The sequence below is a fragment of the Apus apus genome, chromosome 1 (genome assembly GCF_020740795.1).
Source record: "Apus apus isolate bApuApu2 chromosome 1, bApuApu2.pri.cur, whole genome shotgun sequence".
NCBI lineage: Eukaryota > Metazoa > Chordata > Aves > Apodiformes > Apodidae > Apus > Apus apus.
This window is the reverse complement of record NC_067282.1, coordinates 6,238,029-6,371,202: the sequence shown is the minus strand read 5'-3', so window position 1 is coordinate 6,371,202 and position 133,174 is coordinate 6,238,029. Positions and strand designations below refer to the sequence as shown.

The following is a 133,174-nucleotide window of genomic DNA, read 5'->3' as shown; positions in this document are numbered from 1 at the left end:
CAAAACTAATCACTAAACTTCTCCAGTCCTCTGAATTCATCCATTCATTGTCTTTGCTTTTCTTACACAGATGAAATATTTTCTTTCAGCCTAGTGTTTACATTTAGCTGGCAGACTCTTTCAGTATTTTCTTTTGGGGAGATAAACCAGAAATTTCAGTTTTGTCCTGATTCAAAATTAATCATTTTTTCAGTTTGGCTGCTGAACTGAACAATGACTGACCAAACCAGCCCTAAACTAGTTACCTCCAAATCTGAACAGGTTTGGAGACTTCAATCACATTTTTCCATGGTTACTGTGTCACACTAAGATGGTGCAAAGCTGCATCACTTCATCATGACAAGCCACATCCTGTTACTGGTTAACATCCTGTCATTTTCACCTTTTTTAATCCTTGGGAGAAATAAGAACTAGTTTTTTAACTGCAACTTTGGTTAACTTTGGCTGGGTTAATTTGGCTTTGCTGAGAACAGATGCATTCAGATCATTAGGTACTGTTTTTGAACATACACATATGGCTAAGGTTTCCAGGAAGGTATCCATCCCATAGTACATTCCATTTTTCAGGAAAGGGATAAGATCTTGCTTGTACTGCAAGAAACATGACAGGAACTGTGGGAAGAACTTCATAGCAATATGATTATGATTCTGTGATGACCAGTCCAAAAGAAAGGAGACCCTGGGGTTTAGCCAGTGTTGTGGCTAACTTGGACTGAGAGCTAGAAGGCTTTTTGTATAGGCAGCAGTTAGAAAAACAATGATTGCTGAGCAAGAGTTTGAAGTTAACTCTACAAAGACAGCTTTTCTCTCTCAAAGCTGCTCTGATATGAAAGCAAAAATAAATAAATAAAATAATCTAGAGCTTCTGTCTCCCAGAGCTGTTTGTTCACATGAGAAGGTTCAGGGATCAGGGTTGCACAGGCCATTGTGATTGCCAGAGTTGTGCCAGCAAAGAGTTCTAAAAAAGATGTGAAGGAACCAGAGAGGCCTTCCCTTTGCCTGAAAATGTGTCACTATGGTTCCCCACCAAATGCACAGTCTTGCTGGTAGAGCTGCCTTCTTTCTAGGTATGTGCTATTTAGATAATTACTATGAAAGCTTTGCAAAACAGGCATAGTCTTTCTAAAATGATCTTTTTTACATATATATTTTTTATTTTTATTTTGTCATTCTCCAAAGATTAAGATTTACCAAAAGGAATTAAGTGATTTGAAAGCCTCAATTCAGCTCCTGGAAGAAGAAAATATCCGTTTAGTGGCAAAACTGGTTGATGACAGACTTCAGGAGCCAAGAGCACCCAGGTAAAATGATGGCTTTACAGACTCAAGAATATTTTAATTATTTTTTTAAAACATAATGCCTTCTCCTGCTTCTAAAGCTGTTTGGGCTCTTCCACAACAAAGCCAAGGCAGTTTCCTGCTTGAGGGGATGCAGAATTTGACTGAATATGTGTGGGATTTATGTCTCTAAAAGATGACAGTGACATTGTAACCTCCTAAATACCAAAATTCAGGGAAGAAACTGGGTTCTTTAATTATCTATTACAACCTAGTGACACTTTCTTTTAGTGGGGATAGCACTGCATCTTGGAAATAGTTTCCTTCAGTTGTACTTGTCTCAGACTCAGCTTCTCAGACCAAGTGTATTAGCAGGAGGAATATATTTTTCCTTTACTGTTGGCAAAATGTTTTAAGATGTGAAGTTGAATATGCAAATATATAGAGTTTCACAATCTCAAATGATACAAATTACCTGGTACTGAATAAGGAAGAGACCTTGGGGTAGGTATGTCTGTAGTATTAGTTTCTTTTATATTGAAATTTTTTAACTTGTTCCCTAGAGAAAGATTAATTTAGCTGCTAAGTGTCAACACTAATGGTCTTAAAAGCACAATGTAACAATGGGAATGATCTGTCTTTATTTTCCAGTCCCAGCTCAGTGATTTCAGCTATGTTGCATAAAAAAGTTCCAAGTCTTAAGAACTAATCATTTTTCTCTAGTCTCCAACCTTTGGATTGTTTTTAAGTGTGAGCTGCCAGCTGTGGTTTGAATCGTGGACCGAGTGGAGGCTCTAACATTTGTTTTCTTTTAGTCTCATGGACACAGTTGAACTTAGGTCCTAAGAATAAAAAAGAGCAGCTCATTAGCCACTAAGCTACCTGGCTGCCTCTGGTGCATTTTTAAACCATTGCACTATTCTGCACTTGTGGATAAGCAGCAGATGGCTTTCAGAAAGGGTGCCCCCCACCCCCAACCCCAAAAGATTGCACAGCAAAATTCAGAGAGAAAATTCAGACCTCTCATATGAATTTCACTTTATTTTTTTTTTTTCATAGGCGTTTGTTTCCTCCCCAGGCAGCTGACTCACAGGATGAATTTCCTAAGGATGAAATGAAAGAAGTAGAGTATAGAGAGTATGCAGGTAATGCACATCCCAGCAGCTTATAAGTACTGAAAAGCCAGTGAACATTTAAATACTTTTAATTTCTTCAGTTTTTTATCAAACTGTCTGTTTTACTTAGGGAACACTTGATTTCCCATGGCATTGCAGCCCCTGCAGCAATGATAGATTGTAGCTTGTGTTGAGAAGACAAAACTACAATCTACCTTTACAAAAGTTGGAAAATGGAATAATAGAGTCATGTCACAGTTTGGGTTGGAAGGGACCTTAAAAATCACCTAGTTCCACCCCCCTGCCCTGGACAGGGACACTTCCCACTAGAGCAGATTGCTCAAAGCCCCATCCAATTGAAACTGGTTTTAGATTGCAGAAATAAACATAGAAAAAACAGTGAGCAAAATCAACACTTGGCTTGGATTGCCAACCAAAAACCTTACCAAGCTGTTCATTGCTTCACACTGGCCAAGCCACGTTAAAGATTGCAGACAATGCTCATACTGAATACTGATCCTGATGTTCATAAAGCTTAAGAATTACATGCACATCTTTCTTCATCTTTTTAAAAAGTGAAAGCAGATGGAGGTGAAAACCTCAGAAGTGCCACAGTCCCGTGTCAAAAAACTAAGGCCTTAGCAAAGATTCAGTCCAAAAGAGAGCACGAGAAGGCTCAAGACAGTGATGAGAAGCTGCGGGAAAAGTCTTTCACTCCAGCTCTTGATAGGTTGTTGTATGAAGATGGAGAAGATTCCCAGGTGAGTTAAAGTAATAGAATCTTTGACTGACACATTTCAGTGTGCAGCAGGAGCTACTGCCAGAAGCTTTCTATTCGTAGTGTTTCTAGGCCAGAAAAAACTCCAGTGTCTTTAACCTAGTGTACAGTTCAGCTGCTTAATCATAGGCATCTGGTGCTATTTGAGAGGGTGAGGCCAAAATGATGGGCCAAAAGAGCACAGGTTCTGTCATACAGGTCGGCCTCAGGTGGATGTTTTGGGGCATTTCTGATAGCACAAGACACATTGTTTTGGCAACTGAATAATGTCCTAGGAATCAGCATACGTGAGTGTTGAATTCCTCCTAGAAAGAATTCTGAATGTCACCAAATCAGAGTTTCCTATAGTATTGCACAGATTCTTGTTTGCTTGGATGCCAGTCCCTTTAGAACTTCAGTTGCATAATAGCATTAAAGGATCAAGAGATGGCTTAATCCTTGTCGCAAGCCGGTACTGGGGGGGGCAATCCTCCCAGCTTTGTGTCATCAGCAAACTTGCTGGGTAGACACTGTCCCCTTATCCAGGTCTTTGGTGAAGATGTTGAACAGGACTGGACCCAGCACTGACCCCTGGGGAACTCCACTAGTTACAGGTCTGCAGCTGGACTCTGCACCATTGATCACCACCCTCTGGGCTCTATTGTGTAGCCAGTTCTTCATCCATCTCACTGTCCATTCTTCTGTCCCACACTTCCTCAGCTTGCTCACATGGATGTTATGGGAGACGGTGTCAAAAGCCTTGCTAAGGTCAAGATAGGCAACATCCAGTGGTCTCCCTGCATCTACCCATTCTGTTACAACATCATAGAAGGCTATCACATTAGTCAAGCATGAGTACCCCCTGGCAAATCCATGCTGGCTACTCCTGATAACCATATGCTTAGAGATGACCTCCAGAATGATCTGCTCCATCATTTTACCAGGAATGGAAGTGAGGCTGACTGGTCTGTAGTTTCCTGGATCACCCTTCTTGCCCTTTTTGAAGACTGGAGTGACACTGGCTTTCCTCCAGTCCTCAGGCACCTCTCCTGTTTACCATGATCTTTAGAAAATCATGGAGAGTGGTAGAGCAACAACATCACCCAGCTCTCTCAGCACTTGTGGGTACATCCCATCGGGGCCCGGGGGTTTGTGTGTGTTCAGTTTACCCAACTGATCTTGACATCCTCAGTCTTAGGCTGCAAAAAGAGGTTTCCTGGGTGCTTTTGATACTACACTCAAGTTATGAAAACCTGAATACATTTCTAAATAAACTAATTAGTTTCTGAAAATATATCAATCTATGGCATTAATTTATTCTGCAAATTAATATAGATATTATAGAAATGGTGCAGATTTCAGGGCTTGCTGTGTAAGGATACTTTTCTGTAATGTTTCTTTACCCTTGAATATTCTATCCAAACTTAGTCAATAATGACTTTTTTAAGAAAAAAAAAAAACACACTAAAAATCCAACAGCTTTTTTTAATAGAAATTTGGCATTATTCTGCAACTTGTGTTCAGAGAAATCATCCTGTTCCCTTGATCAGAAGAGGATCTTAAGGGGTGGCTCTGTCCTGACAAGTCAGTACAGAGAAAAGCTGAACGTTTAGTAAAAAAGAAAAATAAATCTGTCCAAGTGTTTGTTTTCTTGCAGCTGTTCCCTTGGGAGAGGAAGAGTAGCTTTACCTCCTGCTTCCTGCTCTTAGCACTGCAGAGCTCACCTTGTTGAGGGCCACAGGGCTGCTGACACTCCTGTACCTTCCTAAAAATGAAGCTATAATTGCAAACAATTTTTATTTATTAAACAGAGGTGATTGAAGAGCTTGCACTGTAGGGTTCTTGCTCCCCTCTCCATGTATGGTTCTGCTCCTGCCCTTAGGGAACCCACAGTGCACATCAGCCTTTTCTGCAGCTGATTCGCTCACTAACCCAGCAGAAAAGCTTGTCTTTTTTTTTTTTTTTTTTCTCCTGAAATAGTTTTCTGTTGGGTTAGTCAACCACATTGACTCACAGGTTTGGAGGAGACCAGAGCCAGCACAGACATGGTGGGAGCACATGGCTGTACTTGGATCTCTCTTTTTGGCAGTAGTGAGCTGTTGGATTAGTTTAATTCTTCTCACAGAACTGAACTGGGGAGTAGAATTTGGTTTGCAGAGAAAGTCTAACTGGAGAAAACACACAGGGAAAGAAGTGGGCAGCCAGGCCTGTTAACTCTGACATTGCCAGACACAGCAACCCCAGGGCAGCAACTTTACAGTTGCTTTTAAAAGGAAAGTTGCTGTTTTTTTTTTAAAAACAGCTGCTTTTTGATGTAATTGCAGAGTAATATTCTCTCTTCTTAAGGAATATTTAAAACTGGGTCCTGTGGATACAAGGCTACTGTGTGTGATTGGAAGAACCATGCCTGTTCATGAAGAACCAGATGACATGAGCTATGAAGAAGCTGGTACATCAGGCAGGCACATCACAGCTCGGATGATCAAGGCCTTATCTGAAGAAGAGGTTGGTTAAAAATAGACCATCTGTGCTGTTAATGTAGAAATGTGACAGTCTCAGTCCATTAAATATTTGCTCTGTTCTTCAGGAAGTGTGTGATACTGGGCTTTGTGGAAACTATTTTTTAGTGCCCAAATCATCATTTAAACATACAAGTTTAATGAGAGGTGTGTACGTATGCAGATGGCTCACTGAAAGGTGACTTTCCTTACCACTTTGAGAACTCTTGTGCACTTCTTGGGCTTCTCTATCCAAGTAGCTGCACACAGATCTAGTAAAGGATCTGGGTTAATATTTGGGTTTTGTGGTCCTCACTTGCAGTCTGTCAAATGTGGAGTTCCCTCCTGATCAGACATGGAATGGGTAAATGTGGGATGCTGGGAAATGAAGAGTCATTACAAAATGCTAATACTCTGCTAATGCAGACTGCACTCTCCAAGCATGATCCAACTGTTGCAGGCAACTGAATGCATTTTATCTGGCTCTGAAAAGCCCCTTAAATATATTGAAATAACCAATAATTATTTGAAAAAAAACCCCAAACAAACAGGCAAAAAAGCCATCCGTGTCTTAAATATTTGTATTGTTTTTAGAATTGTTCAGATGTGTTGTGTCACCCTGTATCTTTGGTTCTGTGGCTACTCCCTGTGAACATCTATATCCTAAGGCATTGATTCAGTGGGGTTTTCTCCCCTCTGACTGCATGTCCTGGACACCCTATCAGGAGCACCCAATGCAGTTACTTCCCACAGGCCCAAGGAGGCTTCTGACCTCCCCATTTCCCATCTAGACACTCGTGACAGCATTGAATCAGCTGATTTAAACCCTAGACAGGTCAGCCAGCTGTTTGGAGAAAAGATTTTTTAAAAAAACTTTAACATTTTAAACAACCTGTGTCTGCATGGGGTGTCATCCTGTACTTCAGTGCAAACATTTTTCAAGTGAGCTCAGATATTGATGCCCAGTAAGTGTCTCCTTGGGTCATGGGTGAGTTGACCTGTTCTCTGGGCTCCACTGACTGCAGCTCCTCAGAACCTGGGATCACAAGCAGCCATGTAAAATGGTTAGAGGCCTTCATTTCAGCTTGCATCTCACTTGAGGTGCCATGCAGCAGTTACATGAGTCTGGATGTGTCCTTGCTGTAACCCAACTGAGTTACCCCAAAGGCTGAGGTGGCTCCCAGCACTCAAGTGCCACGAATGGGGATCTGTACACGTGAGGAGGTTGTTTGCAGCACCACAGAAGCCTGGCTTTCCCTGAGGGAAGAGCAAGCCCCATGAAATGGGTTACTTGAGAGACAGATTAGTTCTGCTCAGAGATTAGTTTAGCCTCTCGTTTAGTCTCAGAATTAGAATATGACTTCTGCTGAACAGCTTTTCAGTTACAGAAAGACCTGTTCCTCTTCCCACAGCCCTCCAGGGACAGTTACATTTCCTGGCTGTGTCACTGTAGGGCCCATCTCCAGGCCTCTCTTTGCGTATGCCCATAATGCATGCTGCCATGTGCAGGACATATGGCAGGACAACATGACCTTGTACCTTGGGAAAAAAAACCCCTTGCCTCTTGAAGTCACTGTTCAGCCTTTTACCACAAATGCCTGTGTGGGTGAGAGGGAGTTAAAAAGAAATCTGAGCTATGCTAATTAGGATACAAGCCACAGGCAGCCTGCACAAGCCAGAAGCAACACAGCCTGTAGCAAAGCATAGTTAGTGAAGTGTCCCAAAGCCCCTTGATTCCTATAGGATTAATATTAAGGCTTGTGTGAGGCTTTTATATGGAGAAAGCAAGGTCTTTAGCAACTGAGGCATCTGGATTTGATACTTTAGTTACTGGCAAAATCTCTCAGAAATGTGCAACACTTACAACAAAGGGGCTGATGAGCCACTTTCTGGCAGCATGGCTAGTGCTTCCAACATCTACTGGAACACTGGGAATCAGGGATCACTGCTCCAGTTAGGACGAAAACTTAAATACCCAGCATTATGGCATAGCTTTTCTTTACTGTGTTTCTGTATCACAAGACAGCTGTAGGACACTAGTTAGGTTACAAGATGCAGAAAAGTGTCCTTAAATCCCCACAACCATAATCCAACCAAAGCCTCCATTGAGCTGGAGGCCCACACCTCTAAAACGTAGCAACAGGAAAAAAAAAACTTCACACGTTCACTGGAAATTCAAAGTTAAAATAACAGCATCACGCAAGTTGCAAGTGTGTGGTAATAAAAGGCATTTTACTAGAGCTCAAGTCCACGTGCTGCTGGAACGGAGACACAGCAATCCCATCAGATGCCCAGGAAGCACAATGGAGCGGGGTGGGGTGTACTGCTGTACTGCCAGCCTGTGCCCACTCAGCTGGTCAGAGGAGCTGCTCACCTCAGCACACTGCTGGTTTGAACCCTCTCTGAGCAACTTCCCTGTTGTGTCAAGCAACTGGACTATATTGCTTTATCATCTGGCTGTGCAAGTCTGATCTCTCCCCAGCCTGAGCTGCTGGGAATGTAGGTTACTTAACTTTGGTCTGTTTTTTGAGAGGTTTGCAGCCCTGGCTGCAGCTAGGTTATATAACCAATCTTTCCACATGTTCAGACCTGCATGTTTTGGGAACTGAAGGCAGGAGACTTGTTCTGCAGTATTTATTCTTGTTTGGCTGCTTTTGGGGAGAGAAGTTATTAAATGCTCTGCTTCTGTGGGCTAAAGGGAGTTAACCAGAATAAGGTCAAGGCAGGAGCTAATGGACTGAAAAGTTGCACTACAGAGACAAGCAAGGACAGAGGATCTAACAGTATTAGCATCTTAAGCCACTGATGTTTTGCAGCTGGATGTTCCTCTGAAAAAGACTCTCCCTTGGATTTTGAGTCCTCTGTAAAAGTGAGGATGTTTCTGTGTAAAGCTACACTTGGGAGCTTGTGTCCTGCAGATTGCCACAAACACCACCTTGTTTTAGGACGTGACACAGTAGCAAGATGCCAACAACTGTTCATGTATGTGGCCCATCAAGCATCTCCACTGGGCCATAGAAAACAGGGACTTCACAGGGTGCTGAAGCTTTTCCTCACTTTTAGCGAGTAAAGTGCAGTAAGAGGCCAAAATGGTCTCAAATAATGGTTTTCTAGAAAAACAATACTTGGGGAGCTGCTGGAGCTGGCGTGGAGACGTCCAGCAGTTACCACTGTGAGCACAGCAGAGATCCAGGCTATGAAAACAAACTCAAGACCTCAGGTCTCCTCCTGCACCGACGCTCAGAGCCATGGGCTGCATCCAGCACATTTTCAGTACCTTTATCAGCTCACACAGCACAACTTGTAAGGAAGTTGGCTGTTTGTTCCAAGGCTTTTGGATCTTTGCCTCAGGAAATTTCATCAGCAGAGGAGCAAGAAAAGAAGCAATGTGTTTTACTCACCTCACAGATCTGTTATCTTGGGCAAGTCATCTCCCACAAGAGAAATGGATGGAGTAGTTACTCAGCCAACAGACACAAAAGGGCGCCAAGTGGGTGGCAGCAACATTACACCTTCGGGGAAACCAGCTCAGGGTCCTCCCCTCCTCCCTCATTCTCCTGATCTAGCCAGGACATAGCACACTAACCTGCCAACTCCCTTCATTCTCCAGTTTCAGCAGGGAGAACATCAGTATCTCACAGATTTTTCTTGTTGGGCAAATTCAGCAAAAGATGCCAAGACTGATTCTGCTCTCCCCACAGCAGTGTGAGCTGCAAAGGTCAGCTCAAGAGATCAAGGAGAAAGCTCTTCTTTAGTTTAAATATGCTCCCATTAACATCAGCTCTTCTTCCATATTCAGCACATTTCTCCACTACCTCTTCCGTTACCTTGTCAGTCTTCTGCTCCCATCAACATTTCCTGTCTCTCCCAGTGTTTTTGGTTCCTAATTCACCTTTTTTCTGCCCCAATTCTTATCTCAGTTTTGTCATGGCCTTCAAGGAGCAATTCATTTCTTTTGCTACAAAATTTAGACCAGGGTCTGAGAACAGGCAGTTCTTGTCTAATGAAAGATGCAGGGTTTCACCCCATCCATTCTTCTTGCTGAAGGGCTGTTTAGCAGCTGGGAGAGTCTGTGACTTACTCAGGGAGCTGGTCTAATGGACCATCTGATATCATGTCAAGTTGTGCAAAGACAGATTTTAAACATTTCCTGAGGTAGTGTCAGTTTGCTGCACAGAACAGGTCAATTTAGTTTGTGAGTTTGAAACAAAGAACAGAAGAAGCAGCAGAGAATTCAGATTGTGTCTTCAGATGAGATTCTACATTTGGGCCTTTATAAAACACCTGAAGTTATTAGCTGTTCAGGTTCTTGTTTGGTAAGAGTCAATTGTCTCACACCTAGCCAGTTGTTTTTTTTATTTACATAATTCTCTGATTAAAGAAATACTTTAAAAAATGTGACAACTCTGATGCACTGGTTTCCTTTAGAAATATCTAAAAGGAAGTGCAGCCCACTAAGGAAGCACTACCTCCTCCTCCCCTGCTTGCTAGGCAGGCAGCTTTCCTGGACAGACTTTTTGCTCTTCTGGATTGCACAGCCTTTCAACTCAGTTCTGAGGGGAACCAGCTTTTCACCACCCCCCATTATGTAAAATGTTCAGTAATTCAAGAGAAACACGTCTGTGAGTTGCAGTTTTTAACTTAAGCTACAACTGTTGTCCCAGCAATACTGAAGGCAAACATACTTATCAGGAAAAAAGTAAATGGGAAAATAATCCTCAGGAAAAATCTCAGGCCAGGATGTCTCTGAAGAGTAAACCAAAAGTAAGTAAGGTTTATTAGCAAGGCCTCCACCAGTAAAGCTGAACCTGCACAGCAGCTGTGCTGAGAACACAGAGCAACCATGTGTGAGGGGTGAAGGAAACAGATGAAGAGTTCATCATCCCTGCAGAAGAGGTGGGATTTTGGCACCTGCATCACATGCAACCTCAAGTGGTGCAAGGGATCAAAAAGACCTCAGCAAGCAGGTCTCTCCTCAGTCAATAGCCTTGAAACAGAGAGTGAAACCCCCACCAGACCTAAACAGATGACAAGGCTGGTGTCTGTTTTTATAATAACCCAGCACACTGGGCTCTGGGGGAGGAGAAGGAAGGTCCCCCTTCATCTTTCACACAAGCTCTGGACTGTGTTTCAGAACAACATGTACCCTGGTAGTTACCAGTCAAGTAACAGGACACAGCTGTGCATCTTCTTTCCAGCTGATCCCCAATTCAGACATTTCCAACTAACATGAAGTTGTTCTCGTGTGGTACAGTCCCACACTGAAAACCTCAGCTGTAAGGAGGTAAAGATTTAAGTCAACTGTGTATGAAACTCCCCAGATCTGGGCATGGTCTCTATACGCTCCAAAAGTGACAAGTTCAGGGTTTTTTTTATTCATGCTTTTAGAAAGAAATTTTAGAACTACTGATCATTTTATGATGTACACCCTTCAGGACAAGCTGGGGGTGATTGAGAAGAGGAAACTTCCATCTCTATCACATCTCCCTGTGATGAAAACTAGCACCTAATGGCAGGTAATTGTCTCAGCAAACTGTTCAAAGCTTCTCCAGCATTACCTTCCACTGGAAGATTAGGAAAGATATCTAAACAGTGGGGTTTTTTCAGGCATATTTATGCTTCTTGCTCAGTTATAAACAGTACAAGTTTATTGCCATGAATATTTTGAAAAACTAGAAGATCGTGAAATACCATATTAAGGAATCCAGCTCTTAATGAGACAACTCATTACAGAGGAACTAAGGCCATCAACTACAGCACCACGGGGAAGATGTTGTACAGATCATGTCACTCACAGTGCTGCACCTCCTGTAATACAATATGGACATATGAAATACATTTGGTATTTTATTAAGTAAACAAAGCAATTATCAGTGCATGTTTTAAGCAGCAAAAAGAAAAGAAGCACCTCAGACTTTCATACCGTAACAAAAGTTCTGTGGAAGCTGCATTTTTATTTGAAAATCCACCCATTTTTGCTAACGTACATTTTAATATTTTAAACAAAAATAGAATCTGCAGAGACAATGCAGCAAGTATGCTTAACTCATGTACAGAATTGCTTTCATATCAGTGACTATCCTCCTGAAGGCCCCACTCCACCCAAGAGTGATGATGTATTTACACAAAGCACCGATCAACAGTGCTACTTTAATTCTTTGTTAACTAAATACCCACTAGACATACCTAAGGAAGCTACTTCCCCTTTTTTAATTTTACTTTTAAAAGGTATGTGATCATAAACATGGCACTAGCCAAATGAAAAGGCTTTCCCCCCAACACACAACACCTCAGTTGTTTGGTTTTGTTTTTTCTTTGTTTTTGTTTTTTACAGAAAGGAAGGAAAGTCTTAAAGTGAAAGCAATTCCTCACATTCATTTTGGAAAGGCCTTATAATGTCAAATGTAAAAATAATGACATGCCAAGCACAAAGCAATAGAGTTCCTTCCCAATGCACTAATGCTGAATTAAAAATGTAGTGCTTCTTCTAGTCAGTTAACTGTTCCCTTGCAAAATCCTAGGCACAGAATTGACTATAAGGATTAATGCATTTTACAGCTCTTCCCTAATTCCCATATATGCTGAGAATTCATGAGATTCAGACCTTTAAAATATTTAGTGCTCTGTATGTCAGCTGGAAAGCATTCTGAATCAGATTCATTCTTTGTGGATAAAAATCAGACATACTGTATACATCCATACCCATTTCATAAGGAGGTTGTTTGTTTTTTTCTTGATACAATATTAATGTTAAATTGATAATCATAAATAAATACAAACAATAATACATAAGGAATGTCTACTGCAAACTGAATATATAATTTTTAAAAAAAGTTAATTTCCATTACTGCTGTGCCTACGGGTTGTGAGGAGTGAAGAAAAGGTAACTGCAGAATTAAGAGTTAGGATTTGACCCTCCCCTGCCCAGAGTCTTGTTTTGAGTTATGGTAAAGGACACCTCTCCATTCCAGACAGCATTTCCAAACACCAATCCCGATTTCCAGAGTAAAGGCTTCTCTTTGTGTGTTTACCACCAATTATGGATATTATTAGAAGCTGAAAGTGTTGACGTGTTAAGTCACCAGGACGAAGAGTAGATCTTGGCCTTAATTCACGGCAATTCTTGGCTTTGTATTGTATATTGATTTTTTCTTACGGAGTTGTCCCAGGTTCCTTCATTGATCTTCATCGCTTCACTGCATCATTTAATGGAAAAGGAGAGCTTGAGAGACTGGAGTTGTTTTTTTTTCTGGAAGTGGGGGTTCACCAAGTGAGCACGTCTTTTTGGAAACGTTCCTTTCTCTTCCATCTAACACAGTTACATGAACTGAATCTGGAAAGATTAAAAACCCTCATGTTAACATCCAACAGAAGGAGGACTTCCCTATAAACTAGTGTTTTCTGCAAAAAAAAAAAAAAAAAACAAACTACCACTCTTCAGCTGCCCAGGCTACTCCCAGGTCTGAAGTTTCCAACAGAAACAAAAATTTTACAAAATCAGGGCCAGAAAACAACCAAAAGCCACCAGGATGTTTTTCCAACTACACCAACCTTTGGAACATCTCTTTGCATTAAGCTGCTTGGTCCAACAAAAGTAAAACAACAAACAAAACAAAACACAACCTACTTATCCACACAGTATTGTCACCAAAATTTAACCCTCACACACGTGAAACCAAGAACCTCCTGCTGCATACAGTTCACTTTTTAGCAAGCAGTCAGGTGAGGTGCAGGAGCCCATGCCAGTTGCAAGCAGTGATCACTGCTAACCACAAGCCCTACGCATTTTCCTGATGAAATGGGAAATAACCAGGTAGTACCAGCTCCTTCTCCCCAGCTGCAGGAAGCACCACCTTCTGGCTCCTGCAGCTCAGAAGGGAACTATCAAACTTTATTTCCAATGGATTAAAGCAAAATGACTTGCCTGGGCCTCTACATCACTGCAGTTAAGCACACTGAGTTTCCAAGTCACTTCCACAATGCTTCCAACTCAACATGACTCGTTTTTATTGTTTTCTTCAGACACAGTTCTAGTCACGTTAATCAACTTTAATTCGGACTTTAATTTTGTTCCGTATCACAAAAAAAAACAGCATCTCCCCAGAACAATGGACAATACCTAAGTTGTTCTACAAGAAATCCTGGAGAGAGAGCTCTGCAAAGGGATCCTTTCCTGAGGCTCTGTGAGGACTCTGACTGGAAGGGCTGGATGCTGCAGACAGCTAGTAGGAAAGACGACAGAGAAAGGGAAAGAAAAAGAAAAAAGGTCTCAGAATGATAGAATATGAAAGCTGAACGTGTCATGAAAGGACAAGGGGAGGTTAAGAGGCAAACTTGGCAGAAATCAACTATTAAAACAAGGTGTTTGGTCATATGGAAAACAGAAAGCCTCTTCAATGGTTGGTGTAATGCAGAAACAAGCTGGACACGACCCTCCAGAAAGGAAAGTTCAACAGGCACTTGCCAAATAAGCAGATCACCTCACACTTTCACAGCAGTTTTCTTCAAAAGCTACAAAACATGAAGCCTGGCTCCTGTGAAACAGGTTAACACTCTCCCAGCTCTCCTGGCAAAACACCTACTGGCAGGGAGAGATGAGGCTGGGGGCCTGGCCAAGCTTTCCAGATGCCTTCTCCAGAAGAAACAGCTCTCAGCACCTTTTCCTCTCAAAATAGGATGTGTATAAAAAGAGTCTGGAAAGCAGGTAATGGATAACTCTCAATTTGGGGCCTAGAAGGAGAACACAGGACATAGACTGGGGGAAAAAAAAAAAAAAGAGATGGAAGTTTGTCTGCTGCTGCTGATTTAGGTGAGAGCTGAAGACTGGGACTGACAGTCTATGTGCTAATAAAAATCACATCCTATAGCCATGTTTGTAAAGCACCACACTATAAATTCAGCCATAGAAAGCATGTAATTTACAAGTATGTAATATTGGTCCCTCCTGCTGGAAGGGAGCAATAATCTGCAGGCTGTAATTGCAGGAGTATCTGCTATTTGTGGATTGTTCTTTTTTTAGCCATTTTCCTCTTTGGTTAGTGCCTTCCCAGTTATAAGTGGTGCTTTATTAAATTCTCTTTGCCCTCCCCCTTCATAAAACTTTATTTTCGAGGTTACAAGTCAAAGTCACCCTCCTCCTCAGGGTCCATCTCTTGAGCAGTTTACTCATAATCGAGTCACTAACCACCAGTGCACACCTGCACTTCACACCCACTGCAAGAAACATTGTGTGAAGATGTTTCCTTTGGCAATCCTGAATGCCTGCCAGCCTAGTGTGACAGGGAATATGCTTATGGGAACTGCTTGCAGAAGTGCCCAGAGTGTAAATATTGCCATTGCAAATTTAATTTTTTCATGTTAATGTCTCTACCTCAGAAACCAGGTGTGGGGGAGGAGTTCTTTCAGGATCAGTACTCTCTGTCTGGCTTGGAATCTTTAAACCCCACTTCCAAAGGGGCACTGAAACCCAGTCCCCATAAGCAGATTATGGAAGAGTCATGAGACAGAATGGAAAGTGCTCGAGAAGCAGTTTCAGGATGTCAGAAGTTTTCCTCTGAAACTTGGTTCTTCCCTTTGGAAAGCTGTAGCTCACACACCCCACCACTCTCCAGGATTTGTGCCAGACTCCTGGCAACAGAGTCCTGACTCCAGCAAGTCACACCTGCTGTGACTTCACCTCATGAGACATCCTTCCTCTTCATGGTCAAATGGCTTGAAGTCACATATTAAAGGTGCTGTTAAATTGAGTTGGCAAATCTCCAATTGATATCAAGTCCAATGCAATGTCCCAGTTTGAAAGCAGTGTGGAAGACTGGCAGGTTTAGAGCTCTGTCATTTGTGCAACACCAGCATGTAACCAGAAGCAGAGGTGAAACTTTAGGAAGCCTGTTCAGGTTAAATACTGAGAAAGAACTTGACAATGCTACTTCCTAGATGCCACAGCCAAATTCAGACAAGGCTCAGTACCTTACAGTAAATACATATTAACAAGATTCCTCTAATTATTAAAAAGGAGGCCTAAAAAATGGGGAAAGTATAACTATATCTGAAAACCAGAACCTACCTTAGCAATTTCTAAGGAGAAGCATTTAAAACAGCAACACTGGCCACCAGAGTTTCCAGCACTAACACTCCTAGAGCTGTGGGTTTAGTCTCCTTACTACCCAGCACTTTTATGATTTGAAACATCCCCCCAGACCCTTCATCACCAGGCACACAGGACACCTCAGCTCTCCCAAAGAGGCTGTGGAGTCTCCTTCTCTGGAGACATTCAAAACCCACCTGGACGCCTTCCTGTGTGATGCACTCTAGGTGACCCTGCTCTGGCAGGGGGGTTGGACTAGATGATCTTTCGAGGTCCCTTCCAACCCCTATGATTCTATGATTCTATGATTCTATGAAAAGCAATGTCCTGTGCTGGATCAGGCCCAAAGCTTAGTGTCACCTCCAGCAGCAGTCACCACTGCTCACTGCTCCCATCAGAGACAAAAACTCCCCAGAGTCACAGTAAGACAGAAGAACCCATCTCCCCTAAGTCAGTATTGTGCTGGTTCCCATCATGAACTAGATACTGGGTTGTCATTTTCCAAGTCTCACAAGCTTTATTAGCATATATTTTAGGATCCATGTGCCAAAAGGAGCACCTATAACCTCTGCCTTCTAGCATAAATCTGTCCTGAACTTCAGAGCCTGTTCTTCCACAGTTTCAAATAAGAACAAAACCCCACCAAACAAAAAACCCCAACACACTATTCTTCACCATCACCAGGCAATCACGCCTACTCCTTTTCCTGTACAATTCAGTGACGTTACCAACCACGGGGTTACAATTCACACAGATGCTGGCAGCAGGCCCAGTACTTTTTTATTCTATTTTAAATCTTAAAATTTTCCCTACCCAGCTGCTTCTCCTCCTAAGGCTGTGTCCTTTTGGGCACAATCAGACCAGAACACCTGTCAGTATTGTACCATTTCATACTAGCCAACATGAGAATGTTTTTGATGGTGGTGAATATTCAAGCACTGCTGTGGGGTGTTATGACACTGGGGTAGATACATTCCAGTTACCTGTACATCACTCAGCTCTGGCTTGTCTGGAAGACCTTGTGTTTGCTGTACAGGATTCCATCTTCCATCACTCTGGCTGCTCTTTAACCTTTTTGGGACCATTGATTCAGCCTGTTCCTTCCTCACACACACACTCTACCCCCTATCAGCTAAAACTTAATCACAGAACTCTGATTGTTCTTGTCTTGGGTGGCAGGATACAATATTCTGCAGTGAGAAAAGCCTGCTATTTTATCATAATGAAGACTTATTTTCTCTCAGTTGAAAAATCCTGACCCTAATGCAAGATAAGTGATTTCAAAGAAAAAAAGGCACACGTCAGTTTCTTTTAAATCTACAACTATCTTCTGAATACCTGGATTTTCAAAGAAGCAGATGTCTTGTTAGAAATGAAGTCTCATTCTCAATCATTTCAAATTATTTTGCCCTTAAGAACCCAAATTAGCCTTGCTTTTGACATCAACAATTAGAAATCAAGTTGCATGCATGTAAACAGAACACTTGAAAGAGAGGCAAAACAGGTATGTCTAGAGTTAGGAAAAGTGTATTTATTATGACAAATCCCTAAGAATATCAAGGTAGGAACATCAGTTGAAATTACCAAGAAACTGAACAACATTGGGGTGCCTATTTTAGCAGCCTGCATACAAAGTAGGAGGCATTCCCAAGCCTACAACTTGGCAATAGGATTTTTCAGCAACTGCTTCATATCTGTCATTATGTTTTTAAGTACCTTCTAATATTTAAGCACTTCAAGTCTTCGCTGTAGGCAGCAACCAAGATCTATCAGCAGTCCAGAGGTAAGTGATACAATCTGGTGCTTTAAATGTAAATATTAAAAACAAATTTACTACCTGGCAGTGATGACACCATGGACAAAACCTGTATTAGAATAGTGGTGTTTAGAGTGATCCAGATGGGATGCAGGCAGATTGAGTTGTGGGCCCTTCAGATAACCATTATACCTTACTTTAAGATTTGTTTACTTACACTAAGAATGCACATTTTTCTCTTTCTTTTCCAATTTGTATTTCTAGCACAACAGGAGTATGAACTAAACCTAAGCAGACAAATACGCTCCCAGAAGAACCTCAAGACTAAGCATACAGTAACTGCAGTGCAACATACTGAAATTCCCCTCCCTGGCTCTCTGTTAGTAAATGCCATCTCTGCTGTGTTTGAGGAAGCAGCTCTCACATGCAGCCTTTGTTTCATTTCAGTTGCCTTCTTGGTGTCAGACTTCTGAAAACTCAACACCTGCAATGCAGACTGTCTCAGGGAGAGACCTTCCTGCTCATCCAGCAACTGCTGATTCAAAGGGCGTTTCTTCTATCAAATTAATTCTCCCAGGAGCCAAACATACAGCCAAATAAGCACAATAAATAGAGCTCTACACACCTCACTTGTGACTAATTCCTCTCTCTCCTGTTATGACAGCCAGCTGGGATTCAACCTAGACCAAGCCCTGCAATGTGAAATGGAGCAGGAAGGCTCACCTAGCTACCCAGACCTACCTACTTCTTTATAACTGAATTAGGCAGGGAGGCAGAATTTTTTTAAAGGGATAGCTCAAAATTTGTATTTTGGGAATTGAAGAAAAAAAACTCTCATGCATGAGGATCCTTTAACTTCTCTATTTAAGAGGTGTCACAGACACATTTTTCTGCCTTGAAATAGTATAAAACCCACATGAAAGATAGAAAAATCACTTGTCTGAAGTGAGAGTGAATGTGCAAAGCAGGTCTCAGAAGCCCAAGGGAAAGTCAATTGAAAACTGCACTTCTAGCTAAAGACATCAAACAGGGTCCCTTTCAGATAAAGCCTTTTAAGAAAAATAATTTTACAACATCTATTTTCATGAAGAAAAAGGACATTGTGCCCACTGGCAGCACACAGCACAGCCTCTCCTGGTAAAGGATCAGATCAGGCATTGGAGAAAGGTTTGAACCTTTTTTCCTTTCCAACCTACTGCTGAGCTCTTTTCCCTCCCCGCTCTAGTCCCAGAACCACACTTACACCAACGTCTACTTAAGTTACACAAACACATTTTTAAACAGTCACCTATAAAGATACTGCACTTTATAGCGAGATCAAAATACAGTCCAAATACATTGTATTTTCCTAGCAGAGTCATAATGTACAGTATGAACTCTGACAATGAAACATTTGACTATTAAGTAAAACCACATTGTTAATACTGGAGTTCAAACCTGCCAGCTACTCTGGGCTCTGCCTCTAATTACAGTTCACAAACACAACCAACTCTTAATGATCTCAGTATCTTCACTATGCTGTAAATACTGTTTTCTGCAAAAACACAGAAGAGTATAAAGAGCTTTGGAGAATACAAGGGTTATTAAAATTAGATGAACATGCCATGTGCCTCCCCCCTTGAGACTGGTATACTAATAACCAGGAGTTGGGTTGAAGTTTCATCAGGTTCAACACCACATTTTCAAACCCATCTGTAGCTTTCATAGACTTAAGAGGCTACAGCTACACCCTGTCCCTGCAAAGTGCCATCATAGAAGTGTGCACCTTACACTTTAAATAAAATTACATCTACTGCCACTTAGTTACTTTATAATCTCATTCTTTCCAGCCTAACAGGTCAAAGATCAGAGCCACAGGTACTTCACAAAAGGCTCTAGTAGCACAATCCCACAAAGCTGCACTTATGAGGTAAAGCAGCAGAGAATGCAAGCTTTGGGGAAGAGGTCTGCCTTCAGCACACAGCACAGACATTGACTCTTATCCTTGCCCTGAGGTGTTGAGGATAACCTCAGCCACATTCCCAGACAAACAATGCCTTAAAACACTATCCTCTTTGCTTCTGTAAACCAAACCTGGATACAAGCACCTAGGGAGCAATTCTTACATGAACCTCTGAGCTTGTGCAACACATTTGCCCAACATGAGAAAATATTCAAGTGCTTTTAAAGCAACTGGCCCAGCTGTGATCTGTTACTAAAACCAATTATTCGGAATGTACACACCTGTGCTCCTGGTACAGGGCCAAAAGGGTTTGGTGGTCTCATGACTGGCTGACTGTATATTAAAGTTGGCTGTGTCATTACTGGTATGGCTCCCATCTGCGACGGCTGAAAAAAAATGCAGACAACATCAAATCACACACAGCAGTAATAGAGGGCAAGTCTTTAAGGAGAGAAAGAAAAATGGTAATTGGGTGAAAAGTCTTGGTCATAGGTGATGTGTGCAATCATGTAAGATCTTCCTACAGTATTTTGCAAATAAAGGTTACTAGAAAGGAATATTAGAGCCTTTTTAAGGAATACTCTTAGCAAAAACTGAGCCCATTTAAATCTCTTGCTGCAAAGACCTGACACACTGAAGTACTTGTTGAAACACAAGCATTTGGGCTGGTCTTCGTGCTCCCTGCTGAGGTCTGGCAGCCCTGCCCTGTCTGCCTTTGAAAGCACAGGGAGAGTTTCACAGGTATCAAGGCAGAGCTGACAGAGTTCAAGACAAACTGAGAACTCTATTCCAATTCATGTTAAGTTGTGATGCAATCAAAGGTTCAAGTGTTAGGCACTCTGAGCCAAATGAACAATTTAACATATGCTAATGGGCTTAGAAGTCAGGTTTATTTAATTTATGTAGACACCCACTGCTGGTGCTGCTTTTGGCACCCTTCTTAGGCTTGGCTTGATATCCAGCAGCAGTCCTACTGAAGCAATCCCCATTCCAAGCAGCTTTTCCTGGACTAATCCTGCTACTCCTCCCTTATCATGCCAATCAGCTGTTTGGGCAATCAAATGGTGAACCCATTCAAGAAACTGACCCTGATGAAAACACCCTACAAAAAAGTAAGTTAAAAATAGCTGCTGGTACAATGCAGACACACACAGCAACTAGCAGCCAGGGAATGCTACAATACTTGCAAAACTGCCTGTCCCAGGATGCCTCACCAAGGGAAAAAGACTAACTTCAAAATGGTTGTGCTCACAACCAGGGCAGGAATTTAGGAAAAACTGAACACAAAGGAGATTGTAAAGGAGGCCAACGTTTCAGAGGTTCCTAGCAGTAAAGGTCCTGAGTCAAGTCTGAAGGAGCCAGGACAGCATTCAAGACATGTTGCAAAGCCTCCTGGTCATTCTGTAACAGCCCATCCTGCCCACCTGCCCGGGTGTTGCAGTTTTGAACAAGCAGCAGCAGCTCAGAGTAACAGAGCTCTGGCTTCTACTAACTCCAATTTCCATTTGATATCAGCCTGATGATGAAAGCTGATTTAATCAAACACACAAGATTACTTTCTATACTCCAATCTGTTACCTTCCCCAGCTGCTGAATCAATATAACTAAGAAAATGCTCCCAGTACCATCAGTGCAAAGTTGCATAGATAAAGTTTGAATCAACACTAGAGGCAGCTTGACCACACTGACTTTGCACAGAACATACTACAGGAGTTCATAGATGGGCAAAGGGCAACAAGATACTCTCTCAAAGACCCTCAAAACCACAGGTGGCCACAGGTGCAGTTCACTTACTGAGCACATACAAATTATAAATCATTAATCTATATGGTGAGGCATTTAGCCTTTTATTGTAGTAATCTGTGAGCCATTTAACAGAAAAATTCAGTAAATTCTCCCCCCTTTTATTCACTACCAAAGCTGTGCCACATCAAAACTGTACTAACAACGGCATATAATTTCAGAAACATTTTAAAATTTGAGTTAAGAACAAAAATTTGTACAAGTTTTCAGGGCAACAAGCAGCAAGATTAGGTTAATGTCAAAAGCCTTCTGGTACTGGTGTGTCACTAGGAGAGCCAATTTGCAGCCCACAGGCCACAAGGCAGTGTCACAGACTTGCAGTCTTGTAGCATCAGTCCTTAAAAATACCTTTTCCTGAGGTTGTGAGCAAGTATTTAAGGACTGCCTCTCTTCACCAATAAAACATTCCTGCTGTGCATGTAGCTATGCCTGCTCATGTGATATTCACTTATTACTATGATTCACTTATTTCTACACTAATAAAGCCCATCAAGAATAGACACTGTCTTAATTTTAAAAAGTTTATGAAAAACTGAGGTAAGAAAGGGAAGACTCAATTTCAGTCCAAAATTACTAAAGAGCTTAATGATTTGCTGAGAAATCCACCATTAGGAGCTGGAATTCAGTCTTTAGCAAAACAGCTCAGGAAATGAACTGCTACCAGACTATAAGCAATGAAATGATTCAAAGTATCTGACTTTGAGGCTGAGGAGTTGCACTCACCATCCCATAGCCCATCATTCCTGTTGGCGTTGTGGCAGGATATGCCATGACAGGTGGTGCCTGGTGTGAAAAACAGTGGTGAGCTGAGAGGAGAAGAGATCAGCTGCATACTGGTAAGACACTGCTGTTACTAACTTCAGCTACAGCACTTAGCTTATTATGAATATAGCAAAGAATAAATAGGAATTGCAGTCTTGTGTTAAGAGTGTATTCAAATTATTTCAGGGCCTAAGCTAAAGTTTCTTGGTGATCTTGGCAAATCTATAATGATGTATTTACTTAAGCCTGTCAGGATTCTGGCTGACTGAAGTGCAAGCTACCATTCCCTCACATCCTGCTTAAAGAACACAGTATGAGAGACTGAAATTTGAGAGAGCAAATGCAGGAAACACAAGACTTTTTTTAATGCCATAAAGTAAATACCAGCATCAGAGGCAAGGGCACAAGGAGTCTTCAGAGACAATTATAAAGACTGAAAGACCACGTTACCGTTGCTTCTGCCAGCATTACAGGAACTCTCTTTTTAGCCAGGATGTAACACTATGGGGATTCTCCTATCGTGCTTCAATATTAATTCAACTCTAACAGGAATTTGCAACTTGCGTTCCCTCCCATCCACCTACTTTGTACAGTGAATTTGAAGAGAAGTCCTCTTAGTATTCTGCAGATGTTTCTATTACCCTTAACCTAAGTTAACTTGTATAAAGTTGCAGTAAAATTGGTATCAGATGAAATCTATGTTTTGTAAGCAACCTACCAATATATATGTAAAAAAACAACTGATAACTCTTAGAAAGAGAAATACAATAAAGACAGTTCTTTATATCCTAACCATATTCTTTGTCCTACAGATTCATTATCCAGTTTCTAAATTAGTATTAACTCGTACAAGGACAAAAACCATTTTTTTTCAGACTATACATTTGTGCTAATAATTATTCAGATAACTTGCTGTCTTATCCATTCCACCTCCTGTTAATCCCTCCTTTAAGAAAAAAAAAATCTGATTTTTCTGCTATTGCTGTGGTGATTACTACTCATGTCTAGACAAAGACCATAAGCACGTCTTGTTACACAGAGATTATTGATGCAGAAAAGAGGGAAGTGACAAAATACTAATAATACTGGATTAATTAAAGCAGATAAATTGTAACATCAAAACAGGCCATCAGCAAAGCTGCTTTTGAATTCAGTTCTAAGCCTTTCAGTTCTATGCCTTTTCATAGATAGCAGCCAATGTCACTGGCATTTCAATTGCCATCAGAACAGATTTGCCCCATCAAGAATCATCTACACTGTGTAGTACCCATTTATTTCATATAGCTGTCAAAAACTATCCTGAAAATTACTTTTTTGTTGTTGTTATCCTTGTGTATTCACACCTACACGCACACAAACATGCTGTCTAAACGTTTGAGGGCTCAAGTATGGACCTACCATCCTTTAGTTACAGAGTTACCCTGCAATAAAAAGAGAATAGAGGGAAAGACCAATATCACTGTTGACAAAAAGAAAAATCTTCCTAAACCAAAGACTGCATTCCTCAGGCAGCAAGCACAAGTTATTGCTTGCCCCTTGTAAACTGTCAGCATGGATTTTTAAATTTTTTTAATAAGAACCATAATGACATATTGGTCTCTCCCCACTAAAGAAAAAAAAATAATCAAGATCTACCATAAGTGTGGATAAAGTGCCAAATATAACAGAAGCCCGAGAGGTTTCATGCAGTTATTCAAACACAAACATTTTTATCTCCATTCAAAATTCACCAAGTGCATTGAAGGCAGCACAGACACACACCCCAGCTCTCTGGCAGCAAATGGTACAGTTTGAAGCAAGGAAAAATAATCTTGGTATTTCCCATGCCATCATTCGAGTCAAGAGCCTGCAGACCACCTATGGGATTTGTGTATGCTAGGAAAAGCTCAATTTGTGGCACATCAAAGATTTTAAAATGAGAAATGTGTCAATAGCAAGAAGGTTATGAGATTCTGCAACAGCAGTGGTTAATATCAGCATGCCAGTCGATTGCAAAAAGGCTGTGGGTTGTTTCACTTACGTATTGTGGAAAATGCATGCCATTCTGTATTTCCCAGGGAGAACAATTACATAATGCAATAACACTGGATTAGAAGCAAATACTTACACAACAGAATATACACAGATAGCATTTTAGTTCACAAATACATTAAATGTTTACCCCAACACATTCTTGTCATTCAAGTCATTTACTGAGACTACATACACCTGTGATACTGTCATTATTATGTTTGCAATTGTTTTGCTTGGTCCATTTATTTGGTATATGCCTTTTTCCAAAGACAAGAAAGCCTTATTTTCAAAAGCATATTTATTTATCAAGCAGCAGCAACTCCACAATAAATAGACCAGCAGAGGAAGACAAACTCTTTTTCCTCTAGATCATTTTTGTTTCAAAATTTTTATGTTGATGGAACAGTTTCACAGGTCTCTACAGTATCTCTAAATAATAAAAGCTGTTAAACATAATGACTTATCACAAGAAGATGCATATACAAGACATGAGTTATTAAACAGATTCAAGCACACAAGTAAACTCAAACTACCAGTCATTAAAGCAGGTGAGTAGTTACAGTTTTTCAATATCTAGTCATCAAATCTTAACACCCTCCAGTAAGGCCCCCAAAAATTTCTCCCTACATAAGTGTAGTGAGTTGATAAGGGGCACTCAGCAGGGAAGAGGTGGTGGATCCAGGGAGACAAGCTGTCTCTTTTCAAACCCACAACACTGTATCATTACACTGTGGATTCAACCTCCCCCAATCAGTTACAGAGTCAGATGCAATAAATCCTCAGGGGTTGTTTGCTGCCTGTTCTGTGCACATACAGTTCTGTAGGTCATTGGTGAAAGGGTGAGTAGGATTCACAAGCACATGTATTCTGTTACCAGTGTGAAATCTGCTCTATAGACTCTTAACCTCTTCCCCCCCTTGTAATTAAGACTCCTCATTCTACATGCTTCCCAAAAATCCTCAGCAATACTACTGTCTACAAGAGACAAGTTGATCACCAGAACTGACATGCATTAAAGACAACTGCACTCACCAGGGCAGGGCAGCAGCAGTTCCATACATTAAGAAAGCTACAGCCCACAGCACAGACACCTCTGCATGTGTCAAGAGCATTCATCTCTCAGCCATTCTCACCCCCAGAGTGGGCTGAGTTGTTGTGTTACACACACTTGATCTACCACTGCTGCTGAACAACACACTTTTCACACTTCTACTTTTCTAGACTGCAAAGTGCCCTCTGACCCCACTGGAATTCACTTTTACACCAGTTGTGAGAAACACAAAGGCTGCTGTTCTGCCAAGAGAGAGGCTGGTCAAACACTACTGAAGTTTATGCTATATCTGCACAGGTCACATCAGAAATTATTTACTAGAACCACACAGCTCAGAAAAAAAAATCCAAGCAGTACACATCTCAGACCAACTTCATTTTTCTACTCCCTTTTACTGCAACTAAAGAACCCTTTCAGATTTCTCCCTTACACACCAGAGTGCATATCTGAGTTGCAGGGAGCTCAGTATTTGAGAAGGAGCACTTGCTTACCAATGTCGGAGCGTTCCACGCGGTTGTAGGTGCAATCTTGGGTTGCCAGTTGGAACCGCCTGTTAGTTTCTTTTCACCTGGCTGAGTCCAGTTGACATCACTTCAAATAAAGTGTTTTTTATTAGAAAAGTGGATTTTCTTACTAAACTCCCTCAAGTAAACAATGCTTCCTCTTGGAAATGTGGCTTCTTTTGTAAGCGAAGAAATTAATTTAGCAAAGGAGTTGATGAAAGGTCCCGCAACAGCTTGTTTTGGCTAGGACAAGTATGGCAAGATCTTCAATGTGAGACACCTCAGCTTTATCTGATCTCAGTCAAGTTCTCCAGTATGGGTAAGTTAGTCTAGCTGACTATTCCTGGATCAAGATAGTTTAATTAGGAGCAACTGGATACTGTATTTCTGAATTATTTCAGAGTTGGCACAGATGGTCCCAGTAAGCCTAAAGTTTGCTAAATGACATTCTCAACTTTGCTGCTAGAGCAGATGTTCACTATTGTAAAATACGTCCTGCTTAAAAATTCACTTCTCTGAAGGTCAGCCACAAGTCAGACTGTAGTTTCACTATCTTTAATACAGCTCTGCAAGCACTCAGATCACACAAAGTATATATAAGGTGTGCTAGGACTACCTACAACTACAAAAAACACTGATGAACCGATTTCCTGAACACAGACCACAGCTGAAAGAAATCAGAGACAGGAGGACATCTTTCCTGCTATTATCACTGTCACTATCACACTATCATCTTGCAACAGGTCACAAAAATTCATTATATCTTGTATGAGAAACAAAGTACAATCCCAGACGTGTTAACATCATGTTGTTCCACACAAGTTTGAACCTGTACCTCCTAAAAATTTACTATCAAGAAAACCAAAAGGCTCAACTTTTGATTAAGCATACTCACTTCTTTGTAGTTCCATTTCCAATGCCCAAATCTGTTAAAAAGTAGAAAAAGATACTATTGAAAACCTATTCATTGAGAAGAATTAAACACATGTTTATATGTTAGTGGTTCAATACTTACTGCCCACAAGATTGGCTAAAGATGAATCCAGATCATCTGACACTAATTTGTTAGGTGGTACTTTGGCAACTGGAAGACTCTGGTTTTGAGAGGCCACTGTTGGTTTTAGGAGACCACCTAATTCATCAAAACCTTGGAATGATAGACATAAAAGAAGTTATTTGAACCCCAGGCCTCCCCTGAATGCTATCACACTCAATAGACAGCAAGCTCAACACAATGGCTAAAATACAATATTTAACCAAGTGATGGCACACTATACAAGAAGGATAAACCTTATCAGGCCTCTTGAGAAAATAAATCTTTACTACAGAATGGAGACTTCACTTTACTAGTTTAACCTAAGTGACATCAATTTTCCATGGAATGGATTCACGATTCCATCAAAATTTAACAAAAAATAAACAGTGCCTAAAATATTTCAATCTCATAAAAACATGTATTTGGTTTTTGCCCAAAAAAGAATCTGATGTCAACAGTTCAAAGGCCAGAAAGTATTTCCTTTCCAGATGCTCAAGAGTAGTGAATATGACTGCAATTTGAATTAACTATATATGTTTCAATAAGATTTTAGAAAATTATAAATTAACACTGAAAGAGTAACATGTAGACAAACAAGTGCCAAAAATGCATGGCACAGGTATATGAAATGAAGATGCAACTTTACCTCTTCCAGTAACACTCTACAAATACAGACTTTATTTCAGTTGGCGGGAAGTAAAACCAAAGGCTCTTCACTGTGTGAATTTTTAATGCACAAAACATTTAAGTGAAGGAAATCAATGTAAACATTTCAGCAGACTGCAGATAGAAGTAGTGTGTAAAGAAAAAGTATTTGATTAATTAAGAGAAACTGGATGAAGAATGCTGCTATTGACCTTTTAAAGTCAGCTTTCTTCAGCTGGAACACTGTCATAGCAATATAAGTAAATATAGACTGAGAGATTTATACCTCAAGAATAACAGAAGTTAAAGGACATATGTCATCTATCTTAGTAAGTGTCTTACCACCAGAATCTAGGACAACATTTGAGGATTTGTTTCCAAACACAGACTCAAAGTCAACATTAAGGCCAGCTGATGGCTGTGGTTGAGCAACAGGAGACGGAGTGAACCCTGTGGGGAAGGAGAAAGAAGTTGAATGTTTTTATACAGCATTTTCCATGAATCCACCTTCCTTATGCAAGCCAAGCCACACAGATATGTAGATTATTTAAGTACTGCAGAAAGACTTAAATAAGTCTTTCTTAAGACTTAAGACCTCAAAGGTCCAGATCACACCCTGACACGGAGAAGCATGTAAGAGAAAGAGCTGGAAGCAGTTTATTTGAAGTTTATTTGGAATTACTTCTCCAAAGAATGGTTGTGTCAAAAACTGGACAGATAGGCCATAAAAGATACTTTGCCTCCTCCCAGTTGCTAAGTCAGTCAACCAACTATTCACATCTTCCTTTATTCTTCTACCAAATACTTACAAAAAATTATTAAGGCAATAACCACACCATGCTTCTCCAGGAAAATAAGCTGGCTGGTACAAAATCTGTTTCCAGATAACCTGCCTGAAGATTATTCCCCACCATGTTTTCTATTAGTTGAGCAATTCTTTCAGACACAACTGGAGTAAGACAAAAACCATCCCAAGGTGCCTTTGATTAGAGACTCTTAATTCTAAGAGTTTTAGTGCTTAGTTATTTTTTGAACCACAATTTGCAGGTGACCATGTTTTGCAGGTAAGTTTCTAGGAATTAGTGCAAGGCACAGGGAGTTAAAACCAAGTTTCAACTCCAATTCCTGTCTGAACTTACTCCATTTGTCTCCTACATACCTGTAAAGCAGTCTTCTCCCACAACTTTTTTTCAATACTGTGAAAATTTACTGCAGTGCAAAGCATTGCATGTGATGATTAGCAGTATTAAGCTGATAGTTCAGTAACATGAAAGTGAATACTGATTTGTTTTAAAATTGTTTTTTTAATATTAGAAATGATCACACACACAAGTGTGCATGCAATTCATCTTGATATTCAGGCCATTACACAAGTAATCATTTTTTATGAAAAGCACAAAAAAAAAATTGCAATGCCATCTTGAAAACTCTTCAAGTTTCTTACAGAAATTTTGATGGTATGGAGAAATAAAGGAAAAGTATCACAAATACTTCAGCAGTAAAACATCACAGTGAGCAGAAAGAACTGACCAAGAATACTTTTTGGATTTCCTTTGGCTTGCTGTGACATCTCATTTCAACTTTACTGTTTTCCTGAAATAAGTTACATTCCACCTAAAAATATCAATAACTATGGGATGCTGTCCTTGAACATAAACTTCACAGAACTTTGGATTCCCTACTCCTTCTTATTTGTCTTAAAGGAACATGTAACTCATTACTCAAAAGCACCCTGCTCTAAGAATTTAAACAATGTACTTTTCTTTAAAAACATATCAAAGAAATCAGCATAGAGCAGAACATGGGAAGCAGTTATGTGGGAAAAAACAGGGAGTAAATAAACAGCAAAACAAAATGAGTATCTTTATTACAAGTATACCATCAAGTTGTAACAAGCCATTTCAGAGAGTCTGACCTGTGGAAAGGCATTCCTGTGATGGGATGTCCTGCAACTCTTAAAACTGTGCCTGTACCAACAGAAAACTTGACTTACAAGAGCTCATATTTTGCTTTAGAAAATGGCCTTAACTGAAACAAGTTTCCTTCTCTCACATTTGAGGAAATTTCAAGCTGCATGAAGCTAACGAGATGAGACAAGCCAGAAAAGGAAACAATACATAGGAATTCTTTGAATCAGCCTCTGAAAAAAGATCAAATCCCACTCTTGGTATAAACCACCAGCCCAAGGCATTTTGTCTAACATGGATGTTTTTAAAGGTGCAAAGGTCAGTCTTGTTAATGGAGATCCTTTGAGGGGATAAATCAACAAGACTTGGCAGTAATCATCCTGCTTTTTGGACATGGAACAAAGGGAACGTAGTAATACATAGTATTTAACCTTCTGTTAAATTAAGTCTAATTTCTAATGAAAGACTAAACCAAAACGTGACTTTACGGTACTTCTAAGAACTAGCTCTTCCACAAATCATTTATTGAAGGTAGCAACAATCCCTGTTCCATCTGGTTTACAGAGAGGATCATATGCCACAGTCCACAGCCTGTCTAGCAACTGTCACGGTGGTATTCCAGACCCAGCATCAGTACTGGGTTATGTGTGCAGCTGTGTAAGGGCTGCACGTATGATTAGCCAGTAATTCAATGCAGCAAATACACTTTGTATTACTTCAGTGCACTGTTTAAGAGTAATATATCAACAAAAATGTCACAAGGAGCAAGAACATCCCAATCCCTTTATCTTAAAAGCAATGAGGTAGAGCAAGATGATACTTGTAACATGCAAGTCTTTTATGTGGTATGTAGCAACACGTGAACTACAAGAGGTCCTGAAATGGGGAGATACTCATTTAATGTTTAGAATAAATAAGCCTCAGTTTAGCACAAACTGAAAAAAATATATGCCATTGGTGACAACACACCTAGCACAAGCACATGAATACAAGTTGGATCCACTATAATAATGCACTTCTGTAGCCAATAACATACCTACTAGTTCTAGGCACATGACACATTGGAAGGTTTGTGTTTGTGGTGAGGCTTTATCCCATTACCTACCTCCAAATAGACCAGCTACAGAAGAAGGCTCATTGCGGAAATGAGAAGCATTAGAGTAAGCTTGAGGACCACAAAAAGAGTCTGATAAGGCATATCACACAAGAGAAAAAGCCAGGAAAGGAGAAGAGGGAGAGTTACAGAAAGAGAACCAAGATATACTGTTTATCTGCTACACAAAAATCTAGTTTCAGCAATTTCAGGTCAGTTTATAAATGCACATATACTCTAATAACATAGAACCAATGGAATGAAATCAATACACATCAGACATACAGTACAACACAAGTTTATATAATCTATAACACAAAAGGGGAAGGCATGGTTTCAAAGCTACAGCTAGATTAGGATTTCTGTCTTTGTTCCAAATGCCGTGTTTACACTCTTGGAAGAAATGAGTGTAAAAGCATCAAGGCATTTTTCTTATACCTGAAGTATAAGGATACAGCCCAATAGTGGATTCATATTTGGTTGTCACAAAGGGATTTAGTTCAGTAAATGGATTGTAATGATCTAAAGAACCAGAAAGATTTATTTTAAATCCACATTCATGTTATCTTAGCACCTTGCTTGTGCTATGGCTAAAACTGCGTTTACATTTCACATCTTGATCTGTCAGGTCACACTTTGGTTCTAGATACACCTTTAGACAATGAGACATTGGAAGGGAACGCAACGCATCAATGCCACCCTTCTATAGCAACTACTTATGGGCTGCCATGTGATGGACCAGTGAGTGCCACAAAAACCTATCAGGGTCACATTCACAGCCCTGCTCTGCCACTTTTCATATGACACAACAAATTATACACAGGAATCCTCATTGAATTCAACCCTACTGAAAAAAAAAATAAAAAGGTGTATTTCAAACTATCATTCTAAATGTCCATGAACCACATACATTCTACTGGAAGCGTGGGGAAGACCAACTAAACACATAGGCTAGATTATTTTGCAGTAGTACCAGCTTAAAGTATTTGTATAGTACTGCCTCAGACAAATAATGCTCCCTGAAAACTGTGGAGAGAAGTTCACAGCAAGAGTTCTCATGCTTGATCTTGCTTGCTTTCTCTCTCCACTAACCAAAGGCAAGCTAGGAAACTAGATACCTAAGGTGACAGAGTGTAGGTGAATACCTCTACAGTGATCCCTGTGTTTTAACTCTGTTAACAAGTACCAGAGATATCAAAGGTCTCTTTATTGTAAGAGTCTGGATTCTTCTGTGATCAACTTTAGTGGGGTTCAACCTATAAAAAGAATGCCCTGTTGGTGCAGCATGATTGCCTTTAAAGCTAGCTTTGCTTAAGAACAGAACTGACATGTAATTAATTGATTTTTAGTCTAGGCAAGCTAACTTAATTCTTCATATTGAAAGGTAATTAAATTACTATCTAGGGGCACCAACAAAAATGTTGGAAGGATTTATAATGACAGCCATGCTGAATTATGTCCAAAGTAAGATTTCAACAGTTTTAAGAGGTGAGTCATTAGTTTATTGCCTAGTAGGTAAACAATTTTGAGTAGACCATGCAACAGAATGTGTATGACTTCACCAGTTTTGTTAATGCCAACAAGACTGGGGGGAAGAGGGAAGCATTAAAAAAAAAAATTCTCTCCTATGTTTAAAAGTAAGATTTCAACCTGAGAAAACAAAGTGTCATTTTCTTTTCATTCTCAGGCATATGTAATATTTTACCTTAGAATTCCTAAGCCTAAGAGACTTAGTGTAAAAGTGCACTCAAACAACTGCTTTAACTTATCTAAGTTCCCTCACATCAAGGAGAATCCCACCACGGTAGCCAAGCAAGGATTTTAACACCATTTTCACAGCACAATTACTAAATCAGGTTCTAACAGCACAAAAATAAGCCCCAAACCACCAGCTTTTAGTTTCTGAAAGGCCCCATAAATATACTTTAGAAACTGAAATAATGTTAAAATTTGTAGGAAAAAGGAAATGAGTTTAAAATGGTACTTTACCAACAAACATTTCATGTGTGGGTGTCCTACTGGTGAAAGTAGATACATCAGAAGACACAGACAGATGAGCAGCATCATTAGTTTTTGTAAGGAAAGGATTTAGGTTTGGAATGCCATCATCAACACTATCAACAGTAGCAGAAAAAGGATCTGTCCAATTCCAGAAAGCAAGAGAAAGAAGAAAAGGGAGATGAATTTAGTTACATGCTGCTTCCTAGCTACAGGAGAGTTAGAATTAAGAATCCAGGAAGTATAGTTTTCTCCAGATATTTCTAAACTTCGGATGACCTAGCTAATAGCTTAATTTTCAAGTTGTCCAGAATAATCCGTCCTCTGCTCAAGAAAAATACTACAGATATTAGCTACACATTTAAAAAAAAAAAAAGATTAATACCATCTTGGTCTTCCAAAGTGTGTTTTTCCATAGTGTGTTTTATACTGAAAATTAACATAATGAAAAATAACAATGTTATTCTTCTTTGAACATGATCCCTTTTTGCTTTGCTCAGTCATGTCCTGACACTTGCAGATTCTCTGGATTAGTGAGTGTTTCTTAGCACAACAGAACCCCAGATGCTAACTGAGGAGCTGATGCTGGAGCATCCTGAGGATAGTTTTAAAAACTCAAACAAACAAGAACAATGGAGCTGTACTGTTCTGCCTTCTTCAAACTGTATCTTGTTCTCACTGGGCATCATGAAATTTTCAAGAGCTATGAATACAGCCAGGAAGTATACAGGACAAAAGCACTTTCCTTCCTACCAGCCAGCAGTGACAAGTAGTGTCAAGGAAAATGTTCCTCATTAGAAAACTGTCAGACTGTACTGGGGTATGAATCATAGAATGGTTTGGGTTGGAAGTGACATTAAAGATCATTTAGTTCCAGCCCCCCTGCACGGGCAGGGACAACTCCCACTAGACCAGGCTGCTCCAAGCCCCATCCAACCTGGCCTTGAACACTTCAGGGATGGGGCTTCCACAACTTCTCTGGGCAACCTGGGCCAGGATCTTACCACCCTCACACTAGATTTCTTCCTCATGTCTAACCTAAATCTCCCCTCTTCCAGTTTTGATCCATTATCCCTTGTCCCTTCATTACACGCCCTGGTAAAAAGTCCCTCCCCAGTTTTCCTGTAGCCCCTTCAGGCACTGGGAGGCTGATATGAAGTCTCCCTGGAAACCTTATGAAGGTAACATGGATCTCTGAGTATCACTTCCCAAGGCATACAGGAGAGGTTCAAGGTTTCCTGATGGATGTAATTGCCAAGCTCAATTACTCCTGTATTCCAGAATCCAACAGGATACAAAAGGCAGCTGCAGCAGTGCTTGCTGACAGAAGGAGCTGTGGTTTAGCTGCCTGGCTTCAAAGCACACAAATTATCAATAGAAAACTGAAGAACTCACTAGTGAGATCATCAAGAATTGCATCTAGCCTTATCTGTTTTATCCCAGCACCTAGAACTGCAACTTAGTCTTCTAGGCAAAACCACTATAGAAATTATAAATAGGAGAGATTTCCTGAGTACTTCAGTTTCTGGACTTTTTTTTTTTTTTCCTACCTAGTTAGAACACAGATTTATCCACAACTTTTGTAAATACTACAGTGATTCATACAGTAGCTTCCAACTTTAACTTTTTTCTCTCCCTGAATCTGACCTCTTGATTCTCAGGTAGAAATGTCCCACAGATTGACAACATGTAGATTTCTGTTATATGCAAGTCCTAAAAAAGGTGAAATTTTAGAACCATAAATGCATTATCAATGCATTATTCTTTGCAGGCTTAATACACACTTTGATTTCCTACAAGCAAGACCTGACTTCTCTTCCAACCTGCTCAGTTATGTTGCAAGAATGAGCAAAGTTCCTTAAAAAGCCTTTTGCCTATTCAGTCAGCAAAATGACAGTGTCAAACACTCGTAAAGAATAAGCAGAATAAGTTAATACAGTATTTGCAAGCTGTAACAGTGATACAACTGAGTATTCTTATATACTTTTAGTTATATTACCAGCTAGTGCACTTGTGGACATGTCAATCAGCCAGTCACCTGAAACCAAGTCCTTGCTTTCAGGTACTGCTTAAAACTGTCTGCTTTGAATGCTATTCTAGAAGCTGTAGAACAAACAGATTTGACAATAAAACAGGTCATATTCTGCTTGAATCAACTCCTGCTTGCTTCTTCTGTTTCTGCTTCACATACTTCCAGTTCTATTGGTTCTCCTTGTAATTGGAAAAAATCCAAACAGGTAAGTCACACTGATTATTTCCACGCTGATACATTTGTTTTGCCTCTCAAGTTTAGGTACAAATTGATAGCAGGCAAATATGCCAGACACAGCTGGAATGCTCTCCATACAATCCCAATTAACAGCTCAGATAAAACAATATGAAAAAAGTTAAAAAGGTCAAAAAGTTTTTAACCACATTTCTTTGAAACTACTGTCCACTGGAATTACTTTACACATGCAAACAACAGGACAATTACTACATTCTACTTTCTGTTCCTAAATCCCAAGGTTGCATAGAGAGTTTCATGTGTTTTGACTAGTTAGACAATGTAATTATCAAGATTTTCTCAGAAATGTAATCTGTTCTCTGGCTCTTCACTCATCTGCCTCATACCAATTCCAGCCAGTGCGTTCAGTCTTGTCAAGGCTCAAAACTTACCAATCCTAGTGACAAAGGTAACTGAAAATTAATTGGGTTTGGGTAATTTATGTCCTTGCATTTATGGATTTTAAAAATTGCTGTCTCTCTGACAGTAACACCTCGATGTTCCTAAACCCCAATTTCATCCTTGAATACATATGCCATCTGTTTGTGTCAATGGAATTACTCTGCATCTTCAGGCTATCAATAGACATTAATGCTTCAGGTGCATTTAAAGGACTAATTTGAATTTTGCAAACTTCTACTGTTAAGTAATTCAACTAGAAGTATTTCACCTGAGAAAACAATACCAAAGATTTATCAGTGGCATGTCCTACATTTTGAAAGACGTAAACTGAAAACATACAATAACCGAGCCTACTTCTCTGAGAGATTTTAACCTTGTTAGCTTTAACATTTTTGGAAGTGCAAGACCAAAGACAGCAATCCAAATATAACACCTTTGGAACAATTTACCCTTTTATTACACATCTAAGAGCTGCTGCATAAAACTTATCAGCAACTGATTTTAATCCATTGCAACCTGTAGCTGGGTCAATACTCTTCTTAAAGTCACCATGTAAACCAAATACAATCATCATGTCAGAAAATTACCTAGGGGAGGGATGCTGTGCAGTGGTTAGAGCACAGGACTGGAAATAGTTCAGGTTCCACTCTTGGCTCTGCCACTGACTTGTCGTTTGACTTCAGACAAGTCAGTTAATTGCTCAGACTTCCCCATCTGTAAAATGTGGAAAGCACTTCTTATCTACCTCACCTCTGGGAAGAGAGTGTTCATGTCTGTCAAGCTAAAGAGATTTACTTTCTTTTGATAAAGGTAACACAAAAGATGGTGATTCCAGAATTCGAGCCTGAAATGTTAGCAATCTGAAATTGTCACAGTTAATAAAATCTTAGAAGCATTTAGAAATGTGTCAACAGTTAGCCGATATATCAGTGACTATGACTTGAAGACTCTTAACAGGAGTAACACAACATTGAACAAACATAGACTTTCAGACTAATAAATGCCAGATTGTGATGGGACTTTTGAGAGTAAGATAATTTCCCCTTTTATCTCTCACCCATGAAACAAACAGGACAAGATGAAACAGAAGGTATTTTCCAGAAAGCAAACAAGATAAGCCACAACATTTTTCTCCATTTCTAAACTCTAAGCCTATTAAACACTGACATTTGTATATGCAATTCTCTATGCCCCTAACTGCATCTTTCTCAAAAGATGCTCTTCTCAGCAAAACTAAAGGACAAATAAACTACTTATTTTTGAAGCTACAACATATTGACTCCATCACTCAAAATTGTGCATTATTTGCCTAAAAACAAATGTGAGAAAATATACAAAAAGCAAAGTACAGAGCAAAAAGTAAATAGGAAAACAGAATACACACACTGATTATTAGGAAGTTATGTTAGATAACTGGAAAGATGTTTAGGAAAAGCTATAGCTCATAAGAAGAAATAGTGAAATAGAATTTCAGAAGAGGATTATTCCAATGCCTACAAAACTTACTGAAGCAGCAACTCCCAGTTTTACTAATAATAAAATACAGCATTTTTGCAGGCATCTGATTTATTAAAAAACAATAATGAAATAAATCTGGAAATAACCACATAGTTCAGGAGTTTATTATTTTATCAAGTGTCATTTACGTAGGAAAGTAAAAAAAAAAACACCTTTATAAGAGATTTTTAATCCTCCACCAGTATAACCAACAGTTCAAGCAGGAAATACTTTACCTATATCAGAAGTATTCTGTAACACTGCAAAGCAGCAAAGAAAAAATTACTAAATGCTCTGACACTCACACTAATCCTGGAAGTAACATTTCTGACTTTCTGGAATGCTCTTGCTTGATTCCCTGGTTTAAGGACTTGCCTGCATCTATAAGATAATGTAACATCTCATTCAGTCCATCCTAGCAACTGGGCAGAAAGATAATTTGAGTCTTCTGAAGTAAATTCCAGAGGGAAGAGTTTCTTCTGAATTTTGTCTCTTCACTTAAGAGATCTAACCACAGTTTTTTGCCAATTTGCCTTTGTAGTTGAATTAAATACAGCAAAAAATTTGTAAAGACATGCCTTGCTTTGTTTTCCAAAAATAACTGAACTTTCTTGCTTTCTGTGCATACTTGTCACTACTGCCTCCTTTCAAGCTCCACCCAAGTTCTCCTCTATTATCACCTGCAAATTTGATTTGACATTAAGACAAAATTTAAAACACCTCTTAAAAAAATTCTGTATTCAAGTTCCTGTGTATGCAACATGGACTACCTGTCAGACATCTTCACAGAACTGCTTTCTCACAACCAAGTTTCTGTAGCTTGCTATGTAACTCTTCACGACACCAGTTATGACGCTGACAGGGCTGTTCAACAATTAAAGTAACTCTGCTAAGAACTGTCACATCAAAATTCATTGTAATCACCACATGTTGCTAGGTTGTTTTAATCCATATCCAGATTTGATTTTTTTCTGCTCTCTTCATCCACTTGTAGCTTGTCTTTGCAAGATCTTTGTTTTCAAGGAAGAAAAAGCCCACAAACTAGAGGGAACATCTACAGGAACCTGGCCATAGCAATCAGAACCTTGATCCAATTCAGAATTCTTACCTCCCCAGGTACTTCCTACTTGTGGAGCAGATAGAGGATGTACAGACGGATGAAAAGTTGGCTGCAAATCAAGCAGATCATTTGGCAGCTTTGAAGTGCTACAAAGACAAATTAATACAACTGTTGGAACTACATCAGTTTTCAATACAAGGCAACTGTCTAGAGTCAGAAAAGCTTTGTTACAAACTGGTTACAAAATGGGTAGAACTAAGCCAAAATCCAGAAGTCAGGTGAACTTCACCTTTTCAGTTCTGTAGAAAAGTGTTAATTTAGCAAGCTAAGCTCTATGTTCCAAGTGACTTTTGTCAAAGCCACCTAAGACAAAAAAGACAACCCCACAGCAGGGTGAGAGCATGCTATGTCCAGCAATCTTCAGCAACTTTTAAAATAATCTCATGAAAGCCCTGATGGATGGCAAAGGAGACTGACAGAATGGGTTGCACCACCAAAATGTCACATCTAAATTCCACAACTATCATCTTTCCACTGCTGAAAAACTGGCTTGTACCCATGAGCTATTGAAGAACTCTGAGGAAAGCAAAATATAAGAAGCCTTGAAACACTGTCACACATCAGTCCTGTAACTAAAAACTCATTTTAAGGCACATTTTAGACTATTCTAAACCAAACTGAGACCTAAGAACACCACATGGAAATGAAGGCTGAAGTCTTAAATACAATCACTGGAACAATTTCAGGAATCAGACTGGAAGAGTAAAATTTATCCTCTTGCTAAGAGTTAATTTCATACTTTAAATTTGTCCTGGAAAAAAATGGGGCATTGGTGTTCACCCAGAACTTTTTTAGCATACAAAATGAAGCAAACTTTACACATACAGTCATTACTATGGAGAGAAGCTAAGACCCTGTGGCATCCAAGCATCTTTCAAAATAAGGCTAGCACAAGAGTTTAGAGGCTAGTAGCCACATCTTAGATGTCTCTCTATTTTCTTGTTGTCTCAATCACTTGTGGCATTCAGTTTTTACTATTTCATTTCAATAGCAATTGAAATCACATTTTGCCGCTCCTGCTAACAAGCAGAATGATCTGGTACAGCCCTTTAATGTGAGCAGCAGAACAAAGATAATTTTCAAGGTAAACCTTGTTCAAGTTAATGACAGGGATTAATCATACACATTGCATCTAATAGAAAGCAACTGAACTTAGAAGCCAACATATCCCCTTCACGGCAGCTCCTGCTGCAAAATCTGTTCTTTGCTCATAGCTGTCATACTGCCAGCAACTGAATTAAAACACAAACTATCAATTGTTTTAGAAGAAAATGCTCTTGTCTTCTCTATGTAGCATTTCCGGCTGTTTGAAGCAGCTTTGTCAGATATTTCTGTTTCAGACCTCTCAAGAAGCAAGATCAGCTAGTCAAAGTTACCAGCTCAAAGCACACACCTGTTCCAAATTTTTTGGCCTCTAAAAATAAATTTGAAAGAAAATATTTTTTCAACTAAGTCTGTCAGTTACTAACACTGACAGATTCCCTAGCTCCTTAAATGTGATTCAGCTATTTTTCACAGATTTGGTGTCAAGTAATTTCCTCCAACAGTTTTCTAATGGGCAAAGAAGGCTGTCAAAGTGCTGACTACTTTTAAATAACAGCAAAAAGCTAAGGGAGACAAGTAGATTCTTACGTGAGTTCTAACAGAACAACTAAGCAATCCTTTATGTTTAGGATCACACCTAAAGTAAAAATATACCTTCAGAGAGCTACTTCCTTCTTTACTGATAAAAGCACTGTACCTTCTGCTACTGCTTGATCTGAAGGGTATTTTACAGAAGGAAGATCACACACTTACTCATACCAACAGTTCCTGTTAGACAAAGATCAGGATTAGTGTGCAGTGAGTACTCCTGTACTATCTTTGCAAGTCCTTGCAGACAGAGAGGTTCCAGATACAACTCAAGACTGAAAAACCTGCCTCTCTACTTTCAAACCCAATTTCAGGCTTTTTCTCTGAAAATCTACCAAGCATTTGTTACTACTCTACTTTTAAAGCTCCAGAAATGAAAAATTAAATTCAGTATTATCTTTATGACCTCCTAAACTGAATTTTTATTTTACTTTTCCCAAATGAACTTGGGGACAAAGTATGTGTGATTTACAGTTCAAATGTCTGGCCCACAAACTAAAAACAGCTACGGAGGCTATCAGCAGTTGGTTCTTAACAGACACTACTCTGCAAATGGATGATGAAACCACACTTTTAATATTACCTATGGTAATAAATTATCCTTCTAACAACTTTACCCAAAATATCATTTCTTATCACATCACTAATGTACTCTAGACCCAACCAACCTTCTGCAGTGTATACTCTGCAGCAGAAGTTTAGAGGAAACCGCAGCTGCAGTGCATCTCACAGTAAAGCAATACCACTAAGCATACCTGTTTGAAGAGCCAGGGGTAGAAAAAATATCAATGGCTGGTGTAGTCATTATGCTTCCTGTTGCAGTGGACACAGGGGAAGCTGCAGTTGTTAAAGAGGTATGAGGTTTCTTTGCAAGTTCTTTTAGACGTTTCTCCTGTTAGGAAAGTGAGCTGGCATCAGAAATCCAGAAACAACACTTGCGTATATGACTTTGGAGGTAAGTAAAGCAGAACTTAAAGAATTCTTTTTACTTACTCCACACACTAGTATCTGCTACTTATAATTACAAAGTCAGTGATTCCACAAATCCTCCATAAACTATTTTAGCAAACCCTCTACAAGTTGTATGGTGTATGGACGTAAGATTCTACTTTCAGCACTTTGCCAACAGCACATATTCAATATTAATAACTCTCTTTTTTCCCTTTGCTCCTTTAAGAATCCTAATAAGCTATTAACAAGAACGTAAGAAAGGTATTTTCAATTAGAAAGGTTGTATGCTTACCTTTAAAGCTTTTAAGCGAGCCTGTTCTTCCTCTAACGCAGCCTGTTTTTCCCTTTCATCAACTTTTGTGAGGGACAGGCCAGTGCTTGCAAGAGAAGAGACTGCATTGGAAAGGGTGGTAGCCCTGAAGTAATTGGACAGGAGAAAAGCTGGCTGTTAATAGGTGACACGTGATAGGAACATCTGAAAAACACTTTGCTTGTATCCACCCAGTCTCCTTCTGAACTCTTTGTAATGTTGGTTATATATTACACAGGACTAAGTGGTAAGTTGAACTGAGATACACTGTGTGAGCTGAAAAATTAAAACACCTAGAAATCATGCTGTCTGCTCTTACCCACTGGAGACTGGATTTTTCCCCCTGAAATGTTTCCTGTCCAAACTGCACCACAGAACTCATCTCTGAAGCTTTTGCTGTTTGCCTAGGAAGGCATTATTTGTAGGTACACGGGAAATTCTGATAATCTGGGCTCCAGTTTGAATTGTTGCTAATTTAACAGGTTTACTTAAGGCACTACCAATGCAACTAGTACAACCCAGAGGAAAAGTCTGGAATTTTATCCTGTTTAAGAGCATGCAAAAGGACTTAAAACACTTGACTTTTAAAACAAACTAATCTTACAAAAGAAAGGAAATATCCTGCAAAGCAGCTAACAAAACGGTGCTAAACCTTAACACTGTCACTACTGGAAAATAAAAAAGAACATATAAAACATTACTGCCTGATTTTTTGAACATGCAACAGAAATGCTGTTTAAATTTTAAAAAAGCTTAATACGGCAAAATCAAACAATGAAGACAGTTGCCTAGAGGACTTCTCTAGATTGCATTTTGGGTTTCAGCAAGCATTTAAAATCAGTGACTGCCTCCACATTTAGAGTATGGCTTTAATCCCAAATTACTTTAAAAATCCATTCCTAAAGTTAAGGACTTCTGGAAGCATTTTCTTGCTTTTGACAAAAAAGGGATTAGAGTTGAGAAACAAGAGTTTAAGAAAATTAATAAATGTTACATAACTTATAGAAGTCTAATTATTAACATAAAATGAACATTTGCAGGTAAGTGAAAAAAGGAGGTTAGATCTTAAAAACCTAACTACTACATGAGGGATTCTACAGCAAGTGCTTGCACCTCTGTAGATTCCAGTTCTGTTGACATGGAAGAAGCTGTCTTAAATACTCAGGAAAAGATAGAACAACTTGCTAATCTCTCATTGCTAATAAAATATAATCTTGTCTTCAACAAAACCTACACAAGCCTTGGCTTATAATGAAGTAGAAAGCAATGGATTTAACATTCGATTCATCAGTTGTTTACAAGGACAAGGGCATAAGCACCTGATTGCAGCTGTGGAATCTTTTATTTTCTTCCCTTCTAGAGAAGCTAAATGTTGTTCCAAAGCATCAAGAAGGCTACTCGGTGCCTGCAAAGACAGACATCAGAGAACAGATGTGAAGAATCCAAGGTAAAACAAATCAGCAGTTAAAAGACTTGTAGAGAATGCAACTGTAGGGCAACTGGTAGAACAGCTCAGAATAACTTATACCACATCTTGGCATCTTGCACACATCTAATTACTTCAACTATCAGGTGATGTACTCTCCTCACTACATTACTCTGTCATAATGACTCACCAAGTTAAGTAGTGAAATATGTCAAGAAATGTTAAAATTAACAGCTAGGAAACAGTAAGCAGACAATTGGAAGCAGCCAGTATTTCAGGAGACACTAAGAAGGAAATTGTACCTAAAGTGATTTCTATGTGTATGCTCTGCAAGCCTTCACCATGGTTTGAATGGGCATCCAGCCAAAAGGCAAGCTTGCTAAAAACCACAGCTTCATAATATCATGTAAAAGTTTCATTATGTGAACTCAGATATAAATTGCATCTTCAAGCATGATAGAAATCAGGTTGTCTTAAAACTTAATTATATGACAGAAATTATCTATAATATTTTACAATGGGATCACGGCATAGAAAAGCCAGGCTCTGACAGAGATTGCATTTTATCACAAACTTGGAATTAACTTGGTCACAACATATGCAAGAAAGTACAAGTGAATGCCATAATGCCAAGGTTTTTTGATTATGCAACCCCAAAACAGACATGTCCTGGCAAACCCATAATAGGTTTACCTACCTGTGAGAGATCTGGTATGTCTCCTCTGTCAATTCCAACTTGCTGTAATAAAACAAATGAGCTTTAGAACCTGTTTGCTTTGGTGTAAGGTAGAGATGCTCAAAAAGCAAACAACATCAAGATGAAGTAACGTAAAAAGCACAAACCTGTCCGTAATACGCATTTTAAATCTCCACAATGGTTATAACAACATGCTGTTAAATGTATACACATTTGAAGTAGGTGTATTACAGAGATACTTAAACAGATAAAACCTTAGAAATAAAGCCAGTAAGAACCAAATGTTTCTGAATGTTAAGGCTACAGAATTTTGCCTATTCCACTATTCATGTGGCAAATCCTCAGACCTACTGATATAGAGCATGTATTTGCTAAAACAAAGCACCTTCAAAGTTTTGTAAAGAAGCTATTTTTTTAAAAGGCAGATCAGACTTATGTAGTTAAGAAAATTTTAAAATGCATATTTATACACCCTCCTGAAGTAAAAGATCAACCAGTCAGCATTTTCTAGTCAGGTTTTTCAATACAGTCCTCAAATGAACTAATCACCAGGGGAGAGAGTGAAAGATGGCCCTTCATGGAACTGCAATTAGGCTGGAAGGAAGAAGTATTTGCTTTATGAGAAAACTGGCACTTCATAAGTTTTTTCAAATAAAGGGCAAAGTTTGGCTGACTAGAGTTTACCTCTGCAACTTTAAGGAACTCTGAGATCCGTGTCATTCTAGTGAGGAACTTCTTATATATATCAAGGCCTTCTTTGCACTGGTTCTTTTTCATATCAAAGTATTTTTCTATAAACAGTAAGAATACTTGCATTAAGAAACAAAGCATTCTGCAAAGGATACGCAAAGTAAAAGCATATAAAACAAGACAAACAAAATGCCTGCAGATCTGATTTAGTATATTAACTGAAGAAGTCACAATGCCTAACTTGCACCAAAAGACAGAAGCTCCCTGGAACATGAGCTAATGATCACACACAGGCAGTTACACCTTACCATGCAGATACTACATCTCAAAAGCATAAGCATCCTGAAGAGGGCAATCGGGTTTAAGAATAAGTAACCCAAAGAAAAGTAGATTCATATTCTTAAGGAAAAAAAGCACTTTTACAATCCAGCAGTCAAACATCTACTCTATTCCACTGGCCATATATCAGGCAAGATTTTAATATCCTCTGCCAGACTGATGCCTCTGCTATGGTGCAGCCTATAACGAGATGCAACAGATTACAAAAGACCTGGCTGAAAGCTAGCGGGTCCCACCCTCCTTCTTACAATAGTGCTTTGAAGGTTTGTTTCTATATAAAGCTTCACTCAAAACATGAGTGAATGACACTGCATGCCAGTTCTTACAGATGGAAAAGAAGTATACAGGGGCTTCAGACTGGAAGCATGACTTTTTCACTGCCTAATTCTGGATTTTCCTTTCCCTTTTGCAAGCACTGGGTAACAACAGCAATCAGGTAGCCTGATCCAATCACAGACTGCTCCCCTGCATCTCCAGTGTTTGCAAGCGAAAGGCTCAGAATTTTTAATTCCCCTTAAAATATAATATACACTCTAGAACATATGCCAACCAATCATTAAAACCAACCAATCATTAAAGTTTTGATTGCCAATCACAAATGCTGTGACTGCAAATTTCTCACTGACTGTAACTCATTTCGGTTAAAAAGAAATAAAGCCTGACCACCTTTCTTAAAAAGAAACAACAAACCGTCAAGATCATGATTCAGGTTTACCACGCAGTTCAGTAAGACAAAAAAACCCAACCAAAACAGATAGTGCAAGAAAAAAAAATGAAGGAAATCTTGATTTGGGTTTGCTTTTTTCAGATATTTACCCCTCCCTGCACACAATGCAATGGAAAAAGTAATTGTACAGGAATACCTCAGAAATAAATCTCACTTGGAAGTAACTGTAATCACAGAATCACAGAATTTTTTTGCGTTGGAAGGGACCTTAAAGATCATCGAGTTCCAACTCCCCTGCACAGGCAGGGACACCTCCCACTAGAATGGGCTGCTCAGAGCCCCATCCAACCTGCCCTTGAACACCTCCAGGGATGGAGCCCCCACAACATCTCTGGGCAGCCTGTTCCAGTGTCTCACCACCCTTACACTGAAGAATTTCCACCTGATCTCTAACCTAAATCACTCTTCTGTCAGCTTAAAACCTTTACTCCATGTCCTCTCAATATTTTTGTTTTACAGTAAGATTATTTCTACTTATCAAAAAAAGAGGAGCTCTTTGCAGTTGCTTACTGAGCTCCCTCCCTGAAGTTTAACATTGCAGAAAGTAGTTATACTTACCCAGGAGGTTAATAATCCCTTCATTATATGCCGCAAACAGTCTAATGGCATCTTTGAAGAGAAGCATGAAGGCAGCATTGATTACACCATTTGTAAGTTCATTGCTGTTGACCTAGGAAGGTTAGAAAAAAGTTAATTTAACTGAATTGATCCCTTATTGGAAAACTTCTAGTTGAACTCCAGTGCTCTATCCCAAGGCGTGCTTTCCAGACTGGCTATTAATGGAAAGTAGCAGCCTAGCAAATCAACACAGGATCACTCAGCACAGAATTAAATCAAATCCCTTTGGCAGACATTTCTGTTCACTAATGTTAACTTTAACTAACATAGCTAAAAGACAGAGGGCAGAAATAATCAGCTTATAAGTGAACAAACCATCCTTATGCAATGTTGCGCTTAACAACAATAATTTATATCATATCACAGAATGGTTTGTATTGGAAGGGACCTTCAAGATCATCTATTTCTAACCCCCCTGCCATGGGCAGAGACACTTCCCACTAGACCAGGTTGCTCCAAGCCCCATCCAACCTGCCCTTGAACACTTCCAGGGATACGGAAGTGCATCTTCTCTCTGCAATCTGTTCCAAAGTCAATAGTATGTTAGACATGTACATGCTGATAAACTTACATTGAAGTCAAGAAGTGCATCCATTTGATTTTGTATAATTGGCATAGTTTTTAGGAGTTTTTCTGTGCTCATTGTTCTCATCACTCCATCAGCCCTGTTGTGCAGAATAAAAGAAAATTCTTCACTTGAATTTTGAAGACAATTGTTAGTTAGAAACATAATGTAGAAAATAATTAAATTATGGCTATTCAAAGCAGGCATTCCAATGTTTAGGAATGCTGTCTAGCCAACACAACTATAATAACCACAGTGTACAAAAGCAACAACTTTTATTTGACCAAAATATGAATCCAAGATGAATTTTTATTCAGAGGAAATGAAACTGATACTGCTCAGAAATACAGCACTCAGTTATTATTTTGTCAGTTTGGATTATTTTCTTTTCAACTAAAAGCAGTACGGAAGAACAAACAAATACAGAAATACGTGTTTCAAGATTTTTCAGAAAAATTAGAGACTACATGACACTTCCTTTCAATGGCTGACTACCAATATTTGGGGTTTTATTAATTGCCCAGTTTAAATAGACTAGGAGCAAAAATACCCAAGAAAAGCAACCACGGAGGAAGCGATTCAGTCACTTCAGTGGCAAGAAACAACTGCTTTCTGTGAGATAAATCAGACAGCCTTGCACTTCCATCAGCATCCACACAGCAAACCAAATGCTTCCTGTCAGTGGAAATCTCATAGTGCAACTGCACAGAAAGGCTGTGGCTGGTCTCCAGGCTGCAAGGCCACGAGGAGCACACTGCCTCCAGCTTACACTCCTGCTGCATACTTCCTCCCTCCTAACAGCAACACGGCAGGGCATGGGAGCAGAGCCCCTGAGAAAAAAAATGAGGTAGATTTCTGCCACCAGAACAGTCATTGCTGCTGGCTCATAGAAGGCCCTCCAGGCAGGAGAATGGGCTAAATAATTCACCTCATTAGGCCCAAAAAAACCTGATCACAAAGCAACTGGGAAACACTCTAGTGTATGTGTAGCCACCTGACCATCCTGTGCATAGAAATCACTGTTTTATGTTGTCCAGCCATTTCTAAAGGCAGAAACTGTGGAAGGAGCTCAAGCATTTCCCTTTTACTTTGCCATCACACTTCAAAACAAAATGGACCGTATGACACTAGCAAGGGGGCACAAGGCATTTAAACAGTGCTCTCAGGCCAATTTCAAATGTTTTTTTCAACACTACTGCAATATATCACTAGGCAGCCCAACACTGCAGTTAACTCAATTAACAGTTTTAGGCTGAGATTCTTGTGAGTTAGTTAAGAATTAACTATTAAGCATCGAGCTAAATTACCCTGTGTATGAATGATAAAAGATGTCCCAAAGTAAACTAGAATTATGTTTTTAAACTTTAAAAAACTTTGAATCAAGAGGTAACAGACAAGGTTGGAAAGACTTTCAACCATGATGAGTACATTCCCTCCAGCCTTCCCAATACACAAGATCTCCAAATTCCATTGTTCACTGCAACTGCAATTTACCCAACTGCTGGTGCTCTGTACTGTGTTATTTTACATGTAAACAGGTAACTAATCTCAAACAATTGGTTTATCTTAAAGGAGCTCACCTTCCATAGAAAATTTTAATTCCTTTAGACAAATTCAAAATAATATCTACTACAATGTTGTGTTAACATAGGAATTGCATTACGTTTACAAAAGTAGTAAATTTCATACAGACATTTGGGGAAAAAAATAGAGAACCACCAGGAAGGCCTGGGAGGTGTTTCACAAAACATCATTTAAACATTCCAGAGTTAGAAACACGAGTAAATTGCATAGTCACCTATGCTACATGCAAGACAAAGGAACTTTGTGATATATTGTGGAAGACTGATCTAAACTTCTACTTTTTTTATGTATACTTTGATGCAGACCATTTCTCATTTCTTTGTATTAAATTTCTAATGTTTAAAGAAGCAAAATTACATCAAATGAAGTAAAATTTTTTTGCAGTTCATGTAACAGGGCAGTTGAGCCCTTGTGTGTCATGGGAGACACTCAACTGCTGTCTGTACTAAACTGGAGCCAACATTGGTATTTTCCACTTGAATAACAGGACGTAAGATAAAGCCTTAGTATAAACAAAACAAAAATTCAGTCCTTACCCTCTTTTTACTTTTGTGAAGTCAAAAGCCACTTGTCTATAGGAAACTGCCTTTTCATTCAGATATCTACTATACCGTCTGATAAACGTTGACATGTCATAGCCTACAAAACAAGTTTCAGAAGCTTATTATGTACGTGGTCAATTAAAGAACAAGAACCTTTCTCTAAATGAAGTCCAAGGTATTAACACATGACAGCTTAATTGTATTTGTGTGATTTTGTACAGTTAATCTGTGCTACATAGAACAGGGTACGTCATTCACATTCACCATATAAATCTAACAGACAATACTGCAAATATCTATCAGATCTGAACTACGTACAAGTTTATGCTTCACTTCCTAAGGAAATTACTTCCAAGGGGCAAACCAAAGTATTTTATGCAAGTTCTCTTATACTGTGATAGAAAATAAATCACATGATGCATTCACAAGGATGTTCACATCAACTCCACAAAAAATTCTCTCATTTACAACTGAACAGAAAAAAAAAAAAGGCATTGAAGGAAACATTAAGAATGACAGAATTTCCTCTGTGTTAAGACAGTGTAGGTAGGAAATACTTTGGTAAGTACCAGTCTAAGGACACAGACCAGGACAAAAATCTGTTCATACTCTCTATTGAGACCATGGAAGTTAAGACTCAATAAAACGAGGCAACTTGCTAGATCATTGATTCTCACTGAGAAGGTTTCTGTGCCCAGGAAACCACTCTCTCTGACTGCTTTGAGGCAAAAAATTAGAAGCTGCTATGTAAAAAGTGATGCCAAAAGTAAGAAACCACCACAAGAGGAAAAAAACCAGACCAACCAACTACAAGTATGATGAGAACTGCACTGAATTACAGTGTAACAGGTTGGAAGGGTATTTCAGTTGAAAAATCTGAACCAGAGAGAAATTTATTTGCCCACAGAGTTAATCTGGAAGATGGATGGAATGGTATTTGAAAAGTTCCTCAAGTAGCTAATTGATTCATTTATTTTAAGACAAAGTCTTGCCTCACTGACATTCTGGTAACTCATGCACATATGATGCTTTTTTTTTTTTAATTTAAATATACAAAATACATTTCTTCAAAAGGAGAAATTTCTTCGAGAATAGGAGGAATACTAAGTCAGACCTGCTTAGCTAAGAAAGTTAGAAGCATGCTACCAAGTTGTAATGAAAGACTCCTTACCTTGCAATCCACTTTTGTCTAGGAAATTGCTCAAATTAAACAATGTGTTTCTGGACGCCAGATACTGGATAAAACGCTAGAAGGAAGGAAAAATGGGAATGCTCTTACTATATTACCAGTGATCTGGAACTGGGGTAACAGTATTAGAAACATTTTTTTATCCAGCTTATGAAATTCAGCTTTTATGCTTTAAGACTGATTTCAAATCTGGAATCTACTACAAAAGTTCTGCTAAATTTTCAAATTAAGCTAGTAGTTATTTTTAACGTAAAAATCTGTGAACAAATCAAAGTTATATAGATATTGCATGAAGGCCTCTGACTGAAAGACTTCATTTGTTTTAAGCCACAACTGGACCTGAACACTTGTGAAAAAAAAATCCCCCCCTCCCCCAAGATGTTATCACTTTACATGCTCCCAATTGTATCACTCACTTCAATTTTTTAAGTTGATTTCATTTTACCAACTAGCAAAGGCCATCTTTACTCAGCATACAACTGTAGTAGTACTTGGCTTAAATATGAAAATAAGATGAGGTAAGGATTAGTTTGCTTACAAATTAAACTTTAAATAACCATAAGAATTATATAAAACAGTATCACACTTAGTACATCTTATTAGTTACATATAGTTCTGAATTATGTTTCACAAAAATGATGCTATTTTCATCTTGTAAAGACACATTTGAGATCACTGGCATCACATTAGTTTAGTAGAAAAAACAATTTTGTCTCATCAGTCATTGGATAGAGAGCTGCTACAAAAATAAACCGATCACACACTCGTAATAACATTTTGACAGAGGGAAAACTAGTTCTGATTCATGTAACATACTACAGAATTATTTTCATTAGCATCAATACGTAGGTTACAAAGAAAAAAGACTGGAGAAGGGTAAGACACTCCGTAATCAGCTATAAATTAATTAAGCAAATGCTGGAGGACCAAACATTTTTCAGTTGTGTTTTTGTTTTTGTTTTTTCTTTTTGTTTTTTTTTTACAAAAGGGATTTACAAATTCTCTATACATTTCTAAACATTTTTGTAAGCACTCTATTTCCACGTTCGTTCTTCAAGTACTATTTCTAGCTGTGAAAAGTTTCATCTTGACCAGAAATCTCACCCTTATTATTTCTGTAACATACTTTGCAAATAAAAATTGTTTGACAGTTTTACTCTTACAATGGGAAGTACTTCAGACAGCGGTCCCATGAAATACCTTTAATTACTATGAAATGCACTGGTATCATTTTAACATTTATATGACTCAAAAAGCAAGCATAGCAACACTGTATAGACCGTGCTGGAAAGTGTCAATTATACCAGTGATAAAGCCAACATGAAAAGTTTGCCCTCTTGTGGCTTACTTAGCTAGAAAACAGGTTTTCACCAAAACCAGGAATAGTATGTAGGTAAACTGCAAGAGAAAGCTATATATATGTATATATTATATACACACACTTTAAAAAAAAAAAAAAACCAAACCACCCCAAACTAGAACTTAAAACCCCTCCTGACACAGTCAAGAGGAAGGAGTTACATGACCTGTAAAAACTCTGAATGAAACCCTGAAACAAGAAGTTTGTGTCCTCTCAACAAAATCCTACTTGCAATTTTCTAAAGCTACCTCTCTTTAATTCCCAAACTTTCATTGCTTACATCGTGGTGACTGTTTCAAATTAAAAAAAAAAAAAAAAAAAAAAAAAAGATGTTTACAAACATTTTCTAAGAAAGCCTTAAAAGTAGTTTGTTTCTTTTAAATGCAGAAACACCAAGCTGTTACTACACTTATCTTGGTATCTTGAAAAGTAAGATTCCATAGGAATTCAAGTAGTGGAACAAAACAAGCTTATTCCTTTTTGTTTAAATTGGGGTTTTGTTTGCTTAACTGCTCTACAGTATTTGGTGTTATTTGGCCAAAGCCAGTTCAGGGGCACACATCTGCCTTCACTGCAAAAGGTTAGAGAGTGATGGTGGAAATCAAGGTGACTGGGAGAAAAGACCACCTGGATTATCTGGAGCATGACCTAAAAACATTTCCATTTTCAACTTCCAGAATACCATTCAAAATAATTTCTGTTGGGTTTGTTTAGGTTTGGTGGTGTCGGGTTTTTTTCTTACTAGATTAACAGAACACAAAAAGGTGCCTACATCATTCAGGACACTTCCTTTGGATTCTAGAATTACAAACTTGAAATTAGAAACAAAGTAAGTAGACAAACATATGAGACCTATGTTTGTGCAGAGTTAGACATAAAATGTAAAAATATTATCTTCTTACTAAGATAATTACTGGAAGCATTTAGCTGACATTTATAGGAATTAAGTGCTGGGACTGTTATCAGACATTAATTTTTTGTATTACCTCATTTCCATACACCATTAGATGATGGGTTGTGATAAGAGATTTGAAGACCACTACCCAGCTACTGTTGGTAGTTCTTTCAAACAAACTGTCTGCCAGTTGTGGGATGTTCACATTCATCTCATTTGTGCACTGGATTAAATCTGCAATACAGAAAATTATATTATTATTATGAGTTCTGTGAAGGCAGGTCAATGACAAAAAAATAAATTCATACTCTCGTTTTATATAGTAGTATTTTTTATGAAAACTGAGGAGCTTTCCAGTAAAATAATTTCTTGAAAAGCACCATGGTACTGCTCTACCAGCACCTCACAATACAAACTCCAATCTGCTCACTTCAAGATTCCTGGTCCTCAGCTGCTTTTGCAGTTGCCTTAGAAGGTCCTGGAACAGAAGTACCACAATGACTTACACTATCACTGACTAACAACTCAACTTTCAAATATCTAAAGCATTAAATAGCAAAATAACTCTTAGATGCTACCATTTAATAAAGTTTTATTGGAAGATTATGACTAGCATTAACTGTAAACCTTGGATTTCTGAGATGATCAAAGGACTGGGAAGCCTGCTGTACAAGGAAAGGCTGAGAAACCTGAATTTGTTAGGCTGGAGAAAAAAGGCTTAGGGGAGACTTCATAGCCATGTTCCAGTCCTTAAAAAGTGGCTGCGAAGAAGATGGAGACTCCCTATTTACAAGGAGTCACATGGAAAAGACAAGGGGTAATGGATGCCTGTCACTCTTGGAGAGATCCTTACTGGACATCAGAAGAAAATTTTTCTCTATGAGAACAGTCAAATTTTGCAATGATCTCCCCTGGGAAGTGGTGGATTCCCAGCTGGACACTTTTAACACTCAGACTCACAAGACACTGGGCCATCACATCTAAACCCTGTTCCTACCTACAAAAGTTGTAGCAGATGATCCTTGAGGTCCCTTCCAAGCTGGCATTCTATGATTTCTGGCCTCTTAATGGACCAGTAAACCCTCCTAGACATTTGTTAATTGTGAGTAACAAAAGATTAAAATACTGCTTGGTCTTGATACCATGCAATCAACAACTGCAAAAGGACAGAGGAAATGTTAAGTGAAAAAATAAGGCTCTAGCTACAATGCCAGAAGCTGACCAATGAATTTAGTTACAATAAAGTGTGTTGTTAAGTGAAAAAGAGTGTTAGAAGCAGAGCAAACTCAAGGCATGCTGGCTGAAACAAAGCTATCCAATTTTTGTTCAACCTGGAATTCCAGTAGACAAGTTCTAGTGACTTTTCAAGCAGTTGGTAAAAAAAGTTACCCTATCTTTCTTCTGGATTTGCTGCTGTCACAACTGTATAACCACAAAGAGACATATTTATAATACAACCAATAATGTAATAATTCAGTATGCTGATGAAGGAAGCAATAACATAAAATGATGATGCTACAGTGACAAACAAAACAGGAGCAACAACAGTGATATAAAACACAGCAACATAATACTGATGACATTTTAGTACTATTACCACCTCAAAACCCAACAGTAATTTTCATTCAAACTGACAGCCCTGCTGGACCATGGCTCAATAAGGAGTAAATCCTATGCCTGACAGTCTATGGGCTACTGAGATTAAGTGGAAACATCAGTTCAATCCAAAGAAAAATGTTTAACCCTGGAAGACGGTTTTATATCTTGCTATGAACCATCAGTCATTATGAAGGACTCCTGAAAGAAAGGACCTTCCTTCAGTCCCAGAAGTAGGTAAGCAAACCTTCCCATAAACTCAGAACTAGTATGGTCAGAACTGAGAAGGCTGCTATTTACAAGTTTAAGTATTAAAGGAAGCAAGCAGGAAATGATTTCCACATTAAAAATGTAATGAGATGGAGAGATTAGCCACTGCTTTATCTACAAGTAAAACTGTGATGACTACAGGCATTCATGACCTCATGTTTAAGTCACGATCATCTATTATTGGATGATGACTTGGGGATGTTAAGACAATGCTAGGATATTACTCAGCAAGACACGTGCTCTGAGCTCAATTATTAAAACCAAGCCCTGCAGGTTCTTGATCTTCATGTCTTCCCACCTCATTAACAACACAAGCAGTTTCGTGCAAGGCTATCTGGCAGGATCACACTTTAAATACAGAGGTATATCATCCTGTATCATATAGGATGTCAAGTCGTACATTTTGGCATAAGAGCTGCAAACGTGTGTTAGAAAGATAACTTCTATTCTTCAATGTAACATTTGCCAACTAGTCAACAGCAACAAAAACTTGAAGATCCCCTATCTAAAATTACAAAAAAAAAAAAAAAAAAATATATATATAGCCATTCTAGATCATATTTTGTGCCAGAAGAGACATTTTCTAAAACACCACTGGACTTTCAAATCATGTTTTGGTATCTGTCGCAGTGTGTAAAAGAAAACAGGCTCTGTAACCCAGCAGAAAATCATCCCTCTCAGAACTGATGAGTGTTTATGTGAAAAGCATATGAATGAACTGGGGGGGGGGGGGGAGGGTGGGTTGTGGTGCACATGAGGGAGGAGAACTAGCAGCTGACTGGGAGAGAACATAGGCAAGAACAGAAGTACAGAGGCAAGTCTAGCCCTGAATGCAAGGAAGTAATCTTGCAAGCAAGGGAGAGTCACTGTGACACCAGTTACTACAACTAAGTTTAAAAAAAACATGTTTATTTCCCCACAAAATACAAGTTGAATGCCACAGATGCTCAATAATCTGGTATGTCCTGATACCCCAAAGCTTCTCTGAAAGTATTCACATGAGCAATGCTAATTAGGTGAATAAATATTTGCACAGTTAAACCAAAATTAGATCAGCAATTTTGTGCTAACATAGCACAAGAAGAATAGTACAGACACAGCAGAAGACAGTACTCTGCATCCCACGCTGCAGATGAAGTCTTCCTCTCCAGGAAGACTGCCACATACAGTGTTCTTGCTTATTTATCCTACTCCCACAGACACCCTTCATTAAGGGAGAGGAACAAATATATAATTATTTTCACATCCTACACTACTCGTCTCACACCCACCTCTGAAAATACTAGCTATGTATTTTGAAATATAAGTGCCCAAAGCAACACATCTCAAGATTGCTAGTTACTGGGTATAGTATGAGCAATACCACAGACAGGTATATAACCAAAGGGCAGGGCACTAAGGGGAATAGCTTTAACTTTAGAAAAGAACAACAACAAAAAAGCCAAACAAACAGAAACCTGAAAAAAAAATATCAAGCAAAAAAAAGATAACCCTTGGTAGAAGTGGGATAACTTCCAGAGTTATGTTTCATCTTTGATCTTCATGTCATAGGGGAAAAGGAAGAGCATTGAATACATACCCTGAACAGTCACTCTCTATTGATGTTCTGCATTAATACCCACAAGACCTCACAGCTGAAAAAAAGAGAACACTCTCCTGGAAAGTACAAACCACCTTCCTAACTCTAAAAGCTGCTACAACTTCCATATCATAAGACACACAGCATACAGATATTTAATAATAAATTTAAATTTAGTCAAAGAAGGCAGCCGTTAGCAACAAGAATTTTAAGTTAGGCTTGCAGCTGGCTGGAAAAAGTGTATGAGGGAGCCAGGGCTTAGGGTACGTGATGCACAAGAAGTGGTTGAAGCAGGTGGGTTTATCCCATCTGCAGAAAAGAAGGCTAAAGATAGAGAGGAGGAATATAAACTCTGCCTTCACAGTCAGATGTTTCTTGGAGGTTCACAACAAAAGGATGAGAGGCAGCAGTCATGATGCAACAAGGGAAATTCCTATCAGATGATAAAATCTACAGTCTTACTAGTTAAAGTGGTCAGGCACTAGAGCCCATTAGCAACCAGATCTTTTAAAGTTTGACATGGTTTAAGCAGGGGGGGGCTAAGTAGAGAACCTTGTCAAGTCCCTTCCAGCCTAACGTAATCTACAATTTTATGTACTGTCTATGGAAAGAGAATGAGAAAATGGTGACGGACAAAGTAAGGTAAAGTCCAAAAGTAGTCCAAAAGTAGTCCAACAGGAGGATATTTCTAAAGATTTCAAAACCCTAAACTTATTTAAGTGATTGGTAGGACTTAAAATTTTGAAGAGTTTTATTTATGTACCTATACAGAGTCATACAACAAATTTCAGAGATGTCAAAACTAGACCTTCCTGGAAAAGAGTTCTAATTTGTTTTTATATAGAATAAACTAAACCATGTTTTCATTTTTTATCAGTTAAAATTTTTACTGCTAAATGACTCACAATTCAGTTCTGTTAGGTTCCATGGTTTTTTCCAACCAAATCAAGATTGTGCAAGGAATCATAACAAAGGTCGGTCTACAAACATTTCAGTAACATTGAAGATCTGCAGTTATACCAACCAAAGGAATTGTATTGCCTAACCCTGTTGAAGTTAACTAGTACAAAACACAGAAAAATACTGTAAAGTACTCTGGGTAATAAAAATATATTGGAAATCCCAACCAAGATATCTACAGTCTTCACAACTGTTCAGCCTTCACTACAGGAAAGAACAGAGTAATTCATTGCTTTATACAACTGATAGTTATTGAGAGAGGATAAAGATGAAGAGTACAGTAAAAATACAGAAAGACTGAAGATTCATACCCAAGAAACAAGCACACCTACACAAAGCAGCTACTACAAGGCTATGATGTTGATTTGAAGTACAGCATCTACTGCACACTAGGCATGCAGATGTGGATAAGCCAAGCCATGCTACGTGATTATATGAGTCTTGACCCACACACAAGGCAGTCAGGCTGGACAGTCTCTGCCACAAACCAATCCAGAGAACGCACGTGCTTCCAACAGGTACCTGTGACCTAGCTCCTTGTGCAGACTCCTTCTGCACTAAGCAGCCTCCTAAGACAAAGCTATGAAAAACTGGCTTACTTTCCCAGAAAAGGAACCATCAAGTAAGCTGAATATGTTTTTAGGAATTTCTTCCCAGCATCATTCCCATATTAATTCACTGTAAGTTTATAAAAATTTGGCTTGCAAACAGATATAGCTAACACAGACTTATCATTTGCAGTATCTTGAACAGTAAGATGAACATAAGTCACAATTATGTACTTCATGTATGTACAGTATCTGATTTTTTTCAGTGGGTGAGCTATAGCTCTCATTTTGAACATTTCTGTTCATAAGTATCAACTTGAAGATACTTACAAGAATCCAGGCCAGAAAGCGTGCCCCAGATCTCTAGTTATTCCAAAATATGTCAAGCAACTGCGACAGATTCCCATCATGGTATCTATTGCTTTTTCATCTATTATAACAAAGCTACTCTCTAGAGTGAGCACAGAATTGGCTATACTCTCCAATATGCTGACAGAAGAATGCAAGACATGGTATCCATCCAGTAAGCAGATAATTGAAATATTGATCATTCAACATTAGTAGGCACAGACAGTGCCAAGAGTTACACAAATTACATTCTTCAGTAAAAAAAAAAAAAAAAAAAAAAGAAAATGGAAAAACAAACTCACAGAACCATAAGAGGAGAGGCAGTTAAATGACATCCCACTTAATTATTTATATATTCCCTCAGACACAAATGAAATTCTTTCAACCTCTCCTAAGTTTTGGCCAAACACCAAGAACTTTGAAAATGCTGAATTGCTTTGTCCAGTAGTCACCTGCATTTTTTCTATGTCTCATTGAATCTGAATTAATGTTTGCTAAAACATCTGAAAACATAAGATAATTCTGGTGCAAGATTCAGCTGAGCTTGCCCAGGACAAACTGCTGCAAAATAATTTTTTTAATCACTATTGGAAAGTAATTTGGAACAGAAATTATTCTAGACTACACAATGCCTCCATAAGGTGGGAAGCTACAGCAGAACAAGTGATCTACAGAACAGCATTTTCAAGTAACAGTTGCAATGAAGGATCTCATTACCCCAGTGTTGACAAAAAAAAAAAAAGTGAAAATATAGCAATATATAGTTCTTCCAGATTGGCTAAATGTGGTCTAGAACAGGGTCAAAAAAACCTATTCAGAATAAGAGCACTTTGCTCTTCGTTTACACTTCTATGTGGATATTGCAATTGTATGAAGTTGACTGGAAAATTATTAGGAAACAAGTACTGCAACCCTGGGAAGCAGCTCATATACAATAGTCAAACTAACTGCAACTAGACAAGAAATTAAGTCACAGGTCCTGCTGGAAACTTGAGAAGTTTATGCTTTAAGAATTAGTTAAAGGTATTTGTTTTAAAAAAGATAGTAAAAAACCAAAATATAGCAAGCAAACAAACAAAAAAAAATCCCACAACACAGCTCAAAAAGAGAGCTCAAGACAAGCAGATCAGTTTACTGCCGCTCCTGTTTAAAGAATCTAGCTTTCCTACCCAAGGTATCCAGTGTATGAGCAGAACTGCCCTGATGGCATGATTCAGGTTGCCCTGTGCTAGAGGTAAAAATAAAATTATAAAATAATAAAATCATATGTCAATGTCATAAAATCTCAGCTTTGTCCCAAACAGCTTTTTACAGGAGTCAAGCCTGTGTTTGACATCCACCCACAGTCACAGAAGCTGGTGCCACAAAGGCAACGCTGCAACTTAGGGCAAGATTGAATATGGAAATGGCCATCTGAACAAAAAAAGGGGCAAAATTTGCCTTATTGCATATTTTAACTTCAGAAATTAGCAAACACTAGAAGTACAAGCCATGATTAAACACAGGTATGTATACCTTCACCAGATTAAACAAATACTCTATTTCTCTCCCAAGCCAACATAAAATCAACATATAAAAAAAACAACGGATAATTAATCAAGTAAACAGCCTGTGCTTCAGAATATGTACATACTTAGCTCCAGGTCCAATAGGAGTCTCCAGTTTATTCTGAGATCTTCCCAAACAACTAGTCCAATATTTGAACAGTTATTTAATTTATTTATTTTTTTTTAAGATTATTACATTACCACCCTATTAAGTTAAGCCAATAATTAATTTATTTGTATCATTACCTTTGGGCAGATGTGTATGTTCATATCTCTGCCCTACCACGAGATATTGTCAAAGCTTAAAGGTCATTCCAAACAGACAACACACTTTTCAGATAGCATAAGCTGCTTTATTTTAGATAAACTCAATGACCAGACAAGGAAAATACTATGATAAAAGGCATATATATATATAATCACACAATAAAACATTCATGAAAAATTCTTAATACCCTACTCTTCCAGAATAGTCAGTATCTAAATACTCTAAAATCCAAACTACCAGAAATTCAGCATGCCAGGAAAAGTTACCCAACAAACTCTGAAGTTGTCAGGAAGCTCTCATTTGCCTTAATACTTCATCTTTTCTGAACAGAATCAAAGGAAAAAATTACTATTAGAATTTAAATACATTTTGCTGGACCCAAAATATAAGCTAAATATGCATCAAATCAAGTTTACCCAATTGAAAAATTTATAACTGAAGCCAAAACACACAGTGAAGCTATTTCTTTTCTAAATATAAAAGGAAATAGCAAACATTTTTTAAATTAGTTGAGTGATTATTCTCATGAAATTATAACTATGTAGAGGAGTTCAATAGAATACAATCCATTTAGCATATGGATTAGCTTTCAAACTGAAGAGAGAACATGCTACTAACTGACATTCCACCCACACAAGGGAACACTTGTGACTAATCACTAATGATGGAATATGGGACAGTGTCTATACTTCAGATAATTCTACTCGAGAGTTGCCTTTCACCTAAGGCCATACAAAATTATTTTAGTAAAATGCTTAAAGATTTTAAAAGCTATTGATACAGGATTATTTTTTTTCTTCTACAGGAGCAATTTCTCCACAGGATATAACATTCAAAGCTTAAATACTATCGTTTTTATTGCGCTTTTGAAAATCACAAGCACTGGAGAAAATTTTGGTGTCTCCACTTAACCCAAGAGCTGAAAAAAAAAAAAACCACAAAAAAACCCAGCAAAAAAACAAACCCCAACCTGTAGGTGTCTGCTCTAAGAGTCAAGTTCAATTCCCTTCTCTGTCTAGATTTCAAAGTTTCCAAGTTACAGCCCTTTCTACTATGCTGCAGTCTCTTTTTTCTTATGTTAAAACTTCTCACTCTACACAAATATTTAATCACTGAGACAGAGCAACAAACATGGATTGTTTCCTCATTTGGTCAGCAATCTTAAATGAAATTCAAATGCTGCATGTAAACATCTGCTACCCAGTTCCAGAGGTAAGCCATTACCAAGAGGGGGATGGGAATGTCAGCAGAGACACTTGCCACACCAGGACACCCAGTGCCACAGCAGCTAACACTTTCGCAAGAATTTGGTGAAAGATGTCAAAGATCAGAAGTCTGCAATTTTTCACCTAATTGGTTAATGATCTAAAGTGATGGGGTTTATGCCAATAATAAGTTTGCCAACCAGGCAAAAAAAATCCTTCATTTGTGTTATGAACACAGTTACAGCAAGTGGTAGTGTAAAGTTTAATTTGCTTTTACTAATTCTAAAGAAATTTTTAATGGGTTCAGGATTAACTTCCCCCCACTCCTCAAAACAGCCAACACGATCTACATAACCATGTTCATTTTAAATAGTCCTGTCACAATTTCTGGCAAGGCGACCATGCCTGGCACATCTTTCCTTTCCAGAATGACATGGAAAAATGTTATGCAATAGGGAAAAGAGGTGTTATTGAGGACAAAACAAACAAAGAGACACTCCAGTTAAATCAATGGAACATTTGACAACAAATTTAGAATAAAGCATAAACTTAATTTAGGCACACACTGCAGCAGCTGCAAAGTTTTCCATTGCCAGTTTTTATTCTGTCATCTGCTGAAATAGTTTTCTTTTTAGCCTGGGTAGTTTGTGTAAAGTTTAACATGAAAGACTAGAATTGCCTAGTATCTCTATAGTAGCTATTTTATCTACTTGCATTGTTTTCTTCAAATTTCCATAACAGATCATCTTCCTTGAGCGGAACATAAGTCATGATAGCCCCTTGTTTGCAACTGTCCTGTAAAAAGCATCAAGAAAAGGAGTTTTTCAACTGGCTGTTGATGACAACAAGTATTTTGGATTATAGTGGTTATTTTTTCCACTCACCTTGACAAGCTGACTATGAAGGTAACAAGCACTTAAGATATTTATTCTAATTTTATCCAGTTTCAAAACAACCCAAATTACTTCACAAATATACACCAGTTTTATTTGGAAAGTTTATGAACTCTAGCAAAACCCCTTGAAAACATCTGGAGAACTTTTAACATGTACTCTTCTTCCGTATTTAAACACTAGTGGATTTAGCTGTGTCATGAAAGGATTTTGGACACTTACAAAAACAAGAGAAGAAACCAGAAATACTAAAATAAGAACAACGTAATCATTTGGCTGTAAAATCTATTATTAAAATGTACTTCTACAATTAACAGTTCTGATGACTGTGAACCCTGACAGATTTAAATCTGATTTCTACACATTCCAACTGACATTTTAAAGTCTGCTAACTTAATGTATATGCTAAATTTCTAAATAATTTCCCACCTTTCCCATGGGTTATGTCCTTTTTTAAAAATGCAGAAATAGATTAGAAAGTTCATGGATGGATGTAAGTACAGTTTGTCAAAAAAACAATAATCCAAGTAATTTTGAACATGAATTCAAGCATGCAAAACTTAATTTTTTAAAATTGATTTCCTCCTCAGAGATGCATCTGGTAACTTCATATGAAGCCTGTGTCAAAACAAACTTCAAATGGCATACTTAAGTGATCAAGCTAGAAAGAGAGTCATGTTAAATTTAAGTCTGAGCCAGTAAATGACATTTAAGCTGACAGAATAATATTATATAGTCAGCATGCAATGAAAACAGTCATACTTAAATGTTTTCAGAATTACTAGAAAATACCTACACTTCTGCAGTTCAAAATAAAACATGACATAAACAGCATGTGTCCTAAACACAGTTTTGTTTCTCATTTGTACCAAACTGCTTTACTAGGAGTTTTCTATCACAGATTTCCTAGTGACTTCACCCAAGTCCCCTTGAGAGGGTGACAGGGAAATCTGAACCACACATTTCTCATCATTAATAATGAACGTTCCAGTTGAAAATTCTTCCTCTGCATATAACATTCTGGGAGCTAGATACACTGTCTCAGAAAATACTTTAGGAAGAGTTAAAGAAACCTGAGAAGACTCACTCTGTTCAGGGCCTTCCATGTTTAAAAAGGAATGTGATTTAATCTTATATTAGACAAGCAGGATAAAAGATGCAGAAGGCAGGTTTAATATCATGAAGAATAATTTGTTCTACAGCCAACAATTTATATTCTCATTTCATCAAGTCACATCTTGTCTTTTTCTTCCAATTCAAATAAGACTATCATGTTCTCTCTCCTACCTAAAGCAGCAATTTCTAATTGCATTTCTTAGAAACTACTTTAAATCTCTATCAGTAACCCTGTGAACTCACCCTCAGGTATCTCTAACTGTCTAGATTTACTCCTGCTCCTCTTTGACTAACCTTTACTTCTTATGTTTGAGAACCATAAAACCCATTAAGATATTTTCTGTGAAAAATTGAGTAAAAATGGGTTCAGCTGGACAACTGTGTCAACGACTTCCCTGAGTAACTTCAGGAATGTCTACCAAAACTCCTCAGCAAACAAGGCACCAATAAACGAAAAAGACAAAGAAATTAAACATAAGGAAGCACAACTCAAAAGCCAATAGGTAAATCACACTGACAAACATGATTTTTTAATTAATTTTTATAAATTTTTCATCTTAATTCCCACATACAAGTAGATGCCAATTTACCATTTTGGTCGAACATTAATAACAATTATTCAAAGTTCTCCACAGATGCAGTACTTTTTTGTCTGCTGCTCTTCAGTATTCACATTTTCTTACAGTTACCAAAATTTTAAAAAATTATTTAAGCTAGAATTAGAAATTCAATTTCAGAAGATGTTTACCAGGTCCTGCCAATTTGACTTCAACTCACAAGTAAATATTCCTTAGCATAATTTTCTGGGTAAAAAAAAAGAAAAAAAAAAAAAAGAAAAGCATTTCTTTCCTCTTGTAAAGGAATAACTGAACTAAATATCTGGTCACAATTATCTCTCTTGTGAAGCTTAAAGAAAAAAAAGCCTGTTAATGTTTGAGCCATCTCAGTATCATTTCCACTGTTTCTACACTGGCAGGTTTTTAAGTTAATTATTTTAGGATGCAGTTAGGAAATTTAAAGTCATGGATCTCTGGATTTGATGCAACATACTGGAAAAAATTTCTTTAGATTAACAAGCATCAGTGACTACATCTTTCTGCAAAAAATCTGATTTGACAAAATAAGCTATGTCTCCATTAGGGATTTTCCTCGTATTGTTTTTTTCAACACAGTTTTCTTAGTATGTCGCTTTAAAGAGCAAGTTATAAGCTCTTTTCTGTATGAAAATTTGCATATTAAAAATCCAACAAGCAGAGAACTTTGAAGCATACATATATAGTGATGTTGGTTTATATATGGTGAAGTCATGCTCAATCAATACAAGCTAACAAGTCCAAAGAAAAGGAGACCACACCTATACTGGGCTCAAAATGTGAGCAGTGATTCCCAGCTCATGTTCGTACCAGTGGAGGTTTCTGGCAGCTCAGCCTAGACCAGACAATCCATGGCTCACTGGAACTACCTTGGCTGAGGATGTGAGAGCCTGACTTTGAATTCTTCCCTACTTTAAGTTATAACACTGCTCTCCTTCCACCACAATGGCAGTTTGAAAGACGTCTCAAAAATTTCCAATCTCTCACATGCAATGTTATTATTTAACTGAAAAATGTATACAAAGTTTAACAAATTTAAACTAGTACTTATTGGCAGAAATGAGCCAGGTCACAAGTATTAAAAAAAAAATCTGCTAAAAACTATTGTCAAACTTTTATTCCTGCACAGCACGTACACATTGTTTGTAATTTTCAAAGAGTTTGTGAACTTCTAATTGCCTGTATTTCATAAAAAGAAGAGATGGATATATAAAATTACTTATACAGGTAAGATTTTTTCCCCCCTCTCTAATTCAAGTAACTTTTATTACAATAGCTTTTCAGATATCCCAGCAATTCTCTTCTGCTAAAGCATTATCCTTGAAAAGTTCCAAGTTTCATCCATACTGCACTACTCTGAAGACCTTAAGTTCTTTCTCTAAGCAAAACAAATTACTGCTCCAGCACCAGAAGGCTGAGAAATATGCAAGACATGCTAAAACAACTGAACACTTTTGCCTGACATTCAATTCTTACAGTACGCTTGAAAAGCATTTTATCATGAAATCTAGTCCAAAGTATTAGCTCCCACTCACAAGCCAGCACATTATATCCACTGAAAAGTATTTGTAAACTTAGAGCCTTGATCCTATCTTTACAAACATGCTTAATAATGAACCTATGAATCATATTCTAAAGGTGATTCTTGATTACAAGATGAAAAATGCCTGTATCAGCCAACTAACATGACAATTCCTGCCTAAGCAGTACATTCCACCTGAGTATTTAACCCATTGGACTGTTTAAACCACAGAGAAACATTCTCTTTCACTGATCACATGCTAGCTTCAATGCATTCATGGATAAAATTATTATTAGCTTTCTTTGCTCAATATTAAGTCAGTATTTTCAGAGCACATAACTGCAAACACCTGAGGATGCATCCACTTCTTCTGACAGCTAGACAGCAGGTACACACCTTAAGGATTCTGTATGAGCAGGGCTGTTAGAAAATATATTAGGACAGGTGGCCAGGCAAGCTTTGTTTTTTGAAAGACAGCCATCTGATTCAATATTCAAATACTTTAAGATATTAAATATTATATTAAATTACTATACGAAATATTGTAAGAAATATTTATAGTATGAAAGTCATATACAGTGTATGAATGGAAGTACAATAGATTGCATTAGTTTGAACATTTCTATTTTGATAAAGACTAATTACTTTGAAATTGTATAGCTTGAACACTATTTTTATCTCCTACAGCAAACAGTCTGCATACATGCAAATTTATCCTATGATTTTACTGTAAGATTGATGGAAAAGGCACATAACATGGTTTATAGATATCAGAGACATCAGTATGTGATGCCAAAAATATTAATCCTCTGGTTTCTTAATCACCAAATATATACAGAATAAGTTACCATGCTGTTCTCCATCTTTCTCTCTGAAAAGAATAGTGCTCCAGCCATCTGTCTGTGCATACTGTAAATTTTTGGTTGTACTATGCACTTACTGCCTTTTCCTTCTGCTCTAAAGCAAGTGTCCTGGTTTGAGACAGGATGAAGCAAATTTTCCTTTTACTGATTTTTTTTTTTTTCTTCAGTGTGCTCTCTTTTAATTAGCAGCAAGTTTTCCAGCTAGCGGACTGATAATGCTGGAATGTTTATGTTCCTGCTGAGACATCAAGGGCACTCTGCTCTGCCACCTCAGATGCTAGAGGAGCAGAAGAGTCCTATCTGCAGCCCTTCCGTGGGGAGGAGTGGGCTACACAGACAGCAAAACTGACCCAAGTATTCCATTCCATATATCTATGTAAGCTCAGTGTAAGGTCAGAGATCACAGAAGACAACTTCTTTCTGCTTCTTCTCTTCTCTTCCATCCATGGCCAGTGCCCGGGGAGGACTCTGTCTGTCCATCACCACTGATCCCCGTTCGTGTGTTCCTGACCCTCATCACTGTCCCCTCAGCTCCTGTCTGCTCTGCCCTCTCTCCAGCAGCTCCAGGACATTTCAAGGCTGCTCACAGCTCAGGAGATGCTGGGGAGTTGCTGGGGATGGGGAGAGGCAATAGGGTTTTGCACATTCCTGAACATACTTGTATATAATTGTAAATATTTTCATTTATCATAAGTATTTAATTCAAGCTGTCTAATTTAGTTTTCAATCCAGAAAGTCTCTCATCTCCTCATTCTCTCTCCTTTCCCTACCTGGGTAGGAGGGGGAGGTGATAGAGAGCGTTATTGTTGCTGGTTTAATCGCCAACCCTGACTCAAACCATGACAGGATGTTAGTCTGTAAACACTCCATAGCTATTACACCTCCATACAATACGAAGAAGTTGTGCTAATAGAAGAGTGTTAAAAACAAGACTCGTGAAATGCACACACAAGCTGCTGTTGTACTGCCAGTAATAAGCAACCAGTCCTTGCAGACTGCTCTCAAACACCTGGACTCACACAGAGCACTAACAATATGCCCTTACCTGGCAGCTCGCTAGCAGTGGTGCAGTATCAGTACTGTAGCCCAGTCTACGGGAACAGAGAAACCATTTTGTCAACAGCAGACACTGCAGAACAAAAAATCCTCAATGAGCACAACTCTACAGCTGTTTTGCAGCAAAAAGGCTTTCATGTTTGCAAGGAGGTGGGCCTTTAATATAAGTAGAGTTTATGTCGGTATCTGACCCTCCTCCATCCTGCAAAAAACTGATCTTAACTTTTGGGAGAAAATCCTGGTTGTTGATTCTACCATTTGTGATAAAGCTAAATGCCCATATCTAAATCTTCCAGTCCCAGAGCTTACCTGGCTCATATGGGATTCATGCTACCTCCCAAGATCTGTGACCTCCTCAATCCTGGATCACATGAAAACAAAAAATGGCACATTTTGTAGGTAAACATCTCTAACACAGTTTCTAAAAATACAAAGTTTTCACACAAGTGTAAGGTAGGTGTATCAGATGTTTAACTTCCACATCACTTTATTGTAAAGATGCATCAGAAAGTAATTCTGTAGTAGTGATGGACCCCTCTATAGCATAGTGAAACTGAAACCACCATCGAGCATTGACAACAGCCTGACCTCCCGCCACCACATCTCACTGAACACCTTTTTCAAGACAAAAAATTCCCCTCATCTTTGTTATTTTAGAACTGGTCACACACAAGTAATTCACACTTTTTTCCCCTTTGAGCAGCAGTGCTGCAACTTTAATCGAACAGTTTAATAGACAAAACCAAAGATGAAACAACCAAAGCCACATGATCTGAGTTTTTCCTACTTCAATATTCATAGAATCCTAGGGGTTGGAAGGGACTTCGAAAGATCATCTAGTCCAAAATATCTGTCTCACTTCACTACTTCAGAAGTTTTACTCATTCTAGGAAAGTTGTTTGGGCTGTCACTCTCTCCCATTTTAAGAATACTTTGGAAATTAGAATCTAATTCAGAGCAAGATTAGCACATCTCACCTGAATGCCTTTGGGAGATGTCAGGAAACACGTATTTGAGTTGAAGGAATTATGCCACTGTATTTGCCTACATCCATCAGCACTGAAACCGCAGAGGAAGATGTGAATATTCACCGCCACACAGCAAAGTTTTCTGGTCAGACTATGACCTTTTCTACATCAGAGGTTTTACAGTTTCTGGAAAGCACCCATTTCAAAACACAGCATCTACCATGCAGCCTCCCAGACTGTGCAATGCCTGCAGCACACTGGATGTATCCTCAGCAAACCAGAAACTACGTAGCGCAGTAAATTCGATGTAACGGTAGAAATATTTAAACACATGGTAGGACATTTCATGGCAGATACCATCTGCAGCTTCACATGCAGTAAAAGGTTGTCCATTTAATTACTGGCAAAAAAACCCCAAAACAGATACATCATTTTGTGGAAATGTGTCTTCTTTTCTCAAGAGTTCACACTAGTTCATTGTACAAAATTAAACTGTACTGTCAAGAGATTCCAATGGTGCAGCAGCATCTACTATAGGTTCTTTTGCCCCTGCAGTGTACCGGCTAAAAACCAACACTGCACATTTAACTGCTTTTCATAGGTTTACTTATAGAAAGTAACAAAATTGAGAGTTTAACCTAATAAACAGAGAAATTTGGGAAACTTTTGCACCTATCACCAAAGAAGTTTAAGCCATACCCTAAAAGAGTATGACTAATAAATTATGCTCTCCCAACATCATAAAGATGCAAAAATTACTTTAAGTCATTTGGGTTCATTTTAATACAGCAAGTATCAAAAGCTCAGCACATGAACTAACTCCAAGTGGTGCATTCTGTGACATACAACAGAAGCAAAGCCAAACTGTTTAGAAGTTAGGTTTTTTTTTAAAATCAGCACTATTTTATTACACAACAGTGCCACATGCTTTTCTTTAAAAATAGCATGATGTCCACCTGTTGGAGCAAAACTCCTCAGATAGTGAGCTTCAGCCCAGATTCTCACTATGTAGAAACTTCACCCACATTATGCTACAATCCAGACATGCAATGTTTCCTACTTTGTGTGGAAAATCTGTGTATTTTACTTTTCTTTTGATCTCTCAGGAAACACATGCATGCTTCCACAGTGCCCTGCCAGATGACTGCTTGCTCGTTTGGCTGACTGAACTGAGCTTAACATGTCTTAACAAAAACTAGCTTGACCTTGACCATGACATAAGTAGCCTAACAAAAGTGAGAAAGTGGGGAAAATAAGTCATAGTCAAGAAAATCATGCTGCTAATAAGCAACAACAAAACCACATTTCATGTGCAAAGCAGCAAATCTGCAAACTTCAAATATTTATCATTCAATGACAATCAAACACCAACCTTCTCCTACTGACTGGCAGAAAATCACACTAGACAGCACAGGTTTACACAGTTGGGTACCTGGGTGAGTATCTCAGAGATCACACAAGCTAAGTTTCATACTCCCTGGTGTTATACAGAACAGCTCGAATACATGGTTTCACAGAATGTGTCCAAGATTTCTCTTTCTCTGTGCTGAAAAACCAAAAGAAAAATAGCTTTGCAACAAAGCACGGGGCCTAAGATGATAGTATAAAGTCTGAAATGAATTCTAGACATGATGCTGTGACTTTGTTTTACTTTCCTTCTTTTCCTTGCTCTTACCCTAAACTCACAAGTGACTTATGTGACTTCTGTCTACTCATAAGTAGGACTAATCTTCATTCTTCCCAGCAGGAACAGAAGAAAGCAGCTTAACAAAACAATCATGAAGCTGCTCCTTCCATGCTAAAGTATTTGGTGATTTGCAAAATTCTAGTACTTTTGGTTAAGAGTGTCACTACTTTCTAAATTACTAATTTTTTTAAGCAACTAGAATCTGACATACCTGGATCTAGAGTACTTCTTACAGCAGGCTCCAGCAATTCCATACCATCTATTTCACATTTTGCACTTGAAGTTGGTGAACTCATTAAAGGAGATTTGTCACTGACAGGCACTTTCATACCTTTTCTTGGCCAATCCAGGATCAGATTTTGACATTGTTAGCAGATTGGATAAAACAGAGCTTTGGTGCTCAAAAAATAAAAAATAAAAATATCTCTCCCCCATCAAAACACAGGTATCTTCATAAATATTTCAGCTGACTTGTACTGTGAGTGTGCAGCTTTCCCATGACGGGAGGCAGTGAAGTAAAGAATAGCTAAAATCCTCCATGCTATTAATAGAAATGTTGGAAATGCCTGCCTAATTTAGCTTTTACTTCCTTCTTCCATTTAAACTAACATCTCCCTTGAGTTATTTGGAGCTCCCTGAGCAAACAAAACTCATCCTGGCTCATCCCAAGTACAGTTTCAATGGACATTCAAATAGTACCCTTTCAAAAGGGCATGAGAGCTAAAGGATCAAAACCATCCTTTACAGTTCACGTCAAAGTTACTCAGAGTAGAAGTTTTAAAGCATAGGCTGATACAGGTTAGGATGGAGCAGGAATGGTCTTCATTGAATATGGGGAGTGAAAATGAAGCTGTATTTTTCCAACACCGAACATCAAGCTTTACTGATTTTCAGTAGATAAAGCAAAGGACTTACAAAAGGGAACCCACCCTCTTACAACACTATTATGTTTGAGTTTCATAAATCCAGATCAGCTCTTCCCCTCGTCCCCCAGCCTGAGAGACCGATAGTGAGAGCTTTATTAGTGACCACGTGGTTACCAAGTTTCACAAAGTTTTAGAGCAAATATGAAGCTTCAAACCCTTAATTCTTAAAAGTAGACCAGTAAGGGAAGTTGTAGACAGAAAGAACTCCTCCATATCCTACAACGTTCAGAAGGAAATTTCTTTATCTACCAATACACAAAGACCGTCCCTTTCACAAACAAACTCTAAGATAAACTAAATCCAAGAGCAGAAGTCTATGTAAAGTATATGGAGCAACAGTAAAACATCTTCTGTCAACCCTACTATATATCAACAGGCTGACCAAATTCCTGTCTACAAAGACTCCTCAGTAACAGTTTAAAATAAGGACAAAAGTATCTCTTTCAATGCACTGTATTTTACTTGCAGATCTGAAGAAAGTTTCCTCATGAAATAACTGTGTGTAAACAAAAAGCAAAAAACCCAAAACAGAAAAATCAGCCCTTGGACATGCAAGATCTTTAAATTTATGGCAATGCAATTCCAAACATCAGAAGTTGAACTAACCATGCTGTTCCCTGCTGAGAACTAATAAAAAAGCTTCTCTGGATTTCCACCCTGCTACACCCTGAATTCAGCACTGAAACTAAACTGGTAGGGAATTGACTTAATTTATGCTTTAGCTTTAGTTACATTTGATAGGCGTTATGATACTACTGTTGTGGCAAAGCATTCCAACTGGAAGGAAGTTTGAGCTAGCTCCCTATTAACTATCAAGAATTTAAAAAATAAAGGTCTGTATCCAGACCACCACTTTGCCTCAAAGCACACCGCAGTGTGCTAGTCCCTATGCTTCAAACAGTTTACAGGTAGGAGTTGTGTGTCTTGAGCTTTGCCATCAGACAGCTAATCAAATGTAGCAAATTATTATGCATTTCATATCCTTATCATAAGTGACTACAGCCCAGGAATGCAAAAGTGTTCATATTTAATTTCCATTCAGTTCCCTTTCACTCCTATGATTAAAAACCACTTCACGCATATTTTTGATACTTAATTTTATTCAGCAATGCTGTCATGTGATCCTTACTCCAGGAAGAAATCATTCCCATTGAATTTAACCCTGGTTATTAATGTATTACAGAAAATTTTATTAAAAGGATAATAAATCCAAATTCAGTAATTTGAATAAAACTCAGTTAATTAGTTAATTATCTTAATATCTATGTCTGTATCAATGAGAGCAAAGTGAAATTGTTTGTTACACTGAGAATTAATTCAGAATTATACTATAATCCTTAGGTAGATTCTAATTCTAAACAATAAATTTGGTTTGTCAAGCGGCAAAAAACCCACAATGGTATTGCTCAGGAGGGTGTGTTGGTTTTTTTTCCTGTTTGACTGCAACTGTGATTTGAACAGTACTAGTTGTAGATCACTGATGAATAAAATGTAATTGCAAATACCTGGATTTCACCCCTAAAACTTACAACCTGATATAATCAGTTATATAAATAAAAAATGTAAGCATTTCTTGTAAGACAGAAGAAAAGGAGTAAAGTGTAAGCTACACTCAAGGAACCTAGTTTCACAACAACACGGAAGAGTTGTTTTGTGAACTACAGCTGAATGTGGCTGCTACATGTAAAAAAGTAAATATTCCAGATCTATTTTAAAATTAAAGTTATTTTTAATCTCTTCATAACAGCCTGTTTGCTGAATTATGAACAGCAGTGGTTTCTGGCAAAGAGAAAAAGGAACAGACAATTAAATCCAATCAAATTACACCACCAGTGTAGCCAGCAGCTTAACCATCACAACTTTTACCATTTCACATAAAAAACCCCACAAGGTCAGGTCAAGAATACAGTTATGGATCAGAAAAATTCATAGTTTGAAATAGGTTGCAATGATGGCTGCAAATTTTATAGCAATACTGGGTGGGAAGGGAGGAGAAGGGGATAAACATTAAAATTCAAGTGTGGCACAATTTCCAATTAAATATTGACCCTTTTGTCAGCAAGAGTGGAGATATCAACCAAATAAACCAAGCTCAACTACAAGCAAATGTAGTTTAAATTTTGATGTGATTTCTGAACATATGGGGGGAAGGGAGGGAAAAAGCAACACAACATAACAAAACTAAATGCAAACCAAAAAGCACACTCCTGCAACCAAGGGTCAGGTACAGAAACATTGCTGTATCACATTACAGCTCACTATCCACCCCAGCAGAATCCAATCACCACCAACTGCACCGGGAATTACAAGCAGCCCTTAAGAATGCCAAAGAACATGAAGACACCTACTTCTGCTGGCTGATAGCCAAGAGACTCAACCTTCTGATTTGGCAGACACAGCAACAAGTGACAATCAGAGCTGCTCGCAGTGGATTTACTGTCAGATTAAAGACATAGAAAAATCTAAAAAAAAAAAAATAAAAAATTAAAAATATTTTAAACATGCTTACTTCTGTTTGTAACCTAAGTTTAGTTTTAAATTTTTTATGTTATGCACTCTGGGTCTGGAAATTCAGTTTACTATTGTAACTTTAGCAGCTTATGCTGTGCAGCTGGAAACCAGTGGGTTGGTTTTGTTTTACTGGGCTCTTTTTGAGCAAAACTAATTGAGGAATGATATGAAATTCATTATCACCATTTTCAACCAGATTAAAAATCAGTTTTTACAATAAACTTTTTCTATACACTGTCTGAGTAGTAAACAGTGCTGAGGATTCATAACTTGTGCTTTAAATTGTATTAAAAATTTACAAAGGTTAAAACCAATTGAGATACTTCATGTCACAGCAGACAATTGACAACTACAATAGCTAAGCTACACGCTACTGCAAGTACCATATTTAGAGTAAATATGTGAAATACCAGAGTATGGCTTCAATCCATGCAAACTTAGCACTCCCTACACAAGCAAAAGAATCACTGCTGCTCGAATGGCACCGCTGCTGCAGCGCACGGATGTTGTGACTGAAGGACAGCAGGCTTGGGAGGAAGCAATACACAACATTAAGGGAAGATTTCAAAAGTGTCTTTTCCAGGAGAATGCATGGAAAGAAGAAAAAAGGGGTTGGCACAGAGTGTTCTTCCTCAGTAAGTGAACACAGGTCTGAAGGAAATTATATAGGAGAGCTCAAAATAAGTATAAAACTCACCTTTGACATTTTTTATTTGTAGACCATGTATATGTCACAGCATGAATTAAAATAAAAGCACAGGATTTTCCTTTTATGTTAGGAACTGACATCCCCAAGTTGAATTTTGGAGTAGATCTTTGTTATTTTACAACCTCTGTTTTGAGGTAAAACTTTCAAATGCCTAACTTACTCACATTTACTATTGTAAATGATCCAGATAAGCATTACTTTATTAAAGCTTCTTTAGCAAAACAGCACAAGACATGTTTATAGTCACAATCAGAAAATCCAGCATATTTGTTAAGTCTTTATGAAATACTTAACTTCATGAAGTTGTTTTTTTCACACAGTTAAATACAGCTTAGTTCCCTAATTTCTCAAATCTCAATACCCAGTTTGTCACATTACTCACAATTTGGATTTGCCATTAGTAGACTTGAGAGGATCACAAGTAAGCACTGGATTTACTAACCTCATTTTGACATCTAGAAACGACCAGTTGAGAAAGCTCTGCTGTGAAGCTAGCAGCAAAACACCCAGTGCAACAGTATTTCTACTTCATTTGCGCTTAGAAGGATACACAGTTAATAAGTTCATACCCTGCCTGCTCCTGATTACATATCACAACGGAGAAAACTGCTAGGAGAGCAAGAAAAATATCAAAACCAACAATTTTTTATCAACATCCATTTCTTTCCTTTCCACTTGGTTGCAGCTATTTGGCCAGTTATTTCTTGTTTACTTCTAATCCAGTGCAGATGTAATCAGTAATAAAATCTCTCTCCTATCTAAACCTTTGCAAGATAACATTCAGCTCCAAATTACAACTACTTCTAGTGCCAAGACTTCAACTGGCAGGAAATCTAAATGGTTAAACTCACATACTGATGGACAAGAAACCCCAATTCTTTGACACAAAGCAAAGTTTTCATTGCTGCAGCAGAAGAGTTTACTAAGACACTCAGAAGTAAGAACACATATTTGAGATTATTGCTTTAAACCTGTACAATGAGCTGTTCGGAAATGTCTAATAACTGTCCCTCTACAGCCCTTCAAAATTTGACAAACAAGTCATTTACAATACTTACCTGATTTCTTCTAACATGCTTGAGGAACAGCTTCTGCAAGGTTTACAGAACAGAAGAGTGTGCAGTAACTGGACAATTTTTACAGAAGCAAGTGATGTTTCAGAACTAACGCGTGAAAAGACTCTGAAGATACTGAGAAAGAAGGCTATTAAAAAAAAATATTTAAGCTTTTAAATACAAAAGTTGTCCCTGCCTTAGCAAATGTGTTGCATTTACCAGTGAGACCAAGATGTCAGTAGGATTTTACAAGTGAACCTTCCCAGCATTCTACCAGCATCACTGGGTAGTGTAATTTACTGATCACGTACTTTACATATGGCAACATACACAAAGCAGAAAAGGGAACTTTTACATTCCATGTTGGATAAGCCATCTCTTTTGTATTATTATGCAAATTAGTGTTACTTTGTGAGCCAAGTCACTAGAAACAGCTTAAAACTTCCACATCTACAGAGCAAAAACCTACACTAAGATTAGGAACTAAAGACTGAAATAGATCATTAGGTCACAGGCTGAACTGCAGAAGAATGCCTATTCCAAGCATCTCCTCTAGAAGATATCAGAGGTGACAGCACCATTTGAAAAAAAATAAAATAAAAATACATATCACAACTAGAGCTAAAACTCAGTTACATGGCACCTGAATAACCACAGCTGATGGGAAACAATGGCAGTATGAAGATTCACAGAAAGCTGATTGCAGGTGTCCTACAGCTTCTCCTCAGCTTCTGCCTCTTACTTCACCCAAAGGAGAAAACTGCTTCAGGCTAAGTAAAATAAAACAACAGCTGCAGAACTAAATGGCTATTCTTTCTGCAAATGAGCAGCTGTGGTAGAAAACTGGCCCTCTGGCACTTTAGAGGAGTATGATAGTTCTCATACTCTACTAAAAGGCACAAATACTCCAAAGGAATTCCAGTTAAAAGTTAGGAAAAGTTGGCTAAGGAAGAAATGATAGAGGAATCAAAGAACTCAGAGAGAAAAATGAATACTTCAAAAGAAAGTTGTAATAATGCAATTATCTGTATTTGAAATAATTACAGTTACACAGAGCTGTTCTAAGCAAAAATAACAATGGACTGCCTCCAGAAATTTAAGTACACTATAAAATGGGAAGCAAAGCCATGAGAAACTTCAGGTAATCCTGCCAAAACCAGAAAAATCCAAACAATAAACCAAAACCCAAGAATTTGGTGAAGCACTACAGTACCATAAAAGGAACATGGATAATCTATTTCTATTGGAGAACACAGTAGTATCCACAGACACAAGGAGTTAACTCACATCACTGAAATAACCCAGTTATGCTTCAGTATGTAAAGGCACTTGAGCACTTAACACATTTTTTTTCCCCAGCTTTAATACAAATCTCTTGTGAGGTGCAGGGAAAAGCAATGATCCTTGTCCCTCAGTTCTGCAAGACACCCTCTGTGTACCATCTTGTTTGGAAACGGAAGCTGTTCCCAGCATAAACATAAAGACAGTCTTTAGCTGGACTTTTATTTGTACTGGTAGCAGCCTCTAGACAAAACCAAAACAGCTGACACCAGGGACTTGGGAACTAAGTTCCTAACAAACTCAGTGACGTTTACTTTCACTTAGATAGCTTCTCACAAGCAGCTACATAACCCAGGGTGTACCATCTTCCTTAAATACATGAATTTTTCTTCATAACAAGAAGTCAAGGAAGTCAGACTCTGGCATAACTATAGAGAGATTTCCTGTTAAGAATGGATAATTACAGCACTGCAACTTCCTTCCAAGCCATCCATCCACATTCTCCTTTAAAGAGCACTACCCCATTAGCTACAAGCAGATAGGGTTACTATGCCATCCTCATTCAAGAACCCAACCTTAAATATGTTTCACATCAAAGCTGTTTTAACTACATTTGACATGAATAAAGACATTTTTATGCTACTGAGGTATCAGTGCTACAGCAAATTCAGTGAATTGACCTAGTAAAACTTCCTACTTCGCATTAACTACGTCTTCTGTTCTTTCTAATACGAATTATCCACATGTACCTACAGAAGCACCATCACCCTCCCAACAGAATAATGAAAAAAAAAAAAGGGGGGAGGGGGATGAAATCTGGCAACAAGCTTTCCAACACCATTTACATTCAAATAACCACCGTGCAGAACTAAACAGAGCAACCAAAAAGCTACTTGTAAAAGAAAGGGCTGCATAAATCACAGCATGCAAGTTAAACCTACAAACCAGTTTTGAGCTATCACTGCTCAGAGAGGTGTGAAAACTAGGACAAAGTCCACATGAAACTAGGTTTTCTGTAAAAGAAGTTTCATGAACCATGCTGTGAGGGTTTCAGGACTATTAAACCTGTCTGATTATTCTAGAACAAGTGATCCATCATGACAAAAGCAGCACCTAGATTACAAAATAAATAATCCTTAGGCCAGCTATAAGACTGGACCTCCAAAACAGGAGAAAAAGTCATCCTGAGTGCAAGTACCTGACCACAGGATGATTGTTGCTACCTATCATAAGCTATGTCCACTTGTAAATTAGAATACTAATGCTTTCTCCCTCAAACCAAACAAGCAACTAAGCTTTGTAACTGGAGAGAAAGAAGATTCTTTTTTACCATTATGAGCTAAGAATGCCTTTTGGCTTTTGACTAAGGTAATGGTCACTGAGGGAAATACAGAAGGAATATACAAACCTAAAATGGGGAGCATGTCAGTTCTGGCACTCTGTAGACAGTCAAGAGCAAGACAAATAAAGACAGCAATAATCATTGTGCACAGGCACCTATGTTGGATTTCCCTTTGACTGTATGAGTTGACATAATGTGAGGCTGAGCTACTCAGATGTGTTTGTGATTGCTCAGGATTAATAAAGAAAGAATTTTAGAGACAGGACAGTCAAAGATTCTGAGATCTGTACAAGCAATACAAACAAGAACATATGTCATGGACACAGAAAACGCTACAAAACTAGGACTTCATTCCAGAACAGTACTAGAAAACTCAGCTTATCAACTTGAACAGGACACAACCTTTAATAAAGTAAGTTTTAATTGCCATTATCAGAATTAATACCAATTAGTAAAGAACGTAAGAAGCATGCCACCTATGAGCACTGGTATATTAACTGTTATTCACAGTCAGATGTCAGTTCATAGGACTTATCTGGTAGTTGAACTGTTTGTTGCAAAAGGTATGTTCAAATAAGTCAGAGGTGGGGCTTCAGTCACAGCTTGTACAAAAAGCATTCATTTTTAAACATACAACCATAAACAGTATGAACAAAGAAAATTTACAAAATATGAAACTATGTGTCATTTCCTGATACCAGGAACAGAGACTCCCAACAAACTTATTAAGGGCAGCATAGAAAACTCACCTACACATGATCTACTTTAATCACTAAAAAAGTGACTAGTCGTAAAACTAATTTTAAAAAAAGTTTTATTTGCTCCAATAAAAGAATAATCTGAGAAAAAGGCAGGAACAGAGACTTTTGACAGTCTGGTAGACGAGGGAAATACAGAAAGGATCTTGTCATCCAGCAACTACCAGAGAACTTTCCAAGAAGTCCAAGCACCTTCTACAGAAGCATCCAATAGGTCTCAATTAGGATATCCCCTAGCAACTGTGTTGAGAACACCATGCCTGTATACATGTGTCACAAGCCGGTACTGGGGAAGAAAAGAACCGCTTCCCACAACATGCCAGGATAAAAGCAGTTGTCTGGTCAGTTTGATGTACTGACTGTACTTTTAGTGCTATTCCAGGCTAAACCTGACAAAGTTTTTTTTCCAGAAAGCCTCCCTTCTGTTGTGTGAAATCCAGTAACACCATGACTTCCTACATAAGCCATATGACAAGGTGTTTTCTGTGAGAATGAGCTTCACAGAGCTCAAAGATTTCCTCAGCCTTCTGCCACTCTGGGCTGACCAAAAGTAACAAGGCCACTCAGCTACCCCATCCTCACGCAAGAGATTAAATGGAAGAAGGAATACTAGAAAGAAACTGAGGCATCTGTTCTGGGGCTACCTCAAAAAAATGTATCCCATCCCTATTAGGTACTTGTAGAACAAAAATTGCTTAAACCTTAAAGTCAGACATGGCTTGGTGGAAATAATTACAGTACAATTAATCCTAGTGATACCATCAGGTCTTCTCATTTGGATATTGAGGGACTGAGAAGGCACAAATTCAAGACACATGAAGATTCAACCTCCTCCTCACAGACATGGGTGGGAGGAAAGGAGAAAGCACACATACAAAAGGTATAGCCACACATCTCTCTCCACTGTTTTTCATTACAAATTTGGATGGGTGTGTGTGCAAAGAGAGGGAGGGGAGGGTCCTTAAAAAGGGCTAGAATAACAGATAGAAGATAATCAGGTATTCAAGCCAAGAACATCCTCAGTCCTGTGACCTTACAGCTTAGTGAGAGACACACTAGTATGAACTTTGGTGCTCATACTTATTTTCATAATCACCTGAATGAAACAGTTGACAAAAGACCTTTTAACCCTTCCCACCTTGGATCTACTTTTAATAGAAGCTGAAAAATTGCCAGTTGCTGTAGGGGTTGTTAAGCTCAGGTACTGAAGATCTAAAGAATTCCTCTTGGGCCCATCTTCCCAAGTGAAGGGGGCAGACTATAAGAACACCCTTCGTGAGAAAGATTAGGTCCTCAAGCACTCATTTCACATTCTTCTACGTGGAAGAGTTACAAGAATGACAGTGGAGCAATTTATTATTATTTTTTCCTAGTAAACTATCTGGGAAACAGTGACACTAACTGGTCAGCTCTTCCTTCTTGAACCTCCTGCACCTAGCCTACGGACTAGGGGAGCGCTGCCCTAGCAAAACAGAAACGAGATCAATTAGTAAGGAAATTACACCCCATTCTTTGGCTTGGCCGCCGTTGTTCTCCCTCTCCAAGGAAGGGGTATGTTGCAAGTCCTGCCCTTCAGAAGCCAACATTCTCCAGGGCCCTGTGCATAGGGAAGAGCTAATAAGGCCCCTTCTGGAGAGCAGATACACTGAGCAGCCTCTCCCAAGCTCTCCGTCGCCACGTCCCCGATCCTACCCGCCACCCCCCCCCCACGAAAACGTCCTATGGTGAAACACACAAGCGCTCCTCCGCCTGACGAGGCTTCACGTCCCCGCAAGGCTGGCGGGGAAGGAGGCAGTCCCACCGCGGGCACTCGGCTCCACAGGAGCCCGCGACACGCCGGGCAATTCCTCTCTGCCGCGGGGAAAGCAAAGCCCTTGGGCCGCCATCCCTCCCCGGTACTCACAGTCCAGGTGTTTCTTCTTGGGCCCCATGACCTCGTGGGTCGTGGCCTTACAGACGGTTTTCGAGACGGCCGAGCCGGTCATGCTGTGCTGCGCCGCCGTGATGCGGTCGGTGAGGCTCTGGCCGGACATGGCGGGCGGCGCTGGAACCGCGAGCGGCTCCGCTCCCTCCTCAGGGGCCGGGAGAAGCAGCCGGGGGATGGAGCTTGCACGGACTCCTCACCCCGCCGTGCCGCAGGCGGCCCCCGCTCCGCCCTCAGGGACGGACCTGTCACCCGAGCAGGGACCCCTCCTCCTCCTCCCACCCCCCTCCCCCCCCTTCTTCCCCCAGCCGCCGTCCCCTCCCCCCTGCGCGCCTTCCGCCCGGCCGGGCACGGGGACACGCACTGGGCGCCGCAGGAAAATGGCGCCGGCCGGGGCTCCTCCTCGGGCCTAGGCCGGGCCGCCCCGCCTCACGTGACCGCCCGGGCGCCCCGCCCCCCCTGGCGCGCGCCGCCCCTCCTGGCCTGGCGCGCGGCGCTCCCGGTGCAACCGGGCGGGGCGGGGCGGGGTGTGTGTCACGTGGGGGCGGCGCGCGCCCCCGCGCCGGTGTGGCGGGCCCGGGAGGGGGGGCAGGTCCGGTACCCGGGGGGGGGACGGGCCCGGGAGTGGGGGGGGCAGGTCCGGTGCCCGAGCGGGGGACGGGCCCGGGAGGGGGGGGGGGGAGGTCCGGTACCCGGGGGGGGGACGGGCCCGGGAGGTGGGGGGGCAGGTCCGGTACCCGGGGGGGGGACGGGCCCGGGAGGGGGCTGGGGGCAGCGGGACCGGCACAGCCCCCCCGGAGCGGGGCAGGTCTGAGCGGCGGCAGCCCCCCCGCCCCGGGCAGGCAGCGGTGGGAGCGGGGCTGGGCTGAACGCAGGGCGGGTTAAAGCGGGTGTAAAACCTGGCGGAGCAGGTGGGGGGGTCTCCTCCGCCCCCAAGGAGGACGCTTTCGTGTTCCTCAGCTCGGAAAGTGTTGCGGAAACTGGTGTCACCTTAGGCAATGAAGGCGTGGAGGAAAAAACCCGGTTCTCTGGCAGTGAGGAGTTCGGGGCTGTGCGGTTTCTGTAACTCCTCGGAGTTACTTTTATTTGAAAGCTTGCAAAAAATGTCCTGAGTGCACATCATGGCAAGCGTAACAACCCGGCGGTGTTCAGGTCTTTCGCGATCAGCCTCCCACTGTTTTGCTGCCCAGCTCATGCTTCTCGGGGCGCTTGGGCTTAGCGGCTCTGCCCTTGGCTTGTTGGGATTTGGTACTAAGTTGCTTGTTGTTTCTGTGCGTAAAAGTTGGCTAAGTGTTCTTAGCACGCCTTCTGTAGGAATGGTACCTGTGTGACCCGGCTGCAGTGGCAGACAATGCAGGACAGCTCACTGGAGCGTGTCCCTCCTGCAGCGCGCTGCCCAACTGCAGCCACAGCCTCCCCAACTCTCTGCAATTTTCATTACTTGTTACAACAGGGCTCTTCTAAACCGCAGGATTCCAGCAGGCAAATGTTCTTCCTCTCCCAGAAGTGCCTCCTGATGAGTCGTCTTGGAACTCGTCCCTCCTCCATGAAGTGACTGAAATATTTATTGGGCAACTTAAGCAGAAGCAGTACACACATGCTACTCGGCTCTGTCTGCTTGACAGGATATATAAGTAGGATTATCAGTTTAATAATGAGCAAGGAAAACCGGTGTCAGAGGAAGGACAGCTGGTGAAAGGTGAACCCAAATAATGCCATTGCTGTGTGTGTGGAAGGAGTGCTTGCACACGTAGAACTTCCTTCATAATGCCAGGCTCTTTGAACATACTGTCATGTTTATCTTTGTTGGCTTCTTCTGAACTGCTTCTGGAGCCCCCAGTATAAACAAATCACTGATGTAACAGTAGCGAACTCAGATCTAAGACAGCTTTGGCATAAGGTTTTGCACCATAAAATCCACTGAGACTGTTACAGGCTATTGATACAGCAACATGTATCTCTGTGAATGCATCAACTTTTTGTATTGTTTTCAAATTGTACTGTAAATCAGAGGTATACATAATTTTGACAGTGCTGGTACTTTTTTATGCTAACTTCAGTTAGGACCAGGATTTCAACACCCCTCTTCAAGTTGCTATTTGGAGAAGTTCCATGGAATTGGCCTAAGTAATTTAGCCTCCATCAGTTTTCCTCTGATTATGTCTTGTCACTTCTCCAGAAACAGTGAAACTACCCAAGCAGAGGAAGTTTGTGGCTAGGAGTTACTGAGACCACATTTGGACACAATATCTCATTCCTAAAGGGACAATAAGTGACCTCGGTCTTAGAGATCCACAACCAAAAATAAATTTAGACTATTTATGGCTCTCCATACACTCAGAAACCTCACAGTTGTATCCCACTCAGTTAAAAATTCTGCTTATTATTTGTGTCCATAAGCATAAATGGGAGAGAGAAGTGATGGGACAACATATTTTTGTAATTGTTTGTTGTTTTTTAATTGCTTGGGAGCGACTTGACACCTTTACAATGAGGAGCTTAGAGCACTGTGGTAGATAATATCTGAGCACCTCCCAAAGATTTGGAAATTGAAATCAAAATATTATCTCTTTTCCTTTCCAACCTGAAGAAAACAAGTTTGATTAGTTTACAACTCATTTGTTTTTGTTTGTGTGCCTGGGTGTGCTTGCAAGTGAAAGGAGAAAGGAGAACGTATCCAAAGAGAGTCTCATGCAAAGATAGAAGTCCTATATTTAGCAAAGTGGCAAACCTAAACAACATTCTTTTCTCTTGTGAAAAGTTCTTCCCGGGTCTGGATTCAGCTCCTGTGAAAACCCTGCATCTTGCATTCGCAAGCTCCCAAAAGCCTGAGTGTATCATGCATCCAGCCATCCTGGAAGGACAGACAAGCTGACAGGGCTGTTTCTCTCTCTCTGTGACTGTACAGTGCTGAAAACCTCACCGCAGCGTGACCTCTTTAATTTATGACATAAATCCCTTTCCTGCAACGGTATCAGTGCTACTCCATGTGGTGCCTCCCACCCCATAATGCCTGCAGTCTCACTTTGACAGGGCTGCTGGCATCCATGCCAGTCCTCCATGCTTCATACTCTTGCAAACAATTAGGAAGGCTGTGGTTTGGGGGACAACTGCTAATTGGATGTGCCTTCAGATTTAAAACGGGTGTTTTGGCTGGATTTCAGGTCTATTAGAAATCAACCCTTCTGAGGCACAAAACTGGTGAGGCACAAAGTTGAGCACAGGCTAATAAACTACCAGGCTCATTATCAAGGATTTGAGGGCATATCTGGAAGCAGCAACAACAGCAACAAAAAGAACCAGCAACCATCATCTGGGAAGTGAAGGGAGCTGATGGATGAAAGCTGCAGAGAGGGAAAAATTCAAAATAGGGCAGGGCTGGTGCAACAGAGATGGAACTGCTGAAGGGAATGGTAAGAGGGACAGTGGTGGGGCAAGGATCTGAGTAAGGTTGGGAAATGGTCTTTCAGTGTTGTATAAATTATTTGGAAACATGGTACAATCCAGATATTTCCCATGACTTATTTCAAGGATCACCACAGTTTCATTTGCTGTTAAGGGTTATAGTATTTTCCCCAACAATTAAGGAAAGGTGATATTTATGTCAGCCCCGGGAATTTAGCTTGTGTTTGAGTTAGAGACACAAGATATCGAATAGACTGCAGAAACAGAAAACGTTAACTCTTTGGCTTCCCAAATAAAACTAGCTATGACATATGCTCATGTCCATGGTCTCTTCAGACCTTAGAGTTAATTTCTGGTGCACCTCTGGCAATGTGGATCCCCAGAGCAGCTGCACGGCTAGAGCCAGGCCACTCACTGTGTACAGGTTACTGGTGAACTTCTGAGTAGCCTAATTTTGCCCAGTCTAATAGAACTTAGCCCATTTAGCTGCAGTATAGTACTTTCAAAACCATTTTCAAAGAGTTTGGCAAAGATTTACCCAATGTTGCTTTTCTGTGCAAGACATTTAGAGTCGTACTTCAGCTTGACTATAATAAGAATTCAATGTCATTGGCATCACCATAGCAACATAATAAAATAATTTTCTGGACAATATTTTGTTCTTGTTTGTTCACCTTTAAGAAGATAAACACAAAGAAATTGGGAGGGAAGTGACACTTATTAGTGGCCCAGTGAAAAAATTAGCCCAGGCTTATGGATCCTGTTAGTCATTTGTTCTGCCAACTGGACCAGGAAGCCTGCAGAGGTGTGTGAAGTGGCCAGATTACATTTTGGAGGAGAAGGAGGAGACATGACCATTGAGGACTGCTGGAACAGAGCAAAATAGCCACAACACACAACAGAGTTGGGCTCCTTTTTTAACTGATATCCCTTTCCTCTGTTCAGTTTGTGTATTTACACCCGCAGTGTTCCTCTTGCCCACACGTAACGTGATGACCTGCCAGATTTTACTTGTCTTGTATCCAATTTGTATGAAATTGTGTTTCTGATCCTTCAGACTTACAGTGCTCAGCGCCTGCCTTTCCTCATGATCATTATTCCAAGCTCAGTGCATTCCTGTTTCAAATACATTGTGGCATGGTGGCAGCTTTGATGTTTCTTTTGTTCCTCTCACATTCCTCTTTTGCGCCTCTTGATATAAGACCAACATCCACCATCCTTCCTCATGGTATCCTGAGCTCTGCAGCGTGTGTCATCTTCTCATGCAGCTCCAGTTAATTAGTAGTTGATGTCCCTTGCTGTTCTATTCCCCAAAAGGGAGCTGACTTTGTCAGGGAAGAAAGCAGCTGACCGAGAGCTAATGTAACTTTGACATGAGAAAAGCAGTTAGGAAGGGAGAGAAGTGAGTCGGTAAGGTTTCACAGGAGGGGAGCAATCAGATCTAATTGTACTGCATTCACTTAGGAGTAGGATATCTGGGTAGGAGCGCCCATTCCATGTGAAAAGATCAAAGTAGAGGTGGAAAACAAATAGGATGCCTCTAAATTCTGTTGTGTGGTAAAACACCTTGCCCTGACTTGAAACTTGCACATTGCAAGTTGCAAAGTTGATCGTGTCATTAATACTACAAGCAAATGCCTTCAAACCCAGGACTGTTACCTGGCAGACAAATGTGCGTAACAAATGCCTCGCTGAATGGGAGGTAGAAAGGAAACAAGCTCCCCTACACTTTGTTCACACTTCAAGTGGATGTGTCAAACACTGACACCTCTGAAGAGCAGAGAGGTGTGCTGTCCTATGTGTCTGCATGCACTGCCCACCAGCAGGCATTCCTAATGCACCCCTGGTGCTCCTTCCTAAGGACTTTCCTTTCCTAAGGACATCCTTTCTCAGCAGCAGGCATTCTCATAGTAGCACACTCAGAGGGGAGAACCAAAACCTTGCAACACAGCCTTACTAGCCTAATAAGTGCACTAATATATTTCCCCAATATTTCTGGAGACCATCTTTCATCCAGGAAAAACAAGTGGCCTGGCCCCAGCTAGTGACACTTTCTCCATACCTTCCCCCTAGCTCCATCTCAAAAACCTAGGGCATTGCTGCCAAATACTTCTACCCATCACTGCAGGCTGGCAGTGTTGACGAGACTTGGCCAGAGATAGCACTGATAACAATCCTTAGCTAAGGAATCCTCTCCTGAGAGGGCACTGTCATTCATTCTACTCCCTGCCAGTTCACAAGCACCAAGCCAGCTGGGCGAGTCCAGGAGGAACTGCCTTCTTTCTGGGCTCTTCTAACTCAGAAGCAGCTCCTGTCATTTTCTTCAGTTGCCTTTCAGCCAAAAGCAAGCATAACACATTTCAGCCCCGAATGAATATTTTTAAGGAAAGTTAAAAACAAATGAAAACGCAGGGTATGAATGGAACAGCCACCTCAGCCTGCTGCCAAGCTATAATTGGTACTTATGCTCATACTCTTGCACACACATATATGCAGCAGAGCTTAATGGTTTCCCTCATTAATGTTGAGGCTCATGTGCTCATGCTGTATGTCTGGGAAAGCTTTACAGCCACATGAATTTTGATGTGGAACTGAAACAAAAATGTTGATGCTGGCAATGCCAACTCGAGAGAGTAAATAGCTGGGTCCAGTCCTGCCAATGCTGACTTGAATGGGGCTTCTCACCCAGAAGAAAACCTACATGTGAAAAGTATTCTCACAATCACTCTGTACAGCAAAAGTAAATACTGGTTCCCTCCCTCAAATGAATAAATCCATTTATGCCAATTAGTTGGTTTCAGGCCTTGTGTAGGTAGCTCCCACTCCCTGGTCTTTATGTGAGATCTGAATCTTGCCCAATGGAGTGAGTCAGGCTCTCAGTGTTTGGCTCTGTGCTTCAGGGGTCAGAGACTGCAGTTACGTGTGGGCAGACTTCATGGTGATTAAATCAAACTGCTGCACTGAAAAGGACATTAACTAAATGCTTCCCAACGTTCTGATGGTGTATAAGCTATTCTGAATCTTAAAATCCATAGATGATTTGTCCTAATTCCTTCCAGTACACACGAGTACATAAATGGAAGTGCTTTTGATTCAGTGAAATGGAGGAAATGCATAAAAGATAAATTAACCAGATTTTTTAAATGGCTGTTTTTCATGATCTGAGAAGCGCAAAATCACAAGTAATATCAGAGTGACTGTTCTCACCTTCTGTCACCTTGTATTTCATAGAGCTCAAAAGTAATACTTTCTGAGCAGCAGTGGTACAGGCTTGTCTTGATAATGTGCTTCAGCCACGACCCCTGTCCAGAAGTGATCAGATTTTACATTCTTCTTGTTTCCTCCACTGAGGCCAGGGACAGATGCAGGCCAGATGTGAGTGGCAGGGACACAGCACTCCCTTCAGCACCTTATGCCAGGCAACCCAGCTTTCTGCCAGCTCATCAGCCATGGGGAGATACCACAGTGGTTGCCCAAATACAGGACAATACACACAATTCTGCTTCAGGTCATGCTCTTTCTCCAACTCCCACCCCTTGCAGATGGGGCCGAGATGCAAGAGAGACGATGAGGTGATACGCTGGGAACAAGGGAATTGCCAGCACTACAGCAGAGGAGCTGCAATAAAGATAAAATTCCCTTCATAGACTCCTGGTAAATCCATATCAGTTTAAAGCCACAAGTGAATCTGGCAACAAACTTCTGTGACTTCAGATCAGAAGGCACCTGCTGTGTTGGAACCACTGGCAGCTGGCTGCAGGCCAACAAATTCACTTCCCATAGGTCACAAAATCACCACAATCTTTACTGGTAATTTTTATCTGAATGCAGAAGGAAAGAGTGGTAGAGGATCTGTATCTCATTTCTAATGCACCCACCTATCCAGTTCTGCTGTTTGGACTTCTTCTGTGTGCTTTTGCTAATCAGTTAAGCCCTCCCCTGCCTTTTCATACAGAGTCCCTTTTCACTGGAAAGCCAGACATGTTGGCAGTGCTTGCTACTGGAGGAATAAAGGAGGAATAATGATCCAAAAGAAGGGATTATAGTCTCTCAAATTGCACTGGGATATTCTGAAGTCAAACACTAACCCTGCACGTGTTGTTATTCACTTTTAACTTTCTCCAAGAGCCTGCTTGTGGCTGAAGATTTTGTGCACTGCAGCAACAGCTGAAACCTTGGGAGAACTGCAAAAGCAAGATGATTATGATGATGAACACTCTGTGCACCTGTGTTTTGTAGCCCTCACACACAACCCAAGAAACAGCCAAAGGTAAAGGGCAAAAATGAATATCAGATGCATTGAACTGATTCGGATTACATAAGCCAGTTGGAGGAAATAGGAGAAGTTAAGTAGTTTGTGAAACAGGTTGTTGACCTGAAAGATCAGATGCTTGAAAGAACATTCAACTAAGAACAGCTGCAAAGAAAACAGGAGTATAGGCAGGTAAAACCACAGATCACATTCTTTGCAGGTCCATATTTCATCACACACAGTATGTTTTCAGATGCCAAATTCTATTCCTACAAACCTATGGCAAGATGCCCACCGACTTCAAACAGAATAGGTTTTGTCCCTGTAAGCTAAGAGTGTGACCAGAAATACCAATGCAGTCTAGAAATAAACTGTGTAGGTGAGGAGGAGGGACTTAGTACTCCAAATTTAGTGCCTGCTTTCTCTGAACACTTTTCTTTTCAAATCAACATAAACTTTTACTCTTGGGACATTATATCCATCCTTTTTTTTTTTTAGATCCACAATATTTTGAAGTGTTTTGGCTGGAGTGCTTGATGCTAAGAAATAGTATTGAGTAAATATTTTTTCAAATGGTTTCAAAGTGTTCAGAAACATTCTTTTCAAAACAGAACTTTTTTAGTATCGTGGCAAGTTTTATTCAGTAAAGGTCTTTAAACCTTGGTGTTGCTATTCTTCTTTTACAGAATCACAGAATCTCTTAGGTTGGAAAAGACCTCTAAGATCATTGAGTCCAACTATTAACCCTACTCTGCCAAGTCCAGCACTAAGCCATGTCCCCAAGCACCACATCTAGACAACTTTTAAACACATCCAGGGATGGTGACTTGACCACCTCCCTGGGCAGCATCTTCCAATGTCATGTTTACCCTCTCATCTGTTCCGTTACATTCTGTTTACTAAAGTTCATCCAAACCTAAAACATTCTTAAACCTTATCCTGAAAGTGAACTTGATAAATTTTTGCAATTGTTTGACATCTCTTAGCATTATGGCATGGATCAGTGTGTTTGTTGCTTAGGTGTGAAAAAAACCAGCACAAAACAAACGACTCAACTTTTTCACGCAATTAACTAGTTTTGCATCAAAACAAGTGGCCAGTGTATCTGCAGTACTTTAAAATCAGATAAAAATAGGATTGTTGTATTCTTTAATTAGCATAGCTGAAAGTTGGCCAAAATGGCTTTGGACACAGCAGGAGACGTACAGTTTGTCCTGATTTTGTGGGGAATGAAAAAATGTAATACTTGGCACATGCACTAACTATGCTAACTGAAAATGTTATTAAAACATATTCAACTAAATCAAATAGGGTGGTTTACCACATATTTTAGCAGAACAGAAGAGCACAGTTTTAAAGTTGTGGGCTACTGAAAGAAACAAAATCTAGAGAATGTGATTATCAGTGACGTGAAAGTTTTGAAGAGAACTACTTAGATATTGAAATCAATAAGGTCCTTTAGCCAGTCCCTGGAATTCTTATTGACACAGAGTAACAGCATCCCCTAGAAATAGTTTTGGGATCCAGTCTTTTATCACAAATAAAATTGCAAGCTGTTTCAACTTGAGTGAACATTTTTAAATGTTGAAGTGTTAAAAATCACCACTTTTTTATTTCCATATGCTCAGTTGCATGAGATGGGTTTCGATGAGGTTGGAGAAATGCTATTAACATGAGATAAATTGTTTATTAAACAGGAAAATTAACACATCCAACATTGACTGAGTAAACATCTTATTAGTGCTTACAACATCTAGCCTAGATACAGCTCCTGCCTGTGTGTGATGGAACTGGAGTGTCTTGCTAAGCAGATACTTCCTTGTGCAAATTTAAGGGCAGAATTCTGTCATTCTCAAAGCACATCCTTAAGCAAAGATAGTCTTAAGAGTGTTGTGAAAAGCTTAAGAAACGTCCAATAAAAAAAGTCTCTGATGGAATCAGAAGTGGCCTTCAAACCAGTCCTGCTACAGAATGTAAAACTGATTATTCTTGAAGCAGTGAGGACTGAATCCAGAGAAATTCCTTGAGGAGGGACATTCCTACCCTCCCTGCAAAGTTTTACTGCTTTAAATTGCAATCTGAGTTCCTGTCAGGAAGGTTAGGAAGGATATTCAATAAATTAGTGCATGTGGCAGCTGCTATCACCATTCACTTCTCTGTAGACAGCCCAACTCAGTTTGGGAACAACACTGTCCCCTTACTAGCTGTGCAGACAGCCAACAAATTTATATTTACTGGCCTTTTCTGTCTTTAGAAATGCTTAATATTTTTTTTAAGAGTTTAATTATGAAGAATGCCTTATTTCCAGATGGGACATTTCACAGCTTTAGAAGAAACAGCTAGCTGAAGAATTTTTCCAAATTGCATCACAGAACATATCTCTTGGTGTTTCTCTAATCCAGATCATTTTGTATCCTAGAAAGAACAGCTCATCGCTGCATAGGACTGAGTTTCTCCTGCACAGATGGTTTGTCTGTTAAAAAACTGTCCTTCAGAAACCACAGTAGAACATGAGATCTCTTAGGCAGCAGTTCCCAAGTTTGGGTTTCTGACCCTTCCTGAGGTTATAGCAGTCCTGAGGGAGGTTGTGATTATAGCCAAAATTAAATCATTTAGATAGTTCTGGGGCTCTGAGCCAGATTGAAAGGGAACTCATAATCACAAAAGGAGTTACTTAAAATCTGACTGGACTGCATCTTGCTCTTGCACCAGCTTCCATCTTTTGAGACTTTGATGCTTATATACATCAGACTGTCTGTAAGATGCATCTGATACTCACAGCAGGTGAAGACCATCCATTTTACAGACAAGAAACACCAAGACAGGAGGCACAGAGACCAGAAAGACCCCAAAGACTTGAGGGTGAAGCAGAAATCTTGCCTTTCCTCAAGTCAGAGCCACTGAATTACTTCCCAGCACACTCCACAGGGCTGTCACCTCTTGAGGTGAGAGACATTTGTTGGGCATCCTTCCTCAAAGATTTCTTTTCCACCCCAACCCATTTCCATTGGCGGGGGGAGGTATGATTGCTCAGTGACTCCACAGGCTCTCTAGCACTTTGCTGTGATTCATACTCTCAAGGAAAGCAGAATGGATCCAGGTTCTTTGGTAAACAAAGGGATGTGTGGGAGCATTTGTCCCCTTTGAGACTTGCTAAACATCTCATGGGTAGATGGAGTATAGCTGAAAACAAAGACTTAATTCCAGTGCTGTTGCAAAAACTTCTGGCCAGCAGCGTCTGAAAAAAAACAACACAACAGACTGGAGGAATGTAAACATGTCTTTGGCCAGTAAAGAAGTTGTTATATAAATGTTAATCATGAAGAGGATTTCCCATGAGTACAGAGCTTTTGACAAAACTTTGATCCCATGCAAGAGACGAGCCTCAGGAGTCACATGCTCTGCCTTAGAACTGTGCCGACACTTCTCTGAGCCCTAAGAAGCTGCAAGGGCATTTGCTGTAGCACAGGAACAGAAGAAGCTTTGATGATTGACCCTGAAGCTTGCACAGCAAAATGCTGAAGCAACCCTCTGTTTGATTAAAAAGTTCCATTTGTCAGAACATACGAGTATCTAGCTATGACCCCTGGGCCCATACATGTCAAAATACAGGATTTTTTTTTGTCTACTGAGCCTCCAAAACTGTCTCCTATTCCCCACAATCTAGCTGAAACCAACCATAAAGTCCATGCATGTCCTCTGCTCAGCCAGCTACTCTCTTCTCCCCAGGTTTAAATGCCTTGCATTGGTCTGCCCTTACCTCCTGCATCTTTCCAGAGGTCTGTGTTTTTCTTTGCCAGGCCAACAGAATTCAGGCTACACCTGCAGAGTTCACTGTAGCAGCCCACTGAGCAAGGAGGTGGAGTAATGAGATGGATTGCTGAGCTGGAATACCTACAGTGTGTACAGCAACCCAGCTAGTTCATGCATTGTATGGAGTATATGTACCCTTAGGTCTTCTGTGTCTTCCTCCTGACATTTTTTCCATCTTGTCCTTGCTTCCTCTGCCCTTCTCTTCCTTCCCTCCCTCTTCCCTCGTTACCTTCCTCCCAAAACTGTGCGGCCCTCAGTCTTTTTGTGTCCCTAATCCTGATCCACAATCTGCTGCTCTTCTCCTGGGATACACTTTCTTAAGCAGGATGCATCAAAAGCTGCTTTTCCCTTAATGAACAGCAAACAAAATAGCTAATGAAAAATAATGAAATATAAGGCACACACCTGACTTAGCATGGGCTATGGAGTTGTTACACTTTTGCTGTTATGGGAGATTGTTTTCTTTGCTGTTAGCTTTTTGAGCTGTTAGAACCTGACTTTCACACTTTTTTCCTCCACAACCAGGAGAGATTAAACTGACCTTTCCAAAGAGGTGCTGAGATGCTCACATGGGTAACCTAACTGCAGGCTCTCACAAAGATGACAAGAACTGGGGACAACCTTAGGCTTCCTCTGCTGTGGGTAGTGCCATTTACTGATGGCTACATGGACACCATGACCAAAGTGAAGCCTGTCCTCAGACCATCAGGGTGAAAGAACCAGAGGACCAGTTTAATAATGAGCCCTTTGGCATTGCTGATGGCAGAAGCAGACACAGTGACATTCTGCTCCTCCTCCCACTATGGCCACTCCTTCCTCATGTGCTGTTCTTGTGCACACAGCATTTGTGCTACTGGGTGATGGATCTGACCAGGGAACTTAATCTGACCAAAAAATAGCACTGGCCCTCTTTTGCAGGGTTACTTTTTCAGTCAGATCAGAGTTGCCTGATCCAATTTGTGATGTGGCTCCACCGTGTCAGCACAGAGTAAAGGCCATGAGAGGTGGAACAGGCAGGCAAAAATGGGACTTTGGGGATGTGAAAATTGTCCAAGTGGTCTTTGGCAGTCCAGTCAGTGAATATTGAACCATGCTTTGGGACAAAAACCTTCTGTCTGCTGTACCTGTTGAACTCTTACTGCATGTGGTTTTCTATAAATAATGTCTTTTGAAACTATTGCAAGGCTATTTTAAAAGAGAAATCCAGTTACTGAATTTCCACTGTGATTTATCTTCCAGCCCTCCTCCCTTCCCAGCCCCCTGTGGCTGATCCTCTCATTTATGTATTTAACAAGTGTTAAACAGAATACTCCACTGCTTTTCTCTCTGTTCTGAAATAAAATAGTGAGAATTCAGCCTTTCAAAATGACTTAGCAAGGCAACAGGACTTCTGCTCAGGAAGAAAGACAGCGATCTTAATTTGAGGCTTGAGAGAGTTTCAAACAGTGAGAAAGAGTTGAAGCATTTGAAAAGAAAAGAATTCTTAAGGGACTTTTTTAATTGAAGGAGCTTTTTATTTATTGAAATTTCTGCTCATATCCAAGGGTCTGTATGAGAGCTCTATATTGGCATTGGAGAGAGTTTGTAGCTACAAGGTACATTTACACCTTGACTTAGTTAAGATATTAATGTCAAAAATAGCATTTTTATCCCAAACAATAAAATGTGAGTTACAGTTCTGAAGGTGACAGAATTGGAAGCATATTTACTTGCAGTAAAAAAACTGACTTTGAAGGAGAAAATAGTGGTTTGTCGATAATGTTGATTCTGAAATAAAGAAACTCAACAGTGTCAGAGGGCCAGATTTCCCAGAGAGTTCTGGGAGTGCCATCGATACCCACGGAGCAGGCAAGAAATTACACATCCTTGATCTACAGCTTCTAGCCATGTTACCTTTTCTTCTAGTGATGTAATAACAAGCTCCAAAAGGGAGTCAAAGCCTCAGCTATATTTATTATTGACTCACAAGCTTTTGTCACAGGCAAAGATGATTTCCTGATGTCTTTGACGCCCAGGAAAGAAGGATGACTGAGAAAGCTATAAATGTCAAAGTCCTGGTTTAGACATGATGTAGTGAAGGAGAGAAAATGTTGACAACGTAGCATTTACATGGTCAAAGTACTACAGCTGTAATAACAGCCCCAATACCCTCGTAAAGCCAGGGAGTAAACACTATTATCTCCATACAGAAGCTTGCCAAAGGTGATACATCCTGGAATTTATTTTAAGTAAGATTGAACCCTTCATTTCCTCTCTAGAAACTAATAAGTAGTTGCAAAGCAAGCCTGTAGCAGATATAAGAGTAGATCCCGAGGACACCACCTCCCAACCATCAAAATGTCCTGTATAGGAGGTACCTGGAAGCCACATTAGAGCTGGGGTTTATTGTGCTGTTGCTGCAGAGTGGACCAGTTGTCTGGAATTTGGCTCCTGCAGATTGTCCTTCATTTGGCCTGTCCCTGAAAAGAAGTAATCCTTGTTTCCACTTGTGATGAAAAACCACAAGTTAAAACAAGCAGGTTTTTTCTTGGATGCTAACCAGCTATTATTATACAATTTGTTATCAGATCAAAGCAAACATGACCTTAGCCCTTCAACAGTGCATCATAGCATCATACCTTTCACATGGAAAGGAGGAAGGGGGAGGAGAATCTCTATCCTGCTTTGCTCTCCAGATGTGATTGCAGGTATTTTAAAACATAATTATGGAACAAGTTAAGCGCTTTGGCTTTCAGACTGATTGAGTGTCTTGCCTCCTCAGTCTGTTTCTGGGTGTTGTAAATATTGCTGTACATGTAGCAGGAAAGCAACTGAGCCACAGACTTGCTGGCTAATGACTTAAAAATGTGAGGACAGATAGAAGCCAAACCTATTTCTGAAGTCACTCACTCAGCAAATCAGTACAAATCTATGCAGCCTTTATACCTTAGCAATAGTCCTCACTGCATAGAGGTGATTTTACCTGGAAGGGATCCTGTTGTGACAAGTGTCCTTCCCTCAACCTACCCCTTTCTGTGAGTTACAAGAAGTGGACAGAGCAGAGCCCGAACTTGCCACCTGTAAGAAGCCTTTGCCAAGAACAGAGGGTACTTGGCCAAGCTGTTAGTTCTGCAGTTGACATTCCTAGTTCTTTGCATTTTACATTAAAGCCCAGCTTCTGGAATTCAGTGGTTCCGTGAGAAATTTGGCTTTAGTTTATTTCTTTGGAAGGTTTCTAGTGTTCAGATTTGCAAAAAAAAAAAAAAAGTCTTATGAATTCAGGGCTCAGAAGTTAGAAGGCAGGGAACCCCTCTCCGCAGTTGCTACCTATAGGAAATATAGAGAATTTTAAGCAAATTTCATGGTAATGAAAGCTGAGTAATAATGGTTTGATATCTGGGCTGCTGATTGTGCCTCTTTCAATGTCCTTTGCATAGTCCCACAGACTCATCCACAACTGGTTGTAGACCAAGTGCACAGTTTGTGCTGTGTAACAGCAGTACAGCAGATTTCCTGGTACCTGCTTACATCTCAAGAATTATGTCAGGTAGACACTGCTTACACCCCCACACCTAGTTGTTTTCCTGCTGAGAAGGGCAACAAAGCTGGCGAAGGGTCTAGAGCACAAGGAGCAGCTGAGGAAACTGGGGTTGTTCAGCCTGGAGAAAAGGAGGCTGAGGGGAGACCTTAATCACCCTCTGCAACTGCCTGAGAGGAGGTTGGAGCAAAGGGGGGTTGGTCTCTTCTCCCAAGTAACAGGCAACAGGACAAGAGGAAATGGCCTCAAGTTGCACCAGGGGAGGTTTAGATTGGATATTAGAAGAAACTTCTTCACCAAAAGGATTATGAAACACTGGAACTGGCTGCCCAGGGAGGTGGCTGTATCATCATCCCTGGAAGTGTTTAAAAGACACGTAGATGTGGTCCTTAGGAACATGGTTTAACAGTGGGCTTGGTAGAGTTAGGTTACGCTTGAAGTCAATGATCTTAAAGTTCTTTTCTGAGCAGAATGGTTCTGTGTGATTCTGTGTGAAAGAAAGAGCTTTAGGCCAACATGGACGATGGCTTTTCCCCCCCTTTCCTCAGTACCACATTTTCATCAGCACTAGGAGTGAGGTGGGTACAGAGCTCTGCTGTGCTTCAAATGGCTTCAGCTCAGCCTCACTTGGGCTCTGAAGGTGATCCCTTTGCCACATGCTGCTCACACTTTTCATGATAACGTCAGCAATTACAGAACACGTTACAGGCATTAACTAATTTACCCCTCACAACACCCCTCTGAGGGTCTGCAAATGTGTTTTATTATTCTTCCTTTGCCAATGGGGAAAGCAAGACATGCAGATTAAATGCAATATTCCATCCTCTGTTTCCGTTCTTGGAAAAGTGCCAAATTTATTAAATTCTGCATGAAGGTGGGGGAGGAAAGTCAGGATGTAGGGGCAAGTCTAGGCCAAACTCCTACCATTCCTTGGAGCCTTGTTGAAAGCCACTCTGCCACAAGCTCTAGGGGTCAGGTCCTGTGAGGTCCTGTGGGGAATGACAAAAGGAGGTAAGAGAGACTTTTGACATGGTATAAATTTTCCATCAGCCTCAGCTGAAGGTTGCAGTTTGTCACTGCAGAGACAGGAGGCAACCATTAAGTGACAGAGAGTTTATAAGGCGCCTGTATTTACAGAGGCAGCAAGGTGGCCATAAGAAGTGACAGGGCTTCTTGCAAAGTTCACTGAATTGAACTTTGAGAGGAGGAGTTGCTGGTAAAGGGCTGGGGAACAAACACTGTGAACAGCAGGATGGTGGAAGGTTTGCTGTGACACCAGGGAGCTCTCCCTGCTCTCGCTGCAGCTGAACTCTTCCTGGCTCACAGAGGGAAAGACCAATCCATTAGGAAAGAGAAAATTACACTGATTAAATCAAACAGAATTTGGAATGCATCTGTAAAGACTAACTGGCAGTGAACATGATATGTAATTTAAGTACAGGGGACCCAAACAGAGCCTCTTGCTATATATCCTAGTGGATATATCCTAGTGGGTGAATATCATAGTCATATACAGGGATGTTGCCCTCACTCTTAGGACAAGGCATTCCTTGTGGGAGCTGGGTAGGATTCCTTGAGAGAATTATGAATTCTGTGTAAGACAAAGCAACTCCTGTGCTTAAAAATCATCAGAATGAGTCTCCAAAACAGCTGGTATCTGGCAAAAATCTGTACTCAAACTGGTGCCACAAACTGGTCTTCATCCAGTGATCTGTCTCAGTAATGACTCCAGTTTTCAGAAAAGGAAGGAGATGCCTCTGTCCATCATGTGTTTAAGACACAGTTCACCTACCACTGTCATTCCAGAAGAGCAGAGAGAAATATGCGGTTCTGCTGAACTCTAAGACATTCTGTAATTTTGTTTGGGGTTTAGAAAACAAGGTGATAAGTGCCTTCCAAATGTCACAGATAAGACGGATAGGTATTCCCTCCTTCACCTACCATTTTTTTTTAAGTCTCTCTGTCTGTTTATTATCTCTTCTTGTTTCTTGTGGACTTGAGAGCTAAGGCGTGCTGGGTATACAGCACTGACAGCCCCACAGCCAGGATCCCTGACTTCTCAGCACTACCAAAACTGTACTGGTAACAGTGCCAAGCTCTGCTTGGAACACATGCAAAGAAAATCCAATCATCATTCCTGTGTTGTTGTGCCTTCACTTCCTATATCCAGGGGAATCACTAGTCAAGATGGTCTGTCCTGAGAGAGAGATTTCTTCTTCTCTTTATTTTCTGAGCGAGTCCCTCTGATCACTATGGACATAAAATGTAAAATTCCCACTGAAGCAGTGAAATTTTTTATTATGAGGGTGGTGAGACACTCCCTGGAAGTGTTCAAGGCCAGGTTGGGTGGTGCTTGGAGCAACCTGGTCTAGTGGGAGGTGTCCCAGGCCATGCACGGGGGTAGGAACTAAATGAACTTAAAGGTCCCTTCCAACCCAAACCATTCTGTGATTCTGTGGTTCTATGACAGAAATATATTCATAGAGCAGCTCAGTAAGGTTCTTTACAAGCCTTTTTTTGCAAGGTGAGGCCTTGCACACATGTAGATCAAGCTTGTCAGGCTGCATTCACTTTTTCAGCTCCCCCAGAATCTCTTCCTTAGGCTACGCTTTTTTCCTCATCTATTTACACTTACCCCAGCTAGGGCCCCACCACCCTCTGGGACCTCCTCACCTACCTTCTTCTGTCCTTGGCCAAGCCAGACAGGCCAGCCAGTCGTGTTAACCAGAGGATCAAGCTTGACTGCTCCTCAAGACTGTGAGGCTGGTTTCTGTTCATCCCTCTGCTCCTGGGCAGAACAGCACTGCTGTTTCAGCAGCTTACCAGAGTGATAATGCTGTTGGGAGTCCTTTGTTCTTTGTCCCCCTCTAGTTCTTTACCTGTAAATATGTCAATATTTGTTGCTGTCTCTTTCCTTCCTTTCAGCCACTGGTCACTTTTTCTTCTCCCTTTCTTCAGCCCTCATTACTTTCTGAGGGAGGACTTTGAAGTTGCTTCTGAGTTGGACCGAGTTTTAGTCCCTAAAACAGAAAGACAAAAGGGAAAATGGCCAAACCATTCAATGAAGAGCCATCTCCTTTTGTTTGTTCCACACCTGGTTTCTCCTAGCTTCACCTGATGGTCCCAACCTCTTGCAGTGGAAGAAACAGTGCAGAGTGGCCTAAGGAGTTTGTCACGCAGGAACTGTAGGAAGGCTTTGAAGAGGTCTCAGCCCTTGTGTGATTTGGGCTGGACGTTCAGTGTGGAACAGTTCTCTTGCTGAGAGCACAATATGAACTTTTTGTAGGATGCAGGAAGGGTGATAAAGACAACACTCAAATAAAAGCCAGAGATGGGTGTGACATTAAGACACTGTCTTTGTTTCTACACTCCATTCTCAATTTTGTCCTTCTTCTCTCCTCCACCTCTTCCCCCACCAAGGCCAGAATGTCTGCCCAGGGCAATAGGACACTGCTGCTGTGCTGCCACAGATGGAACATTTGAGTTCTAGTGATAGTGGAGTTTCAAACCCTTTACACAAGTCTGTACCAGATGCTTTCTCTGCAGATTTACACATACAGCTCTTAAACCAAGCTACAGTCTCTTCACATCCCTTACACATGTATGTGTACCCTCTTTTTCTGAGTCAGATTTACCAGCATGTTCTTGCTAACTTGTGCTGTTTTTATCACACTGGGCATCCCAGTAGGTTTGTGGCTGCTGTGCAGCACTAGAATAGGGCAGCCAACATGCACCGGGGCAGCTGTGCAGCTGAGAGAAAGACAACTTACTTTTCTAGGTTTACTTTATGCTGTTATTGTACATGGAGTGCTCAGTATGTAATAGCTACATATTTGTAACGGGCCAGTCTTACACCATTCAAACAGCTGTTTAAACAAAAGCCCCCTCAACCCAAAACCACTTGATTCTGGCTGCTGCTACGTTTGATATCCACCTTTAGTCACTGCTGGAAACCTATTGCTTTTACAGTGGCTGCTAATGACTGATGGGGTGCCCAAGATGAGCTGTTCCCTGGGTCACATAACCCCCACACTGCTACTGATCTTGTTAACATGAGATGTTGGCAAGTGGAGTTGAATAGCTGCCTTGAGGTCTCCAAGATGCAGCTTTTCACAGATGCTAATGCTGAGCTTTCAAAAAACCCACAGGTACAGGAAAGGCAGATCATGTTCTGCAAATCATATGCTGGGATCTCGCCAAGTACAAAAGAAATTAAACAAAAGCCACAGCCAGGCCTTCGAAAGTAAAACTGTGTGAAATATTTGCTTCTGTTAAACATACTCCAACCACTTATTTTGTGTGTGTGTGTCAATCTTCCTGCAAAATCATTTGCCTCTATGGCCTTTTATCCCCAGCTTTGGACACAAAATGCAAACTCTGGATGGCTGCCAAAGTGGTGAGGTAGTTTCTCTTAGGTCGCCTAAATAAGACATCTGAGCATTATTGGTTGAATTTTGTCACACAGTGAGAGGAACATAAGATTTTTCTGTTTCCCTAATGGTACAGCCTCATGTGATACTTCAAGCAAACTGTGTTTTCATTGCTTTTCTCAGAAGGGGCTGCCTTATGAGCTAGCCAGAAAAGTAAATTCAAGCCAGTTATCTCACACAGCTTGCAATAGTATTAAGAATCTGGTTCCCTTGTGGCTAAGATTTTCCAAAGATACTGATGATATGAATGCACTAACATCCAAGTGGTCATCTTGAAATATCTCAGAAAGCCTGTCTTTGGAAAAGCTGTGCTTCTCAGCTGTGAAACTGAGTCCCTTTCAGTTGTCAGAATGTAAATGGGTAGTACCAAAAATCATAGACACTGAGGAAAATCTTGGCGAAGTTAATCTTTGTCCTTATAGTTACAATGTATATATATTTAAAAGACCCTGTAAGCTTGTTTGTATTACTAGAATCCACCTGCATTCATCCTGCACCCTCCTCAGACCTGTCTTATTTAGATATGAATTTAAGCAAGCAAATAAGAACCCATTTACTATAGAATATGGGCTTACTTCAGCAGAATTATCAGTGCTGGCTTTAGTCTAGTTTCTGAGGTAGACATGAGTAGTATCTTCCCTGTCCCATTAACTTCCTAGCTCTTTGCTAATTTGAACAGGAAACATTTAGTGCTAGTGAATAATAAGTATTTCCTATATGCAAATTCGCTTATTTGCTGCCCCTACCTTCTTGTTAAGGGAAGGGGTCATTTATTTTCCTTAAAGCTTTCCCTGGGAGCTATTCAAATTAACAAGATGCTAAATGCTTGACTGAGGAGGGTCTTTAATTTCCTTAACTGGTACAGCTTGAAAATCTACTTTTATTTATTCTGTGCTTGGAAACTACTGGGACAGAGACATGTATTTGCTATGTAAAATACATTGTTAGCTTCTCAACATGTGTCATCATGCTGGGTCAGAGTGAAGAAGGTTAATGATATGTTTAAAGTGAATTTTCACATGGCATTTCTTTAGCATTGTAATGGATGAACCACAAAGCCAGAGCATGTTTATACAGGGTATCTAATCAGCTGTTTCCATCCTATATAATGCATAGAGGCTGTTATTGAGATGTTCTTGCACCACTTGGTCAAGATTATGCTCTTTATAAATACTCTTTTAAAGGCAAATTTGAAATTAACTTATAAGGTTGTATTGCTGGAATAATGAGCAGTGCAGCTGACATCTCTCTGAGTTTGCTTTAATTTATGGTCAAGGCCAGACTGGCTTTACTGGCTCTTAGGACTGAGGTTCTTAGAGGAGGCACACCCGTGTCACCCCTGTCAGTCCACAAATCAGAGGAGCCCAAGGGGTCTGAGTCTCTCACATATAATAAAGACAGTATTTCTGGCTAGCTTCCCTGCTCCAAAACATCCAGACCAAGGCATTATGTAATGGTGACTTTTGTCTCCCTGTATTTCTTTGCAGAACTCCTTGAGCAATGGAATTTCTTGAGAAGGTTAAAAAGAAGGCAAACCCAGATGTGGGCTGTTCCTGCTCGAGTTGTCAGAAGTGAAAAGAGCTTTTTTTTTTTTTGTAGCTTCCTGTGCTGCAGTGAGAAAAGCATTGATACTAAGTTATTGGAACACCACGAAGTTGTCCCCAAATGGAGCAGTGGGTATGTTCACATGGACTTTTTGCAAGTAAATAAAGATGTCACCACGTTCACACAGCGAGGCCTGAAAGGAACATGCCAAGATCAAGTAACAGCTGTACCCGCTGGAGCTGGAATGGAAACAATCTGATCCACTTCGTTTGCTACTTAACAAACAAGAAGCTTGATTGATAAAAATGCTCTTAAGCCTTTCTAGTTCTGTGGTAGATACAAGATCTCTCCAAAGTGGCTTTACGGGAGCGAGTGGTACTGGCGGAACATGGCGAGTGTTTGACTTTCTCTAGGCAGTGCGTTTGGAGTCTGCTGAACAGATCATAGAATTATGGAATGGTTTGGCTTGGAAGGGACCTTTAAAGGTCATCTAGTACACACCCCCACACATCCTCCCCCCCCCCGCCCGCCCCCGGCTTGAGCAGGAGCATCTTCAACTAGATCAGGTTTCTTAGAGCCCTGTTCAAGCTGCTTTTGAATGTTACCAGGGATGAGGCATCTACCCACCTCTCTGGGCAACCAGTGTTTCATCACCTACATCATGTAAGATTTCTTCCTAATATCTACTCTAAATCTACACTCTCTCAGTTTAAAACCATTAGCCCCTGTCCTGTTGCAACAGGCCCTACCGAAAAGTCTGTCATCGTCTTTCCTTATAAGCCTAAAGGTCACAATAAGTCTCCCTGGAGCATTCTCTTCTCCAGGCTTAACAACCCCAACGCTCTCAGCCTCTCTTCACAGGCTCCAGCCCTCAGAAAATTTTTGTGCTTCCTCTGGACTCACTCCAACAGGTCCATGTCTTTCTTGCACCGAGGACTCCAGGGCTGGCCACTGTACTCAAGGTGGGGTCTCACCAGGGTGGAGTACAGACATAAGGACCACCACTACAAGCCAAACACATAGTTGAAAAAATCCCAGGGAAGTTATATTGCAGTTTTATTTCCATCCAGCATTTAGAGGCAGAAGCTGCCATTTTCAGTGAACTTGTCACTACCAGGGATGAGAATGATACAGGGCAAGTCTCTGACCCCATTTCTGTTGCTGTAAAGCTAAAGCAATTCTGATTGTGGGGATATTTTTCCATGAGTGAGCACTTTTAAGCATTTAAGTGTTTATTTAGTCCCTTCAGTAGAATCACTGATGTCAACAGCAGCCAAGCATGTCCCCAGCTGGCCAGTTATTAGATAAAGAAGGCAAGATTGCACTTTAAGGGGAATTTGACACACTGCACCACTGATCTCACAGTGATGCAGTGTAGAAAGATAAACCGATATGGTTTTAACAATCTAAGAATCAGGTATCTGAGACAGAGATTGTTTCACGTGTGTATGTTTAGAAGCATCACAATCTATTTTTCTGATTGTTGTTTACCTTTGAAAAATCAAGAAATCAGCTTTCTCCTTCATTTCAGCTGAGAATTTTTCTGCAGTTTCCTCTAAATAAATATAAGGCATGGGATCTTGAACAGATATCACAGAATCACAGGGTGGTTTGGGTTGGAAGGGACCTCTGAAGATCACCTAGTCCAACCCCCCTGCCAGAGCAGGATCACCCAGAGCACATCACACAGGAACGTGTCCAGGCAGGTTTTGAATGTCTCCAGAGAAGGAGACTCCACAACCTCTCTGGGCCTCCTGTTCCAGTGCTCTGTCACTCTCACAGTAAAGAAGTTTTTCCTTATATTTAGCTTGAACCTCCTGTGCTCCTCTTTATGCCCATTGCCCCTTTCCCTGTCACTGGACACTGCATAAAAGAGACTGTCCTCCTGACACCAGCCCTATTTATAAGCATTGATGAGATCCCCACTCAGACTCCTCCTCTCCAGCCTAAACAGTCCCAGCTCTCTCAGCCTTTCCTCATAGGGCAGATGCTCCATTCCCCTAATCATCTTTGTGGCCTTTCAAGGTTTTGTGATTTTCTTCAGTGTATGTACCAGAAATTTGAGTTAATGTGTAGCCACCACAGAAACAAATGAAACTTATGTCCTTTAAACAGTGGACAAAATACTTTGTCCTGTTTAGACTCATTATTTGGTTGCTTTATATGAGACTTGCGCAAGTTCTCACATCTCTTTTCCAGGATAAAAGTAAACCAGACAAACTTTATATACCTTCTGCAGTCATCATAAAGAAGCAAAGATCAACATCAGGCTTAAAAATATCCAGGTGACCTAGATTATCAGCTGAGAAACCTGCTGCTAGGCAATCAAATTTGAAAATTCTGGCAATTTCTTGCTGCAAATAACCCAGCCACGATAGTCAGAGCACTCAATATTTTTTAACATTAGAACTGGATACACACAACAAGTCAGTGTGTGCCTTAGGAAAACTGGACAACTGGAATCCACCAGCTTAAAAGGAGGATTGCATTACCCACAAAGGGGAAGAACCTGGTCAAGTCAACGGTTTCATTTGTATCTCACAGCAAATTAGATTCCCTCAAAATCTCCTCAGGGGAGCGTGGCATCATGAAGCCTTTCATGAGGGGCCCCAGACTGGGCTCTGCTTCAAACTCCTTCAGAAGAACAGAACAAACATCCTCCTTCCCCTGAGCCGGATGTTTTCTGAAGGTGGAACAAGGTATCCACTGTAACTCAAAGGGAGGAAGGATCACATAACACCAGGCATAAATGTGGAGTTACCAGTTTTCAGTGGCTTTTTTATTATTATTACTTTTTTTAAGCAGGAAGCTTTTCAACATCCTTGTTAGGGCGATGAAGTTCTTTGGGTTTCCTCTGCTTTGGATCTACTGACATTCAAATCTCAGGCTCTCAGAGTCATTATGTGCCAAGCATCTCAGTGGAGAGAGTGGCTGGTAGAACATTTCACTCTTGTAACAGCCTTATGACAAGTACAGAAATGGTGTATGCAGAAAAAAAAAAAAAAAAATAGGAAGCATTTGATGTATTTTTAGGTTCTCTTTTAAAACAATTTATTGGCTGGAAAGCAAGGGAGAGGAGAGCAAGTTCCCTGAACACTGCCACTAACTTCTCTATAGGCTTCAGCTTCGGAACCTGGTGCTGACCTGGTACACCTAAACATCTTGAGAGTTGCCAGCAGTTGAGATCAGGGTTGAAGCCCATTTCCTATGGCACCACGCAGGCAGTGATTCCTGCTGTTTCCTTCCCTTAACTCAATGCCCTCTTGCTAGGCAACAGATGAAAAGTTGTACGAACTTCTTCAAACTTTGCTCACTCTCCAGAATTAAACAGGTTTATATTCCTGCAGTAGAATTCTCCAGGATGATGGAACAAACCATGGAAAGGACCTTTTTCTCTAGCAAAAAGCCTAAGTTACAAGTAGGAGCCTCTGTGACATTCAGTCACTTTTAAAATAGCTCACATTCCTCTTGACTTTTCTGTCATTGCTTTAATGGCTTAGCATGTTTTGCCTGCATATGCGAAAATACTTAGATGAAGATGTTGTTTTAGGCACTCTGGAAATTTTTTTTTTTTTGATTCATGCCCAAGAGAGGAAAGGGCCTGATCAGCTCAAGGGCTTAGGCAAAAAGAATTTGAAGTTTTTGACCTCCTGGTGACTCACTTCTAGACTGTAAGTTGTAATGATTTCAAGACTGTGTTTTTCAGCACACGGAACAATGTTTCACACTTGCAGCCCCATTTCCCTACATGGGAATGTCTGTCACAAACCTCACACTGCCTGGCATTTTCCAAGAGTTTGTGTGCATTTCCAAGCTAACAGACTAAAAAATGAATGGTGGGGAGATGACCTGCCTCTTTAACTGCAGAGGGTATGCCTCAAGGACAGAAGAATGTTGTTCTATAGTCCTTTGTAATGGATTTATTATAATGGTAGTGACACTTGTTTTCTCTTTTACGCTATCAGTTTGCCCCTCTCATAAACTCGAGTTGACAGAATAATGTGTCTTTTTGGACTTTATTAAAAACAAGAACTGCATAAACAGCAGCAACGGAAGCTTTAACATCTCTTCATCCTACATATTCCAGTCTTTATCTGGAGGGACAACCTTTGAGGGAGATAATATAATTTCATTAATACACTGGTTGAATACTGGCTTCTGTGTGGAGATGCTAGTGTGTCCTGGAACAATGCAAATGGTACCTATCTGCTAAGAATAAGACATAATTCTCTTTGTGGAAGCTGAAAAAGATAATTATACTTTTTAATTAAATGTCTGCTTAGCACTGTCAGTTACATTCTCAGAGCTAAGCACTTATCTCTCAAGCTATGATGAGTATCATAACCTGACAAGGTCTTTCTAGACCTGGAACATAACTTAGCATAGCATAACATAACTGAAGCAAATATAAACCTTTCCATTGACTTTAGTGGGTGTTAGACTAGAACAAAATTGTGAAGTTAAGCACTTTGACTTTGGAAGTGTAAGGTGGTGGAGCAGTAAATGGGTGAAAGTAAAGATGGGTGGAAGAATAATCAATAATAATGGAGATCATTAGCGGTCATTTAAAAGCTTGAGTAACTTTTCCAGATGACGATGATCCAGGTTCCTACACGTGCCCAAGACACAGGCTGCAGCAACAAAATGAAGCTACAAGAAAATGAGAAGCGATGTCCTGAACCAAATTACAGCAGTTTCCCAAGCAGTCCCAATCATTAGCTTGAAGTACTCTGCAGAACTGGTATGAAGAGAACAGACCAAGAAGCACTGATAAAGAACAGACTCTTGGCTCAGCCGGCTGCAGAAGATAATCACAAGCTTTCTGGAAGCCAATTTAAGTGCCATGCTAGAGAACAGTCCAATTTCTCTGTTAAGCCCTTTGCCAGGAAATAAACTATTTCATTCAAGAAGTTATTGCATTAAGCAGAAATTACTAAGGCTGAGATTCTGAGATCCAGCTCAGTGCTGAATGTCACTTCACTTGACAACCAGAGCTTAAAATATAAGAAAGGCATTCAAAAAGTGAGCTTTTAATTCAGTTATATTTTTAGCCAGGCCTCCTGCTTACCTCTAGATATCTTGTTTCTTATCAGAATGAGTTAAAGCTTCATGGAGCATAAGATGGAGGGAAGCTGAGCTGCTGTGGTGCATGAGTTACTTTACAGGGCAGGATCAAATGAGTGAGAAATCAGTGATGCTGGATGGGAAACAGGATTCCCTTCTCTGTGCAGAGCAACGCCAGGTGTGGTAGCAAGCAGAATCAATTGAAAAATACAAAATACCAAATGTATTCACAAATACTTTAATGAGTTTGTTTTACTCTGGCTTCTGCAATCAGAATTATTTGCAAATAGTTGGATGACAACCAGATTCCCCCCCCCCCCCCCCCAGAAGAATGCCATTTCATTGTTCTGCTTTAAAAATTTCCGTCATTCAATTATGGAGCTGAAACAATGTCTTGGACAAAAATGGCATGTTCACTGCAAAGCAAAGAAAAAACAAACACAAGCCCAGTGGTTTTTTCCATTAAAATAGCTGTCTTTCTCCAGCTGGCTATCCCAGTGTAAATCCTAATGGAAGCAAGGCACAGTGGTTTCTATCTTAGTAAACTCAAGGAAAAATGCAGCCCAAGCAGCAAAGCTGATCTGGCCCAGGTACCTCCAAGGGAAGAACAGATCCCTGTTGCAGTGGAGACAAAACCTGGAGCAATCAACCACATGACATGTAATACAGGAAAGTATGGAAACAACTTATTCACAAATAAGCCATAGGGTGAGAATTTTTAATCAATTTACTCCATGGATTCTGAAACACCATATTTTTAAAGATTTCCTGACCAAAAAAGGTATCCTATCTGTTGCACATTTTACCCAGAACTAGGGCGCCTGGAAAGAACTGCATTGCTCTGAATTTTGATATTTATTTTTAATGGAAGTTGAAGAGAAAAACCTTTATTTGAATGAAATGTGAGGCCTTGACTACGTTTTTATCATTAGAGCTACGGCCCTTCTCGCAGAAGTTGGGTGTTAACCTCTGGGATGTGGATACACTCCAACTCAGATGTTTTTCTTTCTTCCTGAACTTTCTCTGTAGTTTCAGTTGGATGACGTATTCCTCACTTCCCTTCCTTTGTGTAATCCTGGTGGCACAGAATGGGAAAGGCTGCTGTGTTTCCCACCACGGAGGTTGCCTGCTGCTGAAAGGCAGCTAGAGAGGGGAATCTGCACAAAGAAAACCACATTCATGCTCTTCAGTGCCTTTAGGAGAAGCTACGAGGCAGACTTTGCCAACAGTTTATTAAGCACACCCTCCTGAGATTATTTATTAAGGTCCCCTCCTGAGATAAGAGCAGTGCAGAAAGGGGGAGTGGTGTTATCGTAGACTCATCAAGATTGGAAAAGACCTTCAAGATCATCAACTCCAACCATCTGCCCTACAACCCCTAACCACTAAACCATCTCCTGAAACATCACATCCACTTGTTTTTTTTAACACCTCCAGGGATGGTGTCTCCACCACATCCCTGGGCAGCCTGTTCCAAGGCCTCACCACTCTTGCTGGGGAGAAATTTTTCCTAATATCCAATCTGAACCTCCCCTGGCACAACTTCACCCCATTTCCTCTTGTTCTATTGCTGGTCACTGTGTAGAAGAGGCCAACACCCACCTCACCACAACCTCCTCTCAGGTAGTTGTAGAGAGCAATGAGCTCTCTCCTCAGCCTCCTCTTCTCCAGGCTGAACAGCCCCAGCTCTCTCAGCCTCTCCTTGTAAGACCTGTTCTCCAGACCTCTCATCAGCCTAGTTGTCCTTCTCTGCACCCTCTCTGGACCTCAATGTCCTTCCTACACTGCAATGCCTAAAACTGCACCCAGTGCTCGAGGTGCAGCCTCAAGCCTCACCAAGGCCAAGTAGAGAGGCAGGATCACCTCCTTGGTCCTGCTGGTCACACCATTCCTGATACAAGCCAGGATGCCATTGGCCTTCTTGCCCACATGGGCACACTGCTGGCTCATGTTCAGCTGCTGTCAACCAGCACCTCCAGGTCCCTCTCTGCTGGGTAGCTCTCCAGCCTCTCCTCCCCAAGCCTGTATTGCTGCTGGGGGTTGTTGTGGCCCAAGTGCAGGACCCAACATTTGGCCTTATTGAAACTCCTGCCATTGGCCTTGGCCCATTGATCCAGCCTGTCCAGATCCCTCTGCAGAGCCTCCCTGCCCTCAAGCAGATCGACACTCCCACCCAATGCAGTGTCATCTGCAAACTTCCTGAGGGTGCACTCTATCCCCTCATCCAAATCACCACTAAAGATATTAAACAGGAGTGACCCCAGCACTGAGCCCTGGGGAACACCACTTGTGACCGGTCACCAACTGGATTTAACTCCACTGAACACAACTCTTTGGATCCAACTGTCCAACTAGTTTTTTATCCAGCAAAGTGTGTGCACATCCAAGCCACAAGCAGCCAGCTTCTCTAGGAGAACGCTGTGGGAAACCTTGTCAAAGGCCTTGCTAAAGTCAAGGTAGACAACATCCTCAATTATCCTGAGGGTTGCTAGTTGTCTGTTCTTCATCCAGAAAACAAGGGTTCTTTTTGTCATGCCTGTAAGGTGACAGAGAGAACCACCATCAGCTAATGAGCTGTTGAGCTCCTATTTTTAAAAAAGCAGAGGTGATTCTGCAGCATAATAAAGGACAAAAAGTCAAGAGGAACAACCAACTTGTAGGTAAAGTAACCTCAAAGAATTAAAAAGGAGTCCAGTCTGGTGTCCACTCCTCTCTCTTACATTAAACCTTCTGCTTATGCTTGAGTATGAAAATCTTGGACACCTTTTCTCTACCCCAATGTCCTGTCACTAAATGGTGCCTTTTGCAAGGAAGGACACATTTCTCATACATTCCCACAGTACTGCTCAATGGTAGGAGACTTCTTTTTTATACACAGGAATCTAAGGCACGGGCAAGTTAAAGGTCTTTCCAAAAGGTATCTGGAAGGTCTGGGCTGGCATTTTTCCACTGCACTGCAATCTTCCTCCTGACACAGCTACATATCTGGGCCTGGAATGAGCTTAGCTGTTATTTTGGCAACCCTCAACTTAGAAACAAAGAATGAAGAAGCTCTCACGATACTTTTCAGAGCCTAAGAAGCCATTCAGTAAAACCAGGGCAAAGTCAGTCTTGATATTGCTAATATTTCACAGAAAATCCACCTCATCCCGAGATCTTATTTTTATAACCTTTGTGGATTTCTTTCTATACTATAAAGAGGAATACAGCCATCATTCCTTGGAGATAACTTGTAAATCTGCTTCAAAGACTTATCAGAGCAATACCCCAGGATCTCAATGCTTCAAACTTTTGAATAACATAGATCTGACATCTGTGGCTTAGGCCCATCTCTGCTCTGAAGGTCAGGAAGCTCTTCCCCTTCCACTGGTGTGACTTTAATTTTAAAAGCAGTTCTCCTGGCAGGCTGCTCTGCCCTCAGCCCATTACGTAAACTATTGACATATGCAGACCAGTTGAGGCCATTTTCTCTGTTAAATTCAAACCTTGTTTTAAAAAGTGCAGTTTTAACATGTTGTTCTTTCTGAAATATTCCACAATATGTGCTTTCACGATTGGTTATATAACATTACATTCTTTTACAATAATAAAGCCAAGTGTATTTTGGAATTGTTCACAGACTGAAGCAGTTTAGCAAATGGGACACATCCAGATGTGAAAACGTTCTGCGGCTTGGCTAGACATGTTACTAAACCTTTGACTCAGACGTCCAAATGATGCTCAGGATGAATTTAGATTTCCTTTCTGAAAGGGACCTAGTGCTTTCCTAATCACAGAATCATAGAATCATAGAATCATCCTGGTTGGAAGGGACCTTGAAGATCATCGAGTCCAACCATAACCTAAATCCTCCTCCCATCACCTAATTTAACTGTTCAGTGCTTAAATCATGTCACTAAGCACTACGTCTATATTCCTTTTAATATGCACAGGGGGGAAGAGGGGCTCCTATTTCTCAAGCCAGGGTTCTGCAGTTTAACATAATTTAGCAGAAACTTAAACAAGTGTTCATTCAGTAAGACCTTAAACCTGTGTGTGAGTTTCATTTAGGTACGTGTATAGTCTGCTAATGGCCTTGATACAGGAGAACACATTGTTAAATAACGTTGCATTGAAGCCAATGTCTTCAAGCTTCAGGTGAGGGGCTGAGATGATTGGTAATAATCTGGACAGAAAACCCTGTTTGGTAGGTTTTCCTGTATGAGCAAATTGCTATGACTTTTCCAAATTCTTAGGTGGGTACTAAAACACAAGCAACCAGGGAATCTGCTATGCTAACAGAATAAATCAAATCATTTGTAAGCACGTGGGGTTTTTCTGTTTCAGGAGGCTCCCAAAGGGCTGAGGTGAAGGCAGAGATACTGCTGTACAGCAGCACCCTCTTGGGTGCAGGCAGCTCAGGCCAAAGCTGTGGTCTGCATCTCCAGACATTTGAGAGGACTTGTACAGCTCTGCCAAGGGTGTGACATCATTGACGTGAGCATTGGCACAGAGGTTCTCTTGTCCAGATACCATCCATTGTCTCCTGCATGGTCAAGTGTGGCCATCCTTGGTGCAGCTACATGATCTGCACATTTGATGGCTGTAGCATACTGCTTCACCCTGGCCCTGTGCTGTCTTCCATGCAAATTTAGTCTTACAGCCTCACAGGAGAGATCCCACAGGACTTAAAAATGTATCAGTCCTTTATTGTCTCTGCATGAGGGGAAATTTGATGGACTCCAGGAGCCTCTGTTTGCTGCTCATTGCTCTGGTCCTTCACCATATCAGCTGCCTGATACTTGATTTATCTCCAGCCTGGGAAAAGGTCTCCACTAGGATTAAATAATCTGCTTCAGTTGGCTTATTCCAATCTCAGATTCTGGTCCGAATCAGTCAGGACCTGTCCCATCAACAGTGTTTCCTCTGGTATGAAACAATGGGTCTGTGTCAACAGCATGCTGGTCTGGCTTTACATCACACTCAAATCAAAGCAGTCATCATGTCATCAGCCTGTAGAAACACAGTGGTGAGTTCATCCACAATAGTTATTTAAAATCTGCCTTTTTTTCTTATTCTGAGCCAACTTAGATGGAAAACTCTGCTGACTGCCTTTGAGTTTGCTATTTTATATTGTTTGTTGTTTTGCTTCCTGGTTTTTATTGATATCCTATCATTATCCAAATACTTTCTAACCACAGGAATTAGTGCAGCTACAGATTGTTGGGGTTTTTTTGGGTTTGTTTTGTTTTTCATTCCTCCCCTTCCCCTGTAAGTTACAAACCTCTATTTATTTGTAGACGCCAAAAGTCCTGAAGTGTTCTCCCCCTGTCCCTGCATATAGACACAGTGATTTACCATGCGACCACAGACTTAGATTTATTACCTCACAGCATTGATTGTTTTATTCATTCAAACAGCTCCTATTTGTCTGTTCAAAGGATTCATTCTGGCTCAATTCAGTTTATTGCAGTGGTGAGATTCAAAGTCAAATGTTAAGCTTTGGCTTTCTTTATCAAAGCTACTCTTTACAAACATACTTATCTGCAAATACCCTTCATCCACAGCTGTGAGATACCCGAGTGGGAAATGAGAGACAACCTAGTCTCACATGCCAGATCTGCTGTGTTTAGAGATGTGCCATGCACACAGCACGGCCACCTGTCCTTGCCAGCAGTAAGAAATGTGTATTGATGTCTGCACTCAGCTTTGCAGTGATGAAAGCTTTCTTTTCAAGGAAAAAACCAGGAGATTTCATGCACTAATATGGTATTTTGTAGCCCTATTACTTGAGAGCCAAAGGAAATGTACACGTCCAAGAGAGTCTGCTGGATTCACAGACAGTATTCTTGGAACTGGGCTTAACTGTAACCATCAGGGAAATCACTTTGTTGCTTTCCTTATGCCTGTATGGCCAATGTGCAATGCAGCATGAGCCTCCAGCCAGAGCAGGAGCCTTTCCCCTCTTTCTGAAAGCAAGTTTCATGCAAGATAGATCAATGAGCAGCACATATACACACCAGCATACAGAGTTTTGTTCTCCTTGCACTTTATCTCTGGGAAGCCTCACACTCACATGTGTATTAATCTGCCAGGTCTATTCTAGAGGCTCCCACTTCTGCTCCAGATCTGTTTTAAGGGTTGGGAATTATCTCATCTAACAATAGGCATCTGTAGCACAAATGCCTAGAGCTAAACTGTGTGTCTGAACTGCCTTTTGTGGTCATTGGAAATGGGTGTTTTTAGGGACCAAGGTTAGAGACATTTTTATTCAGAACTTCTCTGTGAGATATTTAGCCTGGATGAAATTGATTTCACTCTAAAATCCTCTCCATAAATCTCCTCTGTCTAAAGGGAGCAAAAGGGGCTCAGATATATACATATATGTTATAATGACACCTGAGTCCTGTCCCTTCTGTAAAAATCTGAGTCAAATCTCATCCAGATTTGACATCTTCTGTGGGTGTAGTGGGTTTATACCAGGGAGACATTGCAGCCTTCACTATCAAAACCTGTTTATCATTTTCTCAGTCTCCCTTTTCTGCATCATGAGCTTGTTTGTCAATCAGGTCCATATACTGGGTATCAGTTTTGACTTCCCTGACCTAATTTGAATTCATTTTAATACAGACTGTCTCAATTGTTTAGATTTCTCTAGGATAAAGCCTTTCCTATGCATCTCAGAGACAAAAATTCTGTGCAAGCTTCACATCTTTTTCATGAGCAAACTGTAGAAATTGCCTACAATCAACCTACTCAAGAGTATGAAACTCATAGATAACTTTACTCAGAATACGGGTCACCCTAACTATGCAGTTATTATGTACAATCCATTTATTAGATGCATAACCACATCTATACTATTTTACTGGCTTCCTCTCCTGTGTTCATCAAACTCAGCTGTAACTCTTCACCTTCACTGATGTCCACAGCTTTTCTTTCCTATCTCTTCCTATCATCCATGTTGTGACAGAGGCTCTTGTTTCTGCCTCCTATTTGCCATGTTTTCAGAAAAAGACCTATTTCCATTTCTCAGCCCCTTTCACTCTTCTTCAGATTCACCCTTGTAGCTCTTCTTGGCCCTGATGCCTAGAAAATACTTGGCAATACGTGCTGCCTTGCTGACTAACACAGTTGCATTGTTTCCTCACTCTCCACATAGGTCTGTTGTCTTTTGTCTTGGATTCAGATTCTAAAGCTATTTGCCCAACTATATACAGTGCTGAGCTCAACTTCTCCTGAGCCACCATAGTACAACGAGTAAATAGTAACAAGCAGATAAACAGATTTTAAAAAACTGGGGGTAAATAACCTCTAAAAACAAATTTCTGGTGGAGATTTCCACTGTCCTCTTTCATAAACACTACCACTGTGTTCCTTTGGTTAAATATCCTTCATTCTTCTGGTTTTGATACTCTCATACTTCTAGTTGAAAAACTTCAGGCATGTCCTGAAGCCAACATTCTGCTGCAAGCAGGAGCTTTTATTTTTATTTTGGAAAAACTGTTTATGTTGTTTGTGTCAGTTAATTAGCACATTTTTTTAGGAAAAAAGGTCAGTATCCATATGAATATGCTCAAGGGAGGCAGAAAACTTCCAGGCTGCAGCAGGTTTCTGCCATCTGTTGCTCAGACAGAAAGGGTTACACTGTGGTTGGGTATGGGTGAGACAAGGTTTAATGGTAAACTTTTTTATTATACTAGGTGATATAGCTTGAAAAAACTAGACCACTTTCCAAAATATAACCCCTTCCTATGTCCTAAATATGTCCAAAATGTAACATATATAAAATGGTCTAAGGGCCATGAAGATGATCAGAGGGCTGGAGCAGCTCTGCTATGAAGACAGGCTGAGAGAGTTGGGGCTGTTCAGCCTGGAGAAGAGAAGGCTCTGGGGAGACTTCATAGGAAAGCTGGGGAGGGACTTTTTGGAAGGGCTTGTAGTGAGAGGACAAGGGGTAATGGATCAAAACTGGAAGGGAGGAGATTTAGGTTAGACATTAGGAAGAAATTCTTTAGTGTGAAGGTGATGAGACACTGGGACAGGTTGCCCAGAGGAGTTGTGGAAGCCTCATCCCTGGAAGTGTTGAAGGCCAGGTTGGGTGGGGCTTGGAGCAACCTGGTCTAGTGGGAGGTGTCCCTGCCTGTGCAGGGGGGTTGGATATAGATGATCTTTAAGGTTCTCTCTGGCCCAAACCATTCTGTGATTCTATAATTCTAGGATCTCAAGCCATAAAAGCAAGAAACAGATAAAACACACCAGGAAAGGTGTAATATACAGCCAAGCCCTGAGATACCACTACATTTGGTCTAGAAAGAAGACAATAAATGCAACATCAGTAATTTAAGGATCATTTTTTACAAGAAGATGCTATGCTACCTAAGTAGATGGAGTTTTTGAAACAGGTATTTAAACACCTCATAAGGAATTATTTCAGAACAGGAAGAAAACCTCCACTGATTTAATGGAGTGGCTGGCAAGTGCCATCCTAGCCTGGAATGCACACAGAGCAGTTATGGCTGTGTTTACAGTCTTATAAATATCCTACTTTCAAAAAGTCCTTCTAGACCTCCTATCCTCATGTTTGAAATTAGGGTGTCATTTGCAGAGATGCAGTTTCTTTGGGTCCTTTGTTTTGTATGGTGTCTCATTTGTGTTTCATCTCCAGTGAAGTCTAGGTGAGGAGGTGATCAGTGGAAGCATTAAACTACACAGCAGTAATTCATAATGCAAATATCTTTGAGAGGTGAGAACTATTTATTCACTGAACTTACTTTTTCCAAATGTATGTCAGAAGGCAAAACCAGAGAGCTAGCTCTGGTGCCTGTCACCATTAAACATCTCTGTGCCTGCTCTAGGGTCAAAGCATCTGTCAATACAGACTGGAGCTGAACGGAGCTGCTCAGAAAGGGATGTAAATGGATACAGAGGTTTCATCAGGAGTAGAAATCCTTACAAACTCCATCTCGGTGCAATCTGTCAGGATTCCTCCAAACTCTGCCAAGCCTTCTGCAGGTGACTCAACAGCTTTGCCTTGTTCTGTGTGCCTGGTTCCCCTGGATAGCTGTTTTCTGCTCTCCTCTAAACATGTCTTCTGTGTTGGGAGATGCTGTTGGTCTGGTATGGTGCCTGAAAGCTTTCACAGCTGGGCAAAAATGTTTTATTCTGATAAAGAAAGGGCTCCAGATACAAGAATATAAATTCTCAAGGACAAGGGAGAATACCTGGTGGAATGGAAACAACCCTCCTTTTATCAAGGACAAGAGATGTGCTTAATAGTTTTTCTAACTCCCTTTTGTGCTTGTCAGCAGCAACTTGTTTTTCTATCCATTGTTTTGTGTGTGGAGGAGGATCTAATCTTCAGCTTAGTGTTTTATCATCAGCACAAGAAGCTTGTAGGAGAGGCAGTGAACTTAGTTGTTAGTCATTTGGCTGCAGTGGTTGCTGCTGCTTCAAAACTGTTGATCCTGACATTCTGGTAACATCTGCACATGACTTTCTCTATTACAGTTCCAGGCACTGTCACTTTCCTTCTCCTTACCAATGTCTTGATGTGATGCACTGTCTGTGCAGCCCTGTGAAATTAGTCACCTTTATGTAACACAGCACTGTTCCAAAAAGCACATCTTTTCCAATTTATACTTGAAAATTATAGACTGTTTAATAGGAACCTGAAAGGACATTGTAGAGAGGTAGGTGCTGGTCTCTTCTCACAAGTAAATAGTAATGGGACAAAAGGGAACAGCCTCAAGCTGCATCAGGGGAGGGTTAGACTAGACATTAGGATGTTTTTTTCTCTGAAAGGGTTGTCAGGCATTGGAACAGGCTTTCCAGAGAGCTGATTGAGTCACCACCCCTGGATGTGTTTAAAAGTCATACAGCTGTGGTGCTTAGGGATATGGTTTAGGGGTGAACATGGTAGAGTAGGGTTAAGGGTTGGATTTGATGATCATAAAGGTCTTTTCCAACCCAAATGATTCTGTCATCCTATGATTCACATCAGGAATGAATGAGATCTGAGAGGAACTAAAGACTGTAATAGTAAGCCCTGAATTAACCTATTCTTTGTGTCTTTTTCAATTGTAAGATGAGTAGTCTTGGATTGTATTGCATCCCTTTACTACATTCTTAGCAAGACATATAGGACAGAAATCACCCATCCTACATTAAATGTCTAAATGGAGTCAGTTAATGGTCCTGCCCCATCCACTGATTGCACACGGGCCCCAAGGTGATGAGTTTAAACAGAGTCACCTCTGCTATAGACACGGGGCACTGGGGGCAATGAATCCCATCTAAATTGCCTGAAAATGCCTGAAAATACCTTAAAATACTTGAATAACTGTTGTAGCACAGTGCCTGTATGCTGACAGTTGCTATGGGACAATTGTCTTTTTGTACTGCCAATGAATATAGTTTGTCCCTTCAGCCCAAGCAGCCTGAGCAGTCAAGCAGATGGGTCAAGGTTCACAATGGTTTTACATGTGCAATATTTCTTCCTTTCTTTATCCCTAAAAAAACAAAGGAATAAAGATACTAGTTTTTCATCTATAGTATAGATGCTCTTTATTTACATAATCACAAGCTGTTTTGTCCCACAGAACAGAGTACAGAAGGATTTCACAGGAGGAAGGAATTAGGACAACTTTCCATCTGGCATCTGCTTTCCAACCTGTATGCATGATATTTTGCATAGGATATATAGGAAAAGTAATGGTAAGTTGCCTGTGAATCCTGTTCATGGTGCAGTCAGGGAGTGAGGGAAGGCTAAAGGATCAGAAGACAGTGCAGAGAAATGAGGTTATTTTTCTAGCATTGGTTTTCTTCACAAAGCATCCTGGGAAATGGCAGAAAATGGGAGAAAGAATGAGATTATTAGCAAAGACTAAGGAAGGAAGTTACAGGACTGCAGAATAAATGGTAGCATGACTCAAAAACTGTGGATATACGTTGTAGAGCTTTGAAAGGGTTTAGGATTCAATGAGATGCCATTAAAATTATACAGCATACTTGTAAATGTTCATGCAGTGTTTTAGTGTCGAGGGGAAAGGGGAACTCATGTCTGTTTTGTGTCTGGAGTCTCCAATAGCACATCCTTGCTAAATCAACCTCCTCTAGTCCATGTGCTCCTCCTGAACACTTGTCTGTATCCTGCAGATGAGTGGAGAGCATCCTCTATTAAGTGCTGACCCACACTTGCAAATCCATATAGTAAAGAAGTTCCTGATCTTATCCAATGTAATTTTACTGGAGAAGATGCCCTGCAGAAAGTAGAAGTAGCAAAATGCATCCCATATAAAAATCATATTGGTAGACGAGCTACTAGGTTTAAATCCAAAACATGATCTTTTATGGTTTTTTCCAAAAAACTATTTTAGCCTTGCCAAGAGTAAATCTGGATTGCCTTGGAGTGCACATACCTGTCTAATTTTTCATGGAATAATCTTTAAGTATTGGTCAAAGTGATGTGGCTCTAAGTGTCCTACCCATCAATAAGCAAAGCACTTATTTTACCTGGGTGTGAATGTTCCCCAGGGCTACGTCCTCCCAGCTGAGAACTCAGTCCTGAGCTAATCAGCAAGATAATACAAATTCAGTATAATCTCTAGATCATTCCTGTGTAAGTATGAAAGGAAAAGTTCCTCAAAGGACTAGAAGTCTGAAACCTTTCTGTTCAGAGCCCTCCAAGTGCCTACCATATCAAATTGCCTCCTTTACCTAGCAGCTAACTTCCCTCTTCTTCTGTGTGTTCCAGGATAAGTACCTGGCAGGTATACATGGGACACTGCCCTGGAGTCCTGTAAGTCTACTTTTACCTCTCCACTCTGGGGCTCCTGGGGTTTCTTCTCTCAGTCCCAGCCACATACCTACTGTCTTAGGCCCCACAGGCCAACAGCCCATCTGCCAGACAGAGTCTTTAGACTGATATTCTCTTCCAGAGCTAGAGGCTGGTGAAATAATCATAGAATCATAGAACTATTCAGGTTGGAAAAGACCCTTGGGATCACCAAGTCCAACCATCATCCCTACTCTACAAAGTTCTCCCCTAAACCACATCCACCAATACTACATCCAAACCACCCTTTAACACATCCAGGGATGGTGACTCAACCACTTCCCTGGGCAGACTATTCCAGTGTCCAACCACTCTTTCTGTGAATTTTTTTTTCCTAAAGTCCAGTCTAAACCTCCCCTGTTGCAGCTTGAAGCCATTCCCTCTTGTTCTGTCGCTAATTACCTGTGAGAAGGGACCAGCACCAACCTCTGTACAGTGACTTTTCAGGTAGTTGTAGAGACTGATGAGATCTCCTCTCAGCCTCCTCTTCCTCAAAATAAACATTCCCAGCTCCTTCAAGGGTTCTTTATAAGATTGATTCTCTAGGCCTCTCACCAGCTTCGTTGCCCTCCTCTGTCCTTGCTCCAGCACCTCAAGATCTCTCTTGAATTGAGGTGCCCAAATACTCCAGGTGTGGCCTCACCAGTGCTGAGTACAGGGGGACAATCACCTCTCTACTTCTGCTGGTCACACTATTTCTAAGACAAGCCAGGATGCCATTGGCTTTCTTGGCCACTTGGGCACACTGCTGGCTCATGTTCAGCCACTTGTCAATTAGAACCCCCAGGTCCTTTTCTGCCAGACACTTTCCAGCCTCACTTCCCCAAGCCTGGAGCACTGCCTGGGGTTGTTGTGGAGTGACACTTCTGCCTGTGTCACCATGTCTCCCCACCAAGGCTGCTGTTCCTTCTTCCCTTTTAAAATACCAACTCCATGGGTTTCTCCTGGTGAAGTAGTGGGAATCCTTCCCAACCTATATGAGTGAAAAACAGCCAACTTGGCTTATCAACCTTAAATAATACATCTTCACAATCTAGGTCACTTTGCCAGAGATGGGTTTAGAAGTGTTCACACAAACAACTCAGCTGACAGATACAAGGAGTCAGGAATCCATGGAAGAGAGGCATCAAAGAACATTTGGGAGTGATAAGTTCTCCCAGTGTCACAGCCACCATAGGAAGGTATCGGGTCACAGACCAAAACTGCCTGCTCTTCTGAAGGAATGTGGGCAGAGATGTACCAGCTGGGAGTGAAGCCATGCTTCAGTGCCTGGGACATTGGTTAAGCTACATGGAATGGTGAACTAGAAAGATGGTCAAAATATGACTGATTCTTACACATATTTTGATAAGGAAATGTATGTCACACCCTTACATTACAAGTACTTTGAATCCATCACTAAAATAGGAAGAGGAGAAGAATTAGGTGACAGAGAATTCGACTCGAATAAGCCTTTTATTAAGTCTTCTACAAGGAATAACTAAGCTATCCAAGAGAAGTAAAACACCATCTCAGGCCAGAGACAGCAGAAATCAGTACTTACTCCACCCATGTTCATCATGGCCAAGAGTTAACACTGAGAAGCCAAAAGTTTGGAGCAGAAGCTGCAGTACTCAGCACAGCCTTGCCACGCTGCCAGATGGCAGGAGACATCCCTGTCCTCACAGCTTGGTGTCTTAGTGCAGTACTTGCACTTTTGCTGTAATAACATGTTATACAGACCTGAGAGTGATGGTGGGGACAGTGTCACCCACTCTGTCCTAAATGCCAGAAGCAATGCTCTCTCCAGATCTGTTCTGGTGAGAAGAATTAAATGAAGGAACAAATGATCTGTCAACTTGCTCCAAAGGAAGAGCATAGAATAGAATCATAGAACATAAACCACAAATCAATAGATAAATATTATCTGATAAATAGGCAGAAATACAGCATTTTCTACCCAAACTAAACTCCTGCTAATGTAATAAGAAAAGCCACCTGTATTAATATCTGTAAAATTGCCATCTGGGGGTACTCATATTATATTCCTTGTATGCAGTGGTGTCCATGGATTTCTTTATGAATGTTCATCACTGAGCAGGAAAAGAGGTAAGAAGTAGGGAGGCAAAATCTGCAGACTAGTCAGTATTATTTAAGGGAGGAAAGACCTGGAGACAGAGCAAAGAGTTTCAGAAGGGATATTCTGGAATAATGTGCTCAGTTTGGCTGCTGTGTCTAATACAGCTGAAAGAAAAACGTTGAGAGATGGGCAGTAAAAATCACGTAAGAATGGAAAACCATGGGTATTAAAGGAAAAATGCTGAAGCTTAATTTTAGAAATGGGACAACGAGGAGAGACTATGATGAAGTGCATGAAATGAACACTGAAAAGAGGCACATTGGGATTCTTCAATTCGTGTGCTCTTCACAAGAAGCCATTCACTGAAATAGAGCAGCTGTGAGTGCGAAAGGAAAGAGGGAAATATTATTTCAAACACTATACAACCTTCATTAACTTACAAGATATTAAAGTGGGACATCAGCTGGGCTGAAGAAAGTATTTCCTGAATTTCTATGAGGCTTTTCTGAGCATTTTAATGAAAAATGCAAATATCCCCACTTAAAAAAAAACAGAGATAAAACTGGTATGGAAGAGACATAAAGCCTAAAATTCCACAGCATGAATGTAGCCAAACTGTGAAGTGGTACTGCTAGGGAGAGTCATAGAATCATAGAAAGGTTTGGCCTGGAAGGGACCTTAAAGATCATCCAGTTCCAACCCCCCTGCATGGGCAGGGACACCTCCCACTAGATCAGGTTGCTCCAAGCCCCACCCAACCTGGCCTTCAACACTTGCAGGGATGGGGCTTCCACAACTCCTCTGGGCAACCTGTTCCAGTGTCTAACCACCCTCACACTAAAGAATTTCCTCCTATTGTCTAACCTAAATCTCCCCTCTTCCAGTTTTGATCCATTACCCCTTGTCCTCTCACTACAAGCCCTTCCAAAAAGTCCCTCCTGTAGCTCCTTCAGGTACTGAAAGGGTGCTCTAAGGTCTCTCTGGAGCCTTCTCTTCTCCAGGCTGAACAGCCCCAACTCTCTCAGCCTGTTTCCAGAGCAGAGCTGCTCCAGCCCTTTGACCATCTTCATGGCCCTTCTCTGGACCCTCTCCGACAGCTCCATGTCTTTCCTGTTAGGAGGGCTCCAGAGCTGTACACAATACTCCAGGTGGGTCCACACACCACAAGTATTCATGCACTTGATTTTAGTTGATCTGGCTGTTACCAAGGTCAGGATACTGAACTAAATAGATCAAAATTCAGATCAAATATGATAATTCCTATGCAGGCACCAACACTTTGGTAGGCACCCTGGTTAAAGATGATGTCAGAAAAATGTAGACATCTATATTGAATCACCTTGCTTGGTTCTGAGTGTCAACAGCATGAGGTAGTGAGATCTGCTTAATCTTGATAAGGTATTTATAACTTTTTTTGTAAAAGACCTTCAGATCCTCCCTCTCACTACAGGACACTTGAAGTGTCTCATGCTGTTGGTATTACATGGGAAAATACATAATAAAACCTTTATCCTCTGATGTCTCAGAAATGGTACACTCTCAGATATGAAAAAAGACTCCCACTGAAGGCAGAATTTGCTGGGGGTTTTTCAATTTCTTTCTTCTAGCCTTTTTGTCTTTGGGAACTCAGCACAATGCAAAACTCTTGGCTAGAACTATGACATGTAATTATACCTGAGGTGTGGAAATGCTGTGTGTATAGGAACTGTGTGCATATGAATTTGAAGTTAACCATATCCTTAATTGCTGTGAAATTATAAAGCCAAGTACAATCTGGTTTTAGTACTGGACACACTTCTTCAACCTGGAAATAAGGTAGATAACTCTGCTTGGATTGTTTGTGGCAGCTGGCTATATTCCAACATCTATTCAGAAAAATAAAACCATGCCAATGAGCCATAATAATTCCTGGGATTTTATTGGAAAACAATGATATGTGAATTATTTTCTTTACCCAAAAGCTTTTGAGGCTTCTCCTTCTGGAGAATGTGTCACCAGCTTTTGGTAAGGGATTTATTACTTTCCAAATTGTTATGAATCAGAACTATAGTGCATATGAAATTAAGGACAAAGGGAAAACAGATGATCATGAGCAGCAGCCTGATGGCCAGTGTCTGTTCAGCTGCTGTGGGAATTTGTGTATGAGCATGAGTATCATTAAGACACTGCATTTTCTTTAAGTGAGAAGTGCCATTCCCTGGGTAAAACAACATTTAGGCTAAATTAGGTGACCACTGTTGTTACAAATCTTAACCAAAATAAAGCAATGTTTCTTTTCCAGAATTTAAATATCCCAGTGTTGAGCCGAGAGTAAAATAATGTTGTTCTGCAGCAGCTGAAGTTAGTCAAAATTGTTAACTGGGACCTTCTCCCTAAACCTCTGGCCTCCAGTTCAGGTCTTTAACAAAGTGGCTGCATTCCAGTGGGTGTCTTCAGGGCCCTAAAAATATGCTGATGTCTGGATTTCTTCATGGTCTGTAGTCCAAGCTGTAGGGAGGGCTCCTCCAAAACCAATTTGACAATACAGTCCTAGTGTCCTAGATTAGTGACCTCATCCGTGTGTCTGTACTATGTTGAAACTGGGCTTCACTAAAAAAATGGTCAACTTTGAGGAGGTTTTAGCTCTTTGGATGAATTGTGAGGATGGTGTTGAACTGTGACATTTTGCTATGAGGTCAGAGAAACTTAGGGTTGTGACTCCTAGTCACAGGCAGATTCAAAAATGTCTATAGGGGCTGACACCTATAATATGAACACAGATTTCAATGTCCTGCATTGCACAGACACTGGAACCTTTCCAGTCCCTTGATGAGCTGATTCTGGGCACCAAAGTGGTAGGCAACTACTTCAGAGAAAAAAAAAGAGAAAAAAAAAAAAAGTGAAAGATTTCTGTGGATTTATTACCTTGGATGGGTCATCAAGGATCATATGAGCATAAGAGTTGGCACTTAGAACAGGGTGGGATCATACACTCATAGAATCACAGAATGGTTTGGGTGGGAAGGGGCTTTAAGATCATCTAGTTCCAGCCCCTCTGCATGGGCAGGGACACCTCCCACCAGACCAGGTTGCTCCAAGCCCCATCCAACCTGCCCTTCAACACTTCAGGGATGGGGCAGCCACAACTTCACTGGGCAACCTGGGCCAGTGTCTCATACAGCCAGGGAGTGGTCAGGGCTGTGGCAACTGAACTGGCTTAAATTGTCACAGAGCTGTCATCAGCACTGGACAAGTACTGTGGGTCAGAGCCCCACGGCTGTGAGTGGAGATCCTTTCTTGTGCTCAGCTGTGTTAACTGTTGGTCCCCAGCCTCCCCTCACCAAATGGTGCTGTTGCCCAAGATCTGTTCAGTCACAGTGAGCCAGGATACTTACCATGAAAGGAATTAAATGAACCAAACTATTTTGGGCTGAAGTGGGCTGGAAGACAGGTTTGCCAGCAGACAGAGGACAGCAATCTCCAGAGGAGGAACATGGCAAGAGGTCTGATGTGCTGAGTACACAGGGTACTCACAGCAAGGGCTCCTGCAGTCATAGCTGTTTACAATATGAATGCTGGTTTCTACCTTAAAGAGTCTGCATGTTTTAGCTTAAAAAAATAAAAAAGTAAAAGCAGGGATAGAATACTAGGTGTCTTGGTAACAACATTTGCTCTTAGAGGGAAGAAATACCAGGTATCCTTATTTTAGCAGAGAGAGACACAGCAAGAAGAAATGGTAAGAGCTGCAGCCAGGCAAATTTCACTTGAGAAATAAGGCACAATTGTTCAAATGTGAGAGAGATTAACCAGTGGAACAGACTACCACGGGGAGCAGTAGATTTTCCATTTCTTCAAGTCTTCAGCTCAGGACTGGATGCCTTTGTGGAAAATACTTCTAATAAACATGAGATTTTGAGCTCAACACTAACTAACTCAGTGAAATTCTGTTGTGCTTACTAAAAAGGAGGTCAAGCTGGATGACACAATACCCCTTCTACTCTTAAAAATCCATGAAATGAAACAGCTATCGAGCTCCACTGTGGAACCTGTTAGGGTATACCTATACTTCCCTTGTCAGTGGCAATTGTTTTGGCTGGAATTTTGCAGCTCCTCATGACCTGGTGTCCAGGACATCATCCTACTCCTGCTGAACCCTTCTCTAAGGTCAGTCTGTCTCTGTGAAGCTCCTTAGCAATCATTACATTCAGCATTCTTTGTGTCTAATTCAGATTGTATTATATAAAAGCTGAAATGATGGGAAAAAAGAAGTATGATTTGGTATCAAGTGAAAGGGAAGTAGAAAGAAGTATATTTAGTTAGATACAACAGATGCTACATATGAATGAAGGCTGAGCAACAACCTTTTCATGTAGTCTTAAATCTGCAGTTTTCTCAGCAAGTCATCTCAAAAGCTCAGAGAGTTATTAAAAATCTGGGATTTTTTCTCCTGAAAATAATAAGGCAGCTCTTCAATAAGCACTTTCCCTCAATAGGGTCCAAAGTCTATTTGTGAGGAAATCAGTGTTATTATTTCCTTCAGTTTTATACATGGAGTGAGTTGTCCATAGCTAGTCAGAAACTAGTGACAGAATTCCTGCTGTGTCTTAGATAAGTGTCTGACAAGATCAAAAGTATAAAAATCTCTTAATTTTATTACAATAAACCAAATTTGTTTCCTTAAAATGGTTTTCTGTGGCTGTCTTTTGATAATAATCCTGAAGGAAGCAGGCTAAAGGATTCTCTTTCTCACAGCTGGATCTGGCCCTGATGATTTTCACAAATACAGTCAAATAACAGACAATATATATAGCTAAATGCTGTAAACATTTCTGATCCCCTATGTAGTGTCATCTCCATCCATTGAACAGCTCCTTTAGATGTAGTTAAGAGTGGATCAATAGCCAGCAGTGTGGGTTCTGTGCAGCCCAGTGGCAAACGCATGCTGCCAAGTGGGAGAAGAGTAGAAAGGAAGTACCTGATCATAGATCATAGAATGGTTTGGGCTGGAAGGGACCTTCAAGATCATTGAGTTCCAACTGTGCATGTTGAGACCCTGACATGCACAGGGACACCTCCCACTAGATCAGGTTTCTCAAAGCTCCATCCAACTTGGCCTTGAACATTTCCAGAGATGGGGCATCCACAACGTCTCTGGGCAACCTGTGCCAGTGTCTCATCAACCTCACAGTAAAGAATTTCCTCCTAATGTCTAACCTAAATCTCCCCTCTTCCACTTTTAATCCATTACCCCTTGTCCTCTCACCACAAGCCCCTGTAAAAAGTCCCTCCCCAGCTTTCCTGTAGGCCCCTTTCAGGTACTGGAAGGCCACTATAAGTTTCCCCCTGGAGCCTTCTCTTCTCCAGGCTGAACAGCCCCAACTCTCTCAGCCTGTCTTCATAGCAGAGCTGCTCCAGCCTTTGGATCATCTTAGTGGCCCTCCACTGGACTCGCTCCAAGAGCTCCATGTCCTTCCTGTGTTGAAGGCTCCAAAACTGGACACAGTACTGCAGGCAGGGTCTCAAGAGAGAGGAGTAGAGGGGGAGAATCCCCTCCCTTGACCTGCTGGCCATGCTTCTTTTCATGCAGCCCATGACACAGTTGGCTTTTTGGGCTCACACACTGCCGGCTCATGTTGAGCTTCTCATCAACCAACACCCCAGGTCCTTCTCCTCAAGGCTGTTCTCAGTCCATTTTCCACCCAACCTCTAGCTGTGCTTGGATGCTCAGCCTGAAATTAAGCTCTGCCTGCACAGCACTAGAGGCTGCCTGCCAGCTGAGGACTGAGATGAAACCAGGATTAGGAAGGACTAGCACGTACACACTCGGACTGTCTGTGCACTGCTTGGCTGTACAATTTAAAAGCAGGGCTTCAGTCTGAGGCTGAGCTAAAAAAATAAGAAGACTATTCCTGTCATTGTTTTACAATATTACAGCACAGTTTTCATCCACACAAGAGCCATAGCAAACAGCCAGGAATAGGCCAGGGTACACAGAAGGAATTTGAAGGCTCCACAGTTTTCAAAGTCAGATTTTTTCTTTATAAACCACTTCCCAGCAACAAGCCAGGATACTCACTGTGGAAACATTAACTCTTAAGTTTCTTATGGATTATCAGGAATATGTAGCTACCCTGAGCTCAGATTTTACTTTAGCATTAAAGGTAAAGGAAACAGGCCATTGAGACTTTCTCCTCCTTCTGCTTCTGTGTAATCCATTAGGCTATTTTGTTCTCTACTAATCCCTGTTTGTGCTTCTTTCTTGTCTGCCCTGTACCTGGAATATTCCTGTGTAGAAGGGAACTCAAGAGGCCATTGACCTTATATAGGATCAGTTATGCCTAAAATACTTCTGACTGACATTTCTCCAACCTTAAAGTCTCCATTCTCCACAGTAATCTATTCCTATTCTATAATTCCCTGTCTATAAACTGAATCTTCTTTACTGTAATTAAAGCTAAATCTTGTCTTACAGAAAATATTTTCTTCAATGGCCTTTAATTTCATTCATGTCTTCTATAATCTCTCTTCTAAGATTTCTGTTGTTTAGGGTAAACAGTTCCAGTTTGTTCCATTTTTCCATTGCAGGCCATGATTTCAATCCTGTCATCATTCCTGCTGGTTCTTCTCTGGACACTCTCCAGCTGAGTCATATTGTTCTTGAATTGTAGCGCCTGGAACTGGATAAACAGATGAGACCTTCACTGCAGTAGTTGACATTATCCAGCTTTTTTTTGTTATAATCCCCTCAAACTCTGTCCTGAAACCTGGTCATTGCTTGTGTGCTCTCTGTCCCATGCTTAAGCAGTTGAACATTCCTGCCTAAGTGTAGTATCTTGAATGTATCCCCATTAAAAAGCTATTTTCAGACTCTTTTAGAAGTGTTTGAAGAGATTTTGGAATTCTAATCCTATACTCCAGTGTTATTTTCAGCCCCTTTCCACCTCTTTGTCATTTCCATGTGGAATGTGCCCATTTTATATTCCAGCAGCTATGTTATTATTGAATAGATTGAAAAAGGTTTAGGAAGGGACTGTCTGACTTGGTACTGTACCCAGACTAATCAAGGATGGCAGCAAGGAAGAGTACAATGCAATTGCAACAGCACTGTGCTAGTCTGGTAGTACCCAACACAGATACAGACCAAGTTTGTAATCTTCTAACCTTTTAAGGTCTTCCAGTGGAAAAGTGGTACAAAGGCATGTCGGGTTGTGGCTTAACCTGTTATTTTATGTACTCTGTTTCCTACCTTTCCTTTGGCTCCTGCTTGTACCCCTGCAGGGCCTCTTCTGTCAGGCCAACACAACTATTTGTGTAGCCAAGTGGTAAACCAGGTTGGGGGAAAACTAAAACAGCACAAAGAGATGAAGTACGGCTCACAGCTAGAGTATAACCTGAACCTTGGCACTGTGGAGCTTGTGCCCACACAAGGAAGAGGACAGGAAACTGAGTGTTCATAACAGGATTATGAAAAACTTAGCCCTTGCTGCTGCTCAGGAAAATGGCCCCATGCACCTCTTGTTTTCCCTCTGATGGGTGTTGTACTTAAAATTACTCAATTCTTTCTGATTTGGTTTGTTTTCCATATGATTGGATCCCTACTTTGGCTGATCACATATCTAAACAGTCAGTTAATGCTGGCTCAAGACAGATGCTGTGCATAGGAGAGGTGTCCCTAAGAAAAGTAGCTTCATTGACTGGCTTTCATCCAGTTAAAAAGGTATTTTGGCCCAGGAAAGAGCCTTACCTTTCACCATCTCAGTGTGTGGCTGTGTGGCAGACAAAAGACACAGCAAATACCAGTGTCCTGGGGCTGTTGCCTTCTGTATTACTAAGGACCTTCTATTATATCTCCATACCTGCTTTCCACCCCCAGCTCTGTGTCCTCTCTCCCCAGATGCCTTGGCAATGTTTCCCAGAGCCTCTGGGGCAGTATCTCTCCCTTGTTTTTCTCATGCTGTTATTCTCATGACCTTGCACCTGCAAACCCTCGATAGTGTTCTCGGCAGGTTCTCGTGGGAAGCGGTTGCCACCAGCGTGAGAATCACCCCTTCTTCCCCCCTTTTCCTACCCTGTAGCTTTTGGTTTACACTACAGCGGGCACAAAGCTTAACAACCATCCAGCCTGCAGCACCTACAACACAAGCAGTTAAAACCAACAGCATTTAAGTGGGTCCATATAAACATTATATTGTGACTATGGGAAAAGCACGGGGAGGGGGACACCTGGAGATGAGCCCCGGAGAGGATTCCTTCTGGGAATCCTCCCCTCACTTTTTTCTCAGCTGCCTGCTTAGAAGAGTTCTCCCTCTCTCAGTCTCTCTCTAGTTAATTTTCACTATTAGAATCAAATGCATGGCTTCAGCTATGAACCCCACTAATACATCTTTGTGCATGAGAATTGTCCCCACAGCTTGTGTGTGATGGGAAAAGCACCGAAGGCAGGACTCTCCTTGGCAGCCTCCCTGGTGTAGCAGCAGCTCTGTCTGTGACCACCTCTGCAGCAAGGGTGCAGTTACCTGCAGTTTAATCTAAACTGGGTTTGCCACCATGTGGAATGGAGGGCTGGCTGAGGCAGCAGGGAGAGTGACAGTGGAACAGGAACATGCTTTTAGTGGTAACCTGCACCTGCACTTGACTGGAGTTGGGTGAAACCATACTCTTTAAGTGGGAAGAAAAAACTTTAATACTCAAGACTTTCCTCTTTGTAGAGACTTAAACAGTTTTACACAAACTGGTGTGACCAGAGGAATGGTTCAGGAAAAAAAAAAGCTGCCAGTCACCGCAGAGTCAGGTATATCCTGGGAAGCAGAGTTTTTGGCAGAAGAAAGAGAAACAGCAAAGCCATGAGGTGATAGGACACAGGAGATGCTCCAGCAGCTACTGGTGTGGCCTGTTGCCCCCTTAGCACTGTTGGCAAATCTGTGCCTACACCCTGTTATGGGGTTTCACTGTTACCCTGGAGTCTTTCCAGTACAACTACTGAAAAATTAAACTGAAATATGAGCTGAGAGAATAACCCATTTATATAAATATAGATTAACCTTAGGTGTCACACCATTTTCCCCAGCACATAATTCCCGCAGCATGCAGCTAAAGAAAGCCTGAACAAGAAAGAATAAGCATGTCTCTAAGGCATTTCTAAATCATCAGATTTTGTTGCAGCTAATCATTGCACTGATACTTCAGCACAGAGACTAGTTTCTAAAGATGATGCCAACACAGTCATCATAGCTGTGTGTGTTTCAGCAGGAAATATTTTGGGCTAAGTGTTGTGCTCGGCTGTTTCAAAAGAAAAATATTTAAGGGAAAGTGTATTGTCATGGTAAATGACATATAAAAACTAGGGTGGGGCATGGGAAAAATGGCTAAAGTTACACACAGATGGGAAAAGGCAAAAGTCACATTTTGTGAAATCTTACTCAGTAGCTGCTCCTTTGGGGAGTGGTGCTTACACAGAACAGCAAAGCCATGACAATGTGGTGCAAGTCCTGAGCCTGTACTGACTTCCCCACGGACTGTCTGTATAACGGGATTGTTTACCTAAGAGGATTCCCTTGGTATTAAGGACTGAGCCAGGCCAACTGTTGCCTGCCCAAGAGGCATCAAGGGGGAATGGAAGTATAGGGATTCCCTGGGATGGTTCTGACTTGTTGTGTTTCCCAAGCTGAATGCAAATCTTGGTATGGATCATAGAATAACAGAATCAGAGAACAGTTTGGGCTGGAAGGGACCTTAAAGATCATCTAGTTCAAACCCCCCTGCATGGGCAGGGACACCTCCCACTAGATCTGATTCCTCAAAGCCCTATCCAACCTGGCCTTGAACACTTCCAGGGATGGGGCATTCACAACTTCTCAGGGCAACCTGTGCCAGTGTGTCACAACCCCTCACACTAGAGAATTTCTTCCTAATGTCTAACCTAAATCTCCCCTCTTCCAGTTTTAATCCATTGCCCCTTGACCTCTTGCTACAAGCCCTTGTAAAAAAAAAACCAACACATTACCCCTTGCTCTATCACTACACACTCTTGTAAAAAGTTTCTCCCTAGCTTTCCTGGTTTTTGGGAAGGTGTGGATAAAATTCCAGGGAGGTAGCTGCACATACTCCCGTTTACTATAGAGAGGGGGCAAGTGAAATATAGTTTATCTGAACATTAAGTCTTTCAGATTATTTGATGTGACAGATTTAGTACTTCACTAGCCACACTTCTAGGAGCAAGTTCTGGAATGGACAAAAAAGGATGGACATAAGTCCTTAGCATTTAGGACATTTTAAATTGCTGCCCATACAGGCATATCATGCCAAACCAGCAGCTGAATTCCTGTTGATGGAGACTGCATTGCTACTGGACTTTGTCACAGAGCCAGTGTGGGGCTGCAGATCCCCCATATTTCTTCCATAAATTTGGGTCTAAAGTCTCTTTGTAAATACACTTCATACACTATAAACATGCCTTACTGGTTCAGTGAAAGCTCCTTCACACAGAGAACAAGCTATTCTGGAAGAAAGGTCACTTTAAACTAGACTAGAGGCTCTGTTCACATGAACTGTGGGTCCATGAGGATTTATTTGGTGACGATACTGGCTTAAGTAATTCTGGCTTTCTTCCTCCCACTTCCCTCTCTTCCTACCAATTGTTCATGTGCTGCTGCCTGCACTGCACCAGCAGAACTGTTTGTGTAGCTACACTGGGAACAAACAAGGGGACTGATCTAATGCAACAAGGAACAATGGAGAAATGTTGTTTTGTTTTCTTATGCCAGATCGTTTGACCTGTGTGATTCATTACACAGTTATATACATCACTCCCTGGCAGAGAGGAGGAGGGCAGGAGGCAGCAGAAGAAATTAGATGGATGGGGTGGGATGGGACTGCCTGAGCAGCACTGCTGCTGACCATGAAACCACATGGTTTAGGCTTTACTGATGCCAACTGCAGGTTGTTGCCCCTCTGTCATCATGGCAGAGTTGTTAGAGAGGCACAGACAGTCCTACACCATGGGTCAAACCCTTTCACCCTTGAAGAAAAAGCACAAACTAGAACTGGCACACAGGGAGATTTCAGGAGATTGCTGAGCTGAAGTTAACCACTACCACCAGGATGAGATCTTGTTTCTCAACCATCTTTCACTCCTGGCTGCAGCTTCCAGCCTTCCTTGGCACCAGTTCTGGTGGTCATCAGGAAGTTTGCAGAAGTCTGGTCACATTCATTAGCAAAAGAGAAAAGATGTGCTTATCAGTTTTCTTCTGGGTTAGTGTGCTGAACTGAATCACTGAGATAGCCTTTGGAAAAGCTGAGCCCAGGGAAGATAAGTGGTGGAAAACCAGAACTAGGAAGATGGAGAAGGTACGGAAAGGGGGGTGGGTGAGATGTCCTTCCTTCAGTATTATTGAGCTGTTAGATCAACTCAGCTGTTGCGTCTTCTGATTCAGATACACCTTCCATTTTTATGCAGGTTGGTAGCTCTAGCAGATAGATAAACTACTTTCATCCATATCATCCTGAACTTCCGCAGCAAGATTTGAATGTGTGAGCTGTTCCTTGCTTTCAGAGCATGAGTCAGCTAAAGGTTTGACCCATTAATCTTTCAAATGTGAGAGGGGAAAAAAGACTGCTGCCTTTTCTGGCTGTTGCATTCCCACTATGCAAAAGGGAGCCTATGGGTTTCAGTGTTAATGCTTTTTCATTGGTTTCTAAATTTGCTGTTTTTATAAGGCGAAAACCTACAACACTAAATGCCAGGCTTACAAACCCAACTGGTGTTCTGAAAACCCAGCTGTGTTTTCAGATTCTTAATAAAAAATACCAGTAAAACAGCCTCTGTAATTGGAGATTAACTGACAGGGCTCTTAACAATACATGGAGCAGAACAGAATCCACCTCTGTTGCCATGGCTATGTTTTCCCATCGAGCTAATAGAATTTAAAAAAAAATACTTTTTCCAGTTAGTTCAGCAATTCTGACCTACACACACATAGAAAACGTTTAACATCAATAAGAAGAAACACTTTTTAGACAGCAGAGGCCAGTATCTAGTATTTTACGTGCAGGGCTATCTCTGTGCATAGGTAAAATAACTGTTACCTAAGGCAGCACAACCTGAGGGGCAGTACAAAGGTCAGGGCCCCACTGGAAATGTCAGAGCTCCAAGAAGTCACAACTGCTCCACGGAGTAATGTGAGAGGTTTGAGGGCAACAGGTACTTCCTGGGGTGAATATCTCTCCAGCCTTTTTCCATGCTACCTGTGGCAGTGGAAACAAGCAGCTCAGTTTTCCAGGGCTGTGGCCCTTGATCTGTCTGCCCACTAGCTCTCTATTTCAAGTATCCTCTTTTCCCAGCACAGCACAGCCCCTTCATCTTTAGGATGGCAAAATTCAGTGTCACCTACACAGCTGAGAAACCCTGAGCTTACTCTTAGTCTCTTTAAACCAACACTATTTCTTACATTCTTTCTTAAGTATCCTCTACTGTCTGCTCTTGAAAAAATAACGTACTGGGCTACCTGGACCAGCTGGTTGCCAAAATCACCAGAAGGATGCAGGAAGGTGGAGGCCCTTCTGTTTCATATATACAACCTGAGGCATATCAAGGAAGAAAAATGCCAGGGAAGATACCTTGCTGAACTTGTTACAAACAAGAACTGGTCAAAGATGAGAAGCCACAGTCTGGGCTGCAGCAAACACAAGACTGTGGAGTTGAAATCTGGAGATAAATGAGCAAGGAAAGTAGTAGAATCACAACCCTGGACTTTTTAGGAAAGCAGATTTCAGTTTACTCTGGAATCTTCCTGGCAGGGTCCAATGTGAGACTGCCTTGAGGGTATGGGGCCCAGGGCAGCTGGTTGATCTTCAAGGACAACCTTACTCTAAGAAAAAGAGCAATCTGCTCCAATGTACAGAAGCTCTAGCAAGTGTGGCAGGAGGCCAGCATGGATGTGCAAGGGACTCCCAGCTGAGCTCCAACACTGAAAGGCTTATGTTAGGAAAGACAAAGCTCAGCTGGAGTTGAAACCAGACAGGGAGGTGAAGGTTCACATGAAAGTGTCTGTAGGTATGCTGGCAGCAAAAGCAAGGCAGAGGAAAATGAGTCCACTGGACCCATGGAGCAGGGGACTCAGCGACAAAGGAGCTGGAAAAGGCTGAGGTACTCTTTGCTTTTTTTCCCATAGTTTTCACTGATGTGATTTGCCCTCAGGCTTCCCAGCTCCTCAAGCCTAGTAGCAGAGTCTATGGGAGTGAAGCAGTAACCAGCACAGCAGTCAGGCAGCACTGAAGCCAGCTAGAGACACTCAAGTCCACAAGACCAGATGGGAAGAGCAGACCAAAAGCTGCTGGAGCAGCTGGCCAGTGTCATTGTGAGGCCACTCTCTAACATCTTGGAAAGGTTATAGTAATCTGGGGAGTTTCTTGATGACTGGAGATAGCTGAAGGTCACACTTGTCTTCAAAGAGGGCAAGAAGAAAGATCCAGGGAATCACAGAATCATCTGATCTGGAAAGGAACTCTAGAGATCATCTAGTCCAACTCTCCTGCTAAAACTGGATCATCCAGAGCACATTACTCAGAACTGCATCCAGGTGGGACTTGAATATCTCCAGAGGAGGGGAATCCACAACCTCCCTGGACAGCCTGTCCCAGGGCTCTGTCAACTTCAAAGTAAAGAAGTTCTTTCTCATATTTAAATGGAACTGCCTGTGTTCCAGCTTGTGCCCAGTGCCCCTCATCCTGTCACTGGGAACTACTGAAAAGAGTCTGGCTCCATCCTCCTTGCACCCACACTTTAGATACTTGTAGGCATTAACAAGGTCTCCCCTCAGTCTTCTCTTGTCCAGGCTAAAGAGTCCCAGCTCTCTCAGCCTTTGCTCAGAAGGGAGATGCTCCAATCCCCCAGTCATCTTTGCTGGGAATGACAAGCCAGTCTGTCTACACTTAGTCCCTGGGAAGACGACAGAGCAAATCCTCCCGGAAGCCACATCCAAGCATGGGAACGACAAGAAGGTGTCTGTGAACAACCAGCATATATTTACTAGAGCAAACTGATTGGTTTCTACAATGACATGACTGGCTGTGTGGACAAAAGGGGAGCTGTGGACGCTGTAAACTTTTTGAAGACTTTTGACATGTTTTTCTGTAGTGTCCTTATAGTGATTGGTGAAATATGGCTGGATTATGTGGACTATAAGGCAGGTGGAAAGTTGGCTTGGCCTTTGGCTCAAAGAGTGATCAGTGGAACTGGCTGCAGGTTATTAGTGCATCCCTCACGGAAGGATACTGAGGCTAGGAATGTTTAATGTCTTTTACTGATGACCTGGGGGATGCAATGGGAGCAATCACAGCCAAGTTGCAGAAAATACTTAACCGGGGGTGAATGATTGATATGCTGGAGGTCAGGGCTTCTATGCAGAGTGTCCTAGATGAGTTGGAGCAAAGGATTCACAGGAACCTCCTGCACTTCAACAAAGCAAAATGGAAAGTCCTGCACTGGAGGAGAAATAGCTTTATGCAACAGGAAAGGCCTGGGGTCACCAATGGAGCTTAGCAGAAAGACCTGGAGGCCCTCGTGTACAGAACATGGAACTGTGGCTGCCTGATGGGAGGATATAGAGAAAACAGATGCACAGAGAAAAGATGAGAGGCAAGGATGAGGGTCATGGGACATTAATTGAAGCAAGGGAATTTCTGCCTTATTATAAGGAGAAAAAAAGAAAAAGAGATTGCCC

The 133,174-nt window shown here is 40.7% G+C and overlaps 1 protein-coding gene and 2 long non-coding RNA genes across 19 annotated transcripts in view; 1 reads left to right on the top strand and 2 right to left on the bottom strand.

Moving 5' to 3' along the window:
* Window positions 1-11,481: 11,481 nt before the first annotated feature.
* On the bottom strand, window positions 11,482-78,839 carry PICALM (phosphatidylinositol binding clathrin assembly protein). 14 transcript variants are annotated; one of them, XM_051620625.1, is made up of 26 exons: window positions 78,555-78,626; window positions 65,724-65,775; window positions 65,404-65,487; window positions 60,051-60,166; window positions 51,142-51,284; window positions 48,778-48,853; window positions 47,601-47,703; window positions 45,487-45,580; window positions 44,856-44,967; window positions 43,226-43,332; window positions 42,542-42,583; window positions 41,738-41,823; window positions 40,401-40,524; window positions 39,913-40,049; window positions 37,514-37,611; window positions 32,232-32,381; window positions 30,255-30,335; window positions 27,585-27,692; window positions 26,577-26,708; window positions 26,457-26,487; window positions 25,550-25,649; window positions 24,015-24,038; window positions 21,956-22,015; window positions 19,711-19,815; window positions 13,767-13,869; window positions 11,482-12,980 (listed from the first exon to the last, which is right to left on the bottom strand). In XM_051620625.1, exons 4-25 carry the CDS (start codon window positions 60,133-60,135, stop codon window positions 13,777-13,779), a joined length of 2,091 nt encoding a protein of 696 aa, XP_051476585.1. In that variant the 5' UTR covers window positions 60,136-60,166; window positions 65,404-65,487; window positions 65,724-65,775; window positions 78,555-78,626; the 3' UTR covers window positions 11,482-12,980; window positions 13,767-13,776. The 14 variants fall into 14 exon arrangements, with proteins under 14 accessions (XP_051476585.1, XP_051476686.1, XP_051476567.1 ...); XM_051620726.1 differs by lacking the exons at window positions 60,051-60,166; window positions 65,404-65,487; window positions 65,724-65,775 and adding an exon at window positions 30,681-30,764 and having other exon boundaries at window positions 78,555-78,839; XM_051620607.1 differs by lacking the exons at window positions 60,051-60,166; window positions 65,404-65,487; window positions 65,724-65,775 and having other exon boundaries at window positions 78,555-78,839.
* A 655-nt stretch (window positions 78,840-79,494) lies between these two features.
* LOC127385410 (uncharacterized) lies at window positions 79,495-83,126 on the top strand. Its single transcript, XR_007889670.1, has 2 exons — window positions 79,495-79,727; window positions 80,029-83,126. It is a non-coding gene; the product is annotated as an uncharacterized LOC127385410 (long non-coding RNA).
* A 5,897-nt stretch (window positions 83,127-89,023) lies between these two features.
* Window positions 89,024-133,174, bottom strand: part of LOC127385391 (uncharacterized) — a 46,301-nt gene continuing 2,150 nt past the window's right edge. For 2 of the 4 annotated variants that reach the window (XR_007889663.1, XR_007889664.1), the window contains exons 2-4: window positions 96,442-96,582; window positions 94,487-94,551; window positions 91,979-92,504 (exon numbers count right to left, since the gene is read on the bottom strand). This is a non-coding gene — a long non-coding RNA (uncharacterized LOC127385391). Of the gene's footprint in view, window positions 89,471-91,978; window positions 92,505-94,486; window positions 94,552-96,441; window positions 96,583-104,605; window positions 104,854-133,174 lie in introns of those variants that run through there. The other 2 variants (XR_007889666.1, XR_007889665.1) reach the window with 2 other exon arrangements.

What these genes read in the sequence shown, in the direction of transcription:
- PICALM (XM_051620726.1), bottom strand. Translation starts at nt 78,684, where the DNA reads ATGTCCGGCCAGAGCCTCACCGACCGCATCACGGCGGCGCAGCACAGC. An exon ending in AGTTCCTTAAAGTTGCAGAG is followed by an intron (nt 42,584 to 43,225) that starts GTAAACTCTAGT and finishes GTTTTATTACAG; the next exon opens with CAAGTTGGAATTGACAGAGG. An exon ending in AGTAGGAAGTACCTGGGGAG is followed by an intron (nt 32,382 to 37,513) that starts GTAAGAATTCTG and finishes GGAATTGGACAG; the next exon opens with ATCCTTTTTCTGCTACTGTT.